Source organism: Struthio camelus, chromosome 2 (assembly GCF_040807025.1).
Source record: "Struthio camelus isolate bStrCam1 chromosome 2, bStrCam1.hap1, whole genome shotgun sequence".
Lineage (NCBI taxonomy): Eukaryota > Metazoa > Chordata > Aves > Struthioniformes > Struthionidae > Struthio > Struthio camelus.
The window spans coordinates 78,368,274-78,512,452 of NC_090943.1; the positions used below are offsets into that span (position 1 = coordinate 78,368,274).

The 144,179-nt window shown below is 47.2% G+C and overlaps 1 protein-coding gene across 3 annotated transcripts; it reads right to left on the bottom strand.

Moving 5' to 3' along the window:
* Positions 1-45,919: 45,919 nt before the first annotated feature.
* On the bottom strand, positions 45,920-112,874 carry TPPP (tubulin polymerization promoting protein). 3 transcript variants are annotated; one of them, XM_068931327.1, is made up of 5 exons: positions 112,779-112,874; positions 100,034-100,348; positions 62,538-62,691; positions 49,786-49,976; positions 45,920-47,263 (listed from the first exon to the last, which is right to left on the bottom strand). In XM_068931327.1, the coding sequence occupies exons 2-5, from the start codon at positions 100,342-100,344 to the stop codon at positions 47,230-47,232; spliced, it is 690 nt and encodes a 229-aa protein (XP_068787428.1). In that variant the 5' UTR covers positions 100,345-100,348; positions 112,779-112,874; the 3' UTR covers positions 45,920-47,229. The 3 variants fall into 3 exon arrangements, with proteins under 3 accessions (XP_068787428.1, XP_068787427.1, XP_068787429.1); XM_068931326.1 differs by lacking the exon at positions 112,779-112,874 and adding an exon at positions 112,022-112,224; XM_068931328.1 differs by lacking the exon at positions 112,779-112,874 and adding an exon at positions 111,281-111,313.
* Positions 112,875-144,179: the final 31,305 nt, after the last annotated feature.

Consider the following 144,179-nt stretch of genomic DNA (forward strand, 5'->3'; position numbering starts at 1 on the left):
GAGGAGGCGCCGCGGGGCCCAGCTCCGTACCTGCCCAGTCTCGCAGCCCGGCTGGGGCCGCTCGGAGGTACGAGCAGGCCTGGGGTGTGCAAGGACCCTCTGGTGGGACCTGCTGGCTAACCGCGTGGGCCGGGAGGAGGAGGAGGAGGAGGAGGGCGGCCGCTGCGAGGGCCTGGCTGGCCCTGGGGGGAGGTGCGGGGGCTGCAGGTGTGTGGGGGAGGGTCTGGGCGTGGCTGCGGCCCCGCCCCCCATTGTGAGGTGCGGTCCTGCCCACAATAGGAGGCGGCCGCCCACCGTCCCTGGTGCAGATGTCCCTGGTGGCGACGGTGGCCGAGCAGGAGCTGTGTCGGTCGGGCGACCGTCGCGGGAGCAGCGCCAGCCTGGGAGCCGCACGCTGTAAGAGCCGCTTCCTTCCCGCCTCGGCCCCGCGCGCCCACGGAGGCTGCAGGGAGCCCGGCTCGCGGCTCAGCCCGTGCGGCTCCAGCATGGCCCCGCGCGTGAGGTGGCCAGCGGGGCTCTGCGGCAACGAGGAGCCAGCAATGGGCTGGGCTGGGGGTGGGCTGTGCTCGGAGAGCCAGCAAGGGGCTCCGTGCCAAGGGGAGGCTCCTCTCCTCGGGGTTTGGGACCTTCTCCGGAGCCTGCCTCTTGCCTTCGGCCCGGGCTTGTGCTTGAGGGCGGCGGGGCAAAGTGTTGGCCGCCCCACGGCAGGAGGAGCAAGTGTGCTGGCAGAGGGCCCTGCTTGGCAGGGGCAGGGGAGCTGCCCTCTGTGGGGCCGAGCAGCAGTGTCCGCACGCGTGCGCGCGTGCCAGCCAGGCAGCGAGGGCAGGGGATGTGCGCGAGGGTCGTGCGCAAGCAAAGGAGCGGGTGGGGAGTGTTTTCCGGGGAGCAGGAGGGCAGAAGGGAGGCAGAAGCTGTTGCTGAGGAGGAGGGTCGGGGAGGGGCATGGTGGTCGGGGCCTAGCAAAGGGCAAAGCGTGCCGGTGCCAAAGAGGGGCGATGGTGGCGCCGGGAGGGTGGGTGGCCGTGGTGGGCGGGGGGTGGTGGCCTTTGCCTTTGTGGTGGAGTCGTGCGTGGGTGGAGGGAGGCTGCGGCTTGGCAAGAGCGCCCGGGGCCCTGCCTGGCCAAGCGCAGGCTGGTGTTGAGGCTGCTGAGGAGGGGCTGGTGTTTTCCCCGGGGTGGCTGGTGGGAGCTCAGGGCGTGCGGGAGGAAGGTGCTGGGAGCTCAGCGACCGCCTCAAGAGTGCCCCTCGGGGGCAGCAGGGCGGTGGTGCGGGTGCAGGTGCGGGTGCGGCAGGGAGCAGAGGGACGCCTGGGAGCTGGCGCCAACCGTCTCTTTCTGGTGGTAGGTGCTGTGTTGCTGGGCTTGCAGGCGGTGGAAAGCCAAGGGCGGGAGCGTGAAGGCAGGCGCCTGTGCAGAGCTCTCGCCTCTGGCGCCTGGAGCTGCGTCCCTTGGTGGGCAGGTGAGAGCTTTGCTGGGCGGGGAGCATGGTGGGCTGCTGCACGCGCTGGGCGGGGAGAGCCCTGGGGTAGGTGGCAGAAGCCACTTCTGCCCCGGCCCTGCCTGCAGACGCGGAGAGCGGGGGCAGTGGTGCTGAATGTTCGTGCCGCCTTCATGCCTCCTGCCTTCTCCTTCTCCCAGTTGGCGCGCATCGTCCCCCGGGCCGCTGTGCCTGCGGGCAGCGGAGCCGAGAGAGGGAGGTGGCCGGAGCAGCTGTGCCGCGCAGCAGGTAGCGGCTGGGGAGGAGGGGAGGCCGCAAGAGTCGCCCGCGCATGGCCGGGCAGCTCGAGGGCTGGCGCGAGTGCCTCGCTGGCTCTGCAGGAGCCTGGTGGGGGTGGGCAGGCAGAGAGGGCTCTTCTGGAGCTGTGGCTCCTAGCCCGGGCATGTCCTGCTCTGTGTGTGCGTTGGAGCATGTTTGTGTGCATGTGTGTGCGCGCGCGTGTGTGGAGCGCGTCCTGGTCTCCGGGCATGGCTGGGAAGGGCTGGGAGAGGCTTTTAGGCCGAGGCGTCCCTGAGCCGCCACTCACGCCCGCTTCTGTCCCTTGCAGGATGGAGCGGCTGCGGCGGAGGCTGAAGATGAGGACAGCCAAGGTGTCCCCCTGGCCCGGGGCAGCAGCTGCACAGCCTGCTGCTGGGGAAGGCCCGTGTGGCAAGGGGAGAGCGGAGAGTGCTGCTCCCGGGGCCGGGGAGTCCTCGTGTGAGCCCACAAGGCGCTGCGCCGGGAGGCAGCTGAAGGAGCAGCACCCCACTGTGATTCGGCGCTGGTGGCAGGCCGTGCGGGGCTGCTTTGCCTGCACACCTAGGCGCCAGGATGCCGGCAGCAGCCTGTCGCCACCGCTGTCCCCTGCCCTGGCCAGAGGGCCGAGCGCTGCCCCCAGCTCAGGGCAGCAGGTGGAGGGTGCCCCCGCGGGCTCTGGCAGCACGTCCACCCAGCCCTCCGCTGCCTCCCCAGCTGGGGCGAGGAGTTGCCTGGCCAGCGAGGAGTCACGGGTCGTGCTGGTGACCCACATGGTGGCTCTTTCGTTTTACACGGCCAGAGACACATGCTCGCTGTGCAGCTGGGCCAGCTGGGGGAGCGAGAGCTGCTCCGGGCACTACAGCTGCCTGTCCAGTGAGGAGTCGGAGGAGGCGGGCGAAAGCCGCGCGCCCAGCTGTGTCCTGGAGCTGGAGAGCGTGAGCAGCTCCGAGTGGTGCAGCGAGGATGCAGAGGCCCCTGTGGTGAGCCCCTCCTGCAGATCAAGCCCAGAGGTGGGTGTGGAGAGAAGCTCCCACCTCCCCGGCGATGGAGAAGACCAGGAGGAGAGCTGCAGCGCCAGCTCCGCTGAAGGCACTGGCGGGCAGTGAAGATCCCTGCGCGGGGAGCACGCAGACCAAGAGGATCGTCAGCCCCCCCTCCAGCTCTGCCAGCGGTGGTGGTGGTGAGCAACGCCGCCTACCCGCTGAGGACACCGGCTGCGGGATGGTCGCCTGTGGCTCCAGCTCTGCCTTGCACACGGGCAGTGAGAAAAAGGCGCTGGGCAGCTGGGCAGAGCGAGAGCAGCGTCGCGGACTGCGGCTCCGTCTCGCCTGTGGCAGGCGGGCGTTGCAGCGAGTTAGAGGCGAGCAGTCAGGGCCGCCGTTGGCTACAGCGCCCACGAGCTGGTGGAATTGAGCATGGTGGGAGGAGAGGGAGCAAGGCAAAGAGCAGGCTGCCAGCGCTGGCCTTCAGCAGAGCAGACTTGGGCCTCTTCCGGGAGCTGCCTGGCCGAATGCCGTGGGGTATCCTTCCGTGGCGGGAAGAGGGTGCCAGAGAGCTGGCTGAGGCTCAAGACTCGCCTCCTCCAAGCTCCACAAGGGCTCCACCCAACAAGCAGGAAGTCGAGCAAGGAGGCCTGCCCGCAGGAGCAAGGAGCTCCTGCCTCAACTCAGACCAAGAAAGGAAGGTGCCAAGAGGCGGCAGCAGGGCCGGGTGACGCAGGAGGACTAGCGAGACCCTGCGTGAGCGTGCAGGGAGGGGCTTAGGAGAGCAAAAGCCCCACAGACTCACAGAATGGCCAAGGTTGGAAGGCACCTCTGGAGATCATCGAGTCCAACCCCCCAGCTCGAGCAGGGTCATCTGGAGCACATTGCACAGGATCGCCGCCAGGCGGGTTTTGACTCTCTCCAGCAAAGGAGACTCCACAGCCTCTCTGGGCAACCTGCTCCAGGGCTCTGTTACTCCCCTCGCAGTAAAGAAGTTTTTCCTCATGTTCAGAGGGAACTGCCTGTGCTTCAGTTTGTGCCCGTTGCCTCTTGTCCTGCTGCTGGGCACCACGGAGAAGAGTCTGGGCCCACCCTCTTGACACCCTCCCTTCAGATACTTGTAAGCATTGATAAGATCCCTCCTCAGTCTTCTCTTCTCCAAGAAGAAGTCTCAGCTCCCTCAGCCTTTCCCCACAGGAGAGATGCTCCAGGCCCCTCATCATCTTTGTAGCCCTCCGCTGGGCTCTCTCCAGGAGTGCCATGTCTCTCTTGTCCTGGGGAGCCCACAATTGGACGCAGTAGGCCAGGGGAGGCCTCCCCAGGGCTGAGGAGACGGGCAGGATCACCTCCCTCCACCTGCTGGCAACACTCTTCCTCATGCAGCCCAGGACACCATTGGCCTTCTCGGCCACAAGGCTCTATTGCTGGCTCACGCTCAACTTGTTGTCCACCAGCACTCCCGGGTCCTCCTCTGTGCAGCTGCTTCCCAGCAGGTCAGCCCCCTGCCTGTATGCTGCATGGGGTTATTCCTCCCTAGGGGCAGGACCCTGCACTTGCCTTTGTTGAACTTCAGGAGGTTCCTCTCCGCCCAGCTCTCCAGCCTGCCCAGCTCCCTCGGAATGGCAGCACAGCCTTCTGGTGTGTCAGCCGCTCCCCGCAGTTTAGGACCCTCAGCAAACTTGCTGAGAGTGCCTTCTGCCCCTTCATCCAGGTCATTGATGAATACGTTCCACACGACTGGAGCCAGGACTGACCCCTGGGGGACACCGCTAGCTACAGGCCCCCAACTAGACTCTGCACCACTGACCACAACCCTCTGAGCTCTGCTGTCCAGCCAGTTCTCAATCCCCCTCACCGTCCACTCATCCAAGCCACGCTTCCTGAGTGTACCTATGAGGATGTGATGGGAGAGAGTGTCCAAAGCCTTGCGGAAGTCAAAGTCGACAACCTCCACTGCTCTGCCCTCATCTACCCAGCCAGGCATTCCGTCAGAGAAGGCTACCAGACTGCTCAAGCATGATTTCCCTTTGGTGAATCCGTGCTGACTACTCCCGATCACCTTCTTGTCCTCCGTGTGTTTAGTGATGCCCTCCAGGAGGAGCTGTTCCATCACCTTTGCAGGGACGGAGGTGAGGCTGACAGGCCTGTAGTTTCCTGGCTCCTCCTCCTTGCCCTTTTCGAAGCCTGGAGTGACGCTGGCTTTCTTGCAGGCCTCAGGCACCTCTCCTGATTGCCATGACCTTTCCAAGATGATGGAGAGTGGCCTAGCAAGAACATCCGCCAGCTCCCTCAGCACTCGTGGCTGCATCCCCTCGGGGCCCCTGGGTGTGTGGATGTCAGGTTTGCCCAAATGAGCTCTATCTCGATGCCCCTCGACCAAGGGAGAGTCTTCCTTCCTCCAGGCTTTCTCCTGCCTTCCAAGCCCAACCATTCTGTGCGGTGTGGAGGGCAGGATTAGCGCAGAGTCCGATTGGGGAACGGAAAGGCAAAAGGAAGAAGAGCAGGACTCTTTCTGGACATGGCAGAGGTGGAGGAGGCAGTCCAGTTGTTTTTTCTTGAGTGGGAGTGGTGGGTGTGTGGAGGGGTTGTTTGTTGGTTCTTGCTTCAAGCCCTGTGTATGGCCGCTGCTGCTTGTTCGCAGCCAACCAACCAACCAAATAAAGCTACCGTGAGGGACCATGTGCATCAGACCTCGCTGTGCATCTTGAGTTCCCATCTCCTGAGACTCCCAAGAGGAAAGCAGAACACACCCAGCATCCAAAGGGCAGAGCAGAAGCCCAGGGCTGCCCCGAGAAGCCAAAAGCTGCAGTGGGAGCAAGCGGCTCACGCCAAGGAGGATGCTGCCCCATTTCTGGTCCCCGGCTGAGCCCACGCCCTGGCTGCTTGCCTTCCCCACCATGAGCAGGCACAACAAGGCAAGCCAGACTACGTAGACAGGCCCTTCTTCCATTTCACTTTCTACTGCTTCCGTCCCTTGCAGGGTCCTGGCCGTGTCCCTGCACACCGCTACAGGAGTGCTTTGCCTTTCTCCTTTCTCGGGCAAAGCTTTGAGTGGCCAGCTGTGTGGGTACTGGGACAGATAGTGCTCTTTTCCCCTGGCCTACTGCTCTTTCCTGCTCTCTACACAAGAAGGAGAAGCCTGTGCCACAGCAGGCCTTGGGGGTCTGCTCATGGCCTGCAGCCAAAGGCATCATGGCTGTAAGAAAACTACTGTTAATTCCATTGGCATAGCCTTGATTAACTTAGCATCCGGCGCCTGAAGTAGATGAAGCCTGCAGGCCTCAAGGCCAAACTGCCAATGAACTCAAGGAACATTGCTGACGATGTGACGTTGCCGATGAGGTAACTGCCAAACCAATGAGAACTAGCTCCCAAAGAGACACAACTAGTGAATGAGGGTACAAAGTAGAATGCGGGAGACAAGACGGGAAGCACCTGGGTTGTGGCAGACCGTGGAGGAGAGAAGGGACTGTGAGAAATAAGGACATGGCCACGAGCCAGGGATGCAGGCCGGGAGTTATCAGGAGGAGACAGACAGCAATCAGAAGGAGAGAGACAGCAATCAGGAAGGAGGAGTCTGACTCTGACTTAGTGGTGAATGCCTGGGCACTTTTATTACAATGGCAAAGGCCCTGTGTGGCCACACGTGGTGCCCAGCAGACACACACAGAGCCTGGGGGTGGTGCTGGAGGATGGGCACAGAGCAAGTGGGCCAAGGCTGACCTCCGAGAAGCCGTCTGTGCGCTGAAGTGTGTCGGGGCGGGGGGACCTGAGCTCAGAGCACCTCTGAGCGGAGGGCTGAGCCAGGGCTGGAGCTCAGGGCAGTGCTAGGCAGAACAGGAGGTGCAGCTCTGAGCTCAGCGGATGCTGGAGCCAAGGGCTGAGGCTGCACAGAGCCTGACCTCAGAGAAGTGTGCAGCGCACCCGAGCGAGGACAGCGTGCTTAGAGGAGCAAGGGGGAAGGAGAGCTTGTGATGAGCCTTGGGTGACTGTGGAGCAGCAAGGCCGGGCTGGGGTGCCTGAGGACAGGGCCAAGTTGGCATAGGCACAGAGCTCCCCTGTGAGCGGCCAGCTGGCCACTGATGTGGCCCAAGGGAAGTAAGGAGCAGGGATCAGAGAAGATGTCCCTGCAGGGCACCCTTTTGGGAGCATAGGGCCCGCGGTGGACCTCAGGGCAGGCACAGGTACACGGGCAGGGCACGAGCAGTGCCAGAGAGCAGCACAGGGGCAGGCCCAGCAGCAGCCAGCCGGGCCTGCAGCTGAGCGGAGGTGTCCTGGCAGCTCCCGCAGGGCACCTGGTGCTGGGGAGCGTGCTTGTGCCAGACCTCCGGGGAGCCCAGGGGCACGTCCTGGTGGCAGCAGGCGCCTCCTTGAGGGGCAGCTGAGCAGGTGGCTGGCGAAGGCTGCTTCCCTCCGGGAGGACGGTGTCGGGAGGCGCGAGCTGGCAGGTGGCGAAGCCTGGGCCAGAAGGTGCCGCGCAGGCAGCTGCGGGCGACAGGGCTGCGGGCCCTGGCTGCAGGAGGGAGGCCACGGCTGCGATGCGGAGGAGCAGGGAGGGCTGCCCTGGCCGGGGCAGTCCGCGCGGGGGCTGAGACCCTCTGTGTGTGGGTGGGGGCGCAGGGGCGGCTGCACAGGGCAGCGGGAAGGGCAGGAGGAGGCGCCGCGGGGCCCAGCTCCGTACCTGCCCAGTCTCGCAGCCCGGCTGGGGCCGCTCGGAGGTACGAGCAGGCCTGGGGTGTGCAAGGACCCTCTGGTGGGACCTGCTGGCTAACCGCGTGGGCCGGGAGGAGGAGGAGGAGGAGGAGGGCGGCCGCTGCGAGGGCCTGGCTGGCCCTGGGGGGAGGTGCGGGGGCTGCAGGTGTGTGGGGGAGGGTCTGGGCGTGGCTGCGGCCCCGCCCCCCATTGTGAGGTGCGGTCCTGCCCACAATAGGAGGCGGCCGCCCACCGTCCCTGGTGCAGATGTCCCTGGTGGCGACGGTGGCCGAGCAGGAGCTGTGTCGGTCGGGCGACCGTCGCGGGAGCAGCGCCAGCCTGGGAGCCGCACGCTGTAAGAGCCGCTTCCTTCCCGCCTCGGCCCCGCGCGCCCACGGAGGCTGCAGGGAGCCCGGCTCGCGGCTCAGCCCGTGCGGCTCCAGCATGGCCCCGCGCGTGAGGTGGCCAGCGGGGCTCTGCGGCAACGAGGAGCCAGCAATGGGCTGGGCTGGGGGTGGGCTGTGCTCGGAGAGCCAGCAAGGGGCTCCGTGCCAAGGGGAGGCTCCTCTCCTCGGGGTTTGGGACCTTCTCCGGAGCCTGCCTCTTGCCTTCGGCCCGGGCTTGTGCTTGAGGGCGGCGGGGCAAAGTGTTGGCCGCCCCACGGCAGGAGGAGCAAGTGTGCTGGCAGAGGGCCCTGCTTGGCAGGGGCAGGGGAGCTGCCCTCTGTGGGGCCGAGCAGCAGTGTCCGCACGCGTGCGCGCGTGCCAGCCAGGCAGCGAGGGCAGGGGATGTGCGCGAGGGTCGTGCGCAAGCAAAGGAGCGGGTGGGGAGTGTTTTCCGGGGAGCAGGAGGGCAGAAGGGAGGCAGAAGCTGTTGCTGAGGAGGAGGGTCGGGGAGGGGCATGGTGGTCGGGGCCTAGCAAAGGGCAAAGCGTGCCGGTGCCAAAGAGGGGCGATGGTGGCGCCGGGAGGGTGGGTGGCCGTGGTGGGCGGGGGGTGGTGGCCTTTGCCTTTGTGGTGGAGTCGTGCGTGGGTGGAGGGAGGCTGCGGCTTGGCAAGAGCGCCCGGGGCCCTGCCTGGCCAAGCGCAGGCTGGTGTTGAGGCTGCTGAGGAGGGGCTGGTGTTTTCCCCGGGGTGGCTGGTGGGAGCTCAGGGCGTGCGGGAGGAAGGTGCTGGGAGCTCAGCGACCGCCTCAAGAGTGCCCCTCGGGGGCAGCAGGGCGGTGGTGCGGGTGCAGGTGCGGGTGCGGCAGGGAGCAGAGGGACGCCTGGGAGCTGGCGCCAACCGTCTCTTTCTGGTGGTAGGTGCTGTGTTGCTGGGCTTGCAGGCGGTGGAAAGCCAAGGGCGGGAGCGTGAAGGCAGGCGCCTGTGCAGAGCTCTCGCCTCTGGCGCCTGGAGCTGCGTCCCTTGGTGGGCAGGTGAGAGCTTTGCTGGGCGGGGAGCATGGTGGGCTGCTGCACGCGCTGGGCGGGGAGAGCCCTGGGGTAGGTGGCAGAAGCCACTTCTGCCCCGGCCCTGCCTGCAGACGCGGAGAGCGGGGGCAGTGGTGCTGAATGTTCGTGCCGCCTTCATGCCTTCTGCCTTCTCCTTCTCCCAGTTGGCGCGCATCGTCCCCCGGGCCGCTGTGCCTGCGGGCAGCGGAGCCGAGAGAGGGAGGTGGCCGGAGCAGCTGTGCCACGCAGCAGGTAGCGGCTGGGGAGGAGGGGAGGCCGCAAGAGTCGCCCGCGCATGGCCGGGCAGCTCGAGGGCTGGCGCGAGTGCCTCGCTGGCTCTGCAGGAGCCTGGTGGGGGTGGGCAGGCAGAGAGGGCTCTTCTGGAGCTGTGGCTCCTAGCCCGGGCATGTCCTGCTCTGTGTGTGCGTTGGAGCATGTTTGTGTGCATGTGTGTGCGCGCGCGTGTGTGGAGCGCGTCCTGGTCTCCGGGCATGGCTGGGAAGGGCTGGGAGAGGCTTTTAGGCCGAGGCGTCCCTGAGCCGCCACTCACGCCCGCTTCTGTCCCTTGCAGGATGGAGCGGCTGCGGCGGAGGCTGAAGATGAGGACAGCCAAGGTGTCCCCCTGGCCCGGGGCAGCAGCTGCACAGCCTGCTGCTGGGGAAGGCCCGTGTGGCAAGGGGAGAGCGGAGAGTGCTGCTCCCGGGGCCGGGGAGTCCTCGTGTGAGCCCACAAGGCGCTGCGCCGGGAGGCAGCTGAAGGAGCAGCACCCCACTGTGATTCGGCGCTGGTGGCAGGCCGTGCGGGGCTGCTTTGCCTGCACACCTAGGCGCCAGGATGCCGGCAGCAGCCTGTCGCCACCGCTGTCCCCTGCCCTGGCCAGAGGGCCGAGCGCTGCCCCCAGCTCAGGGCAGCAGGTGGAGGGTGCCCCCGCGGGCTCTGGCAGCACGTCCACCCAGCCCTCCGCTGCCTCCCCAGCTGGGGCGAGGAGTTGCCTGGCCAGCGAGGAGTCACGGGTCGTGCTGGTGACCCACATGGTGGCTCTTTCGTTTTACACGGCCAGAGACACATGCTCGCTGTGCAGCTGGGCCAGCTGGGGGAGCGAGAGCTGCTCCGGGCACTACAGCTGCCTGTCCAGTGAGGAGTCGGAGGAGGCGGGCGAAAGCCGCGCGCCCAGCTGTGTCCTGGAGCTGGAGAGCGTGAGCAGCTCCGAGTGGTGCAGCGAGGATGCAGAGGCCCCTGTGGTGAGCCCCTCCTGCAGATCAAGCCCAGAGGTGGGTGTGGAGAGAAGCTCCCACCTCCCCGGCGATGGAGAAGACCAGGAGGAGAGCTGCAGCGCCAGCTCCGCTGAAGGCACTGGCGGGCAGTGAAGATCCCTGCGCGGGGAGCACGCAGACCAAGAGGATCGTCAGCCCCCCCTCCAGCTCTGCCAGCGGTGGTGGTGGTGAGCAACGCCGCCTACCCGCTGAGGACACCGGCTGCGGGATGGTCGCCTGTGGCTCCAGCTCTGCCTTGCACACGGGCAGTGAGAAAAAGGCGCTGGGCAGCTGGGCAGAGCGAGAGCAGCGTCGCGGACTGCGGCTCCGTCTCGCCTGTGGCAGGCGGGCGTTGCAGCGAGTTAGAGGCGAGCAGTCAGGGCCGCCGTTGGCTACAGCGCCCACGAGCTGGTGGAATTGAGCATGGTGGGAGGAGAGGGAGCAAGGCAAAGAGCAGGCTGCCAGCGCTGGCCTTCAGCAGAGCAGACTTGGGCCTCTTCCGGGAGCTGCCTGGCCGAATGCCGTGGGGTATCCTTCCGTGGCGGGAAGAGGGTGCCAGAGAGCTGGCTGAGGCTCAAGACTCGCCTCCTCCAAGCTCCACAAGGGCTCCACCCAACAAGCAGGAAGTCGAGCAAGGAGGCCTGCCCGCAGGAGCAAGGAGCTCCTGCCTCAACTCAGACCAAGAAAGGAAGGTGCCAAGAGGCGGCAGCAGGGCCGGGTGACGCAGGAGGACTAGCGAGACCCTGCGTGAGCGTGCAGGGAGGGGCTTAGGAGAGCAAAAGCCCCACAGACTCACAGAATGGCCAAGGTTGGAAGGCACCTCTGGAGATCATCGAGTCCAACCCCCCAGCTCGAGCAGGGTCATCTGGAGCACATTGCACAGGATCGCCGCCAGGCGGGTTTTGACTCTCTCCAGCAAAGGAGACTCCACAGCCTCTCTGGGCAACCTGCTCCAGGGCTCTGTTACTCCCCTCGCAGTAAAGAAGTTTTTCCTCATGTTCAGAGGGAACTGCCTGTGCTTCAGTTTGTGCCCGTTGCCTCTTGTCCTGCTGCTGGGCACCACGGAGAAGAGTCTGGGCCCACCCTCTTGACACCCTCCCTTCAGATACTTGTAAGCATTGATAAGATCCCTCCTCAGTCTTCTCTTCTCCAAGAAGAAGTCTCAGCTCCCTCAGCCTTTCCCCACAGGAGAGATGCTCCAGGCCCCCTCATCACCTTTGTAGCCCTCTGCTGGGCTCTCTCCAGGAGTGCCATGTCTCTCTTGTCCTGGGGAGCCCACAATTGGACGCAGTAGTCCAGGGTCCAGTCCTCTGTGCAGCTGCTTCCCAGCAGGTCAGCCCCCTGCCTGCACTGCTGCATGGGGGTTATTCCTCCCCAGGTGCTGGACTGTGTACTTCCCTTTGTTGAACTTCAGGAGGTTCCTCTCTGCCCAGCTCTCCAGCCTGCCCAGGTCCCTCGGAATGGCAGCACAGCCTTCTGGTGTGTCAGCCGCTCCCCGCAGTTTAGGACCCTCAGCAAACTTGCTGAGAGTGCCTTCTGCCCCTTCATCCAGGTCATTGATGAATACGTTCCACACGACTGGAGCCAGGACTGACCCCTGGGGGACACCACTAGCTACAGGCCCCCAACTAGACTCTGCACCACTGACCACAACCCTCTGAGCTCTGCCGTCCAGCCAGTTCTCAATCCCCCTCACCGTCCACTCATCCAAGCCACGCTTCCTGAGTGTACCTATGAGGATGTGATGGGAGAGAGTGTCCAAAGCCTTGCGGAAGTCAAAGTCGACAACCTCCACTGCTCTGCCCTCATCTACCCAGCCAGGCATTCCGTCAGAGAAGGCTACCAGACTGCTCAAGCATGATTTCCCTTTGGTGAATCCGTGCTGACTACTCCCGATCACCTTCTTGTCCTCCGTGTGTTTAGTGATGCCCTCCAGGAGGAGCTGTTCCATCACCTTTGCAGGGACGGAGGTGAGGCTGACAGGCCTGTAGTTTCCTGGCTCCTCCTCCTTGCCCTTTTCGAAGCCTGGAGTGACGCTGGCTTTCTTGCAGGCCTCAGGCACCTCTCCTGATTGCCATGACCTTTCCAAGATGATGGAGAGTGGCCTAGCAAGAACATCCGCCAGCTCCCTCAGCACTCGTGGCTGCATCCCCTCGGGGCCCCTGGGTGTGTGGATGTCAGGTTTGCCCAAATGAGCTCTATCTCGATGCCCCTCGACCAAGGGAGAGTCTTCCTTCCTCCAGGCTTTCTCCTGCCTTCCAAGCCCAACCATTCTGTGCGGTGTGGAGGGCAGGATTAGCGCAGAGTCCGATTGGGGAACGGAAAGGCAAAAGGAAGAAGAGCAGGACTCTTTCTGGACATGGCAGAGGTGGAGGAGGCAGTCCAGTTGTTTTTTCTTGAGTGGGAGTGGTGGGTGTGTGGAGGGGTTGTTTGTTGGTTCTTGCTTCAAGCCCTGTGTATGGCCGCTGCTGCTTGTTCGCAGCCAACCAACCAACCAAATAAAGCTACCGTGAGGGACCATGTGCATCAGACCTCGCTGTGCATCTTGAGTTCCCATCTCCTGAGACTCCCAAGAGGAAAGCAGAACACGCCCAGCATCCAAAGGGCGGAGCAGAAGCCCAGGGCTGCCCCGAGAAGCCAAAAGCTGCAGTGGGAGCAAGCGGCTCACGCCAAGGAGGATGCTGCCCCATTTCTGGTCCCCGGCTGAGCCCACGCCCTGGCTGCTTGCCTTCCCCACCATGAGCAGGCACAACAAGGCAAGCCAGACTACGTAGACAGGCCCTTCTTCCATTTCACTTTCTACTGCTTCCGTCCCTTGCAGGGTCCTGGCCGTGTCCCTGCACACCGCTACAGGAGTGCTTTGCCTTTCTCCTTTCTCGGGCAAAGCTTTGAGTGGCCAGCTGTGTGGGTACTGGGACAGATAGTGCTCTTTTCCCCTGGCCTACTGCTCTTTCCTGCTCTCTACACAAGAAGGAGAAGCCTGTGCCACAGCAGGCCTTGGGGGTCTGCTCATGGCCTGCAGCCAAAGGCATCATGGCTGTAAGAAAACTACTGTTAATTCCATTGGCATAGCCTTGATTAACTTAGCATCCGGCGCCTGAAGTAGATGAAGCCTGCAGGCCTCAAGGCCAAACTGCCAATGAACTCAAGGAACATTGCTGACGATGTGACGTTGCCGATGAGGTAACTGCCAAACCAATGAGAACTAGCTCCCAAAGAGACACAACTAGTGAATGAGGGTACAAAGTAGAATGCGGGAGACAAGACGGGAAGCACCTGGGTTGTGGCAGACCGTGGAGGAGAGAAGGGACTGTGAGAAATAAGGACATGGCCACGAGCCAGGGATGCAGGCCGGGAGTTATCAGGAGGAGACAGACAGCAATCAGAAGGAGAGAGACAGCAATCAGGAAGGAGGAGTCTGACTCTGACTTAGTGGTGAATGCCTGGGCACTTTTATTACAATGGCAAAGGCCCTGTGTGGCCACACGTGGTGCCCAGCAGACACACACAGAGCCTGGGGGTGGTGCTGGAGGATGGGCACAGAGCAAGTGGGCCAAGGCTGACCTCCGAGAAGCCGTCTGTGCGCTGAAGTGTGTCGGGGCGGGGGGACCTGAGCTCAGAGCACCTCTGAGCGGAGGGCTGAGCCAGGGCTGGAGCTCAGGGCAGTGCTAGGCAGAACAGGAGGTGCAGCTCTGAGCTCAGCGGATGCTGGAGCCAAGGGCTGAGGCTGCACAGAGCCTGACCTCAGAGAAGTGTGCAGCGCACCCGAGCGAGGACAGCGTGCTTAGAGGAGCAAGGGGGAAGGAGAGCTTGTGATGAGCCTTGGGTGACTGTGGAGCAGCAAGGCCAGGCTGGGGTGCCTGAGGACAGGGCCAAGTTGGCATAGGCACAGAGCTCCCCTGTGAGCGGCCAGCTGGCCACTGATGTGGCCCAAGGGAAGTAAGGAGCAGGGATCAGAGAAGATGTCCCTGCAGGGCACCCTTTTGGGAGCATAGGGCCCGCGGTGGACCTCAGGGCAGGCACAGGTACACGGGCAGGGCACGAGCGGTGCCAGAGAGCAGCACAGGGGCAGGCCCAGCAGCAGCCAGCCGGGCCTGCAGCTGAGCGGAGGTGTCCTCGCAGCTCCCGCAGGGCACCTGGTGCTGGGGAGCGTGCTTGTGCCAGACCTCCGGGGAGCCCAGGGGCACGTCCTGGTGGCAGCAGGCGCCTCCTTGAGGGGCAGCTGAGCAGGTGGCTGGTGAAGGCTGCTTCCCTCCGGGAGGACGGTGTCGGGAGGCGCGAGCTGGCAGGTGGCGAAGCCTGGGCCAGAAGGTGCCGCGCAGGCAGCTGCGGGCGACAGGGCTGCGGGCCCTGGCTGCAGGAGGGAGGCCACGGCTGCGATGCGGAGGAGCAGGGAGGGCTGCCCTGGCCGGGGCAGTCCGCGCGGGGGCTGAGACCCTCTGTGTGTGGGTGGGGGCGCAGGGGCGGCTGCACAGGGCAGCGGGAAGGGCAGGAGGAGGCGCCGCGGGGCCCAGCTCCGTACCTGCCCAGTCTCGCAGCCCGGCTGGGGCCGCTCGGAGGTACGAGCGGGCCTGGGGTGTGCAAGGACCCTCTGGTGGGACCTGCCGGCTGACCGCATGGGCCGGGAGGAGGAGGAGGAGGAGGGCAGCCGCTGCGAGGGCCTGGCTGGCCCTGGGGGGAGGTGCGGGGGCTGCAGGTGTGTGGGGGAGGGTCTGGGCGTGGCTGCGGCCCCGCCCCCCATTGTGAGGTGCGGTCCTGCCCACAATAGGAGGCGGCCGCCCACCGTCCCTGGTGCAGATGTCCCTGGTGGCGACGGTGGCCGAGCAGGAGCTGTGTCGGTCGGGCGACCGTCGCGGGAGCAGCGCCAGCCTGGGAGCCGCACGCTGTAAGAGCCGCTTCCTTCCCGCCTCGGCCCCGCGCGCCCACGGAGGCTGCAGGGAGCCCGGCTCGCGGCTCAGCCCGTGCGGCTCCAGCATGGCCCCGCGCGTGAGGTGGCCAGCGGGGCTCTGCGGCAACGAGGAGCTAGCAATGGGCTGGGGTGGGGGTGGGCTGTGCTCGGAGAGCCAGCAAGGGGCTCCGTGCCAAGGGGAGGCTCTTCTCCTCGGGGTTTGGGACCTTCTCCGGAGCCTGCCTCTTGCCTTCGGCCCGGGCTTGTGCTTGAGGGCGGCGGGGCAAAGTGTTGGCCGCCCCACGGCAGGAGGAGCAAGTGTGCTGGCAGAGGGCCCTGCTTGGCAGGGGCAGGGGAGCTGCCCTCTGTGGGGCCGAGCAGCAGTGTCCGCACGCGTGCGCGCGTGCCAGCCAGGCAGCGAGGGCAGGGGATGTGCGCGAGGGTCGTGCGCAAGCAAAGGAGCGGGTGGGGAGTGTTTTCCGGGGAGCAGGAGGGCAGAAGGGAGGCAGAAGCTGTTGCTGAGGAGGAGGGTCGGGGAGGGGCATGGTGGTCGGGGCCTAGCAAAGGGCAAAGCGTGCCGGTGCCAAAGAGGGGCGATGGTGGCGCCGGGAGGGTGGGTGGCCGTGGTGGGCGGGGGGTGGTGGCCTTTGCCTTTGTGGTGGAGTCGTGCGTGGGTGGAGGGAGGCTGCGGCTTGGCAAGAGCGCCCGGGGCCCTGCCTGGCCAAGCGCAGGCTGGTGTTGAGGCTGCTGAGGAGGGGCTGGTGTTTTCCCCGGGGTGGCTGGTGGGAGCTCAGGGCGTGCGGGAGGAAGGTGCTGGGAGCTCAGCGACCGCCTCAAGAGTGCCCCTCGGGGGCAGCAGGGCGGTGGTGCGGGTGCAGGTGCGGGTGCGGCAGGGAGCAGAGGGACGCCTGGGAGCTGGCGCCAACCGTCTCTTTCTGGTGGTAGGTGCTGTGTTGCTGGGCTTGCAGGCGGTGGAAAGCCAAGGGCGGGAGCGTGAAGGCAGGCGCCTGTGCAGAGCTCTCGCCTCTGGCGCCTGGAGCTGCGTCCCTTGGTGGGCAGGTGAGAGCTTTGCTGGGCGGGGAGCATGGTGGGCTGCTGCACGCGCTGGGCGGGGAGAGCCCTGGGGTAGGTGGCAGAAGCCACTTCTGGCCCGGCCCTGCCTGCAGACGCGGAGAGCGGGGGCAGTGGTGCTGAATGTTCGTGCCGCCTTCATGCCTCCTGCCTTCTCCTTCTCCCAGTTGGCGCGCATCGTCCCCCGGGCCGCTGTGCCTGCGGGCAGCGGAGCCGAGAGAGGGAGGTGGCCGGAGCAGCTGTGCCACGCAGCAGGTAGCGGCTGGGGAGGAGGGGAGGCCGCAAGAGTCGCCCGCGCATGGCCGGGCAGCTCGAGGGCTGGCGCGAGTGCCTCGCTGGCTCTGCAGGAGCCTGGTGGGGGTGGGCAGGCAGAGAGGGCTCTTCTGGAGCTGTGGCTCCTAGCCCGGGCATGTCCTGCTCTGTGTGTGCGTTGGAGCATGTTTGTGTGCATGTGTGTGCGCGCGCGTGTGTGGAGCGCGTCCTGGTCTCCGGGCATGGCTGGGAAGGGCTGGGAGAGGCTTTTAGGCCGAGGCGTCCCTGAGCCGCCACTCACGCCCGCTTCTGTCCCTTGCAGGATGGAGCGGCTGCGGCGGAGGCTGAAGATGAGGACAGCCAAGGTGTCCCCCTGGCCCGGGGCAGCAGCTGCACAGCCTGCTGCTGGGGAAGGCCCGTGTGGCAAGGGGAGAGCGGAGAGTGCTGCTCCCGGGGCCGGGGAGTCCTCGTGTGAGCCCACAAGGCGCTGCGCCGGGAGGCAGCTGAAGGAGCAGCACCCCACTGTGATTCGGCGCTGGTGGCAGGCCGTGCGGGGCTGCTTTGCCTGCACACCTAGGCGCCAGGATGCCGGCAGCAGCCTGTCGCCACCGCTGTCCCCTGCCCTGGCCAGAGGGCCGAGCGCTGCCCCCAGCTCAGGGCAGCAGGTGGAGGGTGCCCCCGCGGGCTCTGGCAGCACGTCCACCCAGCCCTCCGCTGCCTCCCCAGCTGGGGCGAGGAGTTGCCTGGCCAGCGAGGAGTCACGGGTCGTGCTGGTGACCCACATGGTGGCTCTTTCGTTTTACACGGCCAGAGACACATGCTCGCTGTGCAGCTGGGCCAGCTGGGGGAGCGAGAGCTGCTCCGGGCACTACAGCTGCCTGTCCAGTGAGGAGTCGGAGGAGGCGGGCGAAAGCCGCGCGCCCAGCTGTGTCCTGGAGCTGGAGAGCGTGAGCAGCTCCGAGTGGTGCAGCGAGGATGCAGAGGCCCCTGTGGTGAGCCCCTCCTGCAGATCAAGCCCAGAGGTGGGTGTGGAGAGAAGCTCCCACCTCCCCGGCGATGGAGAAGACCAGGAGGAGAGCTGCAGCGCCAGCTCCGCTGAAGGCACTGGCGGGCAGTGAAGATCCCTGCGCGGGGAGCACGCAGACCAAGAGGATCGTCAGCCCCCCCTCCAGCTCTGCCAGCGGTGGTGGTGGTGAGCAACGCCGCCTACCCGCTGAGGACACCGGCTGCGGGATGGTCGCCTGTGGCTCCAGCTCTGCCTTGCACACGGGCAGTGAGAAAAAGGCGCTGGGCAGCTGGGCAGAGCGAGAGCAGCGTCGCGGACTGCGGCTCCGTCTCGCCTGTGGCAGGCGGGCGTTGCAGCGAGTTAGAGGCGAGCAGTCAGGGCCGCCGTTGGCTACAGCGCCCACGAGCTGGTGGAATTGAGCATGGTGGGAGGAGAGGGAGCAAGGCAAAGAGCAGGCTGCCAGCGCTGGCCTTCAGCAGAGCAGACTTGGGCCTCTTCCGGGAGCTGCCTGGCCGAATGCCGTGGGGTATCCTTCCGTGGCGGGAAGAGGGTGCCAGAGAGCTGGCTGAGGCTCAAGACTCGCCTCCTCCAAGCTCCACAAGGGCTCCACCCAACAAGCAGGAAGTCGAGCAAGGAGGCCTGCCCGCAGGAGCAAGGAGCTCCTGCCTCAACTCAGACCAAGAAAGGAAGGTGCCAAGAGGCGGCAGCAGGGCCGGGTGACGCAGGAGGACTAGCGAGACCCTGCGTGAGCGTGCAGGGAGGGGCTTAGGAGAGCAAAAGCCCCACAGACTCACAGAATGGCCAAGGTTGGAAGGCACCTCTGGAGATCATCGAGTCCAACCCCCCAGCTCGAGCAGGGTCATCTGGAGCACATTGCACAGGATCGCCGCCAGGCGGGTTTTGACTCTCTCCAGCAAAGGAGACTCCACAGCCTCTCTGGGCAACCTGCTCCAGGGCTCTGTTACTCCCCTCGCAGTAAAGAAGTTTTTCCTCATGTTCAGAGGGAACTGCCTGTGCTTCAGTTTGTGCCCGTTGCCTCTTGTCCTGCTGCTGGGCACCACGGAGAAGAGTCTGGGCCCACCCTCTTGACACCCTCCCTTCAGATACTTGTAAGCATTGATAAGATCCCTCCTCAGTCTTCTCTTCTCCAAGAAGAAGTCTCAGCTCCCTCAGCCTTTCCCCACAGGAGAGATGCTCCAGGCCCCCTCATCACCTTTGTAGCCCTCTGCTGGGCTCTCTCCAGGAGTGCCATGTCTCTCTTGTCCTGGGGAGCCCACAATTGGACGCAGTAGTCCAGGGTCCAGTCCTCTGTGCAGCTGCTTCCCAGCAGGTCAGCCCCCTGCCTGCACTGCTGCATGGGGGTTATTCCTCCCCAGGTGCTGGACTGTGTACTTCCCTTTGTTGAACTTCAGGAGGTTCCTCTCTGCCCAGCTCTCCAGCCTGCCCAGGTCCCTCGGAATGGCAGCACAGCCTTCTGGTGTGTCAGCCGCTCCCCGCAGTTTAGGACCCTCAGCAAACTTGCTGAGAGTGCCTTCTGCCCCTTCATCCAGGTCATTGATGAATACGTTCCACACGACTGGAGCCAGGACTGACCCCTGGGGGACACCACTAGCTACAGGCCCCCAACTAGACTCTGCACCACTGACCACAACCCTCTGAGCTCTGCCGTCCAGCCAGTTCTCAATCCCCCTCACCGTCCACTCATCCAAGCCACGCTTCCTGAGTGTACCTATGAGGATGTGATGGGAGAGAGTGTCCAAAGCCTTGCGGAAGTCAAAGTCGACAACCTCCACTGCTCTGCCCTCATCTACCCAGCCAGGCATTCCGTCAGAGAAGGCTACCAGACTGCTCAAGCATGATTTCCCTTTGGTGAATCCGTGCTGACTACTCCCGATCACCTTCTTGTCCTCCGTGTGTTTAGTGATGCCCTCCAGGAGGAGCTGTTCCATCACCTTTGCAGGGACGGAGGTGAGGCTGACAGGCCTGTAGTTTCCTGGCTCCTCCTCCTTGCCCTTTTCGAAGCCTGGAGTGACGCTGGCTTTCTTGCAGGCCTCAGGCACCTCTCCTGATTGCCATGACCTTTCCAAGATGATGGAGAGTGGCCTAGCAAGAACATCCGCCAGCTCCCTCAGCACTCGTGGCTGCATCCCCTCGGGGCCCCTGGGTGTGTGGATGTCAGGTTTGCCCAAATGAGCTCTATCTCGATGCCCCTCGACCAAGGGAGAGTCTTCCTTCCTCCAGGCTTTCTCCTGCCTTCCAAGCCCAACCATTCTGTGCGGTGTGGAGGGCAGGATTAGCGCAGAGTCCGATTGGGGAACGGAAAGGCAAAAGGAAGAAGAGCAGGACTCTTTCTGGACATGGCAGAGGTGGAGGAGGCAGTCCAGTTGTTTTTTCTTGAGTGGGAGTGGTGGGTGTGTGGAGGGGTTGTTTGTTGGTTCTTGCTTCAAGCCCTGTGTATGGCCGCTGCTGCTTGTTCGCAGCCAACCAACCAACCAAATAAAGCTACCGTGAGGGACCATGTGCATCAGACCTCGCTGTGCATCTTGAGTTCCCATCTCCTGAGACTCCCAAGAGGAAAGCAGAACACGCCCAGCATCCAAAGGGCGGAGCAGAAGCCCAGGGCTGCCCCGAGAAGCCAAAAGCTGCAGTGGGAGCAAGCGGCTCACGCCAAGGAGGATGCTGCCCCATTTCTGGTCCCCGGCTGAGCCCACGCCCTGGCTGCTTGCCTTCCCCACCATGAGCAGGCACAACAAGGCAAGCCAGACTACGTAGACAGGCCCTTCTTCCATTTCACTTTCTACTGCTTCCGTCCCTTGCAGGGTCCTGGCCGTGTCCCTGCACACCGCTACAGGAGTGCTTTGCCTTTCTCCTTTCTCGGGCAAAGCTTTGAGTGGCCAGCTGTGTGGGTACTGGGACAGATAGTGCTCTTTTCCCCTGGCCTACTGCTCTTTCCTGCTCTCTACACAAGAAGGAGAAGCCTGTGCCACAGCAGGCCTTGGGGGTCTGCTCATGGCCTGCAGCCAAAGGCATCATGGCTGTAAGAAAACTACTGTTAATTCCATTGGCATAGCCTTGATTAACTTAGCATCCGGCGCCTGAAGTAGATGAAGCCTGCAGGCCTCAAGGCCAAACTGCCAATGAACTCAAGGAACATTGCTGACGATGTGACGTTGCCGATGAGGTAACTGCCAAACCAATGAGAACTAGCTCCCAAAGAGACACAACTAGTGAATGAGGGTACAAAGTAGAATGCGGGAGACAAGACGGGAAGCACCTGGGTTGTGGCAGACCGTGGAGGAGAGAAGGGACTGTGAGAAATAAGGACATGGCCACGAGCCAGGGATGCAGGCCGGGAGTTATCAGGAGGAGACAGACAGCAATCAGAAGGAGAGAGACAGCAATCAGGAAGGAGGAGTCTGACTCTGACTTAGTGGTGAATGCCTGGGCACTTTTATTACAATGGCAAAGGCCCTGTGTGGCCACACGTGGTGCCCAGCAGACACACACAGAGCCTGGGGGTGGTGCTGGAGGATGGGCACAGAGCAAGTGGGCCAAGGCTGACCTCCGAGAAGCCGTCTGTGCGCTGAAGTGTGTCGGGGCGGGGGGACCTGAGCTCAGAGCACCTCTGAGCGGAGGGCTGAGCCAGGGCTGGAGCTCAGGGCAGTGCTAGGCAGAACAGGAGGTGCAGCTCTGAGCTCAGCGGATGCTGGAGCCAAGGGCTGAGGCTGCACAGAGCCTGACCTCAGAGAAGTGTGCAGTGCACCCGAGCGAGGACAGCGTGCTTAGAGGAGCAAGGGGGAAGGAGAGCTTGTGATGAGCCTTGGGTGACTGTGGAGCAGCAAGGCCGGGCTGGGGTGCCTGAGGACAGGGCCAAGTTGGCATAGGCACAGAGCTCCCCTGTGAGCGGCCAGCTGGCCACTGATGTGGCCCAAGGGAAGTAAGGAGCAGGGATCAGAGAAGATGTCCCTGCAGGGCACCCTTTTGGGAGCATAGGGCCCGCGGTGGACCTCAGGGCAGGCACAGGTACACGGGCAGGGCACGAGCGGTGCCAGAGAGCAGCACAGGGGCAGGCCCAGCAGCAGCCAGCCGGGCCTGCAGCTGAGCGGAGGTGTCCTGGCAGCTCCCGCAGGGCACCTGGTGCTGGGGAGCGTGCTTGTGCCAGACCTCCGGGGAGCCCAGGGGCACGTCCTGGTGGCAGCAGGCGCCTTCTTGAGGGGCAGCTGAGCAGGTGGCTGGTGAAGGCTGCTTCCCTCCGGGAGGACGGTGTCGGGAGGCGCGAGCTGGCAGGTGGCGAAGCCTGGGCCAGAAGGTGCCGCGCAGGCAGCTGCGGGCGACAGGGCTGCGGGCCCTGGCTGCAGGAGGGAGGCCACGGCTGCGATGCGGAGGAGCAGGGAGGGCTGCCCTGGCCGGGGCAGTCCGCGCGGGGGCTGAGACCCTCTGTGTGTGGGTGGGGGCGCAGGGGCGGCTGCACAGGGCAGCGGGAAGGGCAGGAGGAGGCGCCGCGGGGCCCAGCTCCGTACCTGCCCAGTCTCGCAGCCCGGCTGGGGCCGCTCGGAGGTACGAGCGGGCCTGGGGTGTGCAAGGACCCTCTGGTGGGACCTGCCGGCTGACCGCATGGGCCGGGAGGAGGAGGAGGAGGAGGGCAGCCGCTGCGAGGGCCTGGCTGGCCCTGGGGGGAGGTGCGGGGGCTGCAGGTGTGTGGGGGAGGGTCTGGGCGTGGCTGCGGCCCCGCCCCCCATTGTGAGGTGCGGTCCTGCCCACAATAGGAGGCGGCCGCCCACCGTCCCTGGTGCAGATGTCCCTGGTGGCGACGGTGGCCGAGCAGGAGCTGTGTCGGTTGGGCGACCGTCGCGGGAGCAGCGCCAGCCTGGGAGCCGCACGCTGTAAGAGCCGCTTCCTTCCCGCCTCGGCCCCGCGCGCCCACGGAGGCTGCAGGGAGCCCGGCTCGCGGCTCAGCCCGTGCGGCTCCAGCATGGCCCCGCGCGTGAGGTGGCCAGCGGGGCTCTGCGGCAACGAGGAGCTAGCAATGGGCTGGGGTGGGGGTGGGCTGTGCTCGGAGAGCCAGCAAGGGGCTCCGTGCCAAGGGGAGGCTCTTCTCCTCGGGGTTTGGGACCTTCTCCGGAGCCTGCCTCTTGCCTTCGGCCCGGGCTTGTGCTTGAGGGCGGCGGGGCAAAGTGTTGGCCGCCCCACGGCAGGAGGAGCAAGTGTGCTGGCAGAGGGCCCTGCTTGGCAGGGGCAGGGGAGCTGCCCTCTGTGGGGCCGAGCAGCAGTGTCCGCACGCGTGCGCGCGTGCCAGCCAGGCAGCGAGGGCAGGGGATGTGCGCGAGGGTCGTGCGCAAGCAAAGGAGCGGGTGGGGAGTGTTTTCCGGGGAGCAGGAGGGCAGAAGGGAGGCAGAAGCTGTTGCTGAGGAGGAGGGTCGGGGAGGGGCATGGTGGTCGGGGCCTAGCAAAGGGCAAAGCGTGCCGGTGCCAAAGAGGGGCGATGGTGGCGCCGGGAGGGTGGGTGGCCGTGGTGGGCGGGGGGTGGTGGCCTTTGCCTTTGTGGTGGAGTCGTGCGTGGGTGGAGGGAGGCTGCGGCTTGGCAAGAGCGCCCGGGGCCCTGCCTGGCCAAGCGCAGGCTGGTGTTGAGGCTGCTGAGGAGGGGCTGGTGTTTTCCCCGGGGTGGCTGGTGGGAGCTCAGGGCGTGCGGGAGGAAGGTGCTGGGAGCTCAGCGACCGCCTCAAGAGTGCCCCTCGGGGGCAGCAGGGCGGTGGTGCGGGTGCAGGTGCGGGTGCGGCAGGGAGCAGAGGGACGCCTGGGAGCTGGCGCCAACCGTCTCTTTCTGGTGGTAGGTGCTGTGTTGCTGGGCTTGCAGGCGGTGGAAAGCCAAGGGCGGGAGCGTGAAGGCAGGCGCCTGTGCAGAGCTCTCGCCTCTGGCGCCTGGAGCTGCGTCCCTTGGTGGGCAGGTGAGAGCTTTGCTGGGCGGGGAGCATGGTGGGCTGCTGCACGCGCTGGGCGGGGAGAGCCCTGGGGTAGGTGGCAGAAGCCACTTCTGGCCCGGCCCTGCCTGCAGACGCGGAGAGCGGGGGCAGTGGTGCTGAATGTTCGTGCCGCCTTCATGCCTCCTGCCTTCTCCTTCTCCCAGTTGGCGCGCATCGTCCCCCGGGCCGCTGTGCCTGCGGGCAGCGGAGCCGAGAGAGGGAGGTGGCCGGAGCAGCTGTGCCGCGCAGCAGGTAGCGGCTGGGGAGGAGGGGAGGCCGCAAGAGTCGCCCGCGCATGGCCGGGCAGCTCGAGGGCTGGCGCGAGTGCCTCGCTGGCTCTGCAGGAGCCTGGTGGGGGTGGGCAGGCAGAGAGGGCTCTTCTGGAGCTGTGGCTCCTAGCCCGGGCATGTCCTGCTCTGTGTGTGCGTTGGAGCATGTTTGTGTGCGCGTGTGTGCGCGCGCGTGTGTGGAGCGCGTCCTGGTCTCCGGGCATGGCTGGGAAGGGCTGGGAGAGGCTTTTAGGCCGAGGCGTCCCTGAGCCGCCACTCACGCCCGCTTCTGTCCCTTGCAGGATGGAGCGGCTGCGGCGGAGGCTGAAGATGAGGACAGCCAAGGTGTCCCCCTGGCCCGGGGCAGCAGCTGCACAGCCTGCTGCTGGGGAAGGCCCGTGTGGCAAGGGGAGAGCGGAGAGTGCTGCTCCCGGGGCCGGGGAGTCCTCGTGTGAGCCCACAAGGCGCTGCGCCGGGAGGCAGCTGAAGGAGCAGCACCCCACTGTGATTCGGCGCTGGTGGCAGGCCGTGCGGGGCTGCTTTGCCTGCACACCTAGGCGCCAGGATGCCGGCAGCAGCCTGTCGCCACCGCTGTCCCCTGCCCTGGCCAGAGGGCCGAGCGCTGCCCCCAGCTCAGGGCAGCAGGTGGAGGGTGCCCCCGCGGGCTCTGGCAGCACGTCCACCCAGCCCTCCGCTGCCTCCCCAGCTGGGGCGAGGAGTTGCCTGGCCAGCGAGGAGTCACGGGTCGTGCTGGTGACCCACATGGTGGCTCTTTCGTTTTACACGGCCAGAGACACATGCTCGCTGTGCAGCTGGGCCAGCTGGGGGAGCGAGAGCTGCTCCGGGCACTACAGCTGCCTGTCCAGTGAGGAGTCGGAGGAGGCGGGCGAAAGCCGCGCGCCCAGCTGTGTCCTGGAGCTGGAGAGCGTGAGCAGCTCCGAGTGGTGCAGCGAGGATGCAGAGGCCCCTGTGGTGAGCCCCTCCTGCAGATCAAGCCCAGAGGTGGGTGTGGAGAGAAGCTCCCACCTCCCCGGCGATGGAGAAGACCAGGAGGAGAGCTGCAGCGCCAGCTCCGCTGAAGGCACTGGCGGGCAGTGAAGATCCCTGCGCGGGGAGCACGCAGACCAAGAGGATCGTCAGCCCCCCCTCCAGCTCTGCCAGCGGTGGTGGTGGTGAGCAACGCCGCCTACCCGCTGAGGACACCGGCTGCGGGATGGTCGCCTGTGGCTCCAGCTCTGCCTTGCACACGGGCAGTGAGAAAAAGGCGCTGGGCAGCTGGGCAGAGCGAGAGCAGCGTCGCGGACTGCGGCTCCGTCTCGCCTGTGGCAGGCGGGCGTTGCAGCGAGTTAGAGGCGAGCAGTCAGGGCCGCCGTTGGCTACAGCGCCCACGAGCTGGTGGAATTGAGCATGGTGGGAGGAGAGGGAGCAAGGCAAAGAGCAGGCTGCCAGCGCTGGCCTTCAGCAGAGCAGACTTGGGCCTCTTCCGGGAGCTGCCTGGCCGAATGCCGTGGGGTATCCTTCCGTGGCGGGAAGAGGGTGCCAGAGAGCTGGCTGAGGCTCAAGACTCGCCTCCTCCAAGCTCCACAAGGGCTCCACCCAACAAGCAGGAAGTCGAGCAAGGAGGCCTGCCCGCAGGAGCAAGGAGCTCCTGCCTCAACTCAGACCAAGAAAGGAAGGTGCCAAGAGGCGGCAGCAGGGCCGGGTGACGCAGGAGGACTAGCGAGACCCTGCGTGAGCGTGCAGGGAGGGGCTTAGGAGAGCAAAAGCCCCACAGACTCACAGAATGGCCAAGGTTGGAAGGCACCTCTGGAGATCACCTAGTCCAACCCCCCAGCTCGAGCAGGGTCATCTGGAGCACATTGCACAGGATCGCCGCCAGGCGGGTTTTGACTCTCTCCAGCAAAGGAGACTCCACAGCCTCTCTGGGCAACCTGCTCCAGGGCTCTGTTACTCCCCTCGCAGTAAAGAAGTTTTTCCTCATGTTCAGAGGGAACTGCCTGTGCTTCAGTTTGTGCCCGTTGCCTCTTGTCCTGCTGCTGGGCACCACGGAGAAGAGTCTGGGCCCACCCTCTTGACACCCTCCCTTCAGATACTTGTAAGCATTGATAAGATCCCTCCTCAGTCTTCTCTTCTCCAAGAAGAAGTCTCAGCTCCCTCAGCCTTTCCCCACAGGAGAGATGCTCCAGGCCCCCTCATCACCTTTGTAGCCCTCCGCTGGGCTCTCTCCAGGAGTGCCATGTCTCTCTTGTCCTGGGGAGCCCACAATTGGACGCAGTAGGCCAGGGTCCAGTCCTCTGTGCAGCTGCTTCCCAGCAGGTCAGCCCCCTGCCTGCACTGCTGCATGGGGGTTATTCCTCCCCAGGTGCTGGACTGTGTACTTCCCTTTGTTGAACTTCAGGAGGTTCCTCTCCGCCCAGCTCTCCAGCCTGCCCAGCTCCCTCGGAATGGCAGCACAGCCTTCTGGTGTGTCAGCCGCTCCCCGCAGTTTAGGACCATCAGCAAACTTGCTGAGAGTGCCTTCTGCTCCTTCATCCACGTCATTGATGAATACGTTCCACACGACTGGAGCCAGGACTGACCCCTGGGGGACACCGCTAGCTACAGGCCCCCAACTAGACTCTGCACCACTGACCACAACCCTCTGAGCTCTGCCGTCCAGCCAGTTCTCAATCCCCCTCACCCTCCACTCATCCAAGCCACGCTTCCTGAGTGTACCTATGAGGATGTGATGGGAGAGAGTGTCCAAAGCCTTGCGGAAGTCAAAGTCGACAACCTCCACTGCTCTGCCCTCATCTACCCAGCCAGGCATTCCGTCAGAGAAGGCTACCAGACTGCTCAAGCATGATTTCCCTTTGGTGAATCCGTGCTGACTACTCCCGATCACCTTCTTGTCCTCCGTGTGTTTAGTGATGCCCTCCAGGAGGAGCTGTTCCATCACCTTTGCAGGGACGGAGGTGAGGCTGACAGGCCTGTAGTTTCCTGGCTCCTCCTCCTTGCCCTTTTCGAAGCCTGGAGTGACGCTGGCTTTCTTGCAGGCCTCAGGCACCTCTCCTGATTGCCATGACCTTTCCAAGATGATGGAGAGTGGCCTAGCAAGAACATCCGCCAGCTCCCTCAGCACTCGTGGCTGCATCCCCTCGGGGCCCCTGGGTGTGTGGATGTCAGGTTTGCCCAAATGAGCTCTATCTCGATGCCCCTCGACCAAGGGAGAGTCTTCCTTCCTCCAGGCTTTCTCCTGCCTTCCAAGCCCAACCATTCTGTGCGGTGTGGAGGGCAGGATTAGCGCAGAGTCCGATTGGGGAACGGAAAGGCAAAAGGAAGAAGAGCAGGACTCTTTCTGGACATGGCAGAGGTGGAGGAGGCAGTCCAGTTGTTTTTTCTTGAGTGGGAGTGGTGGGTGTGTGGAGGGGTTGTTTGTTGGTTCTTGCTTCAAGCCCTGTGTATGGCCGCTGCTGCTTGTTCGCAGCCAACCAACCAACCAAATAAAGCTACCGTGAGGGACCATGTGCATCAGACCTCGCTGTGCATCTTGAGTTCCCATCTCCTGAGACTCCCAAGAGGAAAGCAGAACACGCCCAGCATCCAAAGGGCGGAGCAGAAGCCCAGGGCTGCCCCGAGAAGCCAAAAGCTGCAGTGGGAGCAAGCGGCTCACGCCAAGGAGGATGCTGCCCCATTTCTGGTCCCCGGCTGAGCCCACGCCCTGGCTGCTTGCCTTCCCCACCATGAGCAGGCACAACAAGGCAAGCCAGACTACGTAGACAGGCCCTTCTTCCATTTCACTTTCTACTGCTTCCGTCCCTTGCAGGGTCCTGGCCGTGTCCCTGCACACCGCTACAGGAGTGCTTTGCCTTTCTCCTTTCTCGGGCAAAGCTTTGAGTGGCCAGCTGTGTGGGTACTGGGACAGATAGTGCTCTTTTCCCCTGGCCTACTGCTCTTTCCTGCTCTCTACACAAGAAGGAGAAGCCTGTGCCACAGCAGGCCTTGGGGGTCTGCTCATGGCCTGCAGCCAAAGGCATCATGGCTGTAAGAAAACTACTGTTAATTCCATTGGCATAGCCTTGATTAACTTAGCATCCGGCGCCTGAAGTAGATGAAGCCTGCAGGCCTCAAGGCCAAACTGCCAATGAACTCAAGGAACATTGCTGACGATGTGACGTTGCCGATGAGGTAACTGCCAAACCAATGAGAACTAGCTCCCAAAGAGACACAACTAGTGAATGAGGGTACAAAGTAGAATGCAGGAGACAAGACGGGAAGCACCTGGGTTGTGGCAGACCGTGGAGGAGAGAAGGGACTGTGAGAAATAAGGACATGGCCACGAGCCAGGGATGCAGGCCGGGAGTTATCAGGAGGAGACAGACAGCAATCAGAAGGAGAGAGACAGCAATCAGGAAGGAGGAGTCTGACTCTGACTTAGTGGTGAATGCCTGGGCACTTTTATTACAATGGCAAAGGCCCTGTGTGGCCACACGTGGTGCCCAGCAGACACACACAGAGCCTGGGGGTGGTGCTGGAGGATGGGCACAGAGCAAGTGGGCCAAGGCTGACCTCCGAGAAGCCGTCTGTGCGCTGAAGTGTGTCGGGGCGGGGGGACCTGAGCTCAGAGCACCTCTGAGCGGAGGGCTGAGCCAGGGCTGGAGCTCAGGGCAGTGCTAGGCAGAACAGGAGGTGCAGCTCTGAGCTCAGCGGATGCTGGAGCCAAGGGCTGAGGCTGCACAGAGCCTGACCTCAGAGAAGTGTGCAGCGCACCCGAGCGAGGACAGCGTGCTTAGAGGAGCAAGGGGGAAGGAGAGCTTGTGATGAGCCTTGGGTGACTGTGGAGCAGCAAGGCCGGGCTGGGGTGCCTGAGGACAGGGCCAAGTTGGCATAGGCACAGAGCTCCCCTGTGAGCGGCCAGCTGGCCACTGATGTGGCCCAAGGGAAGTAAGGAGCAGGGATCAGAGAAGATGTCCCTGCAGGGCACCCTTTTGGGAGCATAGGGCCCGCGGTGGACCTCAGGGCAGGCACAGGTACACGGGCAGGGCACGAGCGGTGCCAGAGAGCAGCACAGGGGCAGGCCCAGCAGCAGCCAGCCGGGCCTGCAGCTGAGCGGAGGTGTCCTGGCAGCTCCCGCAGGGCACCTGGTGCTGGGGAGCGTGCTTGTGCCAGACCTCCGGGGAGCCCAGGGGCACGTCCTGGTGGCAGCAGGCGCCTCCTTGAGGGGCAGCTGAGCAGGTGGCTGGTGAAGGCTGCTTCCCTCCGGGAGGACGGTGTCGGGAGGCGCGAGCTGGCAGGTGGCGAAGCCTGGGCCAGAAGGTGCCGCGCAGGCAGCTGCGGGCGACAGGGCTGCGGGCCCTGGCTGCAGGAGGGAGGCCACGGCTGCGATGCGGAGGAGCAGGGAGGGCTGCCCTGGCCGGGGCAGTCCGCGCGGGGGCTGAGACCCTCTGTGTGTGGGTGGGGGCGCAGGGGCGGCTGCACAGGGCAGCGGGAAGGGCAGGAGGAGGCGCCGCGGGGCCCAGCTCCGTACCTGCCCAGTCTCGCAGCCCGGCTGGGGCCGCTCGGAGGTACGAGCGGGCCTGGGGTGTGCAAGGACCCTCTGGTGGGACCTGCCGGCTGACCGCATGGGCCGGGAGGAGGAGGAGGAGGAGGGCGGCCGCTGCGAGGGCCTGGCTGGCCCTGGGGGGAGGTGCGGGGGCTGCAGGTGTGTGGGGGAGGGTCTGGGCGTGGCTGCGGCCCCGCCCCCCATTGTGAGGTGCGGTCCTGCCCACAATAGGAGGCGGCCGCCCACCGTCCCTGGTGCAGATGTCCCTGGTGGCGACGGTGGCCGAGCAGGAGCTGTGTCGGTTGGGCGACCGTCGCGGGAGCAGCGCCAGCCTGGGAGCCGCACGCTGTAAGAGCCGCTTCCTTCCCGCCTCGGCCCCGCGCGCCCACGGAGGCTGCAGGGAGCCCGGCTCGCGGCTCAGCCCGTGCGGCTCCAGCATGGCCCCGCGCGTGAGGTGGCCAGCGGGGCTCTGCGGGAACGAGGAGCTAGCAATGGGCTGGGGTGGGGGTGGGCTGTGCTCGGAGAGCCAGCAAGGGGCTCCGTGCCAAGGGGAGGCTCCTCTCCTCGGGGTTTGGGACCTTCTCCGGAGCCTGCCTCTTGCCTTCGGCCCGGGCTTGTGCTTGAGGGCGGCGGGGCAAAGTGTTGGCCGCCCCACGGCAGGAGGAGCAAGTGTGCTGGCAGAGGGCCCTGCTTGGCAGGGGCAGGGGAGCTGCCCTCTGTGGGGCCGAGCAGCAGTGTCCGCACGCGTGCGCGCGTGCCAGCCAGGCAGCGAGGGCAGGGGATGTGCGCGAGGGTCGTGCGCAAGCAAAGGAGCGGGTGGGGAGTGTTTTCCGGGGAGCAGGAGGGCAGAAGGGAGGCAGAAGCTGTTGCTGAGGAGGAGGGTCGGGGAGGGGCATGGTGGTCGGGGCCTAGCAAAGGGCAAAGCGTGCCGGTGCCAAAGAGGGGCGATGGTGGCGCCGGGAGGGTGGGTGGCCGTGGTGGGCGGGGGGTGGTGGCCTTTGCCTTTGTGGTGGAGTCGTGCGTGGGTGGAGGGAGGCTGCGGCTTGGCAAGAGCGCCCGGGGCCCTGCCTGGCCAAGCGCAGGCTGGTGTTGAGGCTGCTGAGGAGGGGCTGGTGTTTTCCCCGGGGTGGCTGGTGGGAGCTCAGGGCGTGCGGGAGGAAGGTGCTGGGAGCTCAGCGACCGCCTCAAGAGTGCCCCTCGGGGGCAGCAGGGCGGTGGTGCGGGTGCAGGTGCGGGTGCGGCAGGGAGCAGAGGGACGCCTGGGAGCTGGCGCCAACCGTCTCTTTCTGGTGGTAGGTGCTGTGTTGCTGGGCTTGCAGGCGGTGGAAAGCCAAGGGCGGGAGCGTGAAGGCAGGCGCCTGTGCAGAGCTCTCGCCTCTGGCGCCTGGAGCTGCGTCCCTTGGTGGGCAGGTGAGAGCTTTGCTGGGCGGGGAGCATGGTGGGCTGCTGCACGCGCTGGGCGGGGAGAGCCCTGGGGTAGGTGGCAGAAGCCACTTCTGGCCCGGCCCTGCCTGCAGACGCGGAGAGCGGGGGCAGTGGTGCTGAATGTTCGTGCCGCCTTCATGCCTCCTGCCTTCTCCTTCTCCCAGTTGGCGCGCATCGTCCCCCGGGCCGCTGTGCCTGCGGGCAGCGGAGCCGAGAGAGGGAGGTGGCCGGAGCAGCTGTGCCGCGCAGCAGGTAGCGGCTGGGGAGGAGGGGAGGCCGCAAGAGTCGCCCGCGCATGGCCGGGCAGCTCGAGGGCTGGCGCGAGTGCCTCGCTGGCTCTGCAGGAGCCTGGTGGGGGTGGGCAGGCAGAGAGGGCTCTTCTGGAGCTGTGGCTCCTAGCCCGGGCATGTCCTGCTCTGTGTGTGCGTTGGAGCATGTTTGTGTGCGCGTGTGTGCGCGCGCGTGTGTGGAGCGCGTCCTGGTCTCCGGGCATGGCTGGGAAGGGCTGGGAGAGGCTTTTAGGCCGAGGCGTCCCTGAGCCGCCACTCACGCCCGCTTCTGTCCCTTGCAGGATGGAGCGGCTGCGGCGGAGGCTGAAGATGAGGACAGCCAAGGTGTCCCCCTGGCCCGGGGCAGCAGCTGCACAGCCTGCTGCTGGGGAAGGCCCGTGTGGCAAGGGGAGAGCGGAGAGTGCTGCTCCCGGGGCCGGGGAGTCCTCGTGTGAGCCCACAAGGCGCTGCGCCGGGAGGCAGCTGAAGGAGCAGCACCCCACTGTGATTCGGCGCTGGTGGCAGGCCGTGCGGGGCTGCTTTGCCTGCACACCTAGGCGCCAGGATGCCGGCAGCAGCCTGTCGCCACCGCTGTCCCCTGCCCTGGCCAGAGGGCCGAGCGCTGCCCCCAGCTCAGGGCAGCAGGTGGAGGGTGCCCCCGCGGGCTCTGGCAGCACGTCCACCCAGCCCTCCGCTGCCTCCCCAGCTGGGGCGAGGAGTTGCCTGGCCAGCGAGGAGTCACGGGTCGTGCTGGTGACCCACATGGTGGCTCTTTCGTTTTACACGGCCAGAGACACATGCTCGCTGTGCAGCTGGGCCAGCTGGGGGAGCGAGAGCTGCTCCGGGCACTACAGCTGCCTGTCCAGTGAGGAGTCGGAGGAGGCGGGCGAAAGCCGCGCGCCCAGCTGTGTCCTGGAGCTGGAGAGCGTGAGCAGCTCCGAGTGGTGCAGCGAGGATGCAGAGGCCCCTGTGGTGAGCCCCTCCTGCAGATCAAGCCCAGAGGTGGGTGTGGAGAGAAGCTCCCACCTCCCCGGCGATGGAGAAGACCAGGAGGAGAGCTGCAGCGCCAGCTCCGCTGAAGGCACTGGCGGGCAGTGAAGATCCCTGCGCGGGGAGCACGCAGACCAAGAGGATCGTCAGCCCCCCCTCCAGCTCTGCCAGCGGTGGTGGTGGTGAGCAACGCCGCCTACCCGCTGAGGACACCGGCTGCGGGATGGTCGCCTGTGGCTCCAGCTCTGCCTTGCACACGGGCAGTGAGAAAAAGGCGCTGGGCAGCTGGGCAGAGCGAGAGCAGCGTCGCGGACTGCGGCTCCGTCTCGCCTGTGGCAGGCGGGCGTTGCAGCGAGTTAGAGGCGAGCAGTCAGGGCCGCCGTTGGCTACAGCGCCCACGAGCTGGTGGAATTGAGCATGGTGGGAGGAGAGGGAGCAAGGCAAAGAGCAGGCTGCCAGCGCTGGCCTTCAGCAGAGCAGACTTGGGCCTCTTCCGGGAGCTGCCTGGCCGAATGCCGTGGGGTATCCTTCCGTGGCGGGAAGAGGGTGCCAGAGAGCTGGCTGAGGCTCAAGACTCGCCTCCTCCAAGCTCCACAAGGGCTCCACCCAACAAGCAGGAAGTCGAGCAAGGAGGCCTGCCCGCAGGAGCAAGGAGCTCCTGCCTCAACTCAGACCAAGAAAGGAAGGTGCCAAGAGGCGGCAGCAGGGCCGGGTGACGCAGGAGGACTAGCGAGACCCTGCGTGAGCGTGCAGGGAGGGGCTTAGGAGAGCAAAAGCCCCACAGACTCACAGAATGGCCAAGGTTGGAAGGCACCTCTGGAGATCACCTAGTCCAACCCCCCAGCTCGAGCAGGGTCATCTGGAGCACATTGCACAGGATCGCCGCCAGGCGGGTTTTGACTCTCTCCAGCGAAGGAGACTCCACAGCCTCTCTGGGCAACCTGCTCCAGGGCTCTGTTACTCCCCTCGCAGTAAAGAAGTTTTTCCTCATGTTCAGAGGGAACTGCCTGTGCTTCAGTTTGTGCCCGTTGCCTCTTGTCCTGCTGCTGGGCACCACGGAGAAGAGTCTGGGCCCACCCTCTTGACACCCTCCCTTCAGATACTTGTAAGCATTGATAAGATCCCTCCTCAGTCTTCTCTTCTCCAAGAAGAAGTCTCAGCTCCCTCAGCCTTTCCCCACAGGAGAGATGCTCCAGGCCCCCTCATCACCTTTGTAGCCCTCCGCTGGGCTCTCTCCAGGAGTGCCATGTCTCTCTTGTCCTGGGGAGCCCACAATTGGACGCAGTAGGCCAGGGTCCAGTCCTCTGTGCAGCTGCTTCCCAGCAGGTCAGCCCCCTGCCTGCACTGCTGCATGGGGGTTATTCCTCCCCAGGTGCTGGACTGTGTACTTCCCTTTGTTGAACTTCAGGAGGTTCCTCTCCGCCCAGCTCTCCAGCCTGCCCAGCTCCCTCGGAATGGCAGCACAGCCTTCTGGTGTGTCAGCCGCTCCCCGCAGTTTAGGACCATCAGCAAACTTGCTGAGAGTGCCTTCTGCTCCTTCATCCACGTCATTGATGAATACGTTCCACACGACTGGAGCCAGGACTGACCCCTGGGGGACACCGCTAGCTACAGGCCCCCAACTAGACTCTGCACCACTGACCACAACCCTCTGAGCTCTGCCGTCCAGCCAGTTCTCAATCCCCCTCACCGTCCACTCATCCAAGCCACGCTTCCTGAGTGTACCTATGAGGATGTGATGGGAGAGAGTGTCCAAAGCCTTGCGGAAGTCAAAGTCGACAACCTCCACTGCTCTGCCCTCATCTACCCAGCCAGGCATTCCGTCAGAGAAGGCTACCAGACTGCTCAAGCATGATTTCCCTTTGGTGAATCCGTGCTGACTACTCCCGATCACCTTCTTGTCCTCCGTGTGTTTAGTGATGCCCTCCAGGAGGAGCTGTTCCATCACCTTTGCAGGGACGGAGGTGAGGCTGACAGGCCTGTAGTTTCCTGGCTCCTCCTCCTTGCCCTTTTCGAAGCCTGGAGTGACGCTGGCTTTCTTGCAGGCCTCAGGCACCTCTCCTGATTGCCATGACCTTTCCAAGATGATGGAGAGTGGCCTAGCAAGAACATCCGCCAGCTCCCTCAGCACTCGTGGCTGCATCCCCTCGGGGCCCCTGGGTGTGTGGATGTCAGGTTTGCCCAAATGAGCTCTATCTCGATGCCCCTCGACCAAGGGAGAGTCTTCCTTCCTCCAGGCTTTCTCCTGCCTTCCAAGCCCAACCATTCTGTGCGGTGTGGAGGGCAGGATTAGCGCAGAGTCCGATTGGGGAACGGAAAGGCAAAAGGAAGAAGAGCAGGACTCTTTCTGGACATGGCAGAGGTGGAGGAGGCAGTCCAGTTGTTTTTTCTTGAGTGGGAGTGGTGGGTGTGTGGAGGGGTTGTTTGTTGGTTCTTGCTTCAAGCCCTGTGTATGGCCGCTGCTGCTTGTTCGCAGCCAACCAACCAACCAAATAAAGCTACCGTGAGGGACCATGTGCATCAGACCTCGCTGTGCATCTTGAGTTCCCATCTCCTGAGACTCCCAAGAGGAAAGCAGAACACGCCCAGCATCCAAAGGGCGGAGCAGAAGCCCAGGGCTGCCCCGAGAAGCCAAAAGCTGCAGTGGGAGCAAGCGGCTCACGCCAAGGAGGATGCTGCCCCATTTCTGGTCCCCGGCTGAGCCCACGCCCTGGCTGCTTGCCTTCCCCACCATGAGCAGGCACAACAAGGCAAGCCAGACTACGTAGACAGGCCCTTCTTCCATTTCACTTTCTACTGCTTCCGTCCCTTGCAGGGTCCTGGCCGTGTCCCTGCACACCGCTACAGGAGTGCTTTGCCTTTCTCCTTTCTCGGGCAAAGCTTTGAGTGGCCAGCTGTGTGGGTACTGGGACAGATAGTGCTCTTTTCCCCTGGCCTACTGCTCTTTCCTGCTCTCTACACAAGAAGGAGAAGCCTGTGCCACAGCAGGCCTTGGGGGTCTGCTCATGGCCTGCAGCCAAAGGCATCTGCGTGAGTGTGCAGGGAGGGGCTTAGGAGAGCAAAAGCCCCACCAGCGTTGAACCTCGTCAGGGATGGTAAGAGCCACAAGAAAGGCTTCTGGGAATACCTTTGATTTTTATCTTTACTTTTTGTTTTATATATTTATGTGTATATTTTGCTTACATTTATGTTTTGATGTTTGTTTCATTCTGTTTTTTCACTTTTCAATGCTTATATTTCAATGCTCATGTATATGTTTTGTTGTTTTTACAGTTCAATGTTCACAGTTTGATGTTAGTATCTGTGTTTTTTTGATTTCTTTTTTTTTGGTTTTTATGTTTACATTTCATTGTTTTTGTTTATCACTCATTCTTTTGCTTATATTTCATTTTTTATTTCTATGGTTCATTTTTCCTGTTTATGTTTACATTTTAATATTTATTTTTACATTACAATGTTCGTATTTGTGAGTTTATGTTTATGCTTCAAAGTGTATACTTACTGTTGCAAGTTTTTTATGTATATTTCAGTGTTCATATTTACATTTGAGTGTCGATATTTCCATTTGGCTGCATTATATCTGGTTAAGTTTCATTGTTTATTTATACGTTTTGATATTTATATTTGGTTTTCAATGTTTACCATCCATGCTTACATTTAGTTTTCCATGGTTATATATATGGATCAAAGTATACATTTGATTGTATATGTTCACGTTCAGTATTTATGTTTGCTGTTTGTTTTTAGTTTAATCTTTACATGTGGCTTTTTTCTTTCACATTTCAATGTTTATGCTTGTGGTTCCATGTTTATGTTTATGTTTAGGATTCAGTGGTTACACGTCAATATCTATGTTCACAAGTCACTGTTTACATTTCAAATGTTATTACAATGTAATTAATGTTACAATGTAATGTTTACCTTTCGATGTTTACATGTGGTTATTGTGTTTATACTCGAATGTTTATGCTTAAGGTTCAATGTTTATGTTGCAGTTTGATTTTTACATTGGGTCACTTATATTTATGTTTACACTTACATTTAAGTGCTTGTTTTTGGCTGTTTGTGAATACATTTCAGTGTTTATGTTTGTGGTCAATGTCTGTATTTGGCTGTTTATGTTTACAGTGGAATATTTATATTTGTTCTTTCTGTTGAGATTTGAATATTTGCATTTTGGCTTTGCTTATGTTTCTAGTTCAATGTCCACATTTGGAAATTTATGTTTATGTTTGGAGGTTTATGTTTACCTTTCAATGCTTGTATTTACCTTTCTGTGTTCACGTTTGAATGGCTGGGTGTCTGTTTGGCTGTTAATGTTTATGTTTCAATGTTTATTTTTTGTTGTTTATGTTTATGTTTCAGTGCTTATGTTTAGAGTTCATTGCATTTGGTTGCTTATGGTTACATTTGGTCACAGATGTTTACCTTTTAGTGTATATCGTTATGGTTCAATGTTTACATTCGGTCACTTTTGCTCACATTTCAATGTTTACATGTGGTTGTTCATGTTTACAGTTCGATTCTTATGTGTACCTTTCACTGTTTACGTTTGATGATTGCTTATCTTTACGTTTGGCTGTTTTTCATTACACTTTTTATGTTTACCTTTCAATGCTTGTATTTATGGTGTCATTGTTTACATTTGGGTTATTATGTTTACCTTTGAGGGTTTTGGTTACATTCAGAAGTGTATTGGTACAGTCTGATGTTTGCATCTGGTTGTTTATGTTTACAATTGAACATATGTGTTTTATGATTCGACCTATATATTTATTGGATACTTATGTTTGTATTTGGATGATTATGTGTAAGTATGGACATATGTTTACATATGCTTACAAATGTTTTCAATGTTTATGTTTACCTTAAATGTCTGTGTTCACACTTGGCTGCTTATGTTTACACTTCACTGTTTATGGTGACACTTTCAATGTTTTTTAATGGTAATTTGAAGTTCAATTGCTTATGTTTACATTTGAGTGTTTGTGTTTAAATTCCTGTGCTTATATTTACATTCAAATGGTCTTGTTTATGGGTCAACACTTACATTTGGATGTTTTATATTTACATTTTCATATTTATGTTTACGTTTCAATATCTGTATGTCGGTGTTTATGTTTACATTTGAAAATTTGTGTTTATGTTTCAGGGTTTATGTTTATGTTTCAATTTTTACATTTGGCTATGTTTACATTTCAATGTTAATGTTTACTTTAAAATATTTGTTTACATGTTGATGTTTATATTTATGATTTCAGTGTCTATATTTGGGCTTTTATGTTTAATTTTCGATGTTTATGTTTAAGTTCCAATGTTTACACTTGGATGTTTCTTCATTTTAATGTTTATGGTTCAATGTATATGTTTGATTCTATAATTTTATGATTCAATGCTTACATTTCTTTTATATGTTTATGTTGCATTGTTTACATTAAAATTTCAATTTCTATTGTTATGTTTCAGTGTTTGTTTACATTTGAATGTTAATGTTTGGTTAGATTGCGATTTCCATGTTTACATTTGGTTCTTTATGTTTACATTTCAATGTTTTGTTAACATTTTGCTGTTTCTGTTTCTCTGTTTCTGTTTATGGTCCATTGCTTATGTTGGTTCAGTGTTTATGTTTGCATTTCAATGTGTGTGTTTTCATTTATATGTTATTGTTTATGTTTGCATTCCAATGTTTATATTTCCCTTTTAATTTTTACATGCCATTATTTTTATTGTCCTGTGTTTATGTTAACTGTTTCATTGTTTATGTTTCAATGTTTTATTTATTGTTTATGCTATATTTCTGCTTGAAGTAGGTTTTCTCTCTCTCTCTCTTTTAAAATCCATCTGGTGATGGTCACCAGGGCCAGTGGAGACTGGCCGGGGGGGGGCTGCCACACAGGTGGTTATGTGCTATGTGTGCCCATCTACACAGGACACATACTTCCTCGTTGATGCCTGAACGCTCCAGACCCATGCATTTATTTTGAACACCTCCTGCAGTAAAGGAACCATGTATGGACACAAACCTTTATCCCTTCTGCTCCCTCAAGGAGGAGAGAGTGCCCAAAAACTGGCACTGGCAGCTGGCTATGCCCTCGCGCGAAGGACGCCAAAGGGACAGACAGGTTAACAGCAACGGCTGAAACTCTTCCACTAGCCAGCCTGCAGCGTCACCTAACCCCTCTCTGCAGTAGACGTTGTTAAGGATGGACTCCAAAATACTCGTGCTCAAATAAGCACAAAGTCCATTTTGCAGATCCTGAAGCTTTTACTTTGATTCTGCCAGCTTTGCTTTAGGTCCTCTGGTTATGTACAGGAAAGGGAGTGATAGCATGGTAGTGCGTGCATGGAAAGCTTGCGCTAACATTTTATAACAGCCTCCAAAGGACTGAGCAGCTGATCTGACAGTGAATACCATTCTCCCAGGCACTGGCACTCCTGTCCTTGTGATTAAAAAAAAAAGTGATTAAAATAACCTTATTAAAATAACCTTAAGAGCCTCCTTTCTAGTAAATACAGAGCCCTCAGGCTGCTTCTTGGTTGTCTTTTTCACCTTTGTTAGGACTGTCTTTCTCCATTCCCCTTTTATCTGAAGCTTCCTCAGCCACTTTGCCTCTTTTATTTTATTTTATTTTATTTTATTTTATTATTTTTATTTTTTATTGTATTTATTATTGTTGGCCTCCTACTCCTATTTCTTCTGTTCCCACTCCTCCTAGTAAAAATACCAGTAGTATCTGAAGTTTAACAGTTCATTTTTTTAAACTCTAGAGTATTTAATTAAATGAAAAACAAATGGTCTAGTTGTTTACCCTTTTATTAAAAGAGTAAATCTCAGAAGAGTAAAACATCAGGTTAATATTTTAAAACGTAAGGTTAAAAATTCCACTGACTGTTCTGTGTGGAACTACAGCAATGCTGCAAACATTAAGCTGCTTTAAAAGTGCTTCCAAATATGTTAGCGGCCTGGATCTCAAATGCTCTTCGTGTGCTAAGCTGAGTTGAACAGATACGTAAGCTCTAGCAAAGGCAATACTCTGCTGAGTTAGCTTTCAGGTATTGGTCAAAAATGTGCTGGCCTCAACTGGCATTTTGTTTAGAAAATGCCAGTTTAGATGTTTGGAGTTTTTTCACTTTCCACTGCACTTTATAAAATTGCCATTTTTGTAATCCCTTTTTGTCATGATGTATTTTTCTTTCTTTCTGAATGACCCTTTGGTTGGAATTCTTTCTTGGTTGCAAGTGAAACTGTCTTGGATGAAAAGGGTAGTCTACCCTTGACTAGATGATCCCATCTACAGAAGCTATTTAGGTGGATGGCGGTAAGGGGCAAGAGTCCCTGCTAGCCATTTCTGAGACACATACAGAATTCTGCCAGCACTGCAGCGCTCACAGAACTCTTAGGAAGGGGATTAGAAACAAACTGTTATTTTCTATGGTGGCCTCCAGTATCAGGGATTGTTAAGAAAGAATTGCTTCATTTCCACTGTAACAACATAATGCAGCAATATAATCCCTAAAGTCCCTGCAGCCCTTAAGTCTCGCGTGGAAGGTTGTTTAGCCTGTTGAGTTTACAGTTTTGGAAATGAAGCGATTGGCCTTCGAACGAGCATCTTGATGGCAAGCGAACCAGAACAGCAAACGTCGGTGAGCCTGGGTTAGCTGCCATCATTAACGCAGCGGTCCAGTGAGTTAAAAGGCAAGCTGAGGAAATGAAACAAGGCCAAATAGAAGACTGGAGTCTCAGCCCTACTCAAAATCAAGTGTCTTTTTCAGGTTCTGCAAGTCCCCTGAAGGCCCAGACTTGGTGCTTTGTTGCTTTTGCTGTTTGGGCAGGAGGAAAGATGCACCGCGTTTCTCACATGGATGTGAGAGCAGGAGCCCTAACTGGTGCTGGTTTGAGTGGTCAGTTTTGAAAGCCTGGAACAGAAAATGAGTGGCTGTCTACCTGTCAGGCCCGTCGGAAAGGGGCTATGTCCACGTGTGGTTACCACAGCAGTAGCTACACACAGACAAAAGTTCAGCTCAGATAATTGTGTGTATTCCTGGAGTAAAAAGAGCATCTCCTGGCATCCTGTTTTTTTAAGAGAGAGAGTCATGACACTTAAGTGGTACATAAACGTTGGGCTAGCATTTCCAGAGGCTAAACATTAAAAAAAAAAAAAAAAAAAAAAAAGGAAGCTATAAACACAGTTCTGAAAAATACTGACCTTTGCATCTTTTCACAGGGCAGAAGGACACCGTCCCCCATTCCTTAAGAGGTTTCCAAATGGAAAAATTTTGATTTTTTTTCTTCATAAATTCTCTAAAGACTTTGCTTCATTAGGTTTTTTTGTTTGTTTGTTTGTATTTTCCTGCTTCAGTAACCATACATGCTCAGAGACAAAAGAGGAGCTTTCTCAGGCAGTCAGGCTACATATACTGCATGGTTTGCATGGAGAAAGGAGGGGTAGCGGAGGGGACACCTTCACCAGATGCAGACGTCGCAAGGCGTTTCTGGAGAAGCCTCTCAGCTTCTTCGTGACATTATTACAATGTTCTAAGGGTAATTAAATAACTTCAGTCTGCTACGTCACGAAAAATCATTGTGTTATTGCTGCTCGGAAGCCATTGCTTGCTATTCATGGTTTTATAAATTGTTATTTAAGAATAAAGAGTCCATAGTTGAGCACACTCTGCTTTGTTTAAAATAATACAACTACTGAGGTAGTATTGGGAGACCAGAATTACCTGACACCGAGCAAATATCTGACTGATAACCTCCACTGCTCAAGCATCCTGGTAGGACTGTGACTTATCTTGTGGTATCAGGAAGATAATACTCACTTTTGAATAGCACGCCCTTAAAACAGAACAATGTTCCTTGTAGCAAACGACCTTCCTTGCAAATAAAACATTTTCAGCACCATTCAGAGAATATCAGAGCAGTCAGTTGGGCTTCCGAGACAGATGACCAACCTGGGTTATGTGGCTATGTAAAAAGAAATTGTTTAATCCCTGATAGATCACCTTTGGTGTATCATTGCACATTTGGCAAACTGTGGTGTACAGCATGAAGATCATGATGGTGATATTTAGTTTTACTCCTTTTTCCTTTTTTTAGTAAGAAAAAAAATGATAAAAAGAAATCTATTCTGCTAGGAGCCAGAGAATTGGTTGTTCAGAGAGTACTTTGATGTAATTTACATATTTATTAGCAATTTGCTTAACATCTAAACTGTAAAATAATTGCTGGTAACAAAGTTCAATAGCAAATATCATTTACTTCAAGAAATCAAGCAATTGATGTAGTAACACATTTATTGATCACTTTACCAACTAAGGATACAATTTTATACAATCAGTCAACAGCAGTAACATACTTTATGAGAAGCTATGCTTTAAAAAATGGTGTTTACAATATGGATTTCACTATAACTTTTCAAGCCAAGCTTTTACAGTGCTAATCAGACAACTGCTATACTTGAACTTTTTCCCTAAACATCAATAATGTTGTAATTTTCCATTGTTAATGTGGTTTTAGAATTTAACAAGACAACTTTAAAAGGTTTAAAACATCCATAACATTGTCATTACTTTAACATTCACACTGATAAAGTGATACATTTAATACTTTCTAGCATTAATAAACAGTGTAAAAATATATTGCATATATATATATATATATATATATAAATTTGTTTCCTTTTCCTGAAAAAACCTAGTACAAACTAGTAGTATATGATCCCCTTTCAAGTTTCTTTTATTTATTTTAAAGATTGAATAGTAGTAGTTTTAAATTAACAGAAACAAAGATATGGGAATAGGGACTCACTGTTGTGCTCCCCCATCACGTCTGCCATGGTAATTAAGCACATTAATCCTTTGGCAACGGTGGTTCCGGTTTGGCTAAAGCCAGTTAAAATTTTAGCACTGACTGCAGTGGGGATAGGATTTCACCCAGTGCGCTTTGCGCTGGACAATGCCCAGACCCCTTCAGTAAATGGTTAAAAATCTTTGCTTAGGATGTGTTTAGCTATTAAGAGTTAAGATTAGGAAGTGCTATGCTCAAGTTGTTCATTCACAATAATGGCAAAAGGTTCAGTGATAAATTAGTAAGAAAAAAAAAGTAAACTTGTAAGGTTAAATGATCTCATAAAGGTTTTTACCGTGTTGAAAATTTCACAGTGAACACAGTATGCTAGTACAGCTGAATGTTAATGTTTGCAATGTCTGCAATTACAAATATTGCAGGTAATTATTAGCACACAGCAGCTTCCTGGTTTTCTGGACCAAGATGAAAGACAAATCAAGTAAGAACAAGAAAGAGTAAGATTCACTAAAGCTATTTATCATGCTGTACAGTGTTCCAAGGAAGACTATATCAAGACCTATATCACATATAACTATTTAACAGTTAGATTTTTATTAGTGCTCTAGATAACCAAAGACAAAGCAAGTTTGCCTCCACACTTCATGATCAGGTCCGGACGGCATGCACATCCAGAGAAGTGCAAATAACGGACCACAAAAATCTAAGCCAAATTAGAAGTGTATGTTGGGACAGCATGGACAGATAAACAACCAAGTAAAGGAATAACGTATAATGTGGATAAATAAATGGTTCATGACTGAAGAAAACCAACCTAGAACATTCAAGATTTGCTCTTCTATATAAATATATATTTTTTTCCTGCAATATTTAAATCTGTGATACTTAAAGTCTTGCTAAGAATAAACTTCAATCTACTTATGCCATATTGATCATTTCTCTGATTTACAGAATGTAAAGACAAATTACTTTGTATTACAAGCATTACACAAAAAATATCTTCCCTGCTGCAGTAGTCTGCCAAAGCTGATACATGCTGAGCCCAGCACAGAGATAAACACAAACACATTTTTTGTTGCATCTTGTAACTTGTTTTTGTCTACGACCTTGTCATTTCATGCAATACAGCACTAGCAAAAGTAGTGTGTCAACAGGTTTTTATGCACAACATCAGAGGTTAACTGCCCTTACACAGAGCCTTGCTAAAGAGCGAGTATGTACTTAGCATGAATATTATAGAAATACAGCATTTCACAACCGCATTAATATAACTCTATTGAACAGAGCCCAAGCCGCATTATTTCACATTATACAATTACTTTGTTTAAAAATAGCACTTGAGCAAGTACAAGCATACAGAAATTCAACTGATGTAAAGTGGAGCTTAAAATAATGCACCATTGCGGGGATACAGATTGCCATTCTTCCTTTTTTTGTTCTTTTCGTTAATCATCCATAACATAGCTCCTGATTAAAATGTAAAGATGGAAGAAGTATACGAGCTTATTTTTAGGGCTATATTTTTCATTAACTTGAACACAACTTTATTCAAGTTTGTGACCAATTCTGAAAAAAGTACAAAGTAATTGAAAAATCCTGTCTAAAGATAACTGCAAGTAAGTGAGGGTTATCTTTAAGACCTTTACAAATGCTTAGAGGAATTCAAGCTTACAACAAAACCCACTTCCTTCAATTGCCATAAACTTTACAGTGATTCACAGAAAGAGATGTTGTATGAATATATTTGAAAATGAATTAATTGGCTGATTACCTACAATGGAATGTGGTAATTGCTCAACATTTTTCTAAGTCACTTTAGTCAGTTGGGAACTTCAATACCAACTCATAAATCTAATCTTAAGGAAAAAAAAAGTCTCTTTTGTAGTTTTGTCACTCATATATATACTTGCCCTCAAATAGAGTGTGTGTGTGTGTGTGTGTGTGTTTGTTCACAAAAGACAAAAGGTTGAATTTTTTATTAATCACTTCATCATTGCAAAAGTTTTTCAAGATGTGCAGTAAATATACTGCTTCTTTCTTTTATTTGTTATCAGGATTGCTCTGTTATAGCCAAAGTCTACCCAGAGCGTATGATCAATAATTAGTTTGAAGGAAACAGGGCAATTCAAACTTTTTCTGAAAACAGAATAAACACAGTTATGTCTTCAACTTGTTTTGAAAACTACCATCTCATTAAGGGTTTCAAGCAGTACAGCTAAGGTAATAAAATGAAAAAACATGAAAAAAACCCCAAGTATATCACAGTTATTTATCCCTGCAAATACAAATTGCTTGGCTAATTAAGATTTGGAGGTTCTACCGGCTCTTTCCTTCAGCCTTTTTCCTGAAGCCCCATTCTTACTCGGGACATCTTTCAAAGCATTGCTTTTGGGGTTTAATGTACAAGCGTGAATGCAGCTAAAGGTGTCTCACTAGTTTTAGGATTCTGAAGACTTAAAAAGAACATCCCAGTCCATCTTTTCAAGCTTCTTATATTTGGTGAAGCGGGCACTTGGGTGCACAAAATGAGTAACTGAAGGTCTAAATGCTATGTTAGGGGCAACCACTTAAAACACAGGAGATACACACGTGTCAAGCTGAGGCACTCCAGATTGTGAGCATTTCACACAAGTCTGAGATCTCTCATAACGCTTCAGGTATTTCATTTTGTTGATAAAGCCTTATGCAAGACGCAAGGCCATAGACATTGTAAGACACAAAGACTCCTGTTTCCTGTTCATCCTCCACGTACCATGACTTTGTACTTACCTGACTGATGATGAACTCTCTGTGTGACTGTCAACTTGGTTCGCAAAGTTGGACAAAGTAGTAGATAAGGCCCCCACAGGGCATAATTTTAAATAGTCTCCCAAGAGCACTCTGAGGAGCTGTTGCTTTCTCCCTGGCAGTTTTGCTTCCTCACTAGGAAGAAATGCTTCTTGCCATAACAAATCTATATTAGGATCACCGAAGGGCACAATCAGATGCTTCCCTCCAAAAAAACAGGTACAAAGTAGACATGCGTGAAAACACAAAAGTTCCCGAGAGCTCTACTGTCATGCTATGGAGGGAGTATGGCAGCATCCCAACTGGCCAAGCTGAACAGCTCTAGCTGCACCAGGACCAGCATTTGGCCCTGTAAGATTTAAGGTTTGGATCAGCATTTATATGCTTTAAATACTTAGCTGGATCCAAAGAGTACATACACAAACACTTGTATACACACGTATACACACACACAAACCTGTACACATCTTGTGTATTATATTACTTACTACCAACTAATAGAAAAGGAAAGTACATAGTATTCAAACTACAAACAACATACACAAAGGTATAGTTATTTTGGCACTCACTCAAGGCTAACAGTCATTTTAGAGGGCATGTACTAGTAGTGCAACACGTTACTTTTTCTCCACTGTGAAAATCTGAGTGGTTTATTCCTTGGCCAGTGCAGACAGAGACCTCTTATTCAGGGATGCCACAGGCACATGCCCCAGAATACGTGTATCACTGTAAGGCAAGGTTCTGTTTTTCAACAGCTGATGCTTATCATACATGTAGCCACAAAGAATGAAACTATTTTATAACTACAGCAAGCCTTATGGAAAACGCACTAAGTTTTCAACTGGGTTTGGAGAAAGATACACAATGGTTTTCTCTACAGATGGCTATAGATGGCAGGGGTATCTACCACTTGCAAGCCAAACCCATAGGAATCATTTACCTTTTAGTTCTGGGTTACCTACAAAAGTCTAGCTGCCGTAAAGATTATATCAATTGACCCAAGAGAGGGGAAATACGCATAATGGAAATGTTAATTTCATTAAGAAAGCTTTCTATGATTCCAAAAAGCTGCTAGAAGAATTTTTAGTTTAGGTAAGGTCAGTAAAATACATGGAAAATATCATACTTTAATCCAAAATATCTCTGAAGGATAATCTTTGTGCTGATGGAAAACATAAGTTGTGACATGCGAGCAGTTTGGAAATCTTCCCTCCCCTTCCCCAAAGAAAAAGATAAAAAAAAGATATTTGTATCATTGATAAGAAATCTTGTGTTTTTTTAAAAGAGTGGCTTAGTCTTGACCAGACTGCCAAAGTTCAATATTCCCTTTATTTGTTCTTCCAAATATTTATTAAAATTAATGACAATTGTTCACAAAGAAATGTTGAAACAATGTATTTTTTGTCTGTTTTTCAGTAAGGTTATTATGATAGCTTTGATAGCCATAAAGAATAGGATAATAATTTTTGCTACTGATTTTTCCATATAGATATTGACTGTTGGGATAATCTCCAAAAGTAACTAAAGCACAGAGAGTGATTAGAGGGAGTTAGTAAACGAGCACTAATAAGAAAAACCATTTGACTTCAGCATATTTTATTTAAAACTTACAAATCATTTTTAAAAAAACTAGGATTATTCCTTTGTCTCAGTCAGCATTTTTATTTCTTGTCCTCAGTCCTGCAAAGGCTTGACAGTCATGGACAGTGCATAAGGTTAAGTCTCTGTGGAGACATAGATAAAACTGGGTTTTGTCCTAGTCTTTAAGGGTTTAATTTTAAGTGAACTGTGTAATTTGAGTTTGTTTTTAAAGACAGTTATTGCTGTCATCTACCTGAACTACCTGATCACATTTGTCTCAATCATCTTATGCATGTTCAACTGTAAGTGAAAGCAAAGACATGAAGAAAATAGGGTTTTTATAGAAGATGCCATATAAAAGAGTACTGGGTAGTATAAGATGCTGCAAATCAGACTGGATAGTTAGATGGAACGAGTTTAGATGCCCAGAAAAAGGATAGAAGCGTAAACCTCTTAGGGGACGTGTCCTTACTTGGGACATGCCATTTAGGTACAGTCTTCAGCAATGGTGCATGAGAAGAGCGTATACTCTACAATGCTTCAGAAGGTGAAATGAGTCTCCTCCTGCACCTCCTCCACTACATCCTGCCGGTCATCTCCGAGGGACCAGCAGGACTTGCCGTCCTCAGAGTACGGAAAATGGCAGATGAACAAACAACAAAATGATGGTTAGGCCACTTTGCCTAGCTCTCCCACAGACCTGAAACTGAGTAGGGCTAAATTCAAGCTAGTATTCAGGCTTTTAACTTCCCACAGATATTAATGCGAAAGTACGAGCTTATGATGGTGGCTGAAGCCTGAATACATGGCTGCCTGTGGTGCTTTCATTTCACAGCACATATCCTCCAAGCCAAGTAAAATAAAAAGGAAAAAAACTTTCCAAGGTAATGTCTTTTCAGCCACAACCTCCCTCCTTCATTCTTGTATCAGAATGACTTCTTTTCATGCCTCCATCTGATTGGGTTTTGAAACTTTCTAACTGAAGAAAAGAAGAAGAAATAAAGGAGTGTGTTCCTCACAATAAAATACTGCTATCTAAAGAATCTTCTCAAGTCTTGATCCAAAGCTTACTGTGTTATCGAAAAACCTTTGCATCAATCAGGTCCATACAAAGTGCTTCAGTTCTAGCAGGGATTTTATATTGTCCAAGTAATGCAAAATAGACGCTGGCAGAACCCCAACTAGTGCCATCAGCCTCTTCGTGTCAGCTTGGCTCAGTCCCCATTCCCAGCTCCGTTGTATGCCTTCTATCTTATGAGTGTGCTGGTCTCGCTCACACCCCGCGCTAGCCACCTGAGAAGTTAAACTCTAAAACCTTCCTCCTGTGTGCGCGTGACTCCTCCTGTGGAGCAACAGAGACGCTCAGTATTTGGGTACGCCAGAAAGCCTGTCATTTGTGTACCTCGGCTTAAGTATCGCCTAAGGTGCCAACCGAAGCGGCTAGATAGCAACAAACAGCAAGGTGAACACAGTGTCTAAAGAGCTCTGCAGGATATGGGCCTCAGCTCTTCGCTTGGGCTGGGCCTAAATCTTTTCAAATACCAGTGAGCTAGGAGTCAAGTCTTAAAGTCAATGGGAAGAATAGGGACGTTAGTTTTGCCTGTAACGTAGTTAAGGATTTGGCAACGATTAGAAGTGTCGTCCTTTTATTCATAAAAAACAGGATCATTCTGGAGCCCTTTTCAGGCACACAAGCATGTGGGACATATGAAAAAGAAGCAGGTTCTCTACAGCCAGCCACTTCCTTCCCCTTCCACTGCTGGGCTGGAATAATTTAGCCGTCTCTTGTATCACAGTGTGCTATTTTCTGCATTTGAAAGTGTGACAGGTCACCAGTGCAACACAGAAGTGGATAACCCTTCCTTCCCTGGAATTTTTTTTTCAAGAACAACGGTAACTCATGGAAAGCCTTTGCAAACCTGAAAGCTTCTCATCCTGAGCATCCTCTCATGCATCAAAAATCTTCCCAGGTAACCAGAGCCACCCATGGGAAAAAGCTGAGTTTTGGCAAACTTCCCTTCTTCCTCAAAACAAAAACCAAAACAAATTATAAACAAACAAAAAATCTCCAAGTCCATGAGGAAGTCCTTGCCTTTGTTTGTTGTTGTTGTTTTGGTTTCAGGCTGATCTATGGGCTCAAAGGGTCACTGGAGGCAAAGTTACAAGAAAGGCTACCATTCAATGTCAGAAAAACAAAACATAAACTGTTCAAGCCAGTCCTCCGTTGCCGGACGCGAGCCAAATACAAGCTGCTGACCTGCATGGCACATGACAGCGCATGCAGCTCACCAAAGACGGATTTTGTGCACTCTAAGTGTGAGGCTGATAAGGGTGAGGGGAGAGCAGCAAAGTTATTAACCTTTATCCAGAGTTGAGCATTAAAATCAGTGCATGAGCTTGTTTTGAAAGAAAGTAAAATAGAACTGCTGGCAGCTCTTTTTAAATACTCAGATCACATCTTTCATAATTTTATAGAAGCAGAGTAATACTTTAGGGTGCTTGTTCTGCTCTCCTGAAAATTTGAATCAGCTTTTTCTCTCCTTTTTACCTAAAAGCAAGTGATTTTTATTCCTATTCACCTGTTTTAGCATTCGGAGCCCCATGCAGGTCATGCTCAGCTGCCCGTACCTTAACCCTACGGAGCTGATTCTCCTAAAGCAGTGGAAAGCCATTCCCATCAATATCCTGGAGTAATTCCAATTGCTCTGGAGCTAGGCAGCATAAGTGAAAGGAGAATTGAGTCCTCTGGCTTCAGAGAAAGCTACCGGGCCACATAGTCTGGCTTTAACAGTATAATTTTGGGGGCAAGTTGCACTTAATTATATGGATACTAACTTTAAGTGTCCTTATTCCAAGGAGCCATAAACTTTCTTTACACCTACTATACATTAAAGGGAATATGTGTCAATGTACGTGCATAAGTGCGCGTAAGGACATTCACCTAACAATAGCAATCTGACTGGCAGTGTTTAGTCATAATTAGTATTTTAAAGCATTATCTTAATGCCCCCTTCATTTCAAATGTGAGGCAGTGCAAACTTGAAAATAGACTTAAAAAGGTTTTAGAGACTTTCTTAGTTATGTCTTGTTCCTCATCTCTCAGGTTAGTACATTAGCTCCATCCAAATCCAGCCAGTCAGAACCATGCTACAGTACACATAGTAACTAGCAAGAAGTATAGATAGGAGGGAAATAAGGGCTGGTATTTTCCATATCTTTCTGCTGACACAAATACATTAGAAGCTAAATTGTCTCAGAAGTAGCTTTTTTTTTTTCAGTTGTTCATAAATGGTATTATGAAATGTACAGGCTAGCACCTGTATATTATAACCACTTACTCCCCAATAGTACATTGTTGAATCTTTTAGGGAAGTGCCAGATCCCCTATAAGACATTGAAAAAACCCAAAAACCCCAAACAGTAGTCAAATCATAGGCCATAAGTAATGGGATGCTCTTCAGAAAGTTTGCTATCGACAGACCCTCTTTCAAGAGGTTCTCTTCTACATCTTCAGGGCAACTGGGCACTTAGGAATGTTTGAGATCTTTCGCTAGAATTGACAGTGTGGTATGACAGCTCTTGGCTTTGGGGTTTTTGTCTAAAGCTCAACAAAATTGTGTGTTTCTTGTTCTGATACATTTATTTTTGCCAATATACGCATGAGGAATGTAATGAAGTGGCGTTGTGCTGCAAGTAGCTCAGCAGATGTTGAAATCAGTTCCAGTTCCTGAAAACAACTTCTTGACAACATAGTCTTAGCATTCACAATAACTGAAACATGTGGGATTCATTTACATCATTCTTACAAATATATTCTCTCTCCCCCTCTTTTTTTCCCTCTGCATTGTAAACCCTCAGCCTTACTTGCTTCCTTGCACTTTATGATCGTATGTGCCTGCGTGCTTATAGCCGGATACGTATCCTGAAGCATCCACCAGATCTTCTCGGCCCGCTTTGCCTTTTCCTTTCCCACTTGGATCAAACCTCTCTTTGTGAGAACCCGTGAATTTTGATGTATCTGTAAGGCGTGATACAGTTGGAGATGAAATGGCTTTCTATTGGAAGAAAGAAAAGACACACAAAAAAGCACATCAGAAAACAATTATTGTTAACAATACAGGTATTTGCACATGCTGTTGACAATTTAAATCTTTGCTACTAAAGGAGAGCATGTAAATGTCTACTCAGGTCCAGCAAGAGGAAACAAGAAATGCTCTTTTCTTACCATTATATACAATGACAATGATCATTATACAGCCAAGAACAAAATGGTGCAAGTTACATTAAAGAAGTTTGGAAGAGATTTTCAGTATCAAATATTTCAGGCTAATAATCAAGTTCTAACTTCAAAGATATGAAAAAGCCACAGGGAACAGACATGTTCAAAACCTCTGAAATCATCCAAGCATAAAAGCCAGGCTCCACCAAAACAGAACAAACAAACCAATACATATAGCTAGAATTCCCTGCTTCAAGAGACTGAAATTTATCCTAAAATCTAGGATTTGTGAGAGAAGTAACAAACTAGTTGGACTGACAGTTATTTTCAATGTTAGCAAATTAGCAGTCAGTGAAATAGCAAAGCAAAGACCTTCTCCTACATTGCTTCACTAAGTCATATCAGGCTACTTAAAATCAAGGTTTTGCTGTTATTGAGACAAAGAAAATTCAACTACACAAACAGAATGAAAAAGATATTTCACAGAACAGTATAGGAATACACTAACTTCTGTGCTGGGATTGAGAGCAGTCTCTTTGATTTTTTTTTTTAATTTACATTTTAAAATCTGAAGAGAAAGGGCTCTAAAGGAGAAAGAAAAACACATATAAAATATTTTTGTGCTGTAGTGGAAACGGTGCTAAGATGAAAAAAGATTGGTAAAATTTGGTCTTACTTCACCCTATATTAGGGTGTGTTTTAGAGACAGAAGTGCCACTATTTTCCTTGTGGCAAAGTAATTGCTTTGGGAAACTTTTCCTTCATCAAAAACCTCATCCCTCCCCTCTATCTATCCTTATCCCAAATGAGAAATGCTCAATAACCAGATCTAACAAACAGGTTTTCAAAATAACATAGTTTATAAACAATTGGCTAGTAACTCTTCCATATGACAACATAGCTTGGACACGTTTTAATGCTCGACATTAAAAGGTCAGAGCATTGAAACGACGCTTGCCACCTTTACCAAAAGGAACAACACACCTGGGTTCAATTAGACCAAAACTGGCAAGAAGCTCTGTAATCGACGCTTATCCATCACAGAAGCCACATGTCCTTCGCACCATTTAAATAAAGGCTGTTTTGAAGGATCTGTCTGTCCACATACATAACTACTTCAGACTCCCAAGTTGTAAGCTTCTGCTCCTCTCTTTCCAAACAAGTCCAATACATGACATGTACAATAGCAGTTCTGCAGTTTTGCCTTCAGGCTGAGTCTCGAGAGGAAAGTAATGCAGAGGTGAGGATTCAGTTACTAGCTGAAAGACTAGGACCACTGGAGCCTTCGTTTCTCAAAATAACATCACTGAAAAACCTTTTGAGACCTGCAGTGTTATTTTCCTGGACTGAAAAAACAGAAATGAAGATGATACCTAGGAAGTAGCACCCCTTCTTAATAAATACATGCATTTTTCTTGTTCACTTTGCTTACTAGCACCTTATAACCAGAAAATCTGTAATCACAGCAGAATCAATTTTAAAAATACACCCTTTGATCAGCAATTGTGTCAGCAGCCCAGCTAGATAAAACAAAAACGCAAAAAGAACGCATAAGGTGAGACATTATGAGCAGCACAGTAAACTCCTGGCCTGGTCCCTAACCAGGAATTTATCCTATCTGTTCTTCAGAGTATTAGTAAATCAAACAGGCTGTGCATATATTCACATAATAGAAATAACAGATCATCTGGCCACCTGACATTGCTTTGACATCTCAGGGGAAAGCAAAAAAACCCACACTCCTGCATGCAACAGTGCAGGTCACACACCTCCAGGGGAAAATGGTCCAGCACAACTATTTGTTTCACTTTGGGCACAGGCACTAGTAATTCCACGCTGCATTAACTCTTTAATTGTGAACTACTCTTTTGTTTGGCAAGTGAAAGGAAATATGGGGGAGCTTTTATATTGTGTAGTGTTTTGTGTTATACAGTGTTCATCAAGAACTCAGTCGCTACACGAAGACAAAGCTGTCAGACTGCTTGACTGAACAAGAGCATCTTCCAGCAGCCACAGACATGCAGTTTGGACAAAGCATCTACAGCACTCGGGATGGATTCCTCATTTCTTTTTCATTTGAAAACCCCAATAGGTCACAACAGCTGCAGAAGCGTATTAGCAAAGGCTGACTGCAGGACAAAGTACATAGGAGGAAGCTCCTCATGCCTGATTATAACCAGATCCTTCTCTCTCCAAAAGGACATAGGGTGTTTCCTACCGAAAGCATCTTCTTGACTATTAGCATACTTCTGTGTTCTTAACACAGGTATTAAGAACATCAGGTTTCTGTAACTGTGCATACACTCTGCATTCTCACACGCACAGAAAAGTCTCAGGTAGTCTAGGGGGCTTCCTTTTCCTTAGCCAATTCATTTGCAGGACAGACTGCTATTCTGACAAGTTGCAATGGTAAGCTTAACTCAACTGGCTGGAAAAAGAAGGGCTATGGTTTCTGCCCCTTTGTTTAAAAGAGGGTGGCATGATCAGCAGGAAATTCTCCTCAGTATCCAAATTACGGTGAAAGCAAGAATTCTGGTACAGTAGGGATGTGGTATCAGAAGTACTAAGATTTGCATGAATGCACTCTGAATGGAAATGCATGGGTATGAAAACATCAGAAGGAAGAGCAAAACAAGGATTAGCGGAACGGCCTGTGTTGTAACGAAGAACATTCTCAGGATATTGTTCCCAGGACAGCATTCCCAGTGGTAAAATTGAGGAATGTGTTGTTTATGTCAAGACCAGAAGGCCTGCACTCTGATGAGACCAAAACATAGATGACTTACCAGCAAGAGACCCTGCATCCTAACAGCAAGGCTGTAGCGACAAGGTTGCAGCACACCACATGTGCCTTTCCTTTTCCTGTTAGTCTACCAGGAAAATAGAGAGAGATTTCAAACTAACAGAGGAAAGCAGAAGCTGGGCAGCAACCTGATCTACAGTTTATGGCAACTGAACTAAGCAAGCTGCTGAAGCAAAGGACCAAACGGCAACAACTGTTGACTCTTAAAGGCTATATAAAACATCTATCCAAAAACTAGTTTGTCAGTGTAAATCATGAAGATCCCAGGAGACATAGTGAGGACTCGATAGTCAGCACCCCTTGTCATCTGTGTCCACCTAGGTGATCTTGGCCGGATCACTTTTCCACACAGATCTTGGTGCTTGGGTGCCAGAGTGTGAGTGAATGAAGTTTGAGAAAACAGATCCGCATAGGTGAAAAATGACTTACTTAAGAGATTTTGTAAATAAATTTCACTGTCCCCTTCTATAAGGTCTTGCACTGAGGTTTTTCACACTAATTTCCTATAGACGACTTAACTTGAGTTTACCAGTCATCTGGCTAGAGATTTTTGCCATCCACTACTTTATCCAGGTATCTATTTTGTAATGCCGTTGCTTCATCAGGTGGAGACTAGTGCTAGGACTAACACAAAAGCATTCTTTTATAACCCATTCTTTTTCTGCTAGAGTCAAATCTTTCCCAGTGCAATAGCAATACAGCAAATGGTTGAAATGTGATAAAATAGCTCTAAAGTTTAGCACCCTTTTCACATATCTAAAAAAAAAAAAAACACTTATTTAGCGGACAACTGGGATTATGGTTCAGCTCTTTGGCACTCACATCTATTAACTGAAAGCTTTAAGCTCTGATGTGCGTGTGTGGGAGTGGCAGCATCAAAGTTCCAAATAAAGGTAATTAACACCACAGTTGGAAAAAAATAAAAAACCCTCCGTTTTTCTTCCTGAAAAACAGTCGAACAAAATGGAAAGCCCCAGCACAATGAACATTACAAATGCAGAACAACAAAAACAGTGATCCCATGTCACGTGCTCCTTCAGTCCAGGATGGGTCAGAACGCTTCCAGCATCACGGGAGTCACAGTATATAGAATAAACAAAAAAGCAGTAGCTGTGAGGCTGAAATTCTTTCTCTAGATTCTTTTAGCTGAGTATGAATTGCAGCCTTTTCCCATACTGTTTCTGGGGTCACTGCTGCACCCCTCCCACCCGTGACAGAATATTACAGTTGATGGATGGCAATCTTTGTTGGCTCCTTGTTAGTACAATTTCTAAGAAATAGGAGACTCACTGTTGCCATCAGCAAAATCTTCAGGCAATTTTTAATCCTTGCAAAATCTGCTCTCACCTTCTGAACTGATCCATTCTTAGGAAAGATCAGAGACAATCAGCTGCCCCCGTAAGACTGTGTCAAATGCACTGGTTCTGCTGCTTTTGCTGAACGTTGTTTCTTGTGATCAATGCTTAACCACTAAAAAGAAAATACGACTTCCTCTTTAAGATCATGGGAACATTGCATGGAAGGCCCAGGCACAACCTAAGCATCCTGCTGAGGAGCTCATTTTCCAACAAGCCTTTGCAAAAGCAGGGCAGGACAGACGAGGAATTTCACATCTCTCTTGGACTCCTTACCCAGAAACACCTAGCTGTAGCGTATGAAGCATAATTTAGTTAGGACTGGGGTTGTTTTGTTTTTATATAGGCAGTATTTAAAGGAATTAAGTATACCACAGTAATTTTGGTTCTCAAATCACGCATTACTCCCAGCTATTATTCCCAGCTCATGGACCTAAAGTGCACCCAATTTGTTTTTATCAAGACATTGCTTCTGCTTATGAACAACAAACCAATGACAGACTAACTGGCAACTGAGTCAAGGCCAAAAAAATTAGCAGGGTAGCCAGGAACTCATTCTTCTGTGCAACCCAGCTGTTCACTGGTAATTGCATATGGTCATTGGGAGCAAAAAAAAGGAAGTTGCCCATCCCTCTTCAGTGGTAAAAACATAAGGAGGACCATGGTAACCAGCACCAAGGGCTGAACAGGACAAGTGCCATCTCGGCAACTCAGTACTCTCCCTTCTTTTTTTTTATAGCGAAATTCGATCACAGATGCAAATGTTTATGTCTTATCATACGGCAATTCTGCTCCCAGGCTCTAATCACTTGAACACTTTATTATCTACAGTTCGTTATACAATGTCTCCAGTTCTATTCTGTTAAAGGCAATAAATTACTTCAAGCTAACCTCTCCCTTTCACTTCTTTAAGCCCACAGAAACGTTCTTTTTTTTGTGGTCTATTCTATTTGCACACAATTAACTACATAGTTTGCATGTCAAAGAAGATCACACGAACATAAAATTTTCACTTTTTTTTAAACTTTTCTTTCAGAGACAAAGTTCTACCTACTGTCCAACTAGCACAACAAAACCAAATGTGATGAACGTACAAACAGATTTTGGAACGCTGAAGGAACTGGACAAGTGCACAGTCCAAAGCATCAAGGCTGCTCAGTCTCCAAGATTCCCCATTCTTCCCTCCAGTCCATTATCTTCACTAATATAAGCTAGCAGCTGTCATTTCAGGGTCTTTGCTTCTGCCAAAAGAGGAGATCTCTGCCCAAACACCTTTTCATTCACCAAGCCTGTATTTTCACAGATATCTTGCCAGGCCACTGGGCTCCCCCCAAATTTTAAAGACACGGAGCTTCACATAATTAAATGGTTGTTCACTGTGGGCCTCCAACCCAAAGAGGTGGTCACACAACCTCCGCGTTGCTGGCAATGCCTCTCGTGAGTCAGGAAAGGTACGTACATCCCTCTCTCACAAACAGTCCTTCTCTCGCATCAAATTCTCACTGACAAGATCAGATGAGGCCACAGTCTCCCAAGAAGCTAGGAGAGGCAACAAGCAATTTTCTTCACGCCAATTTGCTAATTTAAAATGATAATGTAATCTTTTGTTAGCGGGGCAATATTTCTTCCCTTTTTGTCAGTATGTACAGAGAAGGGTTGCTACGGAAGTCAGGAGCCTGGAGCACAGGGCATACAAGGAGAGGCTGAGGGAAGGGGGTCTGTTCAGCCTCAGAAGAGAGGATAAAGCAGGGAGGTAAATTTTACACCAAAAGAGGGGTTATACAGAAGACAGAGCCAGTACAGAAGTGTGTAGCAAAAAACCACAAGCCAATGAGCACAAGCTCACTGGGACATGGGAAATTCCAACTAGATATAAGTAAAAAAAAAATTTTCACCCCTGAGGAATTTCACCCCTAAGCACAGGAACAGGTTGCCCACAAAGACTGAGGATTCTCCATCAAGGGAGACCTTCAAAACTTAGAATTATAAAAACCACGTAACAGCTAAGGTTGGCAGGAACCTTTGCACAAGAGTCTGCACCCAGGGTAAACCCCTGCTCAAAGCAGGTCTCAAAGCAGCTCGCTCAGGGACTTCTCCAGGCAAGTCTTGAACGCCCTCAAGGACAGAGAGCCCACCACCTCTCTCCGCAACTCGTTCCAGTATTTGACAACCCCCCCGGGGTAACAAACAAACAGCTGCAACAAATCCTTACATCTAAGTGGAATTAACCAGGCCCCAACTTCACTCTGCTGCCTCCCAGCCTATCGCTGTGCACTTCCAAGAACGGGCTGGCTCCATCTTCCCTACGTCTTCCAGGCAGCTAGCTGCCGGCAGCAATAAGGCCTCCCCTTAGCCTTCCCTTCTCCAGCCTCAGAGATGCTTCTCTCAGCCATCTCTCCGCATGCCGCGTGCTCCAGCCTCCTGAGTGTCCTGGTGGCCCTGCACCTTGCTCCAGTATGTCGACACCTTTCTTGAACTGGGGAGCCCCACACTGCACACACGTACTCAGATGTGGTCTCACAGCTGCCAAAGAGAAGGGAAGGCTCGCCTCCACGGACCTGCTGCGTCGGCCCTCCTTGCTGCAAGGGCACGCTCCTAACTCACTTTCAACTTGCTGACCTCCGCAATCCCCAGCTCCTTTTCTGCAGGGCTGCTCCCTACCCAGGCTCACACCAGCCTGTCCGCTTAGCCCACCCCACATCCAAGACTCTGCGGTTTCTTCGGCCGAACTTCACGAGGCTCCCGTCAGCCCCTTTCTACACCCTGTGCAGCTCCCTCTGAAGAGCAGCCACCGTCCTCCACCATATTCACTACTCCCCCACAGGTTGCCGTCATCCACAAACCTGCAGACAGAAGCACTCCATCCCATCTTCCAGGTCATTAAGGAAGACAGTCAACTGCACTGATCCCAGTATTCATCCCCGAGGGACACCACTGGCTCTTACTGCCTGCCAGCTGGACTTTGCACCACTGACCGCAACTCCAAGTGCGGCGGTCCAGCTCGCTTTCCACCCCTCCTAAGGGCTGCGTAGGCAGCCCAAATCTCACCTCTACGGTGACAACGAGACTAGGGGAGACTGGCTCCAAGACCTTGCTAAAGCCAACGTGTGCTAACTACATCCACTGCCCACCCCTTCTCCACAGGGACAGTCACTTCATCAGAGCAAGTCACGAGGTCGCTCAGGCATGACTTGCCCTTGCTAAATTCATACTGGTTGCTCCAAACCACCACCTTCTCCTTCACGTGCTCAGAAATGGCCATTTGCTTCACAGTCTTCCCAGACAATGAGGTCACGCTGACTGGCCTGGATCCTCCCTCTTTGCCCTTCTTGAAGATGCACGTGATGGTTGCCTTTTTCCAGGCATCAGGAACCTCCTCCAATTGCCATCACCTTTGGAAGATGCTATTGGCCAGCTCCTTCAGCACACTGGGATGCAGCCTCTCTGGTCTCGCAGGGGACCTCTAATTGGCTTTAGTGATCCCTAACTCTCCCCTCCCCTCCCGCGGGTACTGCTTCACTCTCACACACTCAGCTAGCAGGCTTGGGAACCTCGGAGCCCTGAGGACAAGCCTTACTAGGCAAAAAAAGGAGGCAAAAATGGCATCGAGTACCTCAGCCTTTTCCACGTCCCTTCTCACTACGTCCCCTGCCCCACTGACCACGGCGATCACACTCTCCATAGCCTTCCTTTTGCTACCAAGGTTCTTACAGAAACCTTTCTCCTGCTTCTTCACCTCAAGGCTTGCTAGTCTCAACTCCACCTGAATGCTGGCTTGCCTAACTCGGCTCCTTCAGGCGCGGGCAATATTCCTCCCATGCAGCCTGCCCCTGCCTTCATCTTCTGGGTACGTACTTTCTGCGCTGGAGCTCAGTCAGAAGCCCCGTCTTCATCCAGGCTGGCCTGCTGCCATGCTTGTTTGGCTTTCTGCACATTGCAATGTACCGTTCTTGTGCTTGGAGGAGGCTGTCTGGGAAGATCTTTCTCAAGAAATTGTCCTCTGGATTGTCTACCCCCAGACACTTTGCCTGTCCAGTACATTTTGGGATGGCTAAAGTCACCCATGAGCACCAAGGCCTAGGATTGTGGGGCTTTGTCCCGCTACTGGGTAACAGCTTTCTATTAGGTACCTGCTACATCATGACGTGTGCTGGTCTGTCCTGTGCTCCTTACCTGCAAGCTCTGTACTGGTTCATCACCTGCCCCAAGGCAAAACTTCATGCATTCAAGCTATGCCTTTGGATAGAGTGCAGCCCCTCTACATTGCTTTCTCACCCTGTCTTTCCTGGGGAGCGTTCACTGCCCACCACCTCTCTATAATCCCACTGAGGTCACAGTTCTGCAACATGCACAGTCATCCAGTTCCTCCTGCTTGTTCTCCATGTTATGTGCATTTGTGTACTAGCATTTGAGATGGGTTCCAAGCTGTTCTGCCTTTGCAGAGGAAGGGTGAGATCCTCTGCTTTCAAGCTATTACCCAGACGCGTCTGCTCTTCCAGTTTTGGTAACCCTCCACCCTCCATCCCTAGTTTAAAGCCCTCCTCACTAGTAGTTTGCAAAGACCCTTTCGCAGCACTTTGTTAGATGTATCCCATCCCTGCTCAGTAGCTCCTCAAAAAGAGTCCTACGGTCCTAGAGGCCAAAGCCCTGCCTGCAACACAAGCCACACAGACAGGTGTTGACCTGTTGGATGAGTCCACTTCTATTCAAGCCTTTCCTCCCCATTAGAAAGATTGAGGAGACGTGGCCTGGGCCTCTATGCCCTTCACCCTCACCCGAGAGCTCTGTAGATTACTCCAGGTTACCTCTGGAACAGTTGTTGGTACTGCTGATACCCATATGGAAGAGCAGCAAGGGGTCCATGTTAGAGGGCTGGACAAACCTTGGCAGTGTCTGCAACATCACATATCCTGCCCCCTCGTAAGCAACAAACCTTCTGAGACATCAGGTCAGGTCAGAAGATAGGGGTCTCCATCCTCTGCAGGAGGGAGTCTCCAGTAACTATCACTTGCCTTTTCCCCTTTTTGTGTGCACTAGGTTCAGGCTCAGCTGGCTCTGGTGAATCCCTTGATAGTTTTTGTTTGTTCTCACCAGTACCTACAGATTCTGAAGTTGCAGATCTGCAGGTCATACAGATCTCCAACTCCTTCCTGTTGCCAGAAGTCACAAGCTTCCAGCCTTTTCCATCTTGACATTCTCCCTCCGCTATGGTCTCCAGCTGTCACCCCTTCCTTGCCTTGTGTGGCCGGAGCTTTCCACAAACACCATGTGAGTCTCCTCTTCACCTTCCCTGATGGTGCACAGCCTGCTAATCTCTTCCTTCACCACCTTCACCTGGCACCTCAGTGCCTTGACCAGAGAATACTTCCCACAAAAGAGGTCACTGTTGTCCCCAGCTCCAGACAGAGGCAGCAGGCACTCTCCACAGCACAAGACCTGGACAGAGTGGGATCCTTCCCCTGGAGCTCTGTCTGGGTCGAGGCCTCTGACATGCCAAGGGTGTTGGCACCAGTCTTTGAAGCAGGTGGTTGAATGAGATGATCCCAGGTCCCTTCCAGCCTAAATTATTCTACAATTTGGTGTCAAGAATCCTGTTGAATATACACCGACATCCAAATAGTTTCATTTTAAGAAGCAGTAAACGTCCAAAATGAATACTCTCCACAGGAGGTGCATGGTACACTGTTACAGCATCCAGCATTTGGTACAGGGAAAGACAGAACCTCAGACCTGAGGCTCCTCTGTGTTGGTGTGAGGGCAACTAAAAGAGCTGGGACCAGGTTTGGATGTCTGATTGCAGTCCTTAAATACGAGGAAATGATTGCCAAAGAAACATGACTTGCACTGTATATTCTATTGCCAGATCATTCCTGAATGAGCTCATAAAGCTATGGCTTAATTAACCCCCATTCCTTGCATTCTGTTTTTCTTCCTGTGTGCCCAAGACAACCATACACCTTCCATTGCAGATAAGAAATGAGCCCAAAATTTCACTCAGTTTCAATGTCTGGCTGCTGAGCCTTCTCAATCACTTCAAATACAAGCAGTGTTTTTTGTAATTCCACATAATTCTGAAGAAGAAAGAAAAACAGAGAGAGATAAAATCTTTTATCACAACGTACTCTATAGTCTTCACCGTGTGATGTCAAAGTAAAGACTTGCAGACTATCCTGTTGAAGCAGTGGTTCCCCAAGCAGTCATTCAGCACAGACATATCCCCTCCCAACACAATCCAAATAAGACCACATATAAGAAGATAAATCACAAAAACCTCCAAATACTGCTGAAATCTACTTATCCACAAGTCTTACTTCATCATGCTCTCCACTCGCCTCCTTACATATTAGTGGGTCAGTAGCAACAGTAAAACTTTCTGGGTGAAACCTGACCCACACCTTCGTGGCCTACAGGACAGCTATACAGAGCAGGTCGCACACTACATGGAATGACTGCATTATCCTAGAACAGCTTAAGAAAAGCTTCATCTAACTCTGCCTAACCATGTAGAAAGCAGTGACTGTCCAAATTAAAATTTTCAGTTCATAGACTTCCTAAAGCAAACAGATCATGAGTATACTTTTTGTAAGACAAATCTGTGAGTATGTATATAGATTTCGTATCTGTGTTACTGGGTTGCTGGGCTTTTTAATTTTTATTTCTGTTTTTTTACTTTAATGCCTGTAATATCCAAGTGTTGGGGTCATTTTTACCATCCAGGAACTAAATTAGCATGATACACTCAACATATTTTTTTTCCTGTACTTCAGCCTGCAGTCTGCCTGCATGAATGCATTTAAGCCCTGCCTCCTGCCCCTTTCCTTGCCAGTGGGCAGGAGAGACTATTATGACTTGCATCATTTCTTCACATTTGAGAGCTCCCTGCATTTTGTGAAACTTCATTTCTTTTCTATCCCTCCTCAGGACTGCTCATGCAATAGAGCTTGAAGATTCATTGCAGACTGCAGGCAAGACTCAGACTGCTGGGGCATATTCCTCCTCCCTTCCTCTCTCCCTGCTGCTGGTGCACTTGTACAGATACTTAGCACTTACATAACACTAGCCTGCATCTGCAAAGCCCTCTCAGCACCTTGTCATCCATCTAGAAAGAGGCTGGGCCTCTATTAGTGGCCACTGATCAATCATTTCAGCACCTGACTGCTGAAATACCAAAAAGGAAAAGGAGTCTGGAGTCAGGCCAGAATGAATATGCACAAGTCAAAGGGAGAATCCCTGGGTAGATGAACAAGTTATTCAAATTCACCAAAATAAGTGAAGGATTAAAAAAAAAAAAAAGGCTCTGTACCAAAACTATCCCTTGTTCCAAATGGGAGCACAGAGTCACAGAGTCAAATCTTGTAAAAATTTGACTAATTGTAGAACTCAGAAGAGAGCTCTGCAGTTGACATTTCCACTGTTCATTTGTGCAGAACCAAATTCTGGAAAGATTACTTACAATTAAATTTTCATTCACAGCTCTAAGCTTAAATTCAGGGAGACAGCAAATTTTAAGCAGATGAACTAAACTGACAGGAGCATTCAACTTCATAGTACACACTCCAGCATCCCCTGAACTACAGGGTAAAAGATAGCCCAATCGGAGGTTTTAAAAAGACAACCAAGGAATAAAATAAATCAAAAGTATCTATACCATGCTTTATAAAATTTCTTTTCTATACATAAAGTTTAATGACACCCTACCAATATTAAAAACAAAAGCGAACAACATTGCATCAGACTTGGAACAAAACAAAACCAACGACCAGATCACAGAAAACTGATAATTTTTCCTGGTGGTCCAGGTCCACAAGGGGTATTAGATTTATTTTAAGTTGTCTTTACTTTAGTCTTTGGGTACTTTACACCAAAGTCTTAGAGTTTCTCAATTTAAATTCCCTTTCCCTACTCTTTTTGATTTGCATACACCTCTCTTCTTTAACTTTCTGAGCTTTGACCACATGCTAAAGCTCTCCTTGGATGGTTCTGACGACCCTGCTGGGCGAGACTGCAGGCCCTAGCAGAAGCAATGACGGCGCCGTGCAGGGTCGCGCAGCAGTGCAATATTCCAGGTGCTGCACACGCTCTGCTCCCGCTTCTAGTTCAGTGCAGGCGTTTCCTCCAGGCCCCCTGAGACGCACTGCTTCGCCTTGTGGCTTGTAAAAGGAAACAGGTGAGCACAACAGCACAGGGACAGAAGGAGGACAACAGTTAAAACATTCCAGCCATGCAAATAGTAACATACCGTTACTCCAGATATAATCGGGACCTTGCCTTCAATTAGTTTATGTATTTCTTGAACCGCTTCCTCATCGCTCTTGTCTTTAAACCGCTTCTTGGAGAGTTCCTGAAGAGCTTCCTTAAACTGCTCAAAAGTGATAGTTCTGGAAGACTTTCCCCTGACGAAACATACAGAAATTGAAAGAAATGATAAGAGAGCACAACAAGCGTTCCAAAAATAGCAAAACGGTTTCAGCTTGCAACCGAAAACCGTAACAGAAAAGGAAGAGTCCTTCAGCCTATTTGGGGTACCGAGTAAAACAGCCCCTGCGGCACCACCTTCCTTACGCACGGCACTAGGGCAGCGCTTCAGAAGCTTTACTCCTCCACCCTCACCAAGGATAGAGGAGCTAGAAGGAACTGGCCTGCGGTCAGAAGGCCTGCAGCTCATTAAAAACCCGGCAGTCTCACTGCACTGGCGACTTGGGAAGCCTGCATGCATAAAAAGCAGGAATTGAAGCAACCTAGGTGAGTTTAGTTATTGAACGTTTTTTACTTCTCTTTGAATGACTCTGGTTATGACATACAACTCATAGGTCACTTTATTCATGTGTTCATCAGTAAATTAAGGAACAATCCTGTTGTGGGCAAGCAAATCATTAAAAAAAAATCACTAAAATTTGAAATCCCTCCTCCGCTACTGAACACTGGTGAATTTTAAATGATACATTTAAATTCAATAGCCATTTTCCTCCTTAGACCATTGCCATCTTAAAACATCCCCAGGTGTAAGGAAAACACAATTTAGCAGTATGATAAAATCATAAAAGCCTCAGAAATCCAGACCTGAAGCCTTCCTGGTCTTTTCAAAACTAATAGGAAGTCCCTGTGCCCACAGTGATGAACAGGTTACGTTTCCTTTCAGGGGAGAAGCTTTTGCTACAGCCCAGGAAGCAGAGGGGGGATCAACACTTTACAAACAACATCCATTTAGAGTCACTGCCGCAGAGGTTTTACACCTGTCAGGCTAACCAGCTCAACCGATAAAACGCTTACAAATAAATCTCAATATTTATTGCAAAGACGCGTTTAGCCAAAAGGAGATTCATGCAAGTCTGTTTTCTAGCATTTAAAAATGTTCACTTTAGACAGGAGAGAATGTAGTAGAGCACACGCTGTTCATTTCTTTTCCCCAATACTAAACTATTTTTAGTGTTCCTCATCTTCAAATTGAGGTATGAGGCCACAGCTTTTGAGAGACTGCTCACCATAAATATATACATATATACACACACAGAGTACATATATGTACATATAGTTTATTTTGGTTGCTACGCATTATAACAAACACAAGAAACATTTTTTTTGGTTTGTTAAATTACACATTCCCTGAAGTTTAGAACAAAAAATTTGCACGCTGAAATTTAACCATACGTTTTAAACTAAAATTTAGCAGATCACACAGAAACATTTCAAAAAAATGTTCTGATATTTACACTGATGTGGCCTTAAATAGTACCATCTTTAATAGCAAAAGATGTTTTCAATTGCTTACAACATTAGGAAACTCTCAAAGTCAAAGAAATATTTGAAGGTCCATGTTGCTGGGAAACACGCTACTACATCAGTTTTGTTTGCAGCCTAAGCATTTCTTTTTATGCCAATTTAGAGAGTGTCTCAAGCAAATTAGCAAAAAAGCCCAGACCAGTTCTTTCAACAGTGACAGCTGTTTATACAGGAATAAACGATAGACTGCAAGGACAGAGAAAGTGTGCACTGGCAACAGAGAGATCAGGCTGGAAAAACCACGCACGGAAACCTCATTTGACCTTCCTAACCAAGGGTCACAAAGAGCAATTCATCCACCTACCTTCAGCTCCTATCTCCCACACCTTCGGGAGTCTAATCCCCCTGCCCTGCCTCCGCTAGCGAAACAGGCAAGTGAGAGCTCTCGCTTTTAGACAGCAACAATTAGGTAGCAAATCCCAGGTTTTTACACTGCTGTGAAATTGGTTATTCATAAGAAAACTCAGCATTAATGCAACACTTTATATATGGTCTGCTTGCATTATCTTTTACTCCAAGGCAGCCCAACATGCAGCAAATTCCTACACCCTTCACACTCCCAATTTTAGCCAGAAATAAACTTTATTTGTTTTTTTGACCAAACTTTGCTGCTTGCAACTACTTGCCTGCTTTAGGTGAAGCATGTGCTGGAATATCTCATGGAATTAGCTAGTAAAAGACTATAGTGACAGCAGAAATGAAGACTATAATCCAATAATTCATTAATCAGAAAGACACATGGAACATACTGCAATTAGCTACTTGGAATTTGTCCAGGACTCTCATTAATAGGATTAACATCCCTCTTCTGAAGACTTTTAGCTAACTCAAGAGGTCAGAACTGCATTTTATTTTGCCTCTCATTTAAAAAAAAAAAAAAAAGCCTGCATTGGCAATCACTGCAGAGCTTTAGCATAAGACTCCACTAAAGCCCTTAGTCACTAGAGACTTACAGCCAAGTCTGACACACAGACCTTTCAAACGCAATTTTGTGCGGCACACAGGCTACTTAGAAGCCTCCAATCATGTTTGCTACTGCTTAGCTTGGAGCATCAGTCAGGACCCTGATGGGAAGAGGAATGGGAATGATCACAGAGAACTAGCAAAGTCTCTAGCAGTTCATGCTGACTCCTTTCCAAGGGCTTTAGATTCAGGCTTAGCTTCTTTTATTTATTGATTGATTTATTTATTCAACAAATGTAGAAATCTGACTCCTACATTGACCAGGTAAAGGATCAAAACGTATTTATCTTTTCTTCTGTGTTGAAAGAAAAATACACATTAAGGATGGCAAGAGAGACAAAGAGCATCTCCTTCTGGTCACAGACATGGCCATTCCTACCTCTTAAATTTGATCTGTTCCCTGTCACATGGACGCTGGGAAAAGGGAAAGACCTTTTTTTCCCCCTCCTCCAACTTCAGGTGTAACCCCAAACTGGATCTGCACGTGCACAAAGCAATGCTGTATTGCTGCTGGAGCCAACAGAAAAAAGAAACGTGCGTCGTGCTGCCATGATGCTCTTCTACACCAGCAAACGCCAGTCACTGCAGTGGCACTGCAAACAGGATAGGGGATGAAAGGATACCGCGCACCTGAGTCACCCAGCAGCGATGCTGCAGCCCCTGGCGCGCCCAGAGGCATCCCCCAAGTGCTCCCGGCAGCTGCCCTCCCCTGCCGCACGGCCCCACGGCCCGGTCCAGCCCGCCGCACACGCCTGGGCGCAACGCGGAGCAGCAAACAGGCCAGGCGGGCTGAAAGGGCAGAGGGAAAACAGGAAGACCCTGCGCTACGCAAAGCAGCGGCACCTTCCCTTTATGCCTGCTGTTTTTCTTACTGCCTTGTTCACGTTAAAGATGAAGCCATTTCCTAACACCAGCCTTCGAGAGGTCACAAGGTTAAACTAAAAAGAAAGAAAGAAAGAAAAAACACCCTTCTCTTAAGCAACTGCTACAAAGAATCAGCCCCTTTGTGTATGTTTGTAGCTTGTTTTTAGAAGCTCATTATAAATATCTTGTTTCCATGGGAATAACAAAACACATGTATTAACTTTCATTTTCCAAGTGTTACAAGTTCAAATGGTCTGACTCCAATTAAGTATGCCAAGGATGATCTCTCAGCTATTAGCACTCTTCCCTTAGACTTACTGCTCCAGAAAGTTAATGGAAAACTAGGAAGAAGATAAAATACTGCATATAACGTAAGTACTAAAAAAAAAAAAAAAGCAAAATAAAAAGAACTGAAGAGGTATACAATAGAAGGAACGCGTGAAGAGCTAAAGAAACACAGTGACAAAATCAGATAGTGGAAATGCTGATTAAAATTGTCTGACCAGGAAATGAGACAAAACGCAAAACGGTAACAACAGAGGGGATGTGGGGAAAAAAGGCATTTAGGAAAACACAGACATAGTAAGAGTAGCTAGCTGCCTCAATGAAAACAGCAAAATATCTATCAGATGGACATTGATGAGGTAATTGTTAAAAGCTCTGTGCTTGTTTACGACATGAAGAAACCTCTACGCGCTGGAAGCATACATTCCTATCTGCTGTTTTATTTTAAGCTCTGCTTCTTACAACAAGCAGAATCACCCCACTGCATCATCCCTGCAGGGAGGGAACAGTGCGTTCATGATACGCTCATGAAATTTTGCTTCTGTTCCTAACATTTAAGAAGGGACGGAATACGTTCAGAAGAATTTTAGGAAGCTTGCTGTCATCTCCCCTTCCTTGATGGGGCTCTGCATGTAGCTGCTACAGATGGGGAGATTCTGAACAGAAGCTTTAATTCCTCAGCTCGCTCTGTGGAGCCCAAGTTCACATATGTAAAAGCCTCAGTTTTGAGTCCGGACATCAACATAAGTGAACAAAGTGTAGAAGATGAAGCACCAGCCCAGACTGGGCTGCAACTGGAAATGCTGCAGTATTCGGTTTGCTCATGTTCGTATTAACAGGGCCTGGTGTTGACAAGAGGAGATCAATGCAGCGTGGAAGCTTACTGCTGCAACTTAATGCTTGTATACTAGTTGGACCCTCAAATTATCTCCGACAGCAAATTTTAATGGTTTCTACAATTTTAGCTGAAGAGAGAAGCTAGACAAACATACTCCATGTACACCATACACAAAATCCTTTGCCCATTTGAGAAACGTATGTCTCCATGGCCCTTGTGCAGCACCCTGTAACACAGTCTCCACTTTAAGAGCTTCCCCTCTTAACCTCTGAGCTCCCGAAAGTCATCCTTTACCAACGGCCACTTTTCCATTTAATTTTCTTAGACCGAAGAAGGGCAAGATGATGGAAACATGGTCAGAGAAGCCCCCGATTTCTGCTCTTGCTATTCACCTCCTCTGCTCTTCCCCGGCGGCAGGGGCGCCAGGGAGGATTACAGCGGGATGCAGTGGCCGGGGTGCCTCTGCAGCAGGAGCTATCCTCTGCCCACCAAGCTTGGCTCTGAGAAGTGCAGCCAACCTGGCAAGGGCCCGGAGGCAGCGCAACTGGAGGAGGGAGCACAGCATATTTTTGCATAAAATTTTGGATAAGGAGTTTTGTTTGTAAGGTGTATTTCGTCTAATTTCACTATTGGGCATCTCAACTCACCCGGTAGTCACCTAAAAGCTGACTGCGCTCTCTCGTGTGAATCCGAGCAACGAGGACTGCGAACACTCCCTATATTTGTTCCCTTCCCAGGACAGTCTCATCCGTTCAGAAAACAAACTGCGGGACTGCCCTGATGACAGAAAGCTGGAGAGGCTCATCTGGAGTACAGCTTCCAACTTACCAGAGCAAGAAACTTAATCAGGTGACTTTTGATTTGTCCCTTCTGCTAACCACATCTACGCAGGTAACTGCTAATCACAGCCAGCCCCGAATCCAGAATTAAACATTTAAATTAGCAAAAAAACAGATATCCTGATGACATTCAAAACAGACCTCAAGTCAGATTTTTTTCCCCCCCAAATCCTGATGACATTCAGATTAGACTTCAAATTCTGGCTGTTTCAGCATTAGTTTTGTCTTACACACATGCACAAATAATAATAAAATTGGAAAAGAGAAATTGGTAGTTGTTTAAAGAATGACACCACATAAACAACAAAAAAAAAAAGAGAGAGAGAAGTGTTTTATTTATTTTCCTTAACTTAAAGAACTGCTGGATCTTGATTAACCTGCTTGGAAATTTTCATTTTTGAGGAGCAACCTGCCAGATTGAGAGCTCGCTACTTCTGAAACTCCTCAGTTTTCATACAAACAGAATTTTCTGCTTTGCAACTTTAATAATAGCGGCACTTTTATCAGCGTTACTATGCAATTTCCCAAAGCACAGATTCCTGTTCATTTAGTAGCACTGACCTTTCATCTTTTCTTGCTACTTGTGCTCAAACGCCAGGCCTTCTCGACATACTCTGTGAACACAAGGTACGTCAGCAGCAACACTTAGTGGTACTTGCACTGTACCGATGGCCGCAACAAGGTACCAGATGACTTCCTTGAAGCGACAAATGTTTGCACTTGTCTCTGCAAAACGCAGACACTCATCTAACAGGAGTCTTACTTCTTCCAAGGATGTCTGCACATTACCAGCACAAAGTCCAAGATTTATATGTTTAATCAAGAAGCAGATTACACAGAGCCTGGTAGTTTCTTTTTTCCTTTCTGGTAGTTTTTTTTTTTCCCCCCCCTTTCATTTTCAGCTTTTGAGGGTAAAAAGTTCAGTATTTTTACAGGCCATCAACCCCACAACTAACAACAGTCCCAAACTGAAGTGGGATCCTTAGGCAGATAAACCAGGCCACAGCCCTGCAACGCTAATGGAATATTGACCTGTCCGGTGAAGATCCGTTTCTTGCCCTGTTTCAATCAAGAAGAAAGCTCCAAAAGTTAGACATAAAACGTAGAAGACTTCCCAATGAGGAAGACAATACACATCCTGGATAAAATCTGAACAGTGCATGACTAACAACAAGCAAGGACATCAGGAAAAAGCTTACAAATATAGCTGAAAGGAGAAGGGGAAGAAAGGAAAGACGTGCAATACTACTCTACCGGGTTCTTTGATTGCACTGCATTATCTAATAGCTCTACAGAAAGGCGCCAGTAAAGGAACGAGTAAAGAAAACAGATCCCAAGGTGTCGTCCTGCATCAGGAACTCCTGCCCCACTAATGGGGCAGAGCTGGGATGCTGAAATTGGACATCTGGGTGTTGGTGCAAGCAGGAGCTGATATCCGGCAAACATATTCAGGAAAAGAAGGGAGGGCACCCTGAAGATATCCTTCGCAAAATGATCCTAGGAAGAAGCTCCGAGTTCATAAAGCTCCAAGCAGAGATCCTCAGCTAAGACAGGGGTCACTTCAGGAGTGCAGACACCCGTGAGGGCATGGCTCTTCACCCAGAGCCCCTTCCCTTGAGGGAAAGATTAGGACCGAACAAACGAAAAAAATCCAGGTGGCCTTCATAATTACGCTGTGCACACAGTTTGCCTGGTTCCAGCACCTTGGCCAAATCAGGCATAAGGGGCTAAACCAAATGGCTTCATTTACCCCACGACTGCCAGGGAATGCCACCATCAGCTTCTCCAGCATTGCAGGGGAGCAGAGCAACCAGAGCGGCACGGGCAGGAGAGCACTGGAGCAGTGGGAGCGTTAGCGACGGCATGGACCCTTACCAGCACCTGTCCTTGAACTGCCCTCTGCGGGGGGTGGTTTCTTCATTTGTTTGTCAGTTCAGCGGCAGGGCTCTCTCTGTATCACAGCGATAGCTGTACAAATTATTTTAGATTCATTTCATGAAAACTCTTATTTTATATTTTGAAGTTAACCATTCTTCTCCTCTTGGCTTCATTTTTGTAGCATTTCATTCCTGGGTGTTTCATTCATATTGAAAATTCGTTTTCACCAAAAAAAAATCTGATGTTAAAAAAAGCCAACCAAAACACATTAGCCAATCAGATGAAAAAAAATTAGGAAGGGAATGAAGAGGGAGACTGGAGAAAGAAAATAACTTGGCCATAACATTTAGTCAGTAAAGGCTTTCAAAGGAAAAAAAAGAAAAGACTGAGGGAATAAATGGAATAAAAGAGATTAATGGGACTTAGGGAGGACAAGAAAACAAGAAAGTCCAGGTAAAAGGTAGGTCTGATGATAAATGAAAGGCCTTGAAGGAAGAGAATGAAGCTAGCTATAAAAAAAGAGCAGAATCCATTAGTTTGATTTTTTGGTTTTGACTTAAGAGAATAAAAATTAACATTGTACCTGGTCATTTTAGAATCAAGACCCATGCAATGGCTAGCTACTGATGAAAAGCTGCAAAAGAAGTATTTGGAAAACCATATGAACTTCAAGAAGCCTGAAGAAAGTGCATGCCACCATTTATGCCAAAGGAGTTTGTGAATGCGTTTCCCACGCCAGACCTGTACCTGAGCCTAGCAAGTTTGGAGACAGAGATAGAAACGTGCACTCAGTAGGTGCCCAGCAGCTCCAGGCCGTCTGGGAGCACTTCTACGTTTCCTTGTTAACTGGTGGCATCCAAAGAAGAGAGACGCTTGAGGACTGACATGATTGTGGATGCTCTGGACTCGACACAACGAATGGAGTAACCGCACACGCACAAAGCAATGGACAAGTCTCAAAGATGTCAACTTGTCAGCACCACTCAGGGGGAAGTTATTCAGCAGGGCACATGCCACGAGTGAGCAACAGCAGCAGGGAAGTTTGCCCCGGTGCAGCGAGATGCAAGAAACGGACAGAAAGAAGGGAGCTGGAGACAGGTTTTGTCCAATACGGTCAAGCACAAGGTGGTACTGCAGCAAGAAGACAGTGCCTGAGATCTGCAGACACAGTTTTTCTTCTTCTTCAGAGGGTTCAATTGATCTGCACCTCTCTTTGGTTCTTGCCATATTAATGACACGTTGGGAACACATGCACAGACCACAGGGGAAGTGAGCAAAAACTCAAACCACATGCAACTGCATAGACCTAACAGTCTGATACAGTTAGCAGCTGCCAGGGATGCTGCCAAGCACACCCAAAAGATGAAAATCCACGTGGATGATGTCAGAGTGCTCCCCAAGTCAGCCCCATACCAATAACACAACGACGGCTGAAGACTTACAATCAGTCTTCAACAGCTAAGCATTTCATTTACCAGCCTGCCACGGGTGGCAACTAGCTTACACAAGCTAGCGTTGAGAAATCCCTTTCTTATAATAATGTCTAGCATTTAAATAGTACTTTATCCTTCAAAGTGCTGGAGAAGCTGATACAGCCACAAAGGCTCTTTCTGCTGCTGAAGTACAGAGGCTTATGGCAAAAGAAATTACAGCTGAAAGGACACGGCAAAGCACCAACATCACCTGCACTTTTTCTGCCAGTTCCATAGTGCACGTGTCCTCATTCCTTGATAACCCAGGGAAATAAGAGTGGGGACCACAAATCAGGCATCCCTCTGGAGCTTACCAACAAGTCCCTATGGGCTGACAAACCTCATCCCTGTCACAGACACATAACGACAGCTAAGTTTATTTTGCTTCTCTCTCCTCAGCAGTGTGAAAATGTTTGTTTAAAAAGAAGACCAATCTCGATACACTGAAAATATGTTCAGTACAAACACTGCTGAAAGGCAGCTCCAATACCGTCACGTGCTGGGTACGGCCAGCGCGGCGCAGCCAAACAAGCCCTAAGCAGGAGGGAATGTGTTTGACCCTACAAAGCCTACAAAGCACAGAAAATTGCCAATAAGTATACGAATGAAAACATTTCTCAAAGATAGCTTTCAGATAATTTTCTATTTTTCAGGACTTCTGTTATTAATCTTAACTTGTATAAATATATGACAGTTGGAGAGAAAAAAAAAAAAAAAAAAAGAGAGAGAGACCTAACCCAATGAACTGCAGTGCAAGTACCCAGTCCTCTCCAGCTCTTGGCAGCCAGTCACCTTGCTCGCTGCTGTCCCTCCACATACAACATCTATGTTTTGACTGTGTTGACATTCAAGCAAGGCAAGGCACCTCTTTTATGAGGTCAGATAACCAATTCCAGGAGTAGTACATGGGGTTTCAGAGAGGAGAGAAAAATGAAATGTCTGCAGTGGAAATCAAATGCTTCCGTAAGACAGTGCTATTTTAATTAAGGAGACCCAGAACAGAAAAGCTCAGCACATCACTACAGAGGACTAGGTATTATATGATTACATGAGATGACATCTTACATGATTCAGACAAAATTCAAACAAAACTATAGGCAGTCAGACTCAATAAAGAACAGTAGCATTATTAAATAGGACCTGCCCTACTAAGATCTTAACTAATTAAGTCTTAAGATATTAAAGCTTAATCTCCAGGTAGGATCTTCACATTCACCAAATGATCATTTCAGGTATGTCAAGCCAACCCACATTCGAGGGGTGTTGAGAAGAGCAACACACAAGTGGGTCAAAAGGAGGAGTGTGTGTGCACACGCATGTGGGGGGAGGGAGGCAGATGTTTAAATCACTACTGAGCCAAGTAAAACCGTAGGTGCAATTTAAATATTTTATTGTTTGTTCCTATAGGAAAGGATATTTAGAACACTTGGTTCCACAGTGAGGCCTTTGACAAAAACTCCAGTTTTAGCTAAGTTTAGCTTTAGTTTAGTTTAATACTTTGTTTAGTATTAAAAAAAAAAAACCACCACATACACTGACCGAATAAAAAAAAAAAAAAAAGGAAGGGAAAGGGATGGAAAAAGCAACCTTTAATTCAAATACAGCATATTCACTGCTGCAGGCACTGCAGCTGTTTGTTACTGAAATGCTGCCAACACACAGTGAGTTTATTCATATTTCCCAGACTAGAAATTCAGAAAGCCCTAGCTGAGAGATCAGGTACCCAGCCCCCCTCCTGCTCCACAGGACATTTCCCCCTCCTCTCCAAGGGAATATTGCCAGTTACAGATAGGTTTAGGGTACTTTTTTCCTTTTTTTTTTTCTTTTTCTTAAGAGAGAGAGATGTATAATGGCATGTAACACCATGCATAAACATCCCTTGGCACAGTCATTTCTGAAACAACACAAACACTAAGTAACACAGCTTGCTTGCTTGCTGCGTTTGGAGACTGTGATTGCAGTTCACAGCTTATGGACGTGATGCTCTCGTTTCCACAGTAGCAATCTGGTCTAATCCAAGGTGGGATTTTTGAAAACCAATAGACCTTTATCAGACCGGTCCAGATTGTTGATGTAAGAAAACATCAGATGGTTTTACATTAGCAACATTTTAATTTTTCAAAGGATTTTACAGGGTTGCAAGGTTTGAGTTATTTCTTGCATCAAATCTTACACAAGCACAAAAGCAACTTCTGAACCTAGCAACAGGCTGATGAGAGTGAACCCTCCTGAGAGGCCCGACAGACTCAGGGAAGGAGAAAAAGTGTTTGTGGGGCGCGGCGGGGGGAGAAAGATTGTTTTGGGGAATCTGGCAAGAGAAAAAAGGAGAAAACATACACGTCCATGTATCCACGTGAGCATTTTCCACTCGCAATACGGGAAGGGGGTGGCACTAAGACAGTTGGCATTAACGGAGAGCAGCAGCGCAGCCTATAGGCATCAGTGACCACAGACAGAGGGAGAAAGGTGTGAAATCAAGGCTCCTACAACCAGTGACAGAAAAAACCTGGCTACAGCACTAGGCCATATCCAGAGGCCACAGAGAGAGAAACCCACAAATATCTATTTGGCATAACCAGCCTCCCAGAGCCAAACCACATGCTTCACGACAAGACACTCCAGAGTGCAAGTATACACATGGCAAAAACACCACGTTTTTCCCCCTCAAACAAAGCAAGACATGTAACTTCAAATAAGGAGGAAACTGCCGATGCCTGCTCTGCTGGAGGATTTCCCTCTCGCACATCAGGGAAAGGTGGATGGCCACAGGAAAACTCCGAAAATCCCAGCTTCATCCAACCTTCCCACTGTACACACGTCCCTCACGGCACAGATTCAGCTCTCTGATACATGTGCAACACTCACAAAACCTCCATGCTCCCCACATCCCTTCATCTTCATGCCTGCTGGAACAGAGGTCTGTGGCTCCAGGTTACTAACGCCACCCTCTGCGCTACAAGCCAGGGCAGTTGCTCCCATTCCACGAAACAGGAGGCGAGACTGAAGGACAGGCAGATCGTGGCCAAAACAAGCCTCTCAAATGATTTACAGTGACAGCAGGAGAATATTTCAAGAGATATCCACCATGAAATCACCTGCAGCCAGCCGGATTAGCTAAAAAAGGAAAACAGGAAACCTATTGTGTTTCGATATGCAGAACATTCCTCCTGATCTTAGGCCACAATTGGAAAAAAAAAAAAAAAGACACAGAAAAAAGGCAGCTTTTATGCATATTTGAGATGTATGCAATTAAAATTTCAATGCTTTAAAACATGGTTCTCACTTTGGGTGATCCACTTGAGCAGGTAAAGCAATGTTCGATCAGCTACAAACTTGCAGAAACATCAAGGTGCTTCATCTACAAACAAAGGAAGTTAAGTTCACTCAAAATCTAAATGTACAAAAATTTGTGGAAAAAGTATTTTCCTAGCATTCAAAATGAGGGTGAGTCCCCTCCTCCAGGAAGCCTATGAGTCCAACCTAAGTTTTGCTGATATAAAAAAACTAGGAAGCAAGCCGGATTTACGTAAGTGTTGTAAGAGTTTTTTTTTAAAAAAGGCAAGTCTTGCACAATTTTATTCCAAGTCAAATATTTTATTCAATCTTCTTCTTATGACAAAACAAACTAAAACTCAAATGTACCCTTGTTCCAGTTTTTCACAAGTAGTCTCTAAATTTGCTCTTACAACTTCACTTGTGTTTATTTGGCAGACAGCATGGTTTTCAGTTCAGATTATATACAAGTCAGCTAGAACAGTATGCACATAAATCCTGGCTTTTGAACAACAGAGAATTTTAATTTGCTGAACACAGTATTTTGAAGAGCACATATGCAAAATTGCAAACAGTTAAGAATTAGTGTTGAAAACTGATTCTCCAAGGTGGGGGTGGAGGGAGGGCGGCTCAAAGAAATGTCAGAAGGCAAATTCTGTGTCAAGAGCACAACTTTGTTCAGGTCACCTTTCACTATAGCTTTGATGTGTCCTTACCATAGTAAGTGAACAGGGGAACACGAAACACACTGGGATACAACAAAAGGCTGTCAAATTACCCTGCAACTGAAGCATAGTGAAAAACAGCTCAACACAAATAGGCAGATATTTTTCAGAGAGATGAAGCTGGAATCAGGTGACAAGAAACCAAAAAACCCAAAAAACCAAAACCATAAATAACCATAAACCACAGCTGCTTCCACCTAAAACAGAGAATAATGTAAGATAATTGCCATGACAACTGGATCCCTACTTAAGTACAGTCCTTTACCATTTCTGCATGGATCCAAAGAAGCTAATTTGGCTTTGGGTGGTCTAACTTCACATATATCCTGTACTCTTGGAAAAAGCGGATGCATGCCTGTATTACAGAATTTTCTTCTCTCTGCTCATTCAAGCATCACTGGTTTCCAGAAAAAATTTTTGTTCTTTGGCTGTGAAACCACCTCTGCAAGAGAATATAGAGTGCTGAGAATTTACTGAGTACTGAAAAGGGCACAGTTTTTCATGTAGAAGATGAAAGGGTCATTATTTTGAAAACAAATGTAGCTGGTCTTAAAACTTTACTATCATGTGTGCCATGAAGATGAGCACAAAGTAAGAAGAAAACACTTGCTTTTCTGTTACTTGTGCTTTCTACTAAAAGTACCATCTCTCACCTGTTCCCCCTCCCTTATTAATTTCTCCGGAACCAAATTTATCTTTCCTACATACCGAATTGGGATTAGGGGGAGTTGTCAATGCAAACGGAGAGAAGTCACCAGGCTAAATTATATAGCAGCAAAAGCTATCTCATGCTTTAATATGGAAAAGTGGGGTCTCACTGCCCTGTAGATTCCCACAAACCTAAAGACAATTCCATGTGTATGCTATTGCCAATGCAGAGAATATTCTTTAATAAGCTCCTCTGCAATGCCACTATCATTTCTCCTCATTGCAAGTGCCTTGCACAGCTTTCCTCCTTTGCACAGCTTAGGGGAAAAAAGCTAATGCATCTGCCTACTTATTCCAGATATCAAGAACAGCTGGTTCATCTTTATATGCTTCTCAAACCCCGCACAAAGCTGCGGCAAGTAACTGGCAAAGTCACCATCAATCGAAATGAATCCTACTAGCCGTAACAAGGAACTTCTTCAGGAAACACAACATACCTCACAAGCCATAAGCCCTTGACCTCTGAGACTGAAATGGTTCAACGCAGGAAAAGCAGAGACTGAAAACAAAGAAATTGAGCGTTTGCAAAATTTTTAACAGGGTAGTAACAGCTCGATACATTGAGGGCAAACTCTAATAGAATGGATATAGTTAAAAACCCTAACTTAACCCTAGCAGAGAAAATCTGCCATACAAGCAGATACAATAAAACAAACCCTAAATTTAGCTTCAAAAATAATCCATTTGGGCTGTTATACAGTCCTCAGGGTGATTTTGCACTTTTAAAAAAAAAAAAAAAAAAAAAAGAGACATCAATTCCCTCTATCTGCCTGAAGAGAGAAACACATTCTGGTGCTGGAAGTCTCCATCATACCAGAGAAGCTGCAGAACTGTCCATGCCAGTGATGTCTTGGCACTTTGCGAAAGTTATAAACTGACAGGGAACAAATTCTGCATGGGACAGTATCTCTTCCACCGGATTAGGGACTTGTTTACCAGTCTTTATGGTGCTGAATGACGTGCATCTGAAGCTACACCAATCCAAAAGAATTGTAGAAAATTATGACAGCTAGCACCAACACATATATTCTCTCATTTATGTCACATTCCTCTCAACTCAGAATCAAAGTTTACAGGAAAGTTTTCAGTTTTACAAAATGTTCAAGGCAAATGCAGGTTTACCCACAAAATTATCCATCTTGAGGACATCACCATCATGAACCAAACTGACAAGAACCAGTTGGGAATCTTCCAAGATGCTGCTGCAATGAACAGTGAAAGCAGAGAGCAGACTATGGAAGAGCAAGTGTACATTCTTCTGGAAATCTGTGACTTATTTAGATCATCAGCTCCTGAAGGAAGGTATCAAGCCAGTGCTGGGACAGATTCCGACAGTTTTGGAGATGTCTGACATAACTGCAGTGAGTGAACTAAGAAAGCAGCTAGAGTTACTGAACTATTAGGAGAAATTTCTGCCAAATTTAGCCTCTTACATCTGCTGCAAAATCTGTCAGGGGACAAGACTCCCCTGCATGCTGGGATGAAACAGAAGCTGTCTTTAGAAGAGTCCAGTTGAACAATGTTGTTATGATCAGATGCCCCTAAGTAGTTAACAGCATCTAATAAGCTCAAAACTCATTAGAAGTTTTTCCTTCCAAAATAACTCATAATGTAACAAGTCATAACCATTCCACATATCAAAAACCTTCCTGAAGGGGAAAATAAACTCCATTTCGATCCACCTCTTCTTCCCTCTCTGCCAGACCACATTTCTCCAGCTTCTGAATGCAACCTGCTATATACGTGCTGCCTTCTCTACTTACACTTTCTGTTTAGTTTCCAAACAGAAATATCATTAGCAATACCCAGTAGTTCCGGGTTCCTCATTTGCAAAATTCAGAAACAAATGCTTCACTTTTTTTTTTTTTTTTTTTAAATTATCTCTGCTCTGAAGACTGGAATTTTCCTCAAAGTCACCAATTTTATCCGCTGAAGCAGGAAAGCTAAGCATTTGTCCAAACTGTCACTTGCTATTATTTACAGGAAAATGTGGTATTTTAGAGTGAGAAGGATGTTCAACATAGTACTATTCATTCTTGTAAAGCACTAAACCAAATCACAGCTATTATTAACTTAATTTCCTTGAAAAAAAAAGTGAGCTTCCATATGCAATGAGATATGTTATTTTAAAAGTTCACTGCTGGGACACTTGCTGCAAACAGAATATTAAACTAGACTTAGAAGGGCAGCAGTAGAAAGTGCACAGAAGAGCAAAAAGAAAATAGGGGAAAAGAACATTCAAAATAATAAAGGTCTTACTTGGGTTCAGAGTAGAAAGATCTGTTGCATAAAGGACCACAGCAACAGAGGTGGATCTTCCAGAGTGACAAAGTATCAAAGCCAATGAACTTCTGTGCAAGAACACGAAGATATAATGGTGCTTGCACATGCATCCTCCCTATTTCCTTGAAGGCACGCAATCAGGTGTCTGCCAGTCACTTCCTAATGTGCCTTCAGAATTAATAAAAATTAGGTTTGGGTTTCTTATGGATGATATAAGTTCAAATATATCACAGAAAGTATCGCCTTATCATCCAAGGTGCCAAACTCACTCTTCCAGTGTGTGCATATATTCATGTGCAACTCTTACTGATCTAATACCTCTAGGCATGCAGACAAAAACATTTACCAGCCTCTTGTCCTAAACTGAACCTTGCAGGAGGTAATGTTGGTAAAGAAAAAACAATCACTTCAAAATTCTGAATCCAAGCACTCTTATCTTTTCTGTGGAAATGAACTGCAATTTAAATGCTACACTGGAAAGCAGGTTTCTAGCTTTGCAAACTAAGCCAACTTCAACAAGTCATAAAGCCTACAGCTGTCCTATGTTCCAGTGATAATTTAAGACCAAGACCACAGTTGATTAAATCTTACAATTAAAACAAAACGTAATGGCCAAGTAATATATAAGGGTTAAGGACAGTTCATATTGGAAAGAAAATTAGGAATGGTGATACCAAAGAACAGAGAACTGAGCAAAACAAGATTAAGCCGAGTTCCCAAAATAACAGTACAAGCCTGCAAAGTAACTTTTTGCAGGGAAGTATGGCAATAAGCTTCAGTAAAATTGGAGGACTCAGTACCAGACAGCGCAAATATACCTTCATAATTACAATAAAATACATTAACTAACCAACGATTTCTTTACATTGGATTGCAACGACTCTTGGATTCTCTCAGATTGTCAGCGTGAGCGAGCACGACTTCCAAAAGGAACGCCACCCCATCTCAGCTGCCAGCTCCTGTGTCCGCACAGCCATCACATGTGGTCTTGCTGGCACAAAACATGCCTGGTGACTGTCCAGTAAACCATCAGGAAGATCAGAAAGATTTATTTGAGTTAAAACCCCAGAGAGAGGAAGACCTGATGTCAGCTTTATGCTGGTTAAAGCCATTTGCAGAACTACAGCGTTACTTGATTTCTTCACTTTAGGTCTGCAGGTGAGTAACTTTTCCAGCGCTAGAACCCTGAGCTGGGTCCCTCTCATATATTTCCGAATGTCTCATAAACAAGGACGTATGGGGAACGGCTCTACTGACATCAAACTTTGTTTCATGTGCAAGGGCAAATTTTCTGTCTTGTGGCCAGCTAATGCTCTAGTTAGTGCTGGAATTCTGTGCTCTTACTCCAGGGCGTATGTCAGCACAACATGGCCTTATGTATCAGATTCTTATATACCTATTCATTTGGAATGTCTGAAATCTTCTGAATGATAACTGACAACTTTTTAAGGAAGCCAGATTCAACATCCTACCCCTCACACTCCACTGCTACTTGGCTGTAAGGTAGATTGCTGTTGTAGAAGCAAATTGAAAATATCCTCATAGCCTGTATAGCAAAACTGCAAAATGACTGTTGCAGGAAAACAATACAACATAAAAATAATATATTAAGACAATGTCATGTACATAAACACTGTTAATCTCAGTGTGCTGTGCAGCACATTACCACCCTGTACAGGTCTAGCGTGGGAACCTCCCGTAACAAGCAATGGACAAACATCTTTGCAAGGCCACAGGCTGGTCAGTTTTATCACAAAGCCTCTATGTGGGGTATGTTTAAACCACTAGTTAAAGTAAAACTAGCTTGAGGATTTGATGCAATTATTTATAGTTGAATTAACTTCCCACAGTTGTGATAGCAAAGCAGGAGGAGCTCAGCAGAAACTGCTTCAGGCCAGCGCTCTGCTTCAGCTGGTACATGAAGACTGCTAAGGTTGAACACAGCTAAAGTAAGCTTCATGCACTGCAAAACACCTTATCCTACACCTTTTAGCCCCAAAGGTCAGCATAGCCCTGTGCAACCATGACTATAAAAACTAAAACGTGCCTTTCTACCCTGCAGCACAGGTTGGGAGGAAGGGACAGAGTGCATCCTCAGCAAGTTTGCTGATGATACTAAACTGGGGGGAGAGGCTAACACACCAGAAGACTGTGCTGCCATTCCGAGGGACCTGGGCAGGCTGGAGAGCTGGGCGGAGAGGAACCTCCTGAAGTTCAACAAAGGCAAGTGCAAGGTCCTGCACCTAGGCAGGAATAATCCCATGCACCAGGACAGGCTGGGGGTTGACCTGCTGGAAAGTAGCTCTGCCGAGAAGGACCTGGGAGTGTTGGTGGACAAGTTAAACGTGAGCCAGCAATACAGCCTTGTGGCCAAGAAGGCCAATGGTGTCCTGGGCTGCATGAGGCAGAGTGTTGCCAGCAGGTGGAGGGAGGTGATCCTGCCCCTCTCCTCAGCCCTGGGGAGGCCTCCCCTGGAGTACTGTGTCCAGTTCTGGGCTCCCCAGTACAAGAGAGACATGGCACTCCTGGAGAGAGTCCAGCGGAGGGCTACCAAGATGATTAGAGGGCTGGAGCACCTCTCCTATGAAGAAAGACTGCAAGAGCTGGGCCTGTTCAGCCTGGAGAAGAGAAGATTGAGAGGCGATCTCATCAATGTGTACAAGTATCTGAAGGGGGAGTGTCAAGAGGATGGTGCCCAGCAACAGGACAAGAGGCAATGGGCAGAAACTGAACCACAGGAAGTTCCCTCTGAACCTGAGGAAAAACTTCTTCACTGTGAGGGTGACAGAGCATTGGAACAGGTTGCCCAGAGAGGTAGTGGAGTCTCCTTCCCTGGAGATATTCAAAAGCCGTCTGGATGTGATCCTGGGCAATCTGCTCTAGGTGACCCTGCTTGAGCAGGGAGGTTGGACTAGATGATCTCCAGAGGTCCCTTCCAACCCCAACCATTCTGTGATTCTGTGGGTGTCTGCCCATTCACAGGCATCTGAAGTCAAAACCGCTCAGTCTCCACAGTTTCAAGAAGTCTCACCAACTTTCAAAAGGAGCTCTACGAAGGTGATGAGCACAAATGTCGGCCAGAATTTTTCTGAGTGTGGGCAAATCAGGCACAGTTTATTCATTTCATTTTCTTTAACAGCAACTTCTGGCAATAAAGGTAAACTCAAAGCTGTTGACAGGTTAGTCAACACTATACCTCCTTGAAAAGTCACCATGTATGCAGGATATGCTGTGTTGGTCAGTAAATGACTTTTTTCAAAGATTAAAAGGTAGCACTGCAACAAGCACCCATAGGGATTTGTTCAACATCTGGCATAAATCATTTGGATAACTGTCTCCGGACAATACTTGTTGTCATCTTCTTTATCTCAATGCTTTGACAAACCAACCTGAAACACCTCCAAAAAGTGCAAATATCATGGCAGATAACATCAAGTCAAACTTACTTCAGGGTCTCTAACATTAAAGAAATCCAGTTGTCTATAGCTAGTCCCTAAGTTAGACAGGTCTTAATGTACTTCTATGATTTTCACTGAGGCACTCCCAGCAAATTTCAGGTTACTGTTTCACATCGGACGGTCCATCTCCATTGTGCCTTTCCAGAGTCACCACTGAGTGTCCCTAGAGCTTGAGGAAAGCCACAGACTGTGCGACACTTTGTGGCAAGGGAAGGGGAAGTCTCCCTTGCACACAAGAAGTACTGTATTGAGGATGTCAGAACACAGGACCAAATCAGAAAAGAAGTTATTAAAACCAGACCACACTGACTGAGGCTGTAGCCAGGTGGATTTGGAGGTCAAACTCAGAAACAGTAAAACACTATTAAATCAGTAAATAGACTTCATGTTATCAGTACAGCAGGATGAAAATAACTTATTCAATTGACTGTTTAACACCCTTTCACAAACTTTCTTCATTTGTCTGGAGGACAGACAACAAATCACAGTCTGTTGTCTCGACAGAAAAGATCAAGCTAGTCCTGTTCATTTTGATTCAATAACTTTCCCAGCTACTCCAACCACTTCAGCATAATGAAGAGCTCTTCTATTACTCTCATTTGTGGAGCAGTGATGAAAGAAAAGCAACATGCCTGGAAGAGGATACCACAATTACAGTTTTTCTCCAAAACTAAGGAAGTCATTTCTGTTGCCAAAAAAAAAAAAAAAAAACCATTTATTTCTTATTTATTTTTACTATACAAGCTTAGAAAACCAATAGTGCTATTTGTGGTTATGTTAAAGGATGACCTTACATATGATATGAAAAAAAATATATATGCTTTTATATACATATACACATGCACACATACATACACACACACATATATATAAACATAAATATATAAAACAATATTAAATAAAGTAACACAGGGCAAATGTATTGGTTTTCTCCATAAGGAATTACCAAACTGAATACTTCGCATTGCTCATTTTCAGCGACTACCAGCACTTACTGGGAACAAAAAATGTTTAATCAGATTATAGTCATTACCCTCAGATTTGCACGTACACCACTCATTATGTTTAATTATTAGTGTAAAAATGTCCTAGACTCAAATCACAGACATTCCATCACCATTTTCATCCAACGCTTATTTTCAGCACAATGCTCAAGAAGTTACAATATTCTTGACTTCTGGATACACGTTAAGAATATCACCTAATAGACTGGCTACTAGCTATCATATGGGATATATATTTTCTTTCCTCATAGCTATCTTTCAGTACCTTCTCCTTCCAGTCCAACTATAATTATTGCTTTCTTAGATTTGAAACTATGAACTTACAAAGCACCACCAATAAAAAAGTGAGTCTCCTGAAATACCAAGGCACTCTCTTTTATTCTTCCTCATCTTCTATCTCTTTAAAGAACATCAATTCCTCTACTAATTTATTTTTAGCCCCATATTGCCAAAAAAAATCCAAGACAGAGGTATGCTTCAGATGGCTGCAGGCATGTGTTTGGAGTCACCTAGATACCTATGTAGAACTGTAAATTTTAATCCGTGCATCCCACCTGCAACTTCCACTGAAACCATGCCAGTTGAGAATGCTGTGACACATGCTATTTTACCCGCAAGAGCACACAGATCTCCACTCACCTTATGACTGCCCCAGGCATCAGCTTCTATACAGCAACCATCACAGGGAGAAAACGTAAATAACTCACATGCAGAAGAAAGGTTGAGACTATCTGTTCCAAATGGAGATACAATGAATAATGAGCATAAAGATCATCAAAATGGGGTTTATTATGTTCCACCAATGTCACAAAGTAGCCTGGCATGCAACAGCCAGAATGATACCAGGGGAGGTGACTGGACAGAGCGGTAAACAGTGCGGTCACTGCTTTTCCAACTCATACCACCAAGTCTCATTCTTTCAGAAGGGAGCACATCTCACCTTTTTGCAAAATACAGACTGCAGGTTACAATGATCCTGCAGCAGCCTGTTGCACCTCTGGCAGGAGCTGCCTGCCTGCTACGGATCCTCACTTCCGTAGCCTCTCATATCACTCCCATCCTGGTCTGGGTCACAGAGTCAGCTAAACCCTCCGTTGTCAGCGCTGTCTATCCCATTAACAGACAACAGCCCACATGGACTAGCAAACACCTTCAAATGTAATGAAGCAGACAAACCCAGAGCTAACTGGTATTGCCCTGGGAATTATAATGAGTATATCTGGAGATCTTGTGCAACTGAGTTAGACTCCAATCATTAAACATAGACTTATCATATTTTCTCACAGTGATTTTTCAGTTGTGGTATAATGAGCTATTGACATGTTACAGAATCACTGTGCCACTTATCTGTTCTGAACTGAAAAAAGCCAAATAACTTGTTCTTGTACACTCTGATGACGATAAAGCTAGGAGTGTTATCTTTTGCATAGCATAAGAAAAATACAGCCACTACTGCACAACAATTGCTCCTCTCATTAGCTTACTTTCTTTTTTTAAACAATATTTGCAACTGTAGGGCATAGAATAAAGATATGAGACATCTGGGCAGTGAAGCAAGTGCTGTCATGTGCCATGGGAGTCACCGCCTGGTGCCAAGGATCACCACTGCTCTGCAGCTGCTAGTGCTCACAACCACGAATGGCACTAAGTGGCACAGTGCTAGCTGTCTCAGCAGGGACAAAGGAATGAACATGTCTACAGGATTCACTTCTCCCACCAGATGATGGTGGCTCATCCTCTTCTGCAGTCTTGTACTTTTAGGGCTGTTGAAGCCCTAAAGGGCTCCACCTGGCTTCTTCAGGGTATATACACTTCCTTGGGCTTAGGGTATTCAGGTTAACAGAGCACCTCATTATTCTCACCGTTTCGTCTCCTAAAGGAGGCACACTTTGAGAACCTCACTAACGGTCCTCAGCAGACTTCCTTTTCCTTGGAACAGAAACAGCTCTCAGACCAAAGATAGGAAAAAACACAGATACACTTCACAGCAGCTCAAAATGCCTCCCTCTTTCTTTCTTAGGAAAGTCTGAGAATTCTGGCAAATTTTGCCTTCTTCCTCAAGACAACAGATAAATCAGAAGAGTGGTTAACAGAGCAAGCAGAACTGAGAAGGGCCAAACATCCCGTTTTGGCAGTCTCGAGAACTATTCCTAATGAGTTTTGGAAATCACTATCAATCCTTATCCAACAGTAAGGAAGTATAGGTAAAAGGCAAGGAGGGCACAGAAATCAGGAACACACATTCCCCCAGTACTACTGCAGAACATAGGAGTTTGATGAAGAAAAAACGCATCCACTGAAAGCATGTGCTTTCACTGGCTTGGTCTGTTTGCAACAGAAAACTTGGCCCAATTGCAACAGAAAAATTGCATCAATGTAGATAAACAAGTGTGAATTTTCTGGATTCAACAGGACCTCTATCTCAACTTTGGCATCAAAGGCTTAGAAACACCCTGAAAAACTTGTGCCACAATCTTGAAAGTCAAGTAGCACTGCAAGACTAAAAGGTGAGAACAAGGCACCATTCCCCGAAAGGAATCAATTAACAGGAATTAAATGCAGCAAGAAAAGCTATTGAATTTCAGTACTATTACACATTCAAAACAGAAATAAGGTGCAATGGTTTTCACAGGGAGCTCATCTCATCACTGAAACAACTCATTTGACAATGTTTTCCACTGATTTCCATCACTGACAAAGATATTCAGATTTGATTTAAAGCGGTTTCACAGCTTAAATAGAAACTTAATGGCTTGATACAAAACACTGCAGTAAGTTTTTTTTGGCCCGAATTACAAAGAAGGTCAAGACATTACTGTAACGTGCCTTACGTATTGCACCTTTTCAGTAACAGTAAGCCAAATGAAATATTGGAGGCAAGTATTACTCAACAAAATGGCAGACTGTGAGCACTGCTTGTCCCTTCGCCTTAAACAAAAAAAAAAAAAAACACACACCTCTTTCCAACTTGTGCTAAATGCAATTAGTGATGGGAAAACTGCCAAAATGGTTACTCAAGATACACTACTCAACGGCTACTCAAGATACGGTATTACTCTTCACAGTCACCAGTAGCTCAGTAATGGTAGTGCTATGTAGAGACGCAGCAGCATGCTGGGAGGAGCCGCGCTGCTGAAAACGCTGCAATGATGGGCATTAGATAATGTGATGATCGTATTCCTTACCAGAACAGTATATGTTTTAACCATGGTATTCCTGGTTACAATCTGCCAATTTTAATCATCCTTCCTTAATTTGTCATTTACATTTAAGAGCTTTCTGTATTTACTCCCTCACCAATAAAACTTTAGCATCTAATAGTATTTATCCCTAGAAATGATGCCATAAAGATTTGTATATGTAATTAAAATATTCTGGGAGCCTTCAGAATCAGCACCAACATTAACAATCTTAGTACTTTCCTCAAAATTATTTGTTTATTTGAGGATAATATCCAGAACCTTAGTAAATAATGAAAACCTAAAACTGCCTATTAAATGAATTTTTTTTCCCCCCTCAAAGGAAAGTCTATTTCCTTTTTTTGGATTATATCAGAACACTAAAACAATTTCTTTTAAATTCATGAGCATATGTGCACATACCTAAAAAATTTGCAGAAGATCAGGAACAGAGATCAAACTTAAAAGAAACATCTACATTTCATTCCTGCTTCTTCAGTTTAACACAAAACAAAACACAATTTGGAAGTAGTAAGTAACTCCAATCTAATAAAGTAAGGGTGACTACTTTCAAAGGAATAGTTTCCAATTACATCAACTTGGGTGTTTTAACACTGCAAGCCCTAACTCTATATATAGCACCAAAACTGTCTCACTGATGAGTAGTCACACTGGAGCATGATCAAAATATATTAAGAAGGTGCCTTCTATTTGACATCGCTTCCAGTAACAAGTTCAAATTAATAAGTCAAACAGTGCCTGACTGGCCTAGGTCTAACATCATCAAGACAAGATCACGTAGTGCGCAGCTTTACGGGGCAGATCATGTGTTGCACACTTAGCATTTACAAACGAACCTTTCCATTCCTCCTCTGTAATTTTAGCCCCCAGCTCCAGCTCCCTCGCATGCCAAGCTCCAAGCAACCACAAATCATGGCATCTAGTAGCCTGATTAACGTGACCTTTCATAAAGTTGAAAACAATTTGCCAACACTTCTCTAAGGAAGACCTTTACATTCATATCGGTGATGAAGCTGAAACAAGATGGGGAAGATGCATAGTACAGATTCTCTAGCTCTTTTTAAGCTGAGGTTTTGGTGAGTTCTTCTACATAATGTTACCATAACTCTTTAATGACGCTTGTTCCGATTCAGTTGCGAAGTAGTCCTCTCAAAGCTCGGGAAAATGAGAAGAGCACAAGAATTAGTAAATTGGTTAAAAAGAAATCATCAAGAATTTGAAGGAAGATGGTAAACTACCTCAAATTCTGTGTGCTTCCATTTACCAGCATCGCATTTTCCATTAACCTAAGCAGATGACATCTTAATTCTTCTAGAAGCTTTATACACATAGGTAGATTAAATACATCTTAATTTAAGCATTAATACTATATTAATCTTCTTTAAGAGATGGATAATTTCTAGTTGAAGCCCCTATTCCATGAGTCAAAACAGTGTACATACCTACACACACACTTTGTTCCTATATAACGTTCCCCCTAACTTCAGAATACCACTTATTTACAGTTGTACATATAGGAACATGAGAAGAGAAATGCATGTTTTTGATTGTCACAAGTACCCTTGTCCAAGTTAGGACCGGGGTTGTTTTGTTTTTATATAGGCAGTATTTAAAGGAATTAAGTATACCACAGTAATTTTGGTTCTCAAATCACGCATTACTCCCAGCTATTATTCCCAGCTCATGGACCTAAAGTGCACCCAATTTGTTTTTATCAAGACATTGCTTCTGCTTATGAACAACAAACCAATGACAGACTAAACTGGCAACTGAGTCAAGGCCAAAAAAATTAGCAGGGTAGCCAGGAACTCATTCTTCTGTGCAACCCAGCTGTTCACTGGTAATTGCATATGGTCATTGGGAGCAAAAAAAAGGAAGTTGCCCATCCCTCTTCAGTGGTAAAAACATAAGGAGGACCATGGTAACCAGCACCAAGGGCTGAACAGGACAAGTGCCATCTCAGCAACTCAGTACTCTCCCTTCTTTTTTTTACAGCGAAATTCGATCACAGATGCAAATGTTTATGTCTTATCATACAGCAATTCTGCTCCCAGGCTCTAATCACTTGAACACTTTATTATCTACAGTTCGTTATACAATGTCTCCAGTTCTATTCTGTTAAAGGCAATAAATTACTTCAAGCTAACCTCTCCCTTTCATTTCTTTAAGCCCACAGAAACGTTCTTTTTTTTGTGGTCTATTCTATTTGCACACAATTAACTACATAGTTTGCATGTCAAAGAAGATCACACGAACATAAAATTTTCACTTTTTTTTTTTTTAAACTTTTCTTTCAGAGACAAAGTTCTACCTACTGTCCAACTAGCACAACAAAACCAAATGTGATGAACGTACAAACAGATTTTGGAACGCTGAAGGAACTGGACAAGTGCACAGTCCAAAGCATCAAGGCTGCTCAGTCTCCAAGATTCCCCATTCTTCCCTCCAGTCCATTATCTTCACTAATATAAGCTAGCAGCTGTCATTTCAGGGTCTTTGCTTCTGCCAAAAGAGGAGATCTCTGCCCAAACACCTTTTCATTCACCAAGCCTGTATTTTCACAGATATCTTGCCGGGCCACTGGGCTCCCCCCAAATTTTAAAGACACGGAGCTTCACATAATTAAATGGTTGTTCACTGTGGGCCTCCAACCCAAAGAGGTGGTCACACAACCTCCGCGTTGCTGGCAATGCCTCTCGTGAGTCAGGAAAGGTACGTACATCCCTCTCTTACAAACAGTCCTTCTCTCGCATCAAATTCTCACTGACAAGATCGGATGAGGCCACAGTCTCCCAAGAAGCTAGGAGAGGCAACAAGCAATTTTCTTCACGCCAATTTGCTAATTTAAAATGATAATGTAATCTTTTGTTAGCGGGGCAATATTTCTTCCCTTTTTGTCAGTATGTACAGAGAAGGGTTGCTACGGAAGTCAGGAGCCTGGAGCACAGGGCATACAAGGAGAGGCTGAGGGAAGGGGGTCTGTTCAGCCTCAGAAGAGAGGATAAAGCAGGGAGGTAAATTTTACACCAAAAGAGGGGTTATACAGAAGACAGAGCCAGTACAGAAGAAGTGTATAGCAAAAAACCACAAGCCAATGAGCACAAGCTCACTGGGACATGGGAAATTCCAACTAGATATAAGTAAAAAAAAAAAATTTTCACCCCTGAGGAATTTCACCCCTAAGCACAGGAACAGGTTGCCCACAAAGACTGAGGATTCTCCATCAAGGGAGACCTTCAAAACTTAGAATTATAAAAACCACGTAACAGCTAAGGTTGGCAGGAACCTTTGCACAAGAGTCTGCACCCAGGGTAAACCCCTGCTCAAAGCAGGTCTCAAAGCAGCTCGCTCAGGGACTTCTCCAGGCAAGTCTTGAACGCCTCCAAGGACAGAGAGCCCACCACCTCTCTCCGCAACTCGTTCCAGTATTTGACAACCCCCCCGGGGTAACAAACAAACAGCTACAACAAATCCTTACATCTAAGTGGAATTAACCAGGCCCCAACTTCACTCTGCTGCCTCCCAGCCTATCGCTGTGCACTTCCAAGAACGGGCTGGCTCCATCTTCCCTACGTCTTCCAGGCAGCTAGCTGCCGGCAGCAATAAGGCCTCCCCTTAGCCTTCCCTTCTCCAGCCTCAGAGACGCTTCTCTCAGCCATCTCTCCGCATGCCGCGTGCTCCAGCCTCCTGAGTGTCCTGGTGGCCCTGCACCTTGCTCCAGTATGTCGACACCTTTCTTGCACTGGGGAGCCCCACACTGCACACACGTACTCAGATGTGGTCTCACAGCTGCCAAAGAGAAGGGAAGGCTCGCCTCCACGGACCTGCTGCGTCGGCCCTCCTTGCTGCAAGGGCACGCTCCTAACTCACTTTCAACTTGCTGACCTCCGCAATCCCCAGCTCCTTTTCTGCAGGGCTGCTCCCTACCCAGGCTCACACCAGCCTGTCCGCTTAGCCCACCCCACATCCAAGACTCTGCGGTTTCTTCGGCCGAACTTCACGAGGCTCCCGTCAGCCCCTTTCTACACCCTGTGCAGCTCCCTCTGAAGAGCAGCCACCGTCCTCCACCATATTCACTACTCCCCCACAGGTTGCCGTCATCCACAAACCTGCAGACAGAAGCACTCCATCCCATCTTCCAGGTCATTAAGGAAGACAGTCAACTGCACTGATCCCAGTATTCATCCCCGAGGGACACCACTGGCTCTTACTGCCTGCCAGCTGGACTTTGCACCACTGACCGCAACTCCAAGTGCGGCGGTCCAGCTCGCTTTCCACCCCTCCTAAGGGCTGCGTAGGCAGCCCAAATCTCACCTCTACGGTGACAACGAGACTAGGGGAGACTGGCTCCAAGACCTTGCTAAAGCCAACGTGTGCTAACTACATCCACTGCCCACCCCTTCTCCACAGGGACAGTCACTTCATCAGAGCAAGTCACGAGGTCGCTCAGGCATGACTTGCCCTTGCTAAATTCATACTGGTTGCTCCAAACCACCACCTTCTCCTTCACGTGCTCAGAAATGGCCATTTGCTTCACAGTCTTCCCAGACAATGAGGTCACGCTGACTGGCCTGGATCCTCCCTCTTTGCCCTTCTTGAAGATGCACGTGATGGTTGCCTTTTTCCAGGCATCAGGAACCTCCTCCAATTGCCATCACCTTTGGAAGATGCTATTGGCCAGCTCCTTCAGCACACTGGGATGCAGCCTCTCTGGTCTCGCAGGGGACCTCTAATTGGCTTTAGTGATCCCTAACTCTCCCCTCCCCTCCCGCGGGTACTGCTTCACTCTCACACACTCAGCTAGCAGGCTTGGGAACCTCGGAGCCCTGAGGACAAGCCTTACTAGGCAAAAAAAGGAGGCAAAAATGGCATCGAGTACCTCAGCCTTTTCCACGTCCCTTCTCACTACGTCCCCTGCCCCACTGACCACGGCGATCACACTCTCCATAGCCTTCCTTTTGCTACCAAGGTTCTTACAGAAACCTTTCTCCTGCTTCTTCACCTCAAGGCTTGCTAGTCTCAACTCCACCTGAATGCTGGCTTGCCTAACTCGGCTCCTTCAGGCGCGGGCAATATTCCTCCCATGCAGCCTGCCCCTGCCTTCATCTTCTGGGTACGTACTTTCTGCGCTGGAGCTCAGTCAGAAGCCCCGTCTTCATCCAGGCTGGCCTGCTGCCATGCTTGTTTGGCTTTCTGCACATTGCAATGTACCGTTCTTGTGCTTGGAGGAGGCTGTCTGGGAAGATCAGCCAGCTCTCCTGGGCTCCTTTGTTCCCCCCAGGTCCCCCTCCCCGTCTAAGGAAGACCCTGAACAAGGCAAACTGTTCTTCTGAACTCCAGGGTTGCAGTTCTGCTGTTTGCCTTTCTCACTCCTCTCAAGATCTTCAACTCCACAATCTCCTGGTTGCTGCAGCCAAGGCTGCTCTCAACCTTTACATCTTCTACCTTAATCCATACAAAAGGAGGAACAAAGTCTATACTCATGGTTAATAATCTTGCCTCTTATTCAGTAAAAGAGTTTAACTTTGTGAATAACATAGATTTTACTTAACTTCTTTTACAGACAAGTAACAGGCAATTGCAAATGACGGTGCAATTATATGAGCCAACTAGGCTGACTTGCAGGGAAAAAAACCATGAGTCAAGGTCTCATACCCGAGCCCTATATTTACGCTAAACTAGTTAGTTGTTGTTGCCCACCACTGGTGACAAACTGTAGCAGGTACAAAGCAAGCTGCTGTACAATACTGTGTATGGTATCATACATCGTCCTAAATTGACTGGGCAACAAAACATCTGCCAGTATATCCATAGGTTTTAATGTGCCTATATTTTAACACCAAAAGGTCTTAAAAGTCAGCAGCAGCATAAAGTACTTCAGTGTGACTATTCACTTGACTCCTGCTTGGGCTTTGGGCCTAACACACAGCTCCTGATAAAGCCTGATGTATGCCAGGAGCAGCACCGCTGGGCTAACACAAGAGCAACACATACATCAGACACTCAAGGTCTCCTATCCTTATGGGTTTTATAAGTAACTGCTCATTAACACCTGATAAGGCCGAAACTCTTTGGAATTCAGTAAATCCTTGCCCAGCAACTGAAATGACCGATAGGGATGGCAGGGAGCAAACTTGCTGAGCTGGAAGGTACAAATACGTGAGCTCACTCAAGCAGCAGGTGGACCCACCAGCAGCCGGACTGCTGAGGCTCTTGTGCAGCCCGGTACAATTCAGGACACGTGGCACTGTGACGGAGGAGGAAGGGTGAGCACGCTCACCTTTGGTTAGATAACTATTTTGCTCACAAGTGTGCGATTTGAATAACTTTTCAAGTTCACAAATCAGCAAACTAGTGAATTAAGTTAACTAGAGAATGAATAATTTAGGCTAGTCTACAGAGAAGGGATTAACCCCTTACTTGCTTGTGGTTTTTTTTTAAAACCTAATGAGCTTGCAAAAATAAATTTTGCTTCACATAGTGCTCTGTCCTTTAAATTTGAGAGATCACAATGAACTGTGATACTTTGGGTAGAACACTTACCCATTTTATATGCACAAAACAAGCCCGTGCAGCAGCAAGTGAATCCAAACCCATCTTCCTTCTCAGATGATCACCATTACACTTTCAGAAGTTAGGTCACTTGTCAGGAAGGGGAGAAGGGTTGCTTTGCTTTTAAACAAAAAGCCACCCTTCAAGGCTAAACCACAAAAAGTAACCTTGCTGTTGGCTTTGTGGACAAGAGTGGAAATTGGATGCTATGTTGTAACTTACCTTCCTTTTCCTCTGTAACTGCACGGCTTCACAATTTGCTGGAAGTGAGAGAGTTATTAGCACAGATTATGCCCTTGCATACTGCTCTGTATCTACTTAACACTAATTTCCTGACACAGGGATATTAAAGTACACAAGTTAACTGTTCTGTCTACTTTATGCATAACGAAGGATTATACAAACCACATTCTGTACAAACCACTATTAAAAGAAACCCTCCAGTAGGGAAGTAAAATACAACTTAAAGCTACAATATGCTTCATATATTTATAAATATCAACTCATACATCACAGTACATTATGAAACGTACTTTAAAAATTTAAAAGGGACTTCAGTAATGTGTCTATTGAAGAGAAGACACTTCAGAGCAACTTCATGGGCAGATAACTGTTTCGAATGAGCTCACGTTTCAAAGTACAAGTCCTTTCAAATATGCAAAGAAAGCAAGAAGTCTCATTATCATTCAGTAGAATAAAAAGACAACAATTGCATTACAGCTGGCAAACGGTGAAAGCATTTACTCGTTCTTGCCAATAGTTATCTTGCCAGCTGCTCAGTGCACATATCATCTGTTTTAATTCTTCCACGGTCTTACAGCAGCGGTGAGCTGCTGCTGGATTCAGACATGGCTGGTCTCAGGTGGAGGCATTACTGCAGAGACCTGACTGATCCAGACTGTAGGAACTAGGCGAGATGCCCTAATGACCGAGAACGGGTGGGCCCTGGGTCCATTCAGGAGTCAGGGCATAATTACGGCGTGTTGTGAGGATTCTCCATGGGAACAAAAACTTCCTTTCTTAAAAAGATGGAGGCGAGTTTTCTGGCCTTTCGAACACATGGCTTCCTCAGCAACAAGAAAACATGTCAAAGCAACATAAGAAACTATTACTGGAATTTAAGAGGACAATTATGCTTTCACTTGATCTTTTCCCAAAAATACTTTCAGAGGGTGGGGAGTAAGGTATATTTACAGAGCTTCTGTAGATTAACTAGTCTTCAATAACAATCCAGTATAGAACCTCAAAAATTTGTTTAAAATTTAACACATAGTAACATCAAAACAAACAAATGTTTCCATGGAGACAACTACCTAAATAAATGCTCACAATGGATCCAAGGCGTGACGTCACCCAGGCCTGCCTGCAACCATAGCAACATGCCAGTATAAACAGAAATATTTTGATTTTTCAATCTAATAATGTCATAGAATTAGCAGTTTTATGGCAGTGCTTAAACCATTTTCTTGCAGTGCCGAGTGGTCACACTTCTAAAATAAGAGCGGAGGTATTTATATCAGGGCTATTACTATTACCGTATTAACTGCATCCAGCAAGTGGAGTATGTGCATGGCATAGCTAACATATCAAATTGCCCAGAGCAGTTGTTGACCCCAATAAACAAAGAAATTTATGTTCCTAAAGCAACATGCCAGTATGGTGGTCAGAGATCAGTAACACCTATGCTCCTTGGATATTCTGCTTCCCTTAATACAAAAAACTTGAATTCTTACACCGATGTGTTGTGTCTCACCGCCTTGCAGCCACACGTTGCTTTTCACACCAAATGCAGAACATTTCGGTGCCCTTCTCCTGTGTCATCAGTGAGCTTGCTTTCTCCAAGGCAACGAGATTCTCTAAACCCATATTATGCTCTGCAAGCGCATTGCAAGATGCACAGCCTGTGAACTTGTGCAACTCTGCCATTAGCAATGGAAGAGCAACATAAAAGGAGCAGTCAGTTAGTGAGGAAAATTACCAAGAAGGAAGGCAACTGCTTCAGCTATGAAAAAGATGCCCACGGAATCCCTATTCTCATGAAAAATACCCACCTCCAAACGCTACTGCATGCCTGCAAGTTGTATGTCTCTATATTCAGCATGTTCAGATTGAATTACCATTCTTAATATGCCAAAATGAAAAGAAAGATATCTATATAAAGTTCAGATAGCATACGAAAAAGGAATGCTTTGAGTGAGCTAATATTACCAAGATATTTATATTAAAACACTATGCTTTAGCAGAAGTACGAACTACAGGGAATAACGGAGTTGTGATTACAAAAATGGTGAAATATTATTTTTGCTTCATGAAAATGTCACAGTGAACAATTTGTGAAATGTTTCCTTCTCACAGCATATGATCTGTGACTTCAACAACTTGTCTTCAGGTATGGCATTAAATGCACTGAGAAATTAGGGACCAGTTAAAAAATTACTTCCCACAAAGTATTTTCAGTCTTCTTCTCTTAGCCGATATGAGCAGATTTCTCAGAGGAGAGGTTTGCTTCATTTTTGCCACATTAAGGAGGCAAAGCTCTCTCGATAGGAATTGCAAAAACAGATTTTTACATAACTTTAAGCAAGGCACTAGGTTTTGAAATGAAAATGCACCCTGCAACCATGCTGTTACTGTTGTATGCAATCCAACAAGTTGACCAATCCAACAAGAAGTTGACCACGAGCCAATAATGTGCCCTTGTGGCCAAGAAGACAAACAATATCCTCAGTTGCATTAGGAAGAGGGTTACCAGCAGGTCAAGGAAGGTGATTCTTCCCTTCTACTCAGCCCTGGTGAGACCTCATCTGGAGTGCTGCATCCAATTCTGGGCTCCCCAGGACAAGAGAGAGTAACATACTGGAGCGAGTGCAGCAAAGGGAACTGGAGGATCTCTCCTATGAGGAAAGGCTGAGGGAGCTGGGCCTGTTCAGCCTGGAGGAGAGAAGACTTGAGGGCGGATCTGATCAAGGTGTACAAGTATCTGAAGGGAGGGTGTCAAGAGGATGGGGCCAGACTCTTCTCAATGGTAGCCAGTGATAGGACAAGAGGCAACAGGCACAAACTGAAGCACAGGAAGTTCCCTCTGAACATGAGGAAAAACTTCTTTACTGCAAGGGTGACTGAGCCTGGAGCAGGTTGCCCAGAGAGGTTTTGGAGTCTCCTTCTCTGGAGATAGTCAAAAGCTGTCTGGACAAGGTCCTGGGCAACGTGCTCTACAGGACCCTGCTTGAGCAAGGGGGTTGGACTCGATCTCTAGAGGTCTGTAACTTTGTGATTCAATGAGGGTATGAAGAAAGAGTCTAACATTTCAAGTTTTGACTGTGAAACTATAAAATGCAGCTAAGAAAGCTTACTATATAATTACATCTACCATCACATAAATCTTTGTTGATTTCAATGCATTTTAATAGGTTTCATCCCAAAAGATGCTGTAAAGCTTTATAATTCACTCTTCACAGTTTCTTTTCCTTTTCCAGATGCAATATGCATAGAAAAGTGATGATATTGTGTAGGATATCTTTATATGTTCTTATGACTTACCTAAAAAAAGTTTTACTCTTCTATTTGTTATACATCTGGCAGTCTACCCCAACTTAAATTAAGTCAATCCAATTATTTGGCAAAAAGGTAGATGGTTTTCCTCTGATCAACAGGAAAGTAACTTATACAAAAATATTCATCCTTGTGGCCACTCTCTAAACTGCCCTTCAGCTGTTCATTTCCAGTAATTCCAGCATAAAATTCACTGCTGCTTAATTTTTTTGTATTTTCTTAGCTGACAATATAAAAGTTTTTGAAATAGAAAAACAATAAATATGCAAGACAACACATCTATTAAATGAAATTTTAATATGGCAATACCTGTAATAGCAATATGCATTAAAATCTATCAAATTGTTAGGATTTGTGAACACTTTTCTTAAGAATCTCTATATCACTATTGAACAGTAATACTCAGGAGAAAGAAAAAAAAAAAATCAACCAACTTACTTCTTTTCTTACGAAAGAACAGTTCCAGCAATTCTTCTACTGTGTCTACTACTGTGTGTTCTTTGCATTAGACCATTTCCTTGCTCTTATCCTAAAGTATATAAAAATGCTGTATTTATATGAATGTTTCCTGTGAATCTCTTATGCAAGATGAACAAATTGCACTTCAGTCTGATCTCATGAAGAGGAAAAAGAGCATACTACAGCTATTTTCTTATTTGTAGCAAAGCTACATCAGTATTTCCTCAAACTTTATAACAGCATAAACTTAACCTTAATTGAACTAATGGCTTTAAGACAAACACACACTTCCAGCTTTACAGAAATACCATGGACTAGTCATAACTTTCAGAAGTTTAGTCCACCTGTTCCAGTGGGGTTTTGCATCTACAAAAGTGTTCACTACTTCTCAGGAATGAACTGCTAAACTCTCTCTTGCAGCAGAGAAAGTTACCAATCAGTGAATTAAAACCATCTTTTAGGTGCTCTTGAGTAAACATATCAGTTGCTAATTTCCAGAAACTAATCTTTACCCTATCAGCAACACATAGCTCCTACCTAGTGTTCTGATAGGATCTGTAGCAGATCAATGCTTGAAACCAGGGGAAGTTAGCAAGATGACAAAGAGGTTACACATAGACATAATTCATAAATCCAAAGAACAATTTTATAGATTAATTATTTTCTAATGTTCAAACAACATGTCCAATTCTCATAAACACAAGTACAGCTGGCCAGAAAACAAGCCCTGTCAAACATGCTGCTTTCGCAGAGAAAGATCGACTGAAAATCTGTTTGCAAAGTCTACCACAGTCCTAGATGGTGACTGTAATTCGGGTATGACAAATATCTCTAACCTAGGGGCTGTGTTCCCTGGTCAGACTACAACTCCCAAGATCCACCACAATGCCATCACTGAACAACCATGACCATAAGTATCCCAGGTGAAAATCCATCCCACAAGACAAACTTTGAAGTCTAGCTGAAGAACCTAAAAACAGCAACGAAGAAAAGAGCCTTAAGACACCCATAAGCATAAGTCATATTGAGGCGAGGAAGCACCATCCTGCAAAATAGGATTTTTGCTGGGGTGTTAGGCATTCTTTTACAGAGTTCGCTTAATGTTCTTTGTGTAATACAAACAGTGAAAAACTTGGGTTGTCAAGAAACCCTAGTGCTCTGCTGGGAAAAAGCTGCCTGCGAAATGGAAACACGTTAAGAGTTCATTTTGTGCGTAGGCCTTTCTTAATGCATCACCAAATTATCCTTATCCTTTAGCTCCGAGTTAAGTGTGAAGTAAAAGTGCAAAAAGGAAATGTAGTTGTTTGAACATACTCTAGAAATCCCATATACTCAGCTTACATGGAAGCCTTCTAGGATGTGGCTAATGCTTGAGCAACTGAACCCATTAAATCTTCCCTTGTTAAAACTCAAAATACTATATGTGAAATCAATGTGATCTAGAGTACAAAAAAGAATTGCTGACATTCGCTCTGAAAACAAAATCATAACATACACTTAAGAACTCTGGAAATATACCTATTGAAAGCATGGACATAAAAAAAGATAGACCCTCCTAATAAAGTGTGAGATAGCAAACCTCAGCTACGGACAATTTCCCTGTCCACCCCTAGAACGATCTTAAATAAAAAAATAAAAGAATTTAAAAAGAGAAGAATGTAAAATACTTCCTACATGTGCACATGTGCAGGTAAGAAAGAGGCAAATAATTAATAAACAATATATTAGAATAACTTAATCAAATGCAAAATTACTTTTGTCTTTACATCCAGTATTTAATGGATTGAGAGAGAAAAAGATGACATGCTGCTTCAGACAGAAATGACAGCACTTTCCAACCATCAGGAAATAAAATGCTAAGAAAGCATCATGCCTGCTGTACAGGCATCGCCCCAAACACGCGGAGACAAGGACTCCTGAGCTATGCAAATATTGCTAAACATGAAAAGGAGTATGTTGACATTCCCCTTTAGCCACAGGTCCCCAACAGTTCCCGGGTCGCTCCTGCACAACAGAATTGGATTCATTTTGTACTAGAAGGCATCAAAATGGACACTGCTTTAAATCTACAAATCTTGCACGTTTTATGCCATACCATGGGGTTGCTGTATCACTAACTTGCCCGCAACCTGCTGTGACAAAGTAGCTCTGAGATTTGCTATTTCCTGTGGCGACAGAAACAGAGAAACATTTAAGTTGATGAAAACCAAAGAGTATTTAAAAATAGATGCTGACATCTTCCATCAGAAGTCAAGAAAGAAACAAATAACCCTGCAACCTAAACATCCCATTCAAATGAGCTAGTTCACTTGCCTAGCTCTGGTAACACAACTTTCAAAAAAAATACCAGTAAGAGCTCATGACTAATCCAAGAACAAGAGTGCTGGACTGTGCATATGTAGTGTTGTCAATGGCCTAGATCCTGAAGAAAGGGAAAGAAACAAACAGCTGTGAAAAGTAACACACTTGTCACAAGCATCACATTTTTCGGCTCCAAAGATGACAAATGTTAGGAAAAAAATAGTAGATGAGGTTCTTATAAACAATGTAGTCATTCACAAATCAAGTAAGTAATGTGCTGCTAACCGTGCATGTTACTCTGGACAATTCGTGAAGGTCAAGGGCCTTTTCTTCTTTGTCTTTCTATGCCTTGATGCACTCTGAAGGGTCAGTGTTTGTAGCAGGTTTTCCCAACCACCCTTGCAAGCAATTCTGCTTGCAAGTCCTCGCCTCTGCATTACACCACAGCTATTGAGAGCCCAAGCCAAATAAACGTTCCTGCAAGGTGCAAATACAATTAAGCAGCAGCATGCCTCTAAATACAATGAGGTATAGAACAATTCAAATAGTTACTGTGGTAATAAAAAGCAGAAAAGGGAAGGCTTCTGTATCAGTTACAGGGTGGGGTGGGGGGAGGAACTTATCCTATTACTATATTCCCTTTGACTCAAATAATTTCTGGATCAAGCCCTGCCTAGATTTTCAACTTGAGACAGAAAGTTTCATTAAAGCTCCAGCTTACTCACAAGAATAAGCTGGGGCCTTTAAAATAATCCTAACCAATGAGTCACAGCCATGGGGGTATTCATCACAACCTCACCATCAGTTTACTGTCCCCAGTACCTTCCGGTTTAAACCTGAGCAGGCATTGTGCTGGACATCAAGATTGTGCTGGGAACTTGGGCCTTAGTACATATTCAACCTTAGCCTCAGCCTTTTGAGGCTGAGCTTTGGAAGGACACAAGACTACAGCCTGGCTCGATTCAGACATTCTTCAGCAAACATTCAACAGCATTTAGTGCAGTCAAAAAAAAAAAAAAAATCATGCTTCTTAGAACAATATGCATTGTCTTGATCATATGAAACCTCTCTGCACACCTTAAACTGACTTCAGTGTTGCAGGTGTTAAGATATCAGGATGGATACTGAAAGATGTATCCTTAGGTGAAGCAACACAGTTGCAGAAAGGAACATGAAAGAAAGATTAGGACAAAGGCATGCAGTGCACAGCACAACACCGGTGAGCAACAGAAGAAATTTAGATGATATCTAGAAAACATGTGGGGGAAGACATAAGAAAATGATGGCAGAAAGGAACTTACTTGATTTTACTGAAGACAATGTCAACATCTGTGATTGTCACGTTCTTCCCATCTATCACATGACAGTCCTTACATAGCTTTGACCAGTTCTTCCCATGCATTTCTTTTCCTGTGGCTCTTGTGTCACCATGGATGGCAAATTTTCTAAAGGCCTCTTCCAGAGCACTTATTTCTCCTGCCATAGCTCCTTCATGGGAGCTGTTTGAATCATAGGATAATCGTTTTGCCGCTCGCTCCTTTGCTGGATCTGAAGGAGACTTTGGAGGAGTCTTATTCGCAGGTTTGGTCGACTTGGCTTTATTGTCAGCCATTGTGCTACAAAAAAGAGGGAAAATTCATTACATTAATTTGCACTAATTTACGTTTTACTAATCTCTCTTTGAGAACAGGACAGGCCACAGTCCACGTCACAACATATGAAAAATAAGTTGACTTTAAAGTTAGCAAGAACAAGTTCCCTCCACCATCCAACAACAATTATAGCTATCCATAGAACGAAGTAACTTTCTGCCCATCTAGACAAATATTCTAGTATTTAAAAAATGATCAGAAAACATTTGACATTCCAAAATAAGGCACAAAACTACTTTCACCACCATTACATCAGTCAATAAGAGAACACTTACCGACCGTTATGTGTGCGCGTGCTTTTTTTTTTTTTTTTTTAAATAAGATGGCAAGCTGAATTCATAACAGTTAAGATACTGTCCATGACGGCACCCTACTGACTTGAATAGAAGTTTGCCCTTTACATAGCATATATCACAATCTAGGTTTATTTCCCAAGGAAAAATAAATAACCTTTTATTTTCTGGACTATGTTTTTTTAATAATTATTTATTGAAAATTGAGATTGTAGTGAAAACATTAATTTTTCAAAGGGCTAACAAGTAAGGAAATTCTCAAAAATTCTTGGACACAACTCGCTTGTTAGCGAAACCAGTTGTTTATTAAATTTATGCCCAAAGAACTGTAGCTTCAGTCCCTTGGAATGAACATCTCCAGAATGAAGTAGAACTGAGAAAGGATATCATTACTGCAGAGAACAAACTTCAGATTACCTCACATTCACATTGGATAGGTTTGTGCTTTAAAAGAAATCTTAAACTAAGGAACAGAATGCTAGCACATATTTTCAGGTGACATTATAAAATGCAGGGGAAAAAAGGAAGACTGAAAAAAAAAAAAAAAGGAAGACAATTTCTTAATCTTCCTTCATTCATTTATCCATGGAAGTCACTGTGGGCAGAAGAAGAAATACATAATTATACCAGGCTAACACTCTTCACATGAAGCAGTGATGTTCAAAGGACATACTACAGCCCACTAACATGCCATGAGAGCACCAGCAGCATGCCATAGAAGCCTGTGCATTCTGCCAATCCACTCACAGAACAGTTGAGGTTGGAAGGCACCTCTGGAGATCATCGAGTCCAACCCCCCAGCTCGAGCAGGGTCATCTGGAGCACATTGCACAGGACCGCCGCCAGGCGGGTTTTGAATACCTCCAGCAAAGGAGACTCCACAGCCTCTCTGGGCAACCTGCTCCAGGGCTCTGTTACTCTCCTCGCAGTAAAGAAGTTTTTCCTCATGTTCAGAGGGAACTGCCTGTGCTTCAGTTTGCGCTTTAGCTTGTCTCCCTATCACTACGCACCACTGAGAAGAGTCTGGCCCCATCCTCTTGACACCCTCCCTTCAGATACTTGTACACCTTGATCAGATACGCCCCTCTCAGTCGTCTCTCCTCCAGGCTGAACAGGCCCAGCTCCCTCAGCCTTTCCCCACAGGAGAGATGCTCCAGGCCCCTCATCATCTTTGTAGCCCTCCGCTGGGCTCTCTCCAGGAGTGCCATGTCTCTCTTGTCCTGGGGAGCCCAGAACTGGACACAGTAGTCCAGGGGAGGCCTCCCCAGGGCTGAGGAGACGGGCAGGATCACCTCCCTCCACCTGCTGGCAACACTCTTCCTCATGCAGCCCAGGACACCATTGGCCTTCTCGGCCACAAGGCTCTGTTGCTGGCTCACGCTCAACTTGTTGTCCACCAGCACTCCCGGGTCCTCCTCTGTGCAGCTGCTTCCCAGCAGGTCAGCCCCCAGCCTGTATGCTGCATGGGGTTATTCCTCCCTAGGTGCAGGACCTTGCACTTGCCTTTGTTGAACTTCAGGAGGTTCCTCTCCGCCCAGCTCTCCAGCCTGCCCAGGTCCCTCGGAATGGCAGCACAGCCTTCTGGTGTGTCAGCCGCTCCCCGCAGTTTAGGACCCTCAGCAAACTTGCTGAGAGTGCCTTCTGCCCCTTCTGCCAAGGGAAGAATAACTTATTCATCAGTGACCCGGATGAAGTAAGAGGCCCTGGAAGGCTTAGGGACAGGGTGCACAGTGTGCCTGCCCCAGTAAGTAGATGCAGGCTGTTTCTCAGACACACATCTGTGTTGCTGCTACCAATTTTAATGCATAAAGAGGCACTTCAAAAGCGTGGCAAACACTGGCATAAAGCTGGAAAGCCCACCATACTACCATGTACACCCTTCTGAAATCACAAATGTATCTTTAGCGCACACAGACTGTGGTTAACATATGCAAAGATTGGCATGTACTTTTAGTTAAGGTTTTATTTCTGCATCATACTGGAAGTTCTTTGGGTTTATACAAAGATAGAAGTTCCACAGCTATGGAAACAATTTTCAACTTCTACCTCATCTGATCTTGTTTAATCTCCGTTACTTGAGCAGCCAATGCATACTCCTTTCTTCTTCCATTGAGCCCTGCATGCTGTAAAAGAATTAGCCTTTCTGCATCCATTGACCACTGCTTGCTGCACAACAGTTACTGCTACGCTTGAAGCCCTAAAGGAGAGGTCCCTCCACGTTCATGATCTTTGGCTGCAACATGAAATGGTCAAACCACACAAGAATATATGATCAACACCGAAGCATCACACTACTAGCCAGAGTCTTCTGTCATAAACAAATGAGAACAGAACTCAATTTTGGAACAATAACTCCATCCCCTTCCTTTAGATCTATTGCTTTTTTCCCCAGAGTATAACACTGAAATCATGGTTTTTTGAATAGTTTTTCTTAATTCATTTCCCAGCCAACAATCACTATGTTGTCTCCAATTTGACATTAATACTCCACTTTTTAAGAACACATACTTAACATACAGCACTGGCACTGGAGCAGATAAATTCCTAGGAGCTGCACTATTATCCTGGCATCATTAACCACAACCATAAACCTATACTTGAAGCACTACAATCAACTTGTATCGAAAAGAAAAACTCTGGTGAAAATAGGAGTGACAGTAGTCTGATAAGCACACTAAATTTCCTGAAATGAGATTTACAGGCCATAACTAGAAACAACCTTTTAATAAAAATTAGTTCAGTAAAGGATCTTTGTCCTTTACACTCGAGCAAATGCAGCATAGTCAGAGTGGTACTGCTTCTTCTGAAAATGTTTAAATAAATGCTTAAAAAGCTAGTAACATATTAAGCCTGGGGATTCTTCTGTCTTGTTTATTTGTTCAGCATTAGTTCTGGCCAACAAGCTGAAATGCTCCATTAAAAATTAAAATGACAGGAATTTACTAACAGTAACCTGAGAGTTCTATGTGCACCTATAAAATAATAAGAAAAGCATAGAATCAGATTGAAAAGTTAAAATGGGTTAAAAAAAAATCCAAAAAATTTAACCCATTTCCATTACCTTTTCACCCTGTCTGCGCTCTACAGAACAACAAAATATATTTTTGCTGAATGTCTCCCAGCACTGAAATGCTAATATAATAAGCACCTCCTGGGTAAACTGTAAGCTAGTACAAGTATTACATCACATACACATGTATACTTTTTATCTTTTTTTAAACCAAAATAGTGTCCAGACCAGTCTACACTTTCTGACTCAAATGGCTACACACATTCTTTGGCTACCAGAACAGGTCATGAGATAATGTACAAAGAAAACAAAAACACTGCTGACACAAGCTATGCAAAGGAGAATTACATTAAAAATCAGATCAGAAAGATCGATAAACTACCTCTGTCCCCTGGAAAGCATGACTTCCAAAAACAGAAGTCTCTTCAAAGCACACACCATTTCAAATCCACAGGAGCTGGAAACTGAAAACAGAAATTTCCAGGCTAACCCTAACTGGCTAGATAAAGGAAGAGAGCAAGCATCTGCAAAAACTCCGTATAGACGTATTTTAACGTCTATAAAGGACATTAAAAACCAAAGTTAACTCCATAAGCACATAAGAGGACAAGAGGAAGTGGTAGTCTGCTACAGCAAGTGCTCATAGAGGTTAGCAATCCTATTGGGCATCAAATCTCTCTTCCGAGAGATTTTGAGGAGAAGCCCCCTCTTGCTTCCAGGAATCCAGTCTAGGAGCCACCACGCTCAGCGTCAGTATACTGGAACGGTAAGGCAATGGTATAGTTTACAAACTTAAAAGCCGTCATGTTGCTGCAAACATCTGAAACATTTTTCAAAAGCATCTAGTGATTTCAAATAATCAGCTGAAACACTTGAAAGGGTTCTGATTTTCTGAACCAAAGGTAGTTTTTAAACCAGTTACATTTTCTCTGTCTGTACTACTGCTTTATACTGTCTGCCGTATGATAGCTACATCTGTTCAAAAGCTTTTTTTACTTGTTTTCAGTTGCTGCCTTTTCCCATGCCCACTTCCCACATCTTGAGATACGTACTGCTCCGCATCAAGATTGGTTCTTAAATTAGATGCCTAAGCAGACAACACGAATTTCCCCATAACATTAAGCACACGTAAGAGATCACGCTTACACAACTCTCTAAATCCCTGCTTAGCCCAGGCCCCAAATTTCACATACCAAACAACTTCTGCAACTATTAAAAGCAAAAAATTGTGTTTTCAAATTCGCTAGCAAATCAGAGATAAATATAGAACTAAGAAAACTAAAAGCTTATAAACTTGGTATAGGAAAAATGCTTAAAGCAACATATTTGGCCCTCAGAAAGATGGCTTCTAGAATTAGTTCTCTCAGGCATCAAGAAACCAACTTCACATGAGCGTGTTTGAGCAGTTCAGGGTGGTGGGGAGCAGAACCCTGTAGAGAAGGTTTTGGTGAAATCAGATACGCAAAGCACAGTCATCCCAAAGAAACCCTCCCTAGCTAAAGCAGAAGTTCAAGGCTAGATTCACCAGGGTGCTGTTTTTCCCTGGCTGCTTTGCGGCTGGCAAAGATTGTCACAGTTGCTCCTTGTTTTGTTGGACCATAGTTACAGTTTGTCTGTTAAAGATCTTGGTAATGGCAGGAAGCTTACTGGAAAAACGCTACCTGGTTTACGAAAACACTGGCTTAACCTGAACTTAAAATTATGTTTCTTAGAGCGCTACAAACACCACACACTCAAGAGCAAATGTTTATTTTTATATATATTTGTATATTATATATACTATATCATGAGGCCTAGAAGCACACAACACAAGGCACACTCAGATTTTTAGTAAGGTTTACGCCTTTCACTTTTTCGCTGCTTTCAGGGAGATCATGCCATGCTCAAGAAATTCTCTCTCAAGGGGAAATTCAAAGCAGCTCATTTTTTTGTCAAAAATTCAAGCCAAAACGCAGTTTTGACTCTTATCTACATAGCCTGCAGCAGATGCCCTTGTGCTTTTCCCCAAAGCAGAGGGATCGGGAGGTGCATGGTAATTTATGTTGGGAACAGAACACGAGACGTAACCTGGGGGGGGAGGAACGGCAGGGGAGTGAGGGGAACGGACAAGCTGACTACTCTAAAAGACTAAATCTAAACCTGTATAAAACAAAACTAAGCTACTGTTCAACAGTTTGAATCGTGTAGATGCAGACTGTAACGCTTAGAGTTAACCAGAGAAACTCCTTTTGTCACCACTCAAAAAGTGCAACGTGCACAGTGCTATATAATACCATATCTCCAGGGCCAGCAGAAGGAGGGCAGGCAGGAAGGACTGGCCATCAATCGCTTTCTCTCCAAATATCAGTGGCTCCAACCTAATATGCTCACATCACCGAAAGCAGCCGCATAGGACACTAAGAAAGAGGTATGAACAGAGGCTAAGAGCTCAGGAGGCTCTGTGAAAGAACAACCATCCCAACTAACTCGAGTTCCAGAAATGCCAGAATAGCCAGGTAACCAGAAGAGGTCGCGTTATGAACTGCTGTGCATAGTCTGTGTCTACCATACTCCTCTGGTATCATAAACGAACAGTTCTTGTCCCTTCTTTCACTGGGCAATAGGTGAATACTATAGCACGTTCCACAGAGAGATAAAGCTAGGGATCGATCTGATGGAGGTCATGAGCAACTCATGCTAAAACTGGACTGAGAGCGCATATCTCTTGCTAGTGGCATGGACGTGCACGTATGAGCAAAGTTTCCTCATATCACTGAGTTTCCTTTCAGCCAGAGACCGCAATACATCTGCAGACAGATAGCTGGGAGGAGAACTCTCCTAGATTAAGCCATGCACTAACCTAGAGTCCTTCAAAAATCGGGGACCAGCAGCTATTGCTTCTATGAATTCCAGTCTGCCAGTTCTCACTAGCTGTAGCAATACAGGGAGTATAAATAAGACCAGAGCCTCAGTGCTGACCAACAGTCAGCTCTATTGAAAGATTCACATCAGTTTACATTCTTTCGCTTTGCCCACATCTTCTCCAGGTGGTAACATACTGCAGGAACTCTAACATGGCTTTATTTTAGATGTGGGGGGAACTGCTCTTGAAAGAAGCTCATCCTTCTCCGTACCAACAAGGAAGACCTGAAGACTTTGTAAAACCCCGAGTTTCTTTGTCAACAATTTCAGCAGCTTACACATCGTAAAATATCCATAGAGCCTACCTGGTCTTGAGAATTTACTGCAGACTCTGCCCTGCCCAGTCCATGACTCTATGGGCAGCACAGAAGACCAGCGCTCGTAGTACAAGTTCATTGACTCCATGGAGGCAAAATAAAGGTTGAGATTATACTCTCTAGAGGTGAGACTATAGTCTCACTTACTGGCAATGTATTAACCCAGTTTATGATCTCCAGATTAAACAATGCTTTCCCAAAAAAATGAACAGGAAACTCTCTCAAAAGCCAGAGTGCCTAGGTTTTTGGGGTGTGCCATGTACTTTCTCATCTGCTTCTTTAGCTAGCCCTTAGCTTGCTAGTAGCATGCCACCCTGGTGTAAGTTGAATTGCTTTCACTTGCAGCACGTGCTACAAAATCAGTTGTTAAAGGAAGCCTTGTTGCATTATTAACTGCCACAGAAACAAGTAAGAGTGTATTCTTCTAGGACGGCACAAAGGACTAGAATAAATCAACTTATCTATTCTGCTAGCACTACAGTAGAAACTTATTAAAGCCTCAGACACAATCCAATTAATAGAAAAGGTGACAAATTTTAAATTCAGTTGTTCTTTAGAATATTTACCAATATAACTAATTGGCTAAGATGACATCGAAAGTCCTGTGAACTAAGTAAAATCTTCATACTTTTTAAAGAGAGAAAGATATTTTAAAAATAAGTACAAAAGCATACAAGCATCAAGCAGATGCTATTCAGGAGACCATAGAGATTGACAAAATTGAGGAAGAGATTCAATAGCACAACGGCAGAGTTGCGATGCAACAGCGGTATTACTAACGTCTACTCCTTCCTATAATGCTGGCTTTTACATATGCCAGCCTTATTTCTCACCTGCAACACCTAGGTCCATTGCAACTTGCAGTACTGCTCCACTGGATCCCACAGCCACATTTACACTGAGCATCATGGTCACCCTCAAGTAACTCATCCTGGCCACCATTTCCAAGCACGTGAAGGATAAGAAGGTGATCAGGAGTAGGTAGCATGGATTCACCAAGGGGAAATCATGCTTAACCAACCCGATAGCCTTCTCGGATGGAATGACTGGCTGAGTAGATGAGGGGAGAGCAGTGGATGTTGTCTACCTTGACTTCAGTAAGGCTTTTGACCTTTGCTAGTCCTGGAGCCAAGATCACCATGAGGCTCTTCAGACTCTAATGGGTATTCAAAGCAAAAAAATTCCTTAGTTCATGGGGAGATTTCATCCGACTGATCCTCCTTGCATCCTTCCAAAAGGAAGGAAATATAACAGATTAACACAAACCTGCAAAAGTGCCTGTACTTTTATTTAGTTGGTCAAGAAAAATAGGATTCTACATTCAGTCAGATGGTATGCTCATAATATGCATGTGATCATGTCTAACATTTGAGTGAAAGTGCAAGAAATCAGTAGCCAGAAATCGGCTGATTTTGTCAAGAATCAGAAAATGTAGTGGGGGAGAGGAGAGAGATAGCTGATCCCTGGCAATGCAGTTAGCAGAGCCAGAAAGTTGAAATAAATCTGTAATTACCATAAAAATTCAAAGCACTGTTGGTTGCTAACATCAATAATTTTCTTTCCATTTTAACTTCATAGTAAGATTGCTATTTCTGCTTGATTCTCCTATTATAAATGTACCAGCATCTAACGCCCCACACTTACATTCTCAGCTACAAGCATTCATATTTCTGAGATGGTCTTAAACCTGAAAGGTCATTTATCTTTAAAAAATAGGTAAAATCACAAAGATTTCTACCCACAGGCACATAGCCTAATGGTTTTATGTTAACTGTTAGCTGTTTTTACCTTCCATTCTACTCCTAACCCTTCCCTCTCAAAAAGTGTTGGTAAGGATACAGCTGCGTAAGGTGCACTTTTTAATCAGAATCTGTTTCTGCATATTTGATAAAATCATTTCCAATGCACCATAAACAGGTGCCATCCAAAATGTCTTAAGACCATCCACTCAATCCAAGCAGAAACCAAGGTGACAACTTTTCAAAGACCATGAGAGGTGCTATTTTTGTATGAGTGAATTGGATTCATAAACCTTAGCAAACTGCAAAAGGCATTAGATTTTGTCGAGTGCATCTGTTTTATTTTAGCATTTGATCTATGTTTTAGACCTAATGTTTTAAAAATGTTAAAGAATTGCAGTTAAAAGGAATTCTCATTTATTTTCTGTATGTAATTATTTATGCCAAATAAAAACAGCAGAGAAAGCACAGCAGATGGAATCTTTTTCCCCACATTCTTGCATAAACATTCAAGCTGAGAAACGGAATAAACAGCTGGAGAAATGCAACCTCCTCCTAATAAGATGTAACGCTTTAGACAATGCTCATAAAGCTCCCCTTAAACTTCCTGCATAGCTCCCAGCAGGAATCAGAGTTAAGGTGCTCCTTTCCCGAGTTCTGCTCTGGGCACTTTTCTCCATGCGTGGTGTTCAAGTGAATGAGAACCAATATGTCTTCCCTAGCATATAACACAGAAGGAAAGAGAGCAGCAGACCCCGCAGACCAAGCAAAGCTGTCAAAATTCTATGCAAATCTACTTATCTATATTGATTTATACAAAATTAAAACCCTTCACAGGCCTTACGAGGAACTGCATGGCTAAAAGCTTTAGAGTTCTCTGAACAATATACTTGCATCTAGCACTATGGACAGGGCAAGGCTGGCTAGATTATAGAGCTGCATTAAACTTTCACAATAAAGCCGGTTACTCAAGTTGCCCGATGTTTTCCTTTAGCAAAACAGTATTTCAGACTGTGATGAAGTTAGATATGTCATTAAAGGAACAACCTTAGACAGGACATTATCAAGGAAAGGTTATTTTGACTAGTGACAACAGGTGACTGCTATCTTTCTATTGCAAAACTGTTGCTATCCACCTACATAGTCAAAGCTACAAGATCAATGGCATACAAAAACTAAGTTTATTTCTTACTGAATTACACTCCTCCTCTCCAAAAGGCCACTTCATAAAAATCACCTCTTTATACATGCATAAGCACCTATACACACACACACACACACACAGACCATTAAGAACAATAGTTCCCTTAAAACATGTTTTTTAAAAACGTGCCTTCCCCCACCAACACTTAAAAACAAACAAAAACTCTTTCTACACCTAACAACTCTTCACTAGCTCTACAATATGCTGTAATACCACCGCATCTCTTACATAAGGTTTTAACTATGATGACAGCAGCATCAACACATGCATCCATCACGGATTTATGTACTGGTGAACTCTATCGTGATTCTTTTTTTCCATTATGTAGCTCTATACCATTTGAGGATCTCATTTACTAGGTATTTATTCCCAGCTCTGTTCGGCTCTGCTGGGCTAACGTGTTTGTCAGACAAAGAAATAATCAGGTCCCAAATATTCTGCTGTTCCACACACTGGCAAGGAGACAAGCCAGCATCCAGAACAATCCTCAAAGAAGAAAGTGAATATAGCATGTCAAGAAAAGACTGGGCAATCACAGATCCAAAAAGACTGGAAGACAACAGTTGCTCTCAGCAACAGTTAACCATATAAATAGTTTTCCGTTGCAGATAACACACTAGGCATAATTAAACTTTATGTTTAGTTGGTACAAGTTCCCTGACTTGCAATATTACAATTGCAGAGCCAGATTAGCCTAAATTCATCAGGCATCGTTTTTCTTCTCTTCACCTCACTCCCTCCCAAAGCAGGCTGCTAACCTGAACTTCCATAGAACCTCTTCATATATGGCTTGCAAAATACTTTTGCAAAAACCATGAAGACCCACTCTACAAAGGAGAGCAGAGATGTACAGTAGGGTGATCACTTCAAATACCAGTAAGACAAGGAGCCTTTGCATAACACCTGCAAGGAAGCATACCAGGAGAACCAAGTTGATGCCATTGACAGAGAGAAAATTTGCTCACAGGAAAATTCAGCTAACGGACACTTACAGTGACTGAGAGCACCCTTTGACTTCATACTCACAACTGACCGCAGCTCCTAGACACTAATGCAATACAATTGATAAGCAAAATGCCTCCTTTCAACCAGCTGGCAGAGACACCTACAAGCATTTATGCCCAGGCACAGCACATAGCACAAGATTGAACTGAGGGAGAGCGAAAAAGTCTCAAGTCCAAAGAGACCTTCCACTGCTGAGAAGAAGGTAAATACAAGAATATAACAGTACTAAAACTCAATCACAGCTGGGCTAAAGTTCAATAGTGCTATAGTCCCCACTGTGGTTCTGTTAAAACAAACGTTAAATGTAAGTACCTGAGAACTGGTAATTCACAACTGGCAAAGTGGATCTTACCCACTTCTTCAAGCCTCTAAAATGGAATAGTCATACCAATATGACAGAGAAACACTGGGGATGAGAATTACATACCTGCATTTAATTTCAGTTGTGCAGTCCCAAAAAAATAGCTTTGGAGAGAAAAAAAAATACCCCTTTAATTGCTTGCTGAAAACTAAGAGTCCATTTCACTTCTATAAGGGCAGCAAGCAGCAAGTTTGCACTAATAGAGAGACAATACGTTATCAAGTGAGTACCCCACAGGAGAGGGTGTTCTTGCTATTTCTTCAATGCAACGAAACATGCTTGCAGACACAGTCATGTCCTCTCGCTGAAGTCTTATATAATCCAAGCATGTAGTGAAACAAAAATATTTGAAGCATTATTTTAACTTGTATCTTAGCTTATCATCTAAGGCCAAGTATCAAGTTGAAACATTAAATGGTTCATCCTCTAAAGCACTCCTAGATATGATATTAAGAACAACTGGCTGTCTCTACATGCACTCAGAATACATTTATATTAACATAAATAAACAAAACTGCCTGCCTGCCTCCTTCCCTCCTTCCTTCTTAAAAGAGCCTTCTTTTCTAATTAAGTTCAAGCTTCAAGTAAAACAATTTCTACCATACAACTGCCTACATAGAGAATAACCAGAATGAACGTATCTATCATTAAAAGAAAAAAGACATTTTTCAGCACGGCCAATCCACGGGTTAAATCAGGCACAGAAACAACTAACCGCTGGATGTACGTTTCCATTTACAAGGACCTTTTCTCGCATTTACAAGGGTCAAGTGCAATCACTGCAGGAGATTCCTCTGTGAACCTTACCTGCAATTTGATCCTTGCACGGCATGCTGTCTAAGCATTGCGCTGTGCTATGATTTAATGCTGGATGTACGCTTCAGCAGCTACAAACGACAGACTATTTGCGGGCGTGTGGCTGCTACGCAGAGAGGGACAGAACCATCCAGTACAGCTCCCCACGGTTTGGGGGGTGAGGGGAGACGTTGCGTGGAGGTGGGGGGAAAGAGCTGTAAAGACCTCAATTAGAAATCTTTTCTTTTTTATTATTGATTTTTTTAAACAAACGCAAGGCTATGCACGCCTCCGTCAAATCAGTAAGAATCCCCCCCCCCCCCCCAAAACCTGCCCATGTTGAGGTCAGCACAACGTTCCCTGCACAGGACTAACAGGAAAACCGCTCTGTCAGCCGCCGGCTCCCCCCTCTCCTCCTTCTCCCCCCGCCGCGGCGGCGGCGGCCCCCCGCCGGCATTATATAACCAAGGGGAGCGCCGGGCGGGGCCCCGCAGCGCATCCCCCTGCGCGGCGGCGGCGGGGGCGCAGCGCTGCGCCGCAGGCGGGGGCATCTCCTCCCGCCTCCCCCCTCCTCCCCGTCTCAATTAGCCGCGCGCGAATTAATTAAGCCGCCCCGCGGAAAAGGTGGTTGGGGGGGGGGGGTGGAGTAGGGAAGGGGAAAAAAAAAAAAAATCTCCAAAACCTTAAAAAAAAAAAGAAGAAGGCAGACGGGCTCAGCGCGCCTCTCCCCGCCTCACCCGCCCGCCGAGCGAGCGGCGCCACCACTTACCGCCGGCTCTCGGCGGCGGCGGCGGCTCCTGCCAGCCCGACCTGCGCCTGGCCCGGGCTGCGGCCCGACTGCCGCCCGCTGTCAGCCCCGCGCGCCGGCCCCGCCCCGCCGCCCGCCCCCCGCCCCGCCATTGGCCGCCGCCCGCCCAGCCCCGCGCCGCCGCCCGCCCCCATAGGCCAGCCGGCCCGGCCTGGCCCCGCCCCGCCCCGCCCCACCGCCTCCCGCGGCGCTGTGAGGCGGGGCGGGGCGGGGCGGGGGGGACGGCGCGCTGCCGCCGCCGCTGCCTTTGCTGCCTTAAATGGCTGGTTGCGGCGGGCGCCGCGCCGCCTCTGCCCCCGAGCAGGTAGACGGGCACGGGTGGGGCAAAGCGCGGGGCCCCCGGCCCGGGCCTCGGACACTGAAGCTACTGAAACGAAATAACGTTTGAAAAAAGGGCTGGGCTGTGCGGGGCGGTGGGACTCGCTTCCCCCCCTGCCTCTCCCCCGCCGCCGCCGTCGCCTGGGACCAGGCTCAGGCTCCGCGGCCCGCAGAGGCGCCCACGGTGACGGGCGTGTATTCTCCCTCCGATGCTGCAGTAGCTGAGGTGACCCAGCGCTTCCCAAGTGCCGTTAAGGGCCCGTCCGTGCTTGGGTGCGCTGAAGACCAAGGTTTCATGGCGGGGTACAGCAGCTACGCTTGTCATCTCCCTCGGCAGCTCAACAGAAAAATCACGTCGTGCTTTTTCTTCCCTTTTGCTCTTTCGCTTGGAGGTCGTGAGGAACCCACCCCTGGGGAAGCTTCAGCTGGCCTGAAGTCAGGCACAGTCCCTACCCCCCAGCTGAAAACCAGAGCAGGAGAGGTACAGCTGTAAGCCAGCGGTCTTGAAGGCAAACAACAGATGTCATACGAGTTAGCAGGAACCGGGGTACGGTGAGCAGCCCGGCAGAAAGTCCTCTCCGAACACTTACTGTGGGGCAGGTCCTACGCTATTCCCAACTACTTCCCCTACTTCCCGCACGGTCCGGAATCGGGTTTTCTGATGCTCCGATGGGATTTTCCCTCCCGTACCACACCAAAGGCCGGTGTTCCCTTTTTGCAGGATCAGTCTGAGAAAAACGTGCGGAGTCGCAATGAGCAGGATTTGACTCTGTCGTTGAATTCTGGCCTGCAGACGGGTCTCTCGGTCGAGCTCCAGAGCTTTCGGGCTCTCTCCAGCAGCTGGTCTGGACCTCCTGGCCGCTCCAGTAGCCAGCTCCGCGCTCCCAGAGACGCGCCTCGGTCCCCAGCCACTTCACCTGCTCGCTGGCTAGTCTGGCTTGATATTCGTATCCTCGCTTGCTCCGGTTGCCGACACCACAGACGCACAGGTTCCTACGACCAGTCATCTAAAGTCCAGTTGCCGGCCCTCAGACCGCCATACGCACACAGGAACACAAAACAGAGAGTCTCTTCACCCAGGAAAAGAGCTAGAAATGGAGTTTAAAGAGAAGACGGGACAGACAGTGCTGATCAAATGACTTACAAAAGACGTCAAAGATACCTCAGGGCAAGCGTGTTCTGCCAGCCTAATACTTGCGGGCCTCCATTCTGCTTTTCAGCTTGTAGCCAGGTAGCTCACCCTCCAGGGACTAGGGTGGGGTGGGGTGAGGGAATCTGTGGAGAAAAAAGCTTAATTTCCATCTTCACCTAAAGTTTGTTATGCAGGACCCTTGTCTTTTACAGCTCTCAAACTAATTTTAGAGAAGTCTAGCATAAAAATCACCAAAATCAATTTTTAGGGTTATCACGCTACCTCAGTAATGTAACTGTGGGTTCATTTTAATTCTGTGTGCAAATTAACCCCTCCCATACTTGAAAGCAGGTGAGCAGGCAGTCCTTCTTTGCCTATATTTATTTTCATTTACAGCTGAAGAATGCCACCATCAAATGCTGGGTGCACCTTGGGCATATCTTCAGAAAACTAAACTAATGTAAAAGCCACATGCATCTCTTTTGTGGATTTCTGCAGCAGTCAGTGGGCTTACATTACATGAAAAAATTACATTGATATAGGGAATTCCCTGGAGCTCCCAGAAGTCGTCTTTCCTCCCTTGCATGACGAATAATTTTTCTGCAGCTAAAATCATCTATTCAATTTTATACTGATAATAGCAGAAATGCTCTGTCACAGAAGAGGGCCTTGCAGCAAACCCCCAAAACAGTCCAACCGTGGTTAGTTTAATCTCTTCTGGAAATCCATTCATTAAAAAAAAAAGAAAAAGAAAAAAAATCCGTGACAAGAAAGCATTATCTTCAGATCTCACCATCTCATCCTAAGATTAGCTGCATTTCCTCAGGGGTTAGTACAGCTGTGTTTGTAGGCTGTGTGATTGGGTTGCAGTTTCTTTTTTCTAAGCGCAGGCCCCTGTGTAAATTCAGTTGTGACCTGACCTGGTAATTCACTGGAGTGACCTAGCAATTTAAATCTTCTTTTCCTCTTCTAAAGAAACATTTGCAAATATGTCTGATGCAATGTCACTCCCTCTCGCAAACTCTGGTTGTACATTCCCAAGCTATTGCAGCGGGAGCTCATTTCCTTACAAACTGAGCAGAGTACAGACGCCAGCCATACCCCAGGTGTTGCAGAAATTCAGTGCAAAGTTCCTCTTCAGTACTCCTTTCTACAAGCTGTGATTTAAGGATGGACTGTCTGGCCTCCGGGCTGATGGCTACAGAGGCTGGGAAATTGGGCCTGCAGTTTCCCTCTTCAGATTTTCACCGTAAGGAAAACACAGCCAGATTTCATGCTAAATTCCAGGATATTATCAATTACACCGATTTATGCAAAATGAACTGGCCAGACGTTTCACTGCGTCATTCTCCCCATCAGCTCACATGCTAGCTCGTCTCTCACCTCAAGAGACAGTCTTCCGAGAGTGCTGCAGACCTGCTTCCTGCACTTCTTCCCACAGCTTCTCTTCAAAGCCACGGAGCCACCTTGGGTCATACTTTCCAGTATGAAATATTATGAACAGTTCCATTTATATGACACTATATGACATTATATTGTTATTATATGATATTATATAAATGGCTCCGTTACTTCCTTTTACCTTCACCTTTCCTCAAAGCAATCTATTTTGCTTCCTGCTTCAAGTCGCAATGCTTCTCATCTGCCGCTGTTATTTCTGTACTGTTTATCCTCAAAGGAATTCTTTCTGAAGATTTTGTTATTTTCAGCATCTTGTGGCCTTTTCCTCCTTCCTTTTCTAGTCCTCTATAAGAGGAGGATTATCTTTCTTGTTCAGACAGCTCCTTTACTAATGTGTAAAGCTGGTTCCACCAGGGCAGGAGACCTTTATGGCCAACATTAGTCCCTGGATCGACAGAGATGAGCTGCAGCACTGACAAACACGGCAGGTGCCCTAAACACTGAGCGTTCAGTGAGCCAGCATCATCATAACTTGAACCAGAATTAAGAAAGAGTAAATAAAAAGCTTTCTCAAGTCGTCACCTGGGTAGTAAGAGGTAGCATCAAGATTGCATTATTACCATCATGAACAGTCACTTTCTGCCTGCAATTTTCAGATGTGCGAGATTTTAGTCAGAATATTTGTATGAAATTGAATGTTATTTTGGTTGAAACCTCTATGAAAATAACAAAATCATTTTTAAATGTCCCACTCCGCTGAAAGTCACTCCACTGAGAAGACCTGTTGTTTTTTTAACCACTTCTTGGAATAGTTATAGCGACAAAAATTTGTCAAGAGCCTACGCCAGCATTCTTTCCCCAGGTGAAAATCAAATACAATCTTCCAGGCTATGTAAGCAGTCATACATATATAGTCATTTGTATATGTATATACAGTATAGATATTGTTGATATGTTACACACAGCCAATATATGTACAGCTATGTATATAGTCACCGTCATTTACAGGAGGGCAAAACGACTCAAACCTGCCAGAGGTCCACTAGCAATACAAACACATTTTCTTACATAAAATTGCAAGAAATATTCAGCTGTATAAAAAACATGGCAGCACTTCAAATAGGTGAGCAAGCCGAACATAAAGGGCTGTTTCCCTGCGCAGGAGGTTGGGCTCAGCACATTCTGCGTTTTGCAGTGTGCTGCTCCATAACTCTGTACAGGAACTAACGCAGTTGTGTTTATGGCACCGGTGCTGCTCATCAGTTTTACTGAAATGCAAATTCATGATAAACTGGTGCAAATAGAGGAACCGGAGCTCAGAAGATGCACATGTGGATGAATGGAATAACCTGACTGCACCAACAGTGCATAGCACGGTCCTGCAAATGGCTGGCCATGGGGCAGTCCCTTAGTTATTGGCCAAAGCTCCCATGAGAAAACAACATTAATCACAACTTGAGCTTAAGTCAAAGCCCTTAGAACTTCAAAACCTTACAAAGTTATAACCAACCTGTATTGCTGGCTCTGCTCTGTTATGCAAAGAGTCTTTGGGGGAGTACCTTTCTTTTATATGGGATGTTATTCTAATTCGCATATTGTGTGTTCCCCACCCCAAGAAAGAGTGCAAAGGAATGAAATAGGGCAATGCAAAACAATTCGAGAAAAGACAGGCTTCTGCACCTAATAAATCTGATCAGGATTTAAGACGTCTCGATTCCAGCAGTGTATTTGGTACAGCAATGAGTAAAACACTTAAATCTCCCTCTGCTTCTGTTTTGCGGGAATGAATTCAGGATAATCCATTTTACAGTAAAGACATCTGAGAGGCACAAGAGACTGCAGCACAAAACCATTACTTAAAAGGAAAGAAAAAACTTTATCAGGGAAGCAAATTCAATGATCTGAAGCTGGATCTTAGCTCTACATGAAGTGAACAGCCTGTGACTTAAAGACTGCACACTCCATTTCAAAAGCCCACCACTCTAAATATCGGTAGTCTGTATCATAAAGACTAAACTAGTTGCTGCAACTTTATCCATTCTCTGATTTTCTTTTCTGTTAACAATGGAAAAATATTTTGTTGTGGCTTTGTGGTAGTTAACTCTATTCCATTCACCACATATTCTCCCAACTTCACTTTATCCTTGTTTGCTCAACATTTATGATTTTCAGAGCCTGAAATACTCTCAAGAGGAGACATAAATCACCCTTTTATTTCTGCTGCTAGGAGGGGAAGTGGCCAAGAAGGGAACACCAAAACTGCAGGGAGGGTAAGCATCAGTGAAGCCCAAACCACAGATTTCAGCATTGCAGTTAAGAATAAACACAACCGGACAGTATATTCATAAGGAAATGGACACACCAACCTACTTCCTTAGCGGGGGATTTTTTCAACACTGGTGACCTACATTCTCCAATGCTTCATGGGGAGGTAGGGAAGTCAGAAGTTCCTTCAGGTCCTCTGCAGCGATTAGCTGCTAGAATCTACCTGTTTGTTCAATTTAGGTTAAACTTCAGTTCAGCTTAAATTACTTGTTTCGGCAGCTATGAGAACATATAGAAGCATTTCTTAAGCTCACCAGTTTGTTCATCTCAACTCTTGCCAGATGCCCTTGACACTAAATTCCACAGCTATTGCTTTTGTGTGAAAGTAAGAATTCTTTTATTGTTATATTCAATAGCACACTACTGCTACCAAGCATTCATTGATTAGGAACTGAAATGATAAGGGATGCAGATTTGAGTTAAAACTAAGTGATTGTAATCCAAGCAGCTACCACGTGTCATCTCTTTTTCTTAGCTAGGGATAATAAGGTAAGCCTATCCAACAGCGTTGGTTGTGATACTTTCTTTTTGCAGTGTGTTAAGACAAATGGAGCTTTGTTAGGGCTCGTGCTGTCAGCATGACTATACGTTGGTACAGCGTGCGGGCCTGTTGTCGTTCAGCCTAGATTTGAAGCCTGACGGTCTAGCCCCAATGAAATTAAGGAGAGTTTTACCATTAGCATGAAAAGCATTAGCACTCCATTTGCAGTATACACCCTTCCCCAGTGTACAGTTACTAAATAAAGCCACAGAAAAGCCAGTTAAAAAACAAACCAAACCCTCAACCAACCCAACAGCCTCCCACCCACCGTCTATGCTGCACTGTTAGGGTGCATGTGCTTCCACAGGACAAGAAGCAAAGAGCCACATACCATGAAGCATCACTAAAAGCTCTCGTGTCCTGTACTGGTCTTTATTTTAGTCTAATGCCACATTTCACCACTTCATGCTAATTCTGTAGAAGTATTTGAATAGCTGAGGCCCCCTCTTTATATGGGCCTTCATAGATCACACACAAAAGCCGATCAACTACAAAATACTATGCAAACAGTTAGCTAGGGTCAGAGCAAGCAAATCTCAGGGGAGCAATTTGGAAACAGGGCCTGAAATGCTCTGGGATGCTGTAGGGTGACCGGACAACCACAGCAAAATAACAAAGGCAGTGGCAGACTGAAAGGTGCCTATTTCAAGGCAGAATTAGTGTGTCTAAAAGTCATTGGCATGACTTCAGAAAGGGAAAACAAAAATAAAATACCTTGCATGCGCGGCAGCGCTCCACTGCCCCAGCTGTTTGCTTATGTGCAAAAATAAAGGTTTGGATGAGATAAAATGGGAAAGAAAATTATTTTCAGGTCAATAATGAAAGCTAATGAAACGTTTTTTGCCTCCCAATGGAGTTAAGTATTGTTCCTTTCGTGATCAAAGGCACAGACATACCCTCTGTCAAATTATGCTGAAGCTGGTCAAGATATCCTTGTCTCCAGGTATTTAGATTAGACTTGAGCCGCTGTTGCCACCACTGTAAGAGCGTGACAGTAGGACGTTCGTCCACCGCTCAAACACCCAATTTTATACCGCCATATGTCAAAGTGCTGCTGAAGGCAGGTACGTTTGTGCCGGGCTGTTTCATACCTGAGGCATGGAAACGTGCTGCTGCTTGCACCCTGGGAGTGGAAAACTGCAGATGGGCGTAAGGTGGAAAAGAAATCGGGCATTAAACTGCTCCCATGATGAATTCCTAGAGGGCATTCAAAGCCTCAAATCTTGGTGTCTTCTGTGTCACTACTTTTTTTGGTGTTTTTGTGTGCGCATGGAGCAGCCATACAAGCCCTGTCTGGAAAACAGTGAATAAGGCTAGACCGTTTACATTACCGGTCTCCAGTATGGGATCAGGCTTTTCCTAAAATAGTCTCAGATCACATTTAAATGATCATGGTTAAACTGGAATTATACTAGATGTAGGCATTATAAGGATAAATACTGGATATAGGCATTATTGGATTTCTCATTGTATAAACTCAATCTGAGTCAAATGTGAGCATAAAAATCACGTTTGAATTGAATTGCTCAGAACAAACACTACATAGGTTGTCAGCTTTGTGTTTTTATGTTGGATATATATATTATATATATATCATCTAGGAAAAAAGCAGTAACTAGTGCTCTGAAAGAGATATGTAGATGGATAATATTTGATGTGCTGTAAAATAAAACCTGTAGTACTAAATTATGAAACCAAAAAAGGTTTGAACGTTAGAAATTTGTCATAAGCGTGATCCTTTATTACAGCAGCAGAACTTCTCATGGGAGCCAGAAAAAGGGATTAGTCTCATAGTGCAGGGAGGTGTGCAGATAACTGGAATCAGCAGGGCAACTTCAGAGTGCAATGCACACTGGACTGTGAGTTAACAGTTATCTTCCCAAGCACAAAGCTATGTAGTTCAGTTTAAAAAGCTCTGGCTATGTGGATTGTTACACTGTCCTGTATGACCATGATTCATAAATAACTGGCTTGTATAATATTACTTTGGTTTAATCAGTACAAGTGGAGAATTCTAAAAAAGAGCACAGCTGATCCACCAGCTCAATAAAGCAGAAAAGTATTAAAAAACGAAAAGAAATATAAGGGTTAAGAAAGAGCATCATGCATTATAGAGAGATTTACTATGAAAAATATTTGACCAAGGTTATAGGGTGCAACACAGACTACTTTGTTTCCAAAAAAAAAAAGTCAGTATGAGCAATTCAAGCCACTCTATTGTGCACTGGCATTCTTTATACATTGCTCTACACCCAGAAGCATCTCAAAAAAAATCAGATTACATAATGACTGCCTCAGAACACTTCTGCCAATTACCCGTGTCTAATACAGTCTTTTACAGTAATAAACCAGAGACCACGATGTTTCAGGGCCACTAGCCTGAAAATCCAATCTTGTGCTTCTTCTGATAGCAAGAGTGGGTGATGGGGTACACTGACTGGTGCAGCTCTGGTTTTTGGGTTTTAGTGGATTTTAACTAAAGAGACAGAGCTCTAGTTTCAGAATGACATATTTTAAATAAAGTCTTTCAGATGATAAACCCTTCTTACTGTATATCTTTTTCTGAGTTGATGGGAATAAAAAGCCTTGTTTCACCCTATCTTTCCTGAAGCAGCACCCGAACATAGTATTACAGAGATTTGTAATAGAAACCTCCAGGCTGGTATGAATTAAATATGAAAGGAATTCTATGAGAGTGCTTCTGAGTGTGTAAGTATGAAAGAATGGGTATGAGACAGCGAGCATGAGTGAAATGAGCTTTAAAATAAAAATCCTCCTCCCTTCCTATATGCTGTTGCATAGAGTTTCCTTATATTTGTTGCAACATCAACTGGTCCTGCACTGAACTTTGCTTATGTAGCTGCAACAATCTATAACAAATAGTGGCAATTATCCCCAGCTAGGCCTCTGTGCCCTTTCCTGGTGTGGTTTAACATAGGAAACCAGGTCTAACTGTGCTGTAAGTGGGGCAGTATTGTGCAATCAAGAATATCTGAATGATCTCATCCACACTGTTGCAGTGACAAGTATCTAACTGTCCAGTTTAGCCTCCTCACGTCTGTGCCCAAATTTCTCCATACACCTATAGCTTTTGTTGTTGCTGCTCAAAAAGTTGCTAGACAAAGTACATTAAAAGAGGAGGATGGATCTTATTTTAAAGGTAGAGAATAAAGAGAAGGGGAAGAAAAGAGAGACAAATAATTTATTCAAGATCACACAACAACAACAACAAACATTTTATTTCCTGCTCTGCCCCTTAATTAGACTCTTACAGATGGCGTTCCTCTAAGCTGGGGTTTTGGTTTACCATGGACAGTAACGAGGCCCAAGAGCGTCCATGTGAAAAGACAAAGCTGGGAGACACCATCAGTTTAGAGGAGGAAGACGTAAAACAATAAAACCAGATGACTGAGAACTGCAGTAACAGGATACGCGTGGACCATACAAAATATGAGAATTCCAAGTGAGCACTAACTGAAATAAAAATGAAAATGATTTGGGTGCCAAAGAAAGACATATATTAGCTGTCAGTAGACCAAAAACGTAGCAAGACTATCTGCCTCATGCTACCGATGCTCACTGCCTCGGCCCCGCACCAGGTTCAGGCTGGCTCTTCATCCTCGTATGAGGCTGTGCCTGGCCACATACTTGTTCCTATGGTGAAGTGCGCTGGGAGGGCATGGTGCAGATGTCACTGCCCTTCTCTGGAAAGGCAGCCCTAGCCGGGAAGTGGAATGAGCTGGAGGTTGGATGGATCAGAGCATCCACAGCTGGATGGACCAGAGTTGATGGTGTGGAGCCTCCACGGTGTCTTTGCCCCTTGCCTCCACTCAGCACCCGTCATTCCAGGGACACCTCCTAAGGAAGCAGAGGGTTTCCCCTTCACAGATTCTCCTGAAATCTGGCAAGGACTAATTTGTGAAAGTGCCTGTCATAATTCCAGACCCAAGCAGACCTAAGAAGCAGCGTAGCCATGTTTGGGCCACACGGTGTGTGAATATCTGTATTTAGAGCACATTTAATCTGCAGCTCAGAGAAACTGTGCTCCGATAACCGAGAGCTAATTTTAAAATGGGGCTCAGTCAGTTTGTCGCAGGGATTATGTGACATACTGTCTCCAAGAGCGGGAGACTGGAATAGATTTGCCCTCCTGGTCCTGTGTCCTTATCTCCTTACACCGTGCTAATGTCCTGGCTGCACAACCAAGCAGTCCTCCAGCCACACCTATAAGATGTCTATACAGGGTTTTGTTGGGAACACACAGACAAATATATGCACTCCTCTAGGGCATCTGCACTCTGCTTTCCCTTCACTTCCTTCTGCAAGGCCCCCAAGGGTAGTTCTACTTAATGTTTCAACAAAATGAATTAAAGAGAGCAATTTAAAGAAAGCACTGGTAGAGACCTGCCCTCTCTTTACCCACGGGCCTGTTCTTGTGGGCATCAAATCACAGCACCGTTCTACACTTCCTTGATAGCTTACTACAACAGGAGAATGTAAGGCCAAGGGTCCAGTGCGCTAACATGGAGACTTCCCTGCACAAAGGAAGTCTGCCCACTAATGGTCTCAGCCCCGCTCCCTCCCCTATTCCTTTGTGCCAGGTGGGTACTTTCTCCAGTTTATCAGGATTAGAATGACAGAATAAGCGCTCTCCACCAGCTTGTGTGCAGAGAACAATTCAAATTATTGTTTGTTTGTTTGTATCCATTGAGTAAGCACAATGACATAGCATGGTGCTAGAGCCAAACAGCTTTGGCTAATGTTTGCCTTAAGAAAGGGGGGGGCGGGGGGGGGGGGAAGGGTTCCTTTTAGGAACTTATCTGCTAGTGAGAACATTTTCTTCCTTGCTAGATCCCTTTCTCTGTCCCTGCATGATCTCTCCTGCCTGAGTCACCACCTAACCTCAGCACCAAAGATTAGGGAACGCTACTGCAGCAGCTTGCTGCTCTACACTGTCCTGGTCCTTCATGCTAACAGGAATTGCACTCTGACTCCTAGATCAAGAGACGGCTCCGTATACACATAGCCTATCACACTGCAGAAGAATGCAACCTACCTACAGAAATTTCATTGTACCCCAACCTGAACTCTTCCCAGGTTTCACTGCCCTTCCACTAGTTTCAAGTCATTTGACTTGAATAAAGAGCCGAATCATACCATCAGAGTGCCAACAAGAAGAGAGGAGGGAGAAATAAAAATATAAGATCAAGTTTCCTTGTCCTGGCAATTAGCACAGCAGGGTGTCGAACGATCAGAGAGAGGCTAGGTAGCCCCTACAGCCTGGGAACATCTTTCAGTCTTCAGTTTTAAGCTTTAGCTAGTTTTCCAAGCATGCAGAAATACGTGTGTTGTCAATGGGCAGAAGTAGCACCAGCAAAACATACTACTGTAGTATCAGGAGACTACCCTTCTTTCCCATTTGCTCAAATAGGAAAGCACTAACAATTGCAATCTTCCAAAGAAAAACTATAAAACGAATATAACATGGGCAAGTGACATCTCTTCTTTGATATTAGGAACACTCAAACTCTTTTACTGGATTCTCCCTATGAAGGATTTTTATCAGTGACTGATATGTATTTCACACACGATTTCGGTCTGCATGATTTTACAGAGTCAGCAGCTATTGATAAGCCAGTGTTATTACAGAAAGTGCTGCGCAGTCTATAGTTGCTGCTTATCACAGCCAAGGCATGTGTAACTTCCTCACAGTCATAAAACAGAACTGGAAATAGAGTCCACATCTCCTGACTGGAAAGTCCTACGCATGCATGATGGGTCATTTTGTCTTCCTCTGAAGAAGAAGTCTGTGCATGCTGCCCTAGGAGAGAATTAAGGATGTGATCACTACAAGATTAGCTAATTCGGTCCCTTTGATTTCCTCAGCTGTCCACACATGTACACTATATTAACTCTGGAAAATGCAATTACATTATGCTTTTCTCTACACCACATAAATGCGGGTTCTTACATGGGACTTCAAATATTTGCAGCAAACAGAAAGACAAATAGGGGGCATCTACCTCTTATTGCTTCCATCTCAGTTCATTCCAGTGAGGCAAAACCCTTACATAAGAAGTTAAAAATCTTCACCCAGCAAAGCCTAGCAAAGAACCTCTTCCAAACTCAGACAGCAAAGCAAATAAAGAAATAAAAAAAGAAGGTGGAGAAAGGTCTAAAGGTTAAACTGTACTATTTGAGAAATAATTAACACAGAAACTCTCTGCCTTTAGTGACCTTTTTCCATCAATTGATTGCACACCTCTTAGCAATGAGCAAATACACCATAATTACCTTGGTCTAAACGAGAAGATTTAAGTGATGCAACCAATGGTGTTCATTTCCTGGATAAAGACAAGTTATGTCATTCCAAGAACCATTACAGAATAAAACTGTGCTGTAAGAAAACTGTGCTCCTGCAGCTAGGCTGATTTCTAAGACAGATCTAACTATAAATATCTGACAATGTGTGAAGCTGTCTTAAAGGTCTGAATAAGTGAAACCACCAGAGGGAAAGTGGCATCTTTCCGTTGCTCTAAATTCTACTCGTTCCGTTAAGTCATCCACAGAGTGAATGCTAGCTGCCACTGAACTGCTGGGACAGTAGCTCACTGCGTGAAGCGGTAGGAAGTTGCATGCTTAGCTGTACTGGCAACCGTGTGAATGGGGAAGCTACTTCCAAATCTGTAGAGCACAATCATTACTTCTTCCCTCCCTCAGGTGCTCTGTCTCTGCAGTTTCCAAGGGATTATCCATACAGATCTCTGTCTTAGTGTGTCAAAGGGAGTAGGACTTTCAGCCCCCGTGCATAGGGCACATGACTGCTTACCCATTACCCCACAAAGAGCTGCCTCAAACTCAAAGTTTCTGTTAAAGTTGACTGATTGGAGCCTGAGTACTTCTGGAGGTGGGGCAGATGAGTCCTGGAAAGCTGTATCTGCTGTTCCTGTTATGCTGACAAGATGGCCTTCTCCTCTCAGCCTGATCCTTTCCTGAACAGAAGGGATAAAGAGCGAAAGCTGTCACTGCTCCCCTCAGTCTGACGTTCCAGAATTGTGACACAGGGCAAATTGCAAGGTACGAGCCATTTTGCCATCCTGGTAATCTGCTAAGCAGGTGCCCAAGAAAGCCAGCTGCTTAAAGGGAACTCTGAATTATTGTGTTTTCCATCTTTCTAGTTTTGTATGGCCATCCTTCCATTCCTTAATCATATTAATACAAATTAAAACTAGAATAAAGTTTTGGGCTTCAACACTCTTAATCTAGTTCTCTTCCTTAATCATTCCAGCCTTCCAACTAGTAAATAAGTAAGTAACCTCTACACAGGTCATTTATAGACGTTTCCATGGCAGCAACCATTATATTGTTCTCAGCCCAACAAAGGAAGCTAACTCTAACTGTCATGTTCTAGCTCAAAGCTATCCAAAAAACACAGGAAGGTGGATCCAGATTGATCCAGGTGGATACAGTCTATAATCTGCACAACACACCAATAGATAAAGCAGACTCAAGATGATATGTTATGAAAGTAGTCTTTAAGTCCCCCCTCAGTTCATCCGTGATTGTCAAATGTACTTATCAGGTATGATGAAAAATATTTCAAACTCCTTATAGGGTCTGGCAAGGAAAACACCTAGCACAGTCCAAAGAACATAGTAGGAAATAGAAATATTAAGATCTACCATGAAAGGAAGACAATGACCAGGAAGTTCAGCACAGCTTGAAACCTCACAGATGCATGACAGGGGAGCATCTTTCCTGAAAGTCTCAGACCGGTGACCAATTTGACAGAGGAATTCACTCAAAAAAAGAGTGATAACAGAATAAGCAGTTTTCAGAGCTCAAAGATAACCAGTTCCAACTGGTCTCTGCAGAAAAGACTCCAAGTTGACTAAACACAGAAAGCCTGTGGGAGTGAGGATACCTCTACATCCCAGGGAAGGGAGAAGTCAGTGTCATCTGCTCATCTTCATGTGCTGTGTCAGAATGGACAATACACCAACCAAGATGTGGTGAAAGGTTACAATAATAGTTATAGCTCACTAAACAAGCCAGCTATTGCTGATGCTCTTCTAAAGCACTGTGATAGCAGCAAAACAATTTGAGAGTTACAATATGGTGACAAAAGGCGTCAAAGCCTCTTTGGAAACTTCCTTTACACTAAAGATTAATCTCAGGAGAACAGCAAAAAAGTTAAGCTTTATTACCTTAGATACCATCTAGCTCTATGAGCACATGTATCAGGTGCTGCTAAGGAGGTATGTGCCACATTTATCAGGAATATATAGCATTTACACTTTTCATTCATCAGCCTGCTCACCAATAAAAAGAAGTATAGCCAGCTCCTACTCTGCTACTCAAGTAATTTATGCAGATCCAGGCTCATCTTGTAGTGGATGATGAGCCTTTTGCAGAGCTGGGGTGCTGGCCTGCGTGTCTGTGGGAAATGCTGAATGTGTAGAAGACCACTGCTCTTCTCACAGTGGGTTTTTCAGGGGTCTTCTCAAGCTGAACTCTGTTGATTCCAATGCTTTTGACTAGCTCAAGAGGACTGACCAATATTTCAAATCTTCAGCTACCTTTAACTGCTATAGGATTGTTGTGTAAGTGCAGCTGAGATGTTCAAAACATTCAGAGAGATTTGGACCTTCTGCTACATTCATATGAGGAGTATCTAAATCTTCTAATTTGCTTTGAAACTATTCAGTCTGTTATGTGGTTCCAGGAAAATTAAATCCAAACTGACAGTAAATATATATATACATACTGGTAGACCAGAACAAAATATGATACATGTTGGTTAATTGTTGGCAGCACACGAGTGAGAAACAGGGGACCAAGACAGAACCCCAGCTGCTGAGTTGGAAATTAAAGAAAAGTAATGCAGAAGAGGTCAGGTTTTTCATAGCTTCTGCCATTAATCCACACCAATCAGCCCTGCTTACATTGTAGCAGCAATGCTGTTCAGCTGTGAGAGTCTAAGGAAATAAGAGAAGCAAGGCTTACAAGAAGAGATACTATCTTATCAGATTATTTGATTCATTTACGGAAAGTACAGAAGCTTCCAGAGTTGAATCTGTTCCTCAGGTCTGCAGCTGATCTAATGAAAATATATTATCCTTCCTGACAAGTCTTGTCACAGTCCCCGCAGCCTGGCAAGTACACTGAAAGACATCAAAATGTTAGCACTGCAGAGGGCTGTGCCTGAACAGGCAGAGCCCAGAAGCTGACAGGCGCAGCTCAAGTCCGCTCACCAACTTGGTCACCCTCAGCTGGACTCTGTGGTTAGTCAACAGCTCTCTTGTACTTGCAAGCTCCAAAACTGGACAAAGTACTCCAACTCTGGCCTTGCCAGTGTCAAGTGGAAGGAAACAAATTATCTCCCTCACCTTGCTGGCTATTGTCTAGCTGATGCACTGCAGTAAGCAGCTCGCCTTCATCGCTGCAAGGTGTAAGAACTGATCCTCCATGGCTAGAAAGAGCGGCATGAAACTCTGACAAGAAGGATAACTTCCGCCCTTGGTCAGCTCCCTCTGGGTGGTAAGATCTGCACAGAGGTTATTTAGCCTGGCTTTCCCGGCACTGTGGGAGTCAGAGCGAAGATGCAGCCGGCCGGCTAGGGAGCCGTCAGGCTGGTGATAGGATCAGCCTTTGGGGCCAAGGTCTTTGAGAAAAGAGGTGGGGTAAGAAGACCAGAGCAACTAAGCAGGAAATTTGTACTTAGCTAAGCAAGCAAAGGGTTAAAACACACAGTCAAAGCTTAGCAAGAAAGTTGAAAGCTGTTTTACAGAAGAGCCAGCAAAATGCAAAGCACCTCCCTGGCATTTCTCACAGGAACTTGATTTCTGTAACTCTTTTGCCTTTAAAGAGACAGGGAATCTATTTACAGACATTAGATTAAGAAGCGCTGCATTATTCACAGAAGAATTGAATCCTTTCTAGCAGTTTCTCAGTTACTCACCTAAACTCCAATTGTTCACAAGACAGAGCTTATAAAGTAAAATGCAGTCTTAGGTGACAACAATCAGGGTTAGAGGGCCTGTCCTGCAGCCAGCCTCAAAGTGCACTTCAGATAGCAAGGGAAATCCTCTCACTCTGTACGTTCATATATTTGAACTAAATGGAAAACCACAAGCGAGGCCCCACCTGTACCAGGTGTGCAGGCCGCAGAGTCCCTGGACGGCCTGACAGGCAGGACCCTCCGTCTCTCAAGGGAACGCTCTGGTTTGTCCTTCGACCCAGCCCAGAAATGGTTCGAGAGCACATTACATCATGCTGTAAAGCTGCCGCTCCAACAAGCTGTGTTTGGCTGCCAGGCAGTGACAGCCTGAGTCCTTCCCAAAGGCGACAGGGCAGAGAATATAATCTACTGGACCATGCCCTCAGCATACTAATGTTCGGTAGTAAAATAAACATACAAATGCGCACGTTTACTTCCTCATGGACCTCATTTTAGGCTAAAATATTGAAAAAAGCCAAAAAAAAAGACAATACTAGGTACAAAAAGAACTGAATATTTTTTTCCCTGTGATAGCTTGAAGGGGTCTGAGTGAGCTCAGCAAGGTTTTCTGTCGTTTTAAAGCAAAAGAAGTCAGCAGAACGCTGAGCAGCACGGCACAGCCTGAGGACGCTGCTGGCAAAGACAGCGTGAGTGCGGGTTGAAATGAAAAAGGGGCAGGAAGAAGAAGTGGCTCACATTTGAAAAAAAAAATACTGTGTTTCTTTAGCAAGGTATTTATTTAATTAAGAGCATTGTAGGGCTTGGGATGCTTGTACTGATGTATACAGTTCCTTAGAGAGCAACCCCGTGCCAGTAGATGTTAATGAAGAAGTAGTTCTTTTAAAACTCTTTGTGTTCTTCCCAATGAACCCTAGAAGGATGGCCATGACTGTTCCTATAATATCCTCTAAAAAGGGGGGATGGGGGAGGAGGAACGGAGGTGGAAAGAAAGTGAATTTCCATTTTCATGATTGCTCAGATTTTCATTTCAAGAAAACAGCAAAATGAATGTGATATGCTCACTTTTTAACCTGATGTAAATTTTCACCTTGTTTATCTGATTAAATGTTGGTGTGAAAGAACTCCGACTTCCGACTTCCTTTAAAATACAGCTAGATGAAGTTTTGGACATCACCTGAAGACAGAACATATCTCTTGCCTGTTTACATGCAATTTGAGGGCTGTGAATTTGTTCCGAGACCCAATACGCACCCACTGTATTGCCATCTTCTCGCTAGAGTTAGGAAATACATTAGGAAAAGCTTCCCCTAGGAGGGGTTGTGCAGCACTGGAACAGGTTGCCCAGAGACGTTCGGTATCTCCATCCCTGGAGGTTTCCAAGACTCAGCTGGGCAAAGTCAGCCCACCAGACCAGCTGACCTCCAGAGATCCAGCATTTCTATCCTTTTGTGTAAATGGGAATCTTTTACAAACAATAATGAAACCAGGAAAGAAATTAGAGTACGAGCACTGAAAGAGAAAACCCAACTGGCAAACCAAACAGTTTCAATAGCACTCTCACAATGACTCCGCCATCTGTCCAAAAAAAGAGTTACAGATTCTCTCAGGTCTTGGTTTCTGTTTGTTTAACAAAAAAATGCCTGATGAGATTAAGATCTGGTAACATTGTCAGCTGTTTTCAGCCGCATCAGTGCAGATGGAGGTCTTCTGGAACGGAACTGCGTTACCTACTTTGTAGGTTACCTTTGTTACCTTTGTTACCTCGGGATCAGATACAGGACTGCTCATAAGAAAGTGGATGATGTTAATGGCAAGAGACTCTAGGAACTTAAATCTTCAATACCCTTCTTGCAGAACTGCTTCATTTCTGCTGGTGGCTCTTTTGAGGTCTGTTGCTTCAGAGGAGTATTTTTAAAAGAATAATGAATATTTGAACATTAAGAGTGGTTAGAGCATTGATCTAGTAGGGCGCAGGATTTGGCATTCTTTCATACTCTGCAGTTAAATCCTATCGAACTAAACAATGGTTCTCCTGTGCTAAAATTCTGCCTCCATTTGTCATTTATATTTCAACTTTATCTTCACATTTCAATATGGTTATAATTCATATGAGTGAATGTTTCAAGCTAGGAACGTAATCTTCAACATCAAGGAGGTATAATAGCCAAATGATTCTTAACAGCTATTTCCTGAACGCTGACTACTGATGTAAAATACCAGAATAATCCTGAGATTGTTTTGCCACCAATCAGAAATTTGGGGCCAATATGCAATATGGGGCCCAGAACAGAGGAGCTATCGCAAGGTAAATGAAAAGTTAGAATCTCCTTTTTAAGATAGCATCTTTCAAAGATGGCTCATTTTTTAATAAAAATTCCTTATTCCACTGCATTCGTGCAATGAAAAATTGAGAAACACGACAACGCATTTTTTAATCAAAATCTCCCATTGATAGTATATTTTAAAAGGAGATCTTGCGTGTACATTTCTCAACTTTGTAAAAAACCTAGAATTGGCATTTCAAGATAGAAAGTGCTGTGCAGGTCACCACCTTGAGCAACTGTAACAAGCCAGTGTATTTGCGTTGCAGAATAACAAGTTAGATTTCTGTGGGAGTTTAAAGCCCTGTGAGCTGTTCTGGTCCTGACTGCTGGTGGCAAAAGTAAGAGCAGGATATTGGAAGCAAATAAGCAGTCAGCTAGCTTAGAATATAGCCAACAACTAAACTAATTGAGTCAAGAGAGGATTGATTCAGGTCATGAACAAACAACGTTTACAGTGGAGTCGTGGGACCAAAATTACCAACTAGAGAAAAAAAGAAGACAAAAAGGGCATTTTGGTAACTCACAAACATTAATAAACTTTTGTCACTCCTTCAGCCTCTTCTTTCTTTAACCTCCAATCCCATGTGTTAGTCTGCTACCTTCTCTTGTTTTGTTTTTGTTTTTAATCCTGTTTCAAGGGCAGAGCATAGGGACTTTTCAAGAAAGAAATCCTGCCTTCTGTCTTTGTGCAGCTCCTTGAACGTGTTTTGACACTGGCTAATCAGTACCAAAGAGATGTTTTGAGTTAGCTGAGAAAGGGCGGTCTTCTACAATCTCCGAGCGCAGCTGAAGGCAATGAGAGATGTATGACCTGCTTGTCCAGTGACTCGGTGGTTAGATGACTGTTTCTTTTAAGGGCCAGCCTTGTTCTCAAGTATAAAAACTTGCCTTTCTTATGAAGACATTGTGCCTACAGCAGCAAATAAAGAGATATCACATAGAAGGACATTTCCCTTAACTGGAGTCGATAAAATGCATGTAAGCAAGGCAGGGGTTTATGATCCTCCTGCCATAAGACATTCACAGGTTAAACAGCTGAGTTATGTTCTCCAGCATCCTGACTAGATTAAATAAGCTGTGAAATGGTTACATGGGCTGCATAAGGTATTTTTCTCCTAGCTTTCATTTTCAGAGCCAGTTCTAATCAGATAACTGATGAGGGTATAGTCTTTAACCTCGTTGTCAAGAACAGCAAAGATATGCAAACCGTAACCATGGAACTGGGTTATACTGTGATATCAAACGCCCTAGCAACTGAGATCTTCAAACAGCAGCTGGAAAACACATTATCTTTATTATTTCATTGAATTATTTGTTTTTACACAGAGAATACTGCATTCATTTACAGGGATTTTTCTCCTTCCCTTCCCCCATGTAAACAATTCTCATTACAAAGCTCATAAAACAAATATTTCAGATAGAGATGGGGAATTTAGTCTTGGAGAGCTGCCCTGTATAGATGTAACAGAACACAAGGCCTTATCTCTGTCGGATAAGGAATGATGTCAACAGTAGCTATGTTAACAAAGAGGTCAATAATGACCAGTAAACATAACCCAAACAATTGAGTAACTGAAGGGTACACCATCAGGGGCTGAAGAGAAGCTAATGCTTTTAAAAGGCCTTTAGAAAAAGAATCTGCATTGCTTTTGTTGGGAAAATACAAAGCAGGAATGGTCGTTTGGAGTCAGCTGGACTCTTTCTTTAACCATCATAGAGAAATCATAATTCTCTTTACACATATCCCTCAGCAACCCACTTCCAGACACTGCTAACCCCAAGCAGTCATCAGAAAAGATGGTCAGACTGGCATCTGACATTGCAGCATGAATATACAAGCATCCCCAGCAGGACTTTGTGAGAGACAGTATGTGAGAACACATGTGAGAGAAAATTAATAGAAAGAGCCAGGATGGCAGTGAAAATACAGAAACACTGTAATCTCAGTAGGTCACAATATAGAGTAGCAATAGACAATTCATGCAAAAAAGAAACTTTATCTTTTTTCTCTGAACAGCTCTGACACTTTTTGAAAAATCTGTTGGCTTCCCAGTGCTGAGCTCACTCATTTTATTTCATTCTCTTGATGAATAATTCTTCCGTCTTAAGCACCTTCTCAGTCTACACTTACAGTCCCGGAGGGTACCTGGGCAAGAGACTACTTTTAGGAACAGTGCTAATAAATGGCTCATCGCTATGCTGCCTTGCAGCCTCCATCTGGAGGCTATGTGAACTGTGCATCCTAAACAGCAGTGGGGCAAACAGCAAACAGATGATTCTATGATGTATTTATTTGAGATTCTGCCAGAAACCCACACCTGGCACTAACTCTAGGCGCACAGCACTGGGGGAAAAACAAACAAGTAAACAAAAAACAAAACCCCCCCGAACAAAACTCAACATTAAAAAGAAATGCATCAAAAATCTCACCAAACAAAATCTCATTCCAAGTTGGATGTTGAAAAGACAGACATTGGGCATTCCTATAAAAAGTACTTAAAGTGGAAAAAAGTTAGGATACAAAGAAAGTTACAGTGGTTTATTTATTTATTTAAGTTCTTTCCTGTGCAAAACATTTCCTTAGTCCTTGCAAATATAAAACAAACTTACTGAACTCAGACGTGTACTTCAGCTGTCATATGTAAAGTATGTAAATTCAGACCTGAACTCCTGAAAGCATCACCATTCAGGAAACCACTTAACTCCAAGTGCCTACAGCTAAGTGTAAGCCGAAAGGCTCATCCGGGATTACCCACTCAAAGTGCTTTTCTCAACTGAAGCCTTAAATGACCATAAAAAGTGTCACTGAGACCCCTGGTGGCAGTTATTCCTGCGTTACATACACCTGCCATAGAAGTTCAAGTACGGTCAAAACAGCCTTAATGGAGTTTCACTCTTACTTTACATCATGTTTCATTCTTAACTAGAAAGGGCACAGCCAAACTCCTGGACGCTTTTAGACTAAGCTCACCAGATACTACATTAAGTGTTGTGGTTGGCCAACTACCACCCGTGTTTACAACAAATACCTGTATAATTAAACAAACATTGACAACCGTGCGCAATTCTGTGAACGTCCCAGCCTGTTAGGCTCTTGGCAGGAAGCCATGTAAAAACTGCAAATGCTACGACTATAGAGAGAAGATTGGTTGATTTGAAAAGCAAGTGACTGATGACACGTAATACTTAGCAGAAACAACTAAATTTTGGCTGTCGCCAGAGCATTTCATGCAAACAATTCAACAGTTAGAGGAGGACAGTGACAACGAACAACTCACATGATATTTCAGGGACTTTAACACAGCAAACCCTGTTCACTTCATGACTGGCTGGCTGCAAATAACGGCCTTTAATCTCAGGCACTAAGATGAAAATCCATTCCCTCATTCCTACAGCAGTTATTTTCGGAGTTACATACTCTGGAATGGATCATGCATAGGTCCCCATTAAAATCAAGAAGACAAAAACATCTACCTCCAATCCTGCAGATTTTCTATTAGCATGGAAAGAGACGGCTCCCTGCTTGCCACAAAGAACTACGTGGCCACTTTCTCTGTTTTATGTAAGGTTTTAATGAAGCTCATGTGTGACTGAAACGGCTGTTCTGGTAGCTAAGAGCCAAGCAGAGAAACCCAGGACCTATCCTCAAAACTTAGAGAACTGACCTCCTTGCTGCCATTACTAAAGTAAGCAGTAATCACCATACACACACCGAGTAGAAATAGTGCCAGGAAGAACAGCAAATTGAACTACATGAGGATTTTTAAGGCCCCTGTTGCTTCCAATAAGGACATCGTATTTGCAAGTTTTCAGTACTTTTAACACTTTTCTGAAGTCACTTAAACTTACTCTGATTTACTACATCAACTGCATTCCTTTTCAAGTGTGTATGTGCCTGCTCAGAGGAGTTATCTGTTAAATATCAACGATGAAAGTATCCGTTTGTTTGAGCGGTGGTGGCATGTGTTGGTGCACGCACGCAAAGTGTATCACAACACCCTCCGAACAGAGCTGGAGAAGGACAAGACGGTTCTTATCTTGTGCAGGAACCCAAGCTGCAAAAACAAGTTTGGCAACTGCTTCACCTGGATACTTGCAATCTGCTGCGGAAACAGCACCCCTTCCTCACAAGCCACATGCTCTAGGTGAGCAAAACCATGCTGAACCACAGTGAAGGCTATAAAAGAAAGGAGTAGCCACGATCTGTCTCAAGCTTTTGTTAACCCTTCTGAAAATACCCATACAAGCACTCAAGCCCTGCAGCTTTGAGGTTAAGAGAATACATCCTGGAGGGACGAGCACTGATAGAATACCATTTTTGCAGCTTCCAGAATTAATAGTTTTTCTCATACAAATGTTCTTAATCTTGAATCAAAGGCCTGGAGAAAAGAGAATGCACCTGCTGCTTCAACTCCATTTGTCAAGAGAGCATGAAGAACCTGCAATAAATCCACACATTAAGAAAAAAAGGGTTTTTTTAAATACTAGCAAGAAAGTACAGCGTTTTCACAGAATGCTAGCAGTTTATAAGCTTTTGTCTGAGATGTTTATCAAAGCTCAGCGTCTAATGTTGCCAGTGTTTTGCCATTGTCTGTATGGAAAGCCTCTCTGTAATGGTGGTTACTTACTTTTCATTTTAAAATAACCATCCATTTCTGTTTGTCCTGGCTTTGGCAAGATGCAGAGGAGAAAGAAAAGAAAAGAAAAGCATACAATTGCACTCTCAGAAAAAATAACTCACTCACTCCAGTTTAACAAGGAAACTTTCAACAGTTGCCAGTAGCCCCAGGCAGAATAAAGAATTTAGCAAACAAATTTGGCCTTCTTAGATCTCCAGCAGATGATGCAATGTAAGCAACAAAGATCGGAAAGATTGCTGTGTTGGAAAGTCGTCGCCCTGTGCACACGTATGTGTGACACGCACGCTGCCGGTTCTAATCTCTGTTTTGGAAGACCTCTAAGTTCAATAGCCTGCCATTGCCCACCACTACGGCCGCTTAAATTTTCTGCTGTATGAAGTGGTTTCTTTAAGCTGAAAAGCCCCTGGAGATCTCTTGCATGGGCCAAAAAAAGCGTTTCCAAGCTTTGCTGAATTCAAGGACCATCTAAATCTTTTCTGGAAAACCAAAATGTATCAATGCTTTTTTCTGCAGCCTTGCCAATGTTTTTTTCTAATAAGAAGCTAAATTTTGAACATTCTTTGCTGAATTTTTTTCCTACTCTCTTTCACCTGGGTGCAAGAATGCTTTTGTACAGTATTTAACATTTTTCCCCTCTCCTCTTCCCCTATGCAATTGTTTGGGCACCATTTTTTCAAATATTTCTGCCCATAAGCTACACAGTTCTGCATTAAGGCAGCCAAGAAGAATATTTGTATCTGCACAAAGTGTCAAACCATTTCAGTACAGTATCTCAGGACAGGGGGGCACTGTTATTACAGTGAGTGACATCTTTAGCTTTAAATCTATCTCTGATGACAGATTTCCCTCTTTCTAACATTTCTATTCATACCTAGATTTTTCCATGTTGCTTTCACCCTTTACAGAGGGTGTTTAACTAGAGATATGAGCATAGTGTGACAACTTCAAAACTAATTTTTGTCACAGAAAATTAGTGGACATTACGTCTACTGAGTTTCCTTTGCGGCTGTGGACTTCTTGGGATTTTTCCCCAAATAATACACTACCCTTCTAAAAGCAAATCTGCTCTTTTGACCAAAATACGGGTCTATGCCATATAAAAATAAATCAAAAGACTTCTCAATTTAATTGGCCTTCGTTTCATAAGAACAGGTAACAAATGCTGCCTACCCATGATGTCAGCCCTATTACCCACAGCCTCACTTGGTTGCTGCAGAGCTGCCTGGAGGTTTCTCAGTGGCCCAGGCGAGGCTGGACGAGAGGCATGGGGCCAAGCAGCTCTTGCCACGTGGGCTGACAAGGAGGCCAAGAGGCGAGCAGAGCTTGCAAGGGTTGGCTTAGCCTTGCTCCTGCTGTTTGGGAGAGAGGGAAGCTGGGAGAGGTGCTAAGAGCTTGTTGCTTGTTCCCCCCTGCCTTGCAATGATAAAGCCAGTGCCACAGACCTCACCTCAGCTGCAGGCAAAGTCTCATGGCAGGAGCCTGGGAGTCTCTCTGCTCAAAGCAAAGTGAGTGTCAGGACGGGGACTGACAGACCATGACCAAGAGTAACCTGTTGGCAAACAGTGCTGTTGGCTCATTAACCCACCTTCTTAACACGAGTGATGGATTTAACTTTGTCAAAGATGCTTCTTCATTAACTCCCTCTCTTTGCAAAACTGAAAGTAGTTTTGGTGAGTAAAGAGGTTTGAACAACTTCCCCCGCCCCCTGTACAGGCTCACCCGCTCTCTCACCCCTCAGCAAGGCGTTGAAGCACCCTAGGCACCAGATCCAAGAAAGGTTGCTAATTTTTTAAAACATGAACGTTGGATGATAGCAAGCCAGGATGTCACGTCCAGTCCATAGGAGGCCTTTGTTCTGATTTTTGGATTGCTTCCACGGCAGGAAGTTGCTTCAGTTGTTGTTTTAGAGTTTTCTCAGAATCACGATAGCAACGGGAAAAACCTTAGCACAATTAAGCTTTCTGATTTTATTATAAATACTCATTGCTTTATTGCTTTGTACAATGACCACAAAGTTACTATGAGATCATGCACATGTTTCCAGCTAGACGCTTTCAAACTGCTGCATCAGTTTATGTAAAAAAAACCTTGTTTCCCTGTGCTGTGCATCAAAAAAGTGCACTAAAAATAAAAAAGCTAAGCTTCATAAATTTATTCAACCATTGAAAAATAATCATTCTTGTCTTAGTGAAAGCTGTTGTAGATCATAGCTACAAAAATATAGTGCCAGATTACAGAAGTTTTAGGAGTCAGCACTTCAAAAAAAATTCTACCTCTCCTATCAGGAAAACAACTCTTTCTCCATTTACTACTTCAGGCAATAAAGAGGTTACAAATTGTCTCAAAGTTAAACCTTGGCTGAGCTGAGAGTTTCAGGGCGATGAGAGAGGAAATATTTTTGCTTAAAAGAGTGGAATTTCTTCATTCTATTTAATGGAGAAGGGAGTACCAATTCATAACATCTGAACTTTGTTTTAAACTTACATTTCTATCTAAATATCAATAAAAACCTTAATATTATCTAAAATTAAACTAAACATTTTTGTTTTAAGTCACATACCCTTTCAGGGTCGATCTAAAGTGATTGGTTGATCTAAGATTTTGCTTTTCCACTTTCTAGAGAAAATTTAAAGAAAAAATTCCCTATACCCATGTAGTTTTAGTAGCTTTTAAAACTTCCCCTTTCATTTTCTAATTTCAAAATCTCTCATTCACGCAAGGATAAGTGAAGCACTGTACTAATAAATCATCATACGTTTGTTTTTCTCACCTACATCTTTTTTCCACTAAAAATGCTATTTTAAAACCTGTAATCACACATTTGTGAGATTCTTATCTTCCATCATGATTTTTGCCACGTAGTTTGTCAAGTTTTAGTGTTTTGCTATATTGCAACTGAGGATTTTCCTGCAAAACTGTCTTCACTAGCCCCAGATATAGCTAGCAGTGCCACAAGGAAGGCCTTAATGAGCCTTCAAATGCTCCTGTACTGCAAAATCAATAAAAATTAACACCAGCTAATGATCTTCCTCAGTTCTGTGAGCACAATAAGAGGGTTCTAAAGAAAACTAGTCCAATATATGCCACTTTTCGAAAGACAAATTAATCGAAGACTAGCTTTCCTTCAAGACTATCCAATTCATAGATGGGAATTCAAATTGACAAGAGAATTTCTTTTTCTTTTCAATACCAATAAAAAAGAATCTAGAACTAAAAATGATGTCAAGAAATTCTTACAACATACAAGATCCTAACAAGCAGATTAATGAAGATCATTTTGATATTCATAAGTTAAACCTGGAAAACAGATGCATACAGTTAAGAAAATACCATGCCTTTACATTTTCTCGATTTGTTTTCTTTATCCTAGAGTAAAAAAAATGTCTTCAGCTGAGTGCTTTACTACAGAAATTTGGTACTTCTGATTCAGCTCAGAACTTTGATAAAACAAGCTTACTTGCAGTTGAATTCTTATGCAAGCATTGGGGGGAAATGGCAGATATAAATCTTATGTTGAATTTATATCTTCCTCTTCCTTCTCGTTTATGAAACGGTGGAAGGAAGGAGGGTAGTTCTTTTATGTTTGTTTTTTTCTGAGATAAGTGATGTTTTAAAGCAAGTTTATTCTTCATGTTCATAGATCAGGAATTGAATGAATTCAATTCATTTGGGATCAGTTTATGTCAACTCATACAATCAGTAATCATCAGTCAGTGAAAATCTGCTTAAATGAAATATTATCAATGCTTAATCAGTTGCAAACAGAGCAGTATCCCATGTCTAAAATACATTTTTTGCTTATTTTCAAATGGCATATTTTTCCTAAATTGGAATATACAGAAACATGGTAATTCAGAGTTCATTGAGAGGTTTTAATAGCTAACAAAATGAAAATAATTATTTAAATAAACTAACTGAGAGAGTAAGTTGCTCAGAATATAGCCAAAGAGGAGCAATGAAATGACACAACATGGGAAGGAAGATCAACATACCACAGCCTCTGGTTGCAACTTTCAGGACGTATAGCCATAGGTCCAAGAATTTGATTCCGCTTGTGATACACTTAATGAAGATCAGCTTACCTACCTTCAAGGCCTGGCATATTACTAAATAGGTGAATATTCTTCCTTACTGGTTGGTTACTCTCATCCTGAATCCAGCCCCCACTTCAGTCTAGTGGCTTTTCTCAACACCTTCCAAGCAGGCTCTGTACTAGCGCTGGCTTTTTCTCCACAGCCGAGCAGCCTCATTCTCCTGGCCAGCTCTTCCCAGGCATTACTCATCTCCTCTGCTAGAGTCTCTACCAGCTCTGTGCCAACAGCTTGCCCCTCAGCCTCTACCGTTCGGCATCTCTTGTGACTGAATACAAGCAGATTACAAGCAAAAGGCAACTTGCTGCAAGAGCAAGTGCTCAGTCACTCCAAACAAGGGAAGACAAAATAAAAATAGGCTAAGCTCAAAAGTAGCTTGCAACACCTGTTTGTGTTGCATTACCCTGGAAGAAGCCTTCATAGACTGGTGCCCCAGGCTGCTCTCTTCCAATCCTTCTGTAGCAAAGCTCTGGAGAAGGTAATTACTGACGAGGATGCCTTTCTTTCCCTTTACTGACCAGAGAAATGTACAACTCTGAATTCTTCCTACTAATATTGCAGCTTTTCCTTTTAATAGTCAGCTTGCAATATATTAATACAATAGTTGTTTCTTAGATGAAAGAATAAGCAGAATCAAACTGAAAGGAGATTGGGTGCTTGTTCCTTAGAAGCAGTTTTACTTGGTGAAGAAGAGATTGTGGTCCCACTGTGAGACATTTCAGTGCCTTCTATTGCCCGAGAGATCAGTTTGCATGGAGAGGCAGATTCCCTATGAGAAGTATCTGGCCTCCCACCGCAAGTGTTGCTGAGGCCCTGGCCGGAGCTGTGCAAGACTATTTGCTTTCACAGAGCACATGAGACTGTTCTTGTTCCCTGCAGCATTTTCAGAGAGCTCTTCCAGAGGCAGCCTTTCTTTGCTGCAGTCAAGGCCTTCCTGCAGGCACTTGTTCAGTGACTGACTGTGATCAGCCTGTAAATCTGTTATAAAGAAGAAGCAGAGAAGAAACAAAAACCTGAATTAACAGTAATGTAATACTACATTTTATATATTTGCTGACAAAGAGCATTAGTCATGGGTGGTTGCATAATGTTGTTTTACCTTTGTTCCCAAAAATGAAGGATCAAAATGGGAATACTCTGTTTTAGATGGGTAAAAGTAACTCCAGATGGCACATGTCTGCGCAGTCTAGCTTAATCACTTACAAATGCATGCATACTGTTTTTACCCTCAAAAGTCTATAGAGGCTAGCCTTTTAAATGTTGTTTTACACAAGGAAAATCACTGTAATGTAAGCAGTGAAGATGAACACTAGTATCTTTATGTTAAGTTGCAATGTTTTCATTTTGAGACCCAAAATTATTACTTGAAAACACAAAGCATACTGATAGACGCCCTTTGTACATACAAGTAGGAATTTCAAGATTTTGGATATCAGAAGAATTAGATACTCAGTCTCCAGAGAAACACTACTGTTTTGCTATCATAAATACACCTTAGCAAGAAATGTGATATACAAAGTCACATAGTCAGATATATAAGCTTAAAAAAGTGCAACTCTCCCGTAGTACTTGCTACGCCATCTAATAAGACAAAGATATTACCATGGCAGCTTCTTCTTTTGAGAGAGTGACAGCATATTTGCGCTGAAAGTTATATTCCAAAGAAAAAAACATTAGGCGCACAGAGGAATTACATCAACACAGATATTCAACCTTGGCAAATTCATCATTGAAATGAGTGCAAACCCGCCAAAGCCAGAGCTGCAGAGTTACTTACAGGTTTCTAAAACTTTCTTCTGAAAATAGTTGGAACATGCTCTTTGCAGCCCTGCACCCCCACAATATTAGACTATTTTAAAGTTAGCTAAAAATAAAATCAAATAATAAGAATATCAAAGCAATTCGGGGGGGAGGGGGAGGATGAGCAAAAATTCCCTGCACAGAGAGAGAGGGGAAGCATGCTCAAAGTAAGTTACAGTAAATACAGCACTTTTAAAAACTGGGATTTACATATACTTGATGGAAAACCATTTAGAGCTTTCAAGTAGCTGAATTCCTAATAAGTGTCATAGCAGCAATCAAAATATTTGACTGTCACAGATACGATTTAACTGAAAGGAGCAGAGCATTAATTATATTGTAGACTTGTCTGCAATACAAAGGAGTACATAGTACTTTAGTACATAGAAGCTTTGCTCCCACTATATCAAGCTTAGGCCAGATTAAAGCTGGAAAGTGCAAAACCTTCTCTAGATAGAATCGAATGATTTAAGGCCCCTTACCACAGTTAGTCATTTCAGTTTCATTTACTCCTTTGCTGTGCCGAATACCATTTTCACAAGCAGTCACCTTGGTGTTTCTCGGCACAGTCTACCGAAAAACAAGGTTGCAAATTTGTTCCAGCGATAGTGCCCTGCCAAGTCCTTTGGCTGAGTAGGTCTGATATGGCAGGCTCTCCTGCTATTTCAGTTCAAAAAATTTTCTCCAAAAGCTGAAGGAAAATGCAAAGGAGTGATTTTATTTTAGAGGCTTTCTGCCAAACATTTACACAGGTCAACGTTTCTTGCCACCTTCCAGCCAGACAGCCATCTTCAGAACAGCCTTAGTGCACCAAGAAAGTAAGTGCAGAGGACTCTGGACTAGAAGAACCAATGATCTATAGTAGTTGCGGGCTTTTGCTTGACAGCAGTCACCACTGAAGGATGCGGGAGAGCCTTTACATTAATCGTAAACCACTGCAGATGCACTGTTTATAGACAAAGACACATTCTCATTGCGTGGACTAAAGAACCAGACCTGGTCCTTGTTAATCTACTGCCAGTTATTTCCTTCAGTAGCATGGAAGCGGGTCTTTGACTTTGTTGATATGTAAATAATGCAATGAGAGTTAATTTTTAGTGCTCTATGATCATTTACCTCTTTTCTGAAAGTGATTACCTTGCTTTCTAGATTCCCACTTACTCCCTTTTGCAGCAACCCCAGCGAAATTCCTACTCTTTACCTTCTTTCTTTGTGGATTTCTCTTTGCTAAGGGTATTATTAACATTTGCTTTTGCAATAGGTTATGGCTGCTGCCAAAAGTGGTGCAACGCGTTCTGTCTTGCTCCTGGGAATCTAAAGAATAGAAGTGAAGTAGAACCAAGACGCTCCTGAGCTTTATATTATTTGTAGTTGGGAGCTACACCAATGAGGATCCTTTCTGCTTCCCCCTTCAGCCTTCTGAGAAGAGATAGACTTTTGAGTAAGATGACAGAAAGAATGAAAATAAATAATAATTAAAAAGATCAAGCTTTGGATAGTTCTTTGCCATTTCAGATAATTTAAAATCAGCTCAGTGAAGGGCCCAAGAAGCTCCAGGGTGAGCAAAATGGTAAATGCAAAGGACCATGACACTGAGGAAGCAGAAGTATGCAGTCACAGAAAATACCTCTCTTTTGCCAGCACCGAGCTGTTATGTCAGCAAAGCTGATTGATAATAAAATAAAAACTTACTGGTCAGCACAAAACACTCATAGCTGAAACAAAAAGCTGCAGATAAATTAGAGATCAAAATACGGCTAGTTTACAGCAAAACGTGGAACACCTCTGTAGCTTCCTGAATGTTTGGGAAAAGTGATTACCACAGCTAACTTATGAGGAATGATAACCAGAGTGTTTGTTCGTAAAACGATGGAGAAGGATGAAAATGATTACCATCTGATAACATTTTCCTTTTTCACAGTGGTTAATTAGAAGCCTTTCGTTGCAAGAGAAGCTTTTCGTTTTCTAGTCACAATTTGGGATTTCTGATTGGCAGGTAGAAAACTGAGCATTCTTCCATGTATTCTGCTGCAGCCACCATGATCTGCACTGCAGTGGGGAAACTCTCAAGAGACATTAAGTGATATAATTCCTAGGTTCAGCAAACATCAGACACACCAGGAAGAAAAACAAATTGTACTGCTTATCAGAACAATGATAAAATTCCTAAATTGGGCACTGCAGGTTATGAACTGAAGTGTCTAAGATGCTGCACACAGCCGTTTTGACTTTCATATGTTCAGCGTACCGACAAAAGACAACAACGTGATGATGCTTGACAATTCTGGAGAAGTAGCTGGGCCTCCAGAAATAAGTAAAGTAGATAGACATGACTAAATAAACTAATAATATTTGTAACTAAATATTACAAGGTAGAAAAAGGCCAAATGCTAGGCTTTTTGTTGTGTTCTCTAATATTGCCAGCCTTGCATCCGCTTTATAAATGGATAGAAACAAAATAGTCAACAAAAATCAGCGTCAGAGCTCAACTACAGAATATCAGCTCTTGCCTTAAAAAGAGCTATGGACGGCATTCAACTTCCCTCCAAAAGTTGTATTAGTTACCATTCTACTATTCCACAGTTCTACCTTAATTGCAACGTTTCCATGCTATTAGCCGTAGCATCCTTCTGCCGGCTTCCTCTCAGCATTATGCTGGCAGCTGAGCAGAAAAGTATGACTCATCATACCATTCAGAAAAAGAGATGCTGCAGAGAGACGGCTACTGAGCTAGTTTGTTTAAAGTGAGTTTTGCTGTGCCCAACACCTGTGATAAAGTACCAGGCACCACAAAAGGCTCCTTTTTAAATTTTTTTTCTATCCAAATGC

Coding starts and splice junctions, on each gene's coding strand:
- TPPP (XM_068931326.1), bottom strand. CDS start 112,059: ATGCTTAGACAGCATGCCGTGCAAGGATCAAATTGCAG. Junction 100,349..112,021: donor GTGCAAGGATCAAATTGCAG/GTAAGGTTCACA, acceptor TCTTTTTTGTAG/CACAATGGCTGACAATAAAG. Junction 62,692..100,033: donor ATTGTCTTCAGTAAAATCAA/GTAAGTTCCTTT, acceptor ATGTTTCGTCAG/GGGAAAGTCTTCCAGAACTA.